Genomic DNA, 121395 nt, shown 5'->3' on the forward strand with positions numbered 1-121395 from the left:
AGCTTCCCTGCCTGTCACCTTCAACCTGGGCAGGAGCCATCCCCAGCTGCACAGCGGGACCAAAACCCCTTAGCACCTGCCTGAGCCCTTCTGGTAGCTTGTCCCAGAGCAAGGGCTTGTCCTGGAGCAAGTGGCAAGAGCTGATGCTGAATCAACCAGTTGCAGCCACGACGGCCTCCTCACCTCGTGGGGTGTCCTCCCAGCCCGGGGCGTCAGCCAGTGGCTTTGTGCCCTTCCCGTCATTTCTCCCACATGGTGGCTGGATGCACAACGCAATCTGAAGCAGAAAACAGCATTATACAGGAGGCTTACAATCAAGACTCTGGAAGCACTGTGTAGAAATATTAGTAATGCAAGTATTCTGTAAATAGAAATAAACGGATTCAATGGAATCGCCTCCTTCACAAAAACTTTCTCCTAAACACTGTTTCTTCTCTCCTTAGCCCACTTTTAAGCCACACCTGCCCGAACCCTCCCTCCGGGCACCCAGTTGCTGCTCCGTGGGCTGGAGGGGGGAAAAGCTGCGGGCTGCCGGTCCGGCCGCGGCGAAGGCCGGTATAGGCTCCATAGAGCCGGTGCCCGCGGGCGGGGCGGGGCGGGGCGGGGCGGGGCGGGGCGTCCGCCGTGCGGGGGCAGGCCGCAGAGGCCCCGCCGGCGCCAGCGGGGCCAAGGCCGGGTCCGGCGGACACCGCTCGGCCGCGGGCCTGGCCCCGCTGCAGGCTCCGCCCGTTTCAGGCAGCCGCCTGCCGGGGCGGGGCCGTGGGCGGGGCTCCCCGCAGCGACGGCGGCTCTGGCCCGCCGGAATGTCCGCGGCGGCCCGGCGGAGGGGGCGGGGCCCGGCGGAGGGGGCGGGGCCCGGCGGGAGCGTCGCAGCCAATGGGGGCGGCGGGAGGCCGAGCGGGGCTTGGGGGGGGCGCTGCCCGCGTCAGAGCCCGTCCGTCTGGCGGGCGGGGGTCGCGAGGCGGAGCCGCGCGGCGGGTTCGCGACCGGGCCATGGCGGTAACGGCAGCGCGCTGGCCCTGGGCCCTGCTCTGCCTGGCGGCGGCTCCGCTGCTCTGCCCCGGCGCGGACGGTGAGTAGCGGGGGTTTGGTTGGCGGGGGGAGGCGGCTCCGCGGGTCTCTCTCCAACAACATGGCGCAGCGGCCAGGCCGTCCGCGGGGTGCCGAGCCTTGGCGGGGTGGCGTCGTCCGCGGGGACGAGGCGCGGCCCGGCGCCGCGGGTCCCTCCTGTCTGGAGCGGGGGGAGAGGGGGGACGGCGCCCCGGCACGCACTGCCGCCCGCACCTGCCCCGCGGGAGCGGGAGGCCGGCGGGCGCGGGGCCGCCGCAGGTGAGGGTCGGGGGCGGCTCTCCGGGCGCTGCCAGGAAGGGGCAGCGTCGCCTTCCTGCTGTCCGTCGTCTTCCCGCTATGTCGGTGTCCGGCTCCCCGCGGAGAGCACCGTAGCGCGAAAGACAGTTACCGGAGAGAGGGGGCTAAAATAGCAGAGGCAGCGAGGAGCGGGATGCAGGGGGGCGGCCGTCTTTCCCGCATCCTGCCTGGCAGCGCCATGGGGGTGGTGGACCCCTTCACTTACCCGATTCGGGGCCGGGATTTGTGCCTTGGGCTGTCAAGCTGGCAACAGGTAAAGCCCCAAGCTCGGGGTCTGAAACGGAGAAGAGCTGGTGTCTTGCCCCACATGGGTAAAACCTGACTTGTGGATTGCCATGTGAAATGTCAGAGCAGCCCTTGTATCCCAAGGCTTGTATTCCTTGTGGTTTTGCAAACATTCTAGAAGGGTGCTAAACAAGGTATTGAATTTTTTTAAAAGTGAAGGAAAGGTGTTTAATAGAGGGAAGGATAGTGGTAAAATAGTTTCCTGCATTAAAGTTGTGATAGCCGATAATTTCTTGACAGGACCGAAAAAGAATAATGGAAAAAAGAAGGCAGCACAAGCACAGGTATTGGCAAATAGCTTTTAATAAACGGATCATGTTGGTAATGCTGTCACAGGAATGGAAAATACAAAATATGTACTACTTTAAAGCAGAAGACTGCAATCACTGAGGCATTTGTGGCATTTCATTGTTCTATAGCTCTGATTTCTAATGAGGCATGGTTTTAGAAAGAAGGCAGTAAAAAGCAAGTGGAATGAAATATGACATACTCTAGTCCAGCTTTCCCTTGATAAACTTACTCCTAATGCAGAGGTAGCAGATCTTATCAAAGAAGGAAGTGTAGATATTTCATAGAATCATTTAAGTTGGAAAAGACCCTTGGGATCATCGAGTCCAACCATCAGCTCCACTCTACAAAGTTCTCCCTTACACCATATCCCTTAACACCACATCTAAACGAGTCTTACACACATTCAGGGACGGTGACTCCACCACCTCCCTGGGCAGCCTATTCCAGTGTCTAACCACTCTTTCTGTGAAGAATTTTTTCCTAATGTCCGGCCTAAACCTACCCTGCTGCAGCTTGAACCCATCCCTTCTTGTTCTATCACTAATTACCTGTGAGAAGAGACCAGCACCAACCTCTCTACAATGGCCTTTCAGGTAGTTGTAGAGAGTGATGAGGTCTCCCCTCAGCCTCCTCTACCTCTTCATAGTTGGTCATGAATAAAATTGGGAAATTTTTTGTACAACTAGAGAAAGTGGGAATGAGAAAGTGAGGGACTGACTGAAAGAGATGTCATAAAACATTTCAGAAGAGCTTAACTGAAAAGAGAACAGAGGAATTGTTAGGAATGGATGTTGTTAATAATTTCCATTTTTGACTTAAGCCCTAAAGATCACTCTGGGCCAATTTGGTTTGCTGCTAATTCAAGATACCATCAATTGATTAGCATTTTGTATAAAAAGAATGAAATGACCATAAAGTTTAGTATATTGTTACTTCATTGTTACACTCTTCGGTATAATTGATAAGACTTGAAACTCAGCAGTGGAAGTGATTGAGAAGGAGAACTATCCTGGATGTGTGTTAGCTCATAATAGGGTTGAGAGCCACTGAAAACTAATGAATAAAAGGCCACAGAGTGTTAAATAATCTATATGAAGGAGCGTTTAATAAAATGTTGCCTAGGATATTCACGAACTCAAATCGTAGTGGTGTACGCAGTTAAACCTATGCATTGTCACCTAAGCCAAGGTAGATTCTCTTTATAGGTTGAGAACTCTGAATTCTTCGACCTCTTAAATGTAGCAGTTACTTCAATAAAAATTTATATAATGAAAAATTTCTGGGACTTAGGGTGAAATGAAACAATAAAAACATGGTTGAGCAGCCAATATTTCTCTTTGTAAGTAAAACCTATGTTTAAGTATGTTTGGTTGGTTGTTTTTTTTTTTTTACTTATGACAGTTAATTTGCTGGGTGTCTTTTCATTGTGAACCTGAATGTTTTCTGCAGCACTGTGTTAATGTGTTTGCAGTCTGATTGCATAGGCACTGAAATTTAGAAATGTTTCTGAAAATAAGTGCAACTCTTGCCTTAAGAAAAACTGTTCTTCAAAGTTAATTTTTTTTTATTGTTGTAATACATTTCTAATACCATGGCTTTATCACAGGATAAAGTGTAAAGCAAGGCTTTTAATTTAAGTGAAATAATAACTGAAGTTTGAACATAGCAGAGTTTGCTAATGATGAAGTTGATTTTTGTCGCAGATCGGCTTACTGAACATAGTGCAGGAAAACTGCAACATCCCACGTGTAGCCCTCAAATCAGAAAGATTTTAAGCCATCTGTATCATATCTCAAACCTTTTCTGCAATGGTAGAAAATTGGCAAGAAAACGTTAAAGTCAATTTTACAATTTCATTCTTTCATCATGTTGTAAGCAGGATTTTGGTGCGGTCCTCATTTGTTACAGGCGTTTTGCTGTGCTGGTTTTAATTATTAACGAAAACCACCATTTAGTCCGACTTTGTTTTTTCTTCTTTCCTCTTCAGGAAAGATAGGTTTCTGCATTAAAATGTAGCTCAATTCCGTAGTATCTGTTTTAAATTCTGACTGTTTCAGAGAGCCTTTTCAGTGATTTCCCCTCCCCCCCAGTTCCTTGACATTTTCAGGCTGAAATTTTCTTTTAGTTTTAAATGTCCTTTCAATATTTGAGAATTTTGGGTTTGGTCATGGTGGATTCTTTTGGTTTTTAAATTGGCTGTCGTAACAGCTATAAGCTTTCAGATGAAAACACTTGTAAGTTGTGAAATTATGAAGGAATTTATGCCCAAGGTCCCTCCTATTGGTTTGTTCAAAATCTATTTAGCAACTAGGTATTGTGATATACAACTTTATATATGTGGTTTCATTGTACAGTATTGCTTTTAATGTTGTATCGGTGTGATATGTAGTTCAGATACAGTTGAGCAGAAATCTGTAATCATTAAATGATCCTCTGTGTGAAGATATGCATGGAAGTAAGAGCTTTGAAGGAAATCCATGTCAGTTTTCTACTACACTGTTCCAAGCACTGGGCAGTTCGGATGAAAATGAATGTCAAGGAGTTGTGCAATTCATTTTATATTGATCAAGCTTAACTCTGAATGAAGGAAATACTTGGATGGTAGGGGGAACAAAGCAGAACAAACTGTAATACTAAAAATGCTGCTTCAAACCTTGGTGTTTCATGACTTAATGCTTCAGTTCTCGTTTGTTTTCCTGTTGATGTGTTCATATCTGTGTTTGCTCTATGACTTTCATCTAGTCAGGCAAAACCACTCTTCCATCACTAGTAAACAATTTACAGTTTTGTTCCGAGTTTTTTAAGAAGACGGAGTTCAATGAGCAGCTGTGTTCCTGCTCTGATTTCCTTTTACACCTACCTGTTCCTAACTGGTTCTCACATTTTCAGATTCTGTGAGATGATTGAATTTACAAAGGCATATAGTCTCTATGGAGTTTTTCTGGTGGGGATTTGTTCACTTTTTGTTATTCTATTCTTTTTATTTTCCCTGGGTTAATAAATTGAATTGCCTCATGAAGAAATTTGGAAGGTGCCAAAGTAGTTCAAGTTAAGCAGCAGAAATGTGGCTAGAAGCAGAAGGAAGGGGAGAGAGATCTCATTTTGGTGGCCGAGAGTGGGTAGGGGTATTTCTGTGAGACTCAGTGAACGGATCTGCGTCAACTTTGGAACAAAAATTTCTCATGTTCTTTTTTGTCCTCTGGGAAGGAAAGTTTCTCAGTCATCTGTGGACAAGACAAATTGTTCTGATCAAGTGGGTGCTTCTGTTCAGAAGTGATAGTCAAGTGCTTCGAGTCTTTTACATGTCTTTTTCCCTCCCCCTGCTCTTCCATAGGCTTGTCTTGTTGTTACCATGCAAAGGACAACTTAATGTGCCGTGATGTCTGTGAACAGGTAAGCTTGTTTTAAATGTGATTTATCGCTCAGAGTTAAAATCATGCCTCTAAACAATGTTGTTGCAAGATTAGGGTTATAAGGAAATTATTTTCTTGTGCGTGTGAATACTATGGGCTGTTCATGAGATGTAATATTATTGTTATTTAAATGAGAACTTAAAGGTTTAAAACTGTAATCCTCCTTCCTATCATAGTGGAAAACAGGCTCTACTGAAGTTGAGGAGAAATAGAGATACAAATCTGAGGTCAGGATTTGGTCAAGAAGTGATAAGCATGTTAGGAAATGTGGGGGGTTAAAGCATTTTACCTAATTTCTGGGTCTTGGGTGTTTCCAAGTTTTGGGGAATTTAAAATGAAGATGATGTTGGTAGCGTTCCTTCTTCCTACCAGTTCTTATTTCTTAGCTAAGCATCCAAGATACTCATTATGATATATGGCTTTGTGAGTCCAGCAAAAATCTGCTTGCTTACTTACTCTGTTCATGAGGTAATAACAAAGAGCTATTTGTGCTTAAATTCAAGCTTGGAAAATACTTTTCCACAGCTTATGTTTAGATTTGTACCTTTGGATAGTATGTTGTACAACTTTGTGTGTATATAAACTTATATACATAAAAATTTTACATCGGTAAAGTATACATACATTTTTATATTAAAATTATGTCCTGAAATCATACCTTCCCCCTTTTCTTGTCTTCGTTACCCGCTTTGGGGCTATTCAAGCACAAAAGCTGGTTATGATTAAGTTTGTATTTATCTGTGATTGTACTAACAAAACTTTTAGTTTAAATTGCACTTCTCCCTCCCTGATATATTTATAGAATGCAACCAAATCCCCTTTCAGCTTTCCTGTTGTTAGGCCAAACAAGGAAAAGTCTTACAGTCGCTTCGCATAAGAGATTCTCTCAATTCCTATAATTATTCTTGCAGCCCTTCCAGCATAAGTTTATCTCTTTGAATACAGGTAAGCAAAACTGTACATGGTATTATAAACAAAAATATAGCACTCAGTCTTAAAAATTATGTTAAAACTTACGTGTAAGTAAGAGAAAGAGATCTATTACTGTACATAAACAAATTTAATTGGCAGGTTTAGTAGCTGCATTGAGAGGGCGTTTGGAATAACCCGTCCAATTCTTTCTTCTGTTCTATTGGCTTGAAGTTCCTAGTTTATCATGGGAATTCCTCTTAGCCCTTCATGAAAGGCCTTGAGCTTTTTACTGTCAAATTTCATCCCATTTCTGTTATACCAGTTCTAATTATTGGGGGGGGGGGTTCTGTGGTTTTTGTAAGATGTTCTGATCTTGACTCATCTGGATTACCTCTCTCTACTCAGGTAATCAGCATATTCAGAGTCTTTGTGGTGAGAGGTCTAGAACATGTCTAAAGCAAGACTGGCACCCCTCAAATTGTTCTATAAAGAACTTTCTTAGTTGCCTCACATCAGGCTGGTAGCATCATTTTGTGAATGACTCTTTGATATAGGGCAGCAAACTGGCTGAAGAGGCTGTCTACTAATTTTTTGCTGATTTTCGTGTTCTGTAACTTAACCATTTTGTGCAGCACAATTCAAATGCTTTCTCTTTGTTGAATACATTTTGGAATGTATTATTTGATACTTATGCCCTTGTCTTAAACATAAAATTTATAGGGTGAAGGGTTACATACATGGAAGGTGACTGGAAGGGAAGAGCTGTCTGAATGATTTGCCTTTTTCTGACTTTCCAAATATGTTTTCCAAAGTAATTGCCATGCACTTTTTGCCTTGTCTGTACCACCACACTGTACCATCCTGACATGATAATTTCTTTAACAATAATACAAAAATGTTTTCCTCCTAGACTTCATAGTTTGTGCCATAAAACATTTAAGTTGTTTGCCAGGGATGGCAGGGAAAGAGAGCAGGCTTGTGCCCCATATTTCTATTTAACCAATGCTTGGCAACACCAGTGACCAAGGTGCACAGACAGGAATTTCGGTGTTAACACAGCTGTTCCTAGTGGAGAGGGCCAGCAGGAGGTGCAGATGCACTGCTTGAGACCTTGTGCACCTGTTATGTCCAGAAGGACAGTCTCTGGCACTGGCTGGGCCAACCACTCATGACATGTTAGAGATCTTGACCCAAAAGGAGCTCTTGAGGAAGAATGTGTCCATCCAAATCTTGGACTGCAGGGAAAGGGTGGTGTCTTTCCTTCAGTCAATGGCACTTAAACTGTGAGAGTCATGCTCTGATCACCTTCCTGAACTGTCAGATAAAGCAGCTGAGGATAGAAGCATTGCCTCAGTGTAATTGGAAGCTAGACAAGCTGTTCATGGAGAACCTTCAAGGACAGTAGCCTGAAATATGCATTGCATGGAAAGAAGGATGGCCAGAGTCTATGATTGGTGGGGACTGAAAGTTTGTGACTCCTGACAGCAGGAAGAAGTTTCTTGGCCTGTCTGTGGATCTGCACTTGCAGAATAGATTTGGGACGTTAGAACAGATAAGGAGGAGCAAGCAACATCAAGGAATCATCTTGACCAATCAACTGGTTGTAAACAGTACCACCAGGAGAGAGACTCCCTTTTGCAGGGGATGGAGGCACTCATCTGCAGATGTGACTTGCTGTCTAAGGTGGTTTGGTTTTTAGGGACTCAGATCTAGGATGTTGCAGAAATTGCAAGTGGTTTTTTTGACCCTGAGACTATTACCTGTTGGCTGCTCATCTACGTGGACACCAGTGATACTATTGAGGGAGGCCTTGCATGGGTAAAAGGTAACTCCAGCCCAACTAGGGTGAAGGGCACAGGAGACCCACCTCCTTGATCCTGCCAGTTAAGGAAGAAGGCTTGATTAAGGAATTCTGCTAACTAGTAATTCAGCTACTTTAAGTGAGCCCTTTGAAAAAGACGACCTGGGTTACAGCTCTGTTTGTCAACTAACATGATTCAAATATCTAATTATTTTGCATTCTTAGTAAGTATTATTCCAAGCTTAGTTTCAGTATCATCTTCTGGTGATTATTTGATTGTCTGTCAGATACTGTAGCAAGGAATTAGTGGGCCTGTATTTCTCTAATTGATATTTTTACCCTAAGTTTATTTCTGGGAATTTTCACAATGATAACGTTCCTGTCAGCATTCACGTCTGTACCACTCCAGGGATCTCTATCCAGACCCTCCTCTAAGCATATGAATAGTCCATCCCCATCCTTAGGAAAACACGTTAATGTTTCAAGAGGGTGGCTTGGCTAAACAGAGAAGACATGAGCAAGCTTCAATGCAGAAAGGCAGTATAGAGAAAGTAGAAGCAGGGAAAGGTTATAAAAGAGGAATTTAGAGGCATGTAAGGTTATAGTGGGAAAGAAAGCTCAAATGGAGTTGAGACTTGCAGAGGATGTCAAGGGCAACAAGACGTGCTATGGCAGTAGTTAAAGGCTGAAGACAGAAAAATGCGCAACTGTTGCTGAATGCAGCACATGATTTAGTATCAGCAAACACAGATAAGTCAAAGGTAATGAATGCCTTCTTTCCTGAGTCTTTGTTAACAAGGTCTCCCAGTCCTCTGTGCACAGAGATGGGGTTCAAGGAAGAGTACTACCAGTAATAGGTGATGGTTGAGTCGGGAATTACTTGAGCAAATTTGACCCATACAGCTCCATGGGACTAGATAGACTGCATCTGAGGGTGCTGAGAGAGTTTTCTGGTGTCACTGCAAGGTTACTGTCTATCACCTTTGAAAGGTTGTGGAACTTGAGGGAGGTCTTCAATGACTGCAGAAGGACAAAGAATTCACCCGTCTTCCAAAAAACATCCCTCAAAGGACAGTCCCCAATACAGCAAACTACAGACTAGTCCCTTGGAAAATCACGGACAGAGTCCTCTCGGAACACATTTCTGAGCATGTGAGGGGTAAATCGTGCCTGACAAACCCAATTGCCTTTGATAATAAGGCTGGATTTCTGGATGAGGGGAAAGGAGTAGACATCATTTGTGTTGACTTTAGCAAGACTTTCAACACTGCCTCCCTCAATGTTTTTGTATCTATTTTAGGATAATGTGGTTTTGATGGATGGACAACTAGATGAGTAAAAAAGTTGGCTGGATAATCAGGCTCAGAAATGGAGGTTAGTGGGTACTACTCTGCCTGCAGGCTAATAAGAAGTGGAATGCCAAAGGCGTCTCTTCTAGGACCTGTCCTGTTTAACATCTTTATTAATGACCTGGAGGAAGCAACAGATTCCACTCCTGTTGAGTTTTCAGGCAATACCAGGCTGGAAGGAAAAAGCTGATAATCTTAACAGCAGGACTGTCATCCAGAAGGACCTGGACAGAAGGAAGGAACTGGCCAACAGGAACTTTATGAAATTCAGCAAGGACAAATGCGAAGTCCTGCACCTTGCAGGAGAAGAAAGAATTGCTTGCAACAATATGAGTTGGAGGTTGATTCGCTGGGGAGCGGATTTGCTGAAAAAGGACCCAGGGATACCGCTATATCAACAGCAAGCTGAACATGAGCCAGCAGTGCGCCCCAACAATAAAGAAGGCATCCTGGGCTATATTAACAGGAGCATAGCCAGTAGGTTTAGAGAAATGATTCTCCCCATTTAGCCAGCACTTGCTGACCACATCTAGAATACTGGGTCCAGTTTTGTTCCCCCCTGTTACAAGAAAGACATCAGTTAACTGGAGCAAGTTAGCAGAATCACCAAGATGATCTGGGGCCTGGAGCACATGCCCTCTCTGGAGAGGCTGAGGGAACTGCCTTTAGCCTGCGGAAGAATGAGCACCTCAGAGCAGCCTTCTGGTACATGTAATAACATTGCTCAGAAGACACATCCAGGCTCTTCACAATGGTACGTAGTGAGAGGACAAGTGAGAGCAGTCATAAATTGAAATTAGAGAGTTCCAGCTGGTTTTAAGTTGGTAGCAAAGCTGCCTTGCAATGACAGTGGCCAGCTTCTCAACATCCTCAGTTGCATCCCGTCCAGTTTCGTGAACTTCTGGATGTTCAGTTTATGGTGGTAGATGGTGCTTAACTTGATCTTGCTCTGCTGTGGGTAGGATTCATTCCCCTGTTAGTTTTGATAATCTAACTTTTGTTCATCTTCATTCCACAAAAATTACTTGTTACAGGGTTTTTGGAAGGGGTGTAGTTGCTTGAGGTCAGGTAGCATAGCAGAAGGTTAATTAAGTAAATAAGAGTTGTATAATATTTTGATACGCACGGCAGAAATCCTCCATGTTTTTCACACTGCCTATTCAATAGAAACTTTTTGATTGAAGTGTTTGAGGAGGAAATTCTCGTTCACTTCTAAATATAAAAATTTCTTCTTCATAAAAAGTGGAAAATATTTGAAAGACTACAGATATATTAAAGAAAATCTTAACTTTATATTGTTTATATATTGACTGTTATCCGAAGTTGTTGAAGGGTAGATAGTAGTGAAACTAAAAACAAAGTAATCAATGGAAAATTTTTTTCCGTATGTAGTTACATTCTATATGGTTTAAGGCGTGTTTTGTTTCTAACAGATTTTGTCTTCTAAGAGTGATTCCCGTTTGAAGCACTTACTGCAGCGAGCACCTGAGTATTGTCCAGAATCAATGGTAAGGCTTGCTAGTTTTTAATTAAAGAAAACAAAACAACTAATGTTATATTAACAAAGTTTTGCTTGCAAAACTAAAGTTTTAAAATTACTTGTATTTTATTTACTCACTGAGTTTTCAGCTGCTGGAACATGTGTGTATGTCTTAAAGCTTTTTCTTCCTTGTTATGAGGACTAGAAAAATTCTTAGAATGAGATTTGATCCTCAAAGTAGGATTGTATTTATTTTTTTTTTTGTAAAGCCATCATACATTCTGCTACTGGCAATAAGATGGGACTTGACAATTTTGCTAGGTGTCCTGGTTGTGTAAGCTACAAAATGCAATGAAAAACTGACCTATGTTGTAAAAAAACTGTGCTGGGTGATTGCCACTTGGATGTTGATGGCAGTGACTTTAATTAAAGCTGTGAGGTCTTGGTTGGGCTAAGGCAAGGAGACCCTCACATAGGTCTGAATGGTTTATGGCCATATCTGACAAACTGAAGTAATTGGATAGTTACTGGATAAGTAAGATTATGGTTTCCTAAAAGTTCTCTAGTGCCTCACTAAAAAAAATGAAGAATGTCATCTACTCCCTGTCTTAGAGATGCTCTAGTAGGGGAAGAGATAAACACTATCATTTGGATTGTAAATTCTGGAGTCTTATCTTCTGGCAACTTAAAATATCTCAACACATGTGCTGTCAGAAGGGTCTGCTTTCTTTTAATTTTTGTTACTTCTGAACAGTATCAATACTGTTTCCATCTAGCTTAAAACATATACTCAGCTCAAGTGAGAAACATATAGGAGTAGTAAATCTGAGAATAACAATTTATAAGCAACTTTGCAAGAGTGTGTTTACTTATACATCCTTTCCTCCTCCTCAGAAGTGTGGTTTTTTCAGTGTTTTGTTTCTGTGGATCATCAGCTCTAAGGTCTTAGAAAGTTATAGATAGCTGATGGTATGAGCAAAACCTGTGGCATGAAAACATATCGAAGTGATGAATAGGATTTATTTTGGTGCTTTTATTGCCTGACAGGTAAAGTAGGATCTACCTGCATAGGAGAGGAGTGCATTTTTAGAAGACAGGATTGCAGAGTACCTGAAAACAGGAAAATGATTGACACAATTTTTAACTCCCAATTACCATCTTTATAAATGGCAATTTTTACTGTATGGTGTGTATCTTAAATTAATATCACTGAACTGGTAATTTTTATAAACTTTTAAAAAGGTATCTAGATATAAAATAGTTAACAGTTCAAGTTAATACTGTATTTGCTGGTTTCAGATACCCCTTGTCTTTGTTGAAGAGGTATTCTAGTGACATTCCAGATGAGCGGATAGGTTATGAATTTAATCAGATGGTCTGTTTTCTGGAACACTGGTTATAGACGTTGTGTTGTCTATATTCCTTCAGGTAACATGATAGAAAGTATCGAGTATTAAGTAATTAATACATGTAATTAATTAATTTAATAAGTAATCAAGTATTAACTGGTATTAAGTAATACAGTAACTGCCAAACACAAAAGGCAACATTATCTTATAATCATAGAATCATTGAGGTTGGAAAAGACCCTTAAGATCATCGAGTCCAACCATTAACCTTCTCATGCAATAAAGGAAGTCAAATGAATCAATGGAGTGGAACTACTAGAAGCAGCAGCTCTTTACCCTTTTCTTTTGATCTGACTTTGACTTTTATCTGAGGAGGAAACTCCCACAGATACGGAAGAGGATGGTTTTAACAGGTTTAGATCACTAAATACAGATCCATTGCAACTTTAGAAAATCAGTAATTCCTTTGATGACAGAATCCCTGCATGACAGTATGCCTTGCCGTTTCAGTGTCACTGAATTGAACTTTTCGTTTTGTCTTAAAGAACATGTTCAACACTCTCATTTAAAGCCCCTTGTGGTGGGTTGACCTTGGCTAGGTGCCAGATGCCCACCAAGCTGCTCTATCACTCCTCCTCAACCGGACAGGGGAGAAAAAATATGATGAAAAGCTTGTGGATCGAGATATGGACAGGGAGATCACTCACCAATTACCGTCATGGGCAAAACAGACTTGACTTGGGGAAATAAATTTAATTTATTGCCAATCAAAAGATCAGAGTAGGATAATGAGAAATAAGAACAAATCTAAAACCACCTTCCCCCCACCCATGCCTTCTTCCCGGGCTCAGCAGTCTGGCTAACCAGGGAGGTCCCAGTTGACTTGAGGTTAACAAGTGTGATGCCTATCCACAAGAAGGACTGGAAGAAGGACCTGGGGAACTACAGGCCTGTCTGTCTGACTTCAGTGCCTGTGAAGGTTGTGGAACAGATCATGTCGAGTGTCATTACGGAGCACAAGCAGGACAGAGCCAGGTGATCAAACCCAGTCAACATGTGTCCATGAAAGGCAGGTCCTGCTTGACAAACCTGATCTCCTTCTGTGACAAAGTGACCCGCTTAGTGAATGAGGGAAAGGCTGTGGATGTTGTCTACCTGAACTTTAGGAAAGCCTTTGACACTGTTTCCCACAGCATTCTCCTGGAGAAACTGACTGCTTGTAGTTTGGACGGGTGTACTCTTTGCTGGGTAAAAAACTGGCGGGGTGGCCAGGCCCGAAGAGTGGTGGTGAATGGAGTTAAATCCAGCTGGCAGCCAGTCACAAGTGGTGTTCCCCAGGGCTCGGTACTGGGGCCAGTTCTGTTTAATATCTTTATCGATGACCTGGATGAGAGGATCGAGTGCAGCCTCAGTAAGTAACAGTACACTGCTATTGATTCCATACTCTGTAGATGGTAGCCTTCTCGTCAGAGCAGGCAGTACTCAATTTATATCACGTAGTGCTTCTTCGAAAGATGTTTTAGACATAAGAATTCTTCCAATAGCATATATAAGCATATATGAGATTGTAGGTTGTTTGGTTGGACTCAATGATCTCAAAGGTCCTTTCCAGCCATGAAGATTCTATGATTCTATAAAACCCAGGGGAAAAAATGCTGAAAATGCTGTTTTGTGTCTGCTAGAAACTCTCTTACTCTGTAGGCTTACTTTTGCTTAATTGCATTTTACTTTTCAGGGAGAAGTATGGGGTTGTATAAATTCTTCTTTGCCAGGTAAGGAGTCCTAGTTTTTGCTATTGAATTGTGTTGCTTTTTCACCATGTGCATGTTTTGATGTTATGTCTACTACCTGCACCTATAGATTTTGTGCTAATTTAACTTTCCTTATGCTTCCATTATAAACTGTATTTGATGTCTAGTTTCCTTTAGTCTAAAGTGGGTTACCTGCACTTTTTTCAACACTTCTTTTTCTAGTTAGAAAATGTTTAATGTGTTCGTATGATTAAACATGTGTGCTTCTGTGACACATCCAAGAAATATCAAAGTTTCTTTCCTTTAAAGATTTTCTGTTATTTTTAGTTTCAGTATACTGTAGCCTGATCTATAAAAACATGGATTATTGCACCTTTGCTCTGGGTGCAGTATAACTTGGAAAAAAACTGAGTAACAGGGGGAAGTAGTAAGAACTAGGAAAAAAAAAATGTAAGAAGTCCAGAGGCTCAGATCAAGAACCAAACTGCTTGGTGCACGTAGATTTAGAAAGTTAAAGCATAAATCACAAGACAGGACCGTTAGGGTTAACAGAAGAGATCAAAAATAGATCAAATTGGACTTAACTAGTACTATCATATCATATGTCGTTTCTAAAAGACTTGGAGTGAAATTAGCATGCTGTGGTCGAAGAAGTGGTAGTGAGGAAAGAGGAGGCTGTAACAGTTTTATGGCATCTGCTCAGACTTCCCCCCACCCCGCTTCAAAGGCAAACTGTTGATTCCAGTGCATGCAAAGAGATTTGCTGTCTTATGTTTTGCTAGTTTTACTTTAATCAGTAATATCTTTTGGAGTTGCAATGCTTCTGTCTTACCTAAAACCTGATAAATTTTCAGTTGGAAACAATACCTAATCTTCACCGAAGCTCAGTAGCTATATACAAATGAGTGGCAATGCTTTTAGTGCAAGTGAGAAATGCATATTTTATTTTGAATGTTAGGTTTCTGTAAGCAAGTGAAAAAGCATTGGAAATCTTTGTTAATAAACCACTGCAAAATTGTCTTCTTGTACTTTCTAAACTGGTGTGAGGCCTATTCTCTGCCTTTATGGTAGGATTCTGTTATCCTCTGATTTATGGAAAAAAAGATGTCACTCCTTCAGTGGTGCCGTAAATCATAGTTTAGTCCTATGATAAAAGTGAAATCTTCCTGTAGTATCCTGTGCCTGTATCCTGAACTTTGTACTTGCACAGTCAGTCACTTTTCATTCTTCTTGCATGTGAAGTTACGTTACTGTTTTCTTCTTTGATGTGAGCCACTTTTAAAATTCTTTTAAGTATTCTCCAGTGATGCACTCACTGTAGGATTTTGTGAATTATTGATGTGGTGTATATAGGACAGCATTATAGGGGCAGCTCTTATTCCCTTTCTGGGAAATCAGTTCAATGAGTGCCTCTGCAAGGTGCCTGTATGCTGGTGCATGCAGCATGGGGAGCAAACAGGAGGAGTTAGAAGTCTGTGTGCAGTTACAGGGCTACGATTTTTATTGGGGTCACACAGACATAGCAGGAAGGCTCCACAGTGGGAGTGCTGTGATGGGCAGGTACAGGAAGGACAGGCCAGGAGGGTGAGGAGGGAGATTTGCCCTTTATGTGAGAGTGTAACTAGCATGCATGGAGCTCTGCCTGGGGATGGATGATGAGCCAGCTGAGAACACCACATGGGGGTATCAGTGACATAGTATGGGCATATCAACATATTAGTGAGCAGCCCTACATGGGTGGTGGTGTGTGTGTCAGCTACGGACTGCCTGATCAGGAAGAAGTGGTAGATGAGACATTTTTCATAAAACTGGAAGAAGTCTCATGTTCACAGGCTGTCATGCTCGTGGGCAACTGTCATTTTCTGGTATCTTTTGAAGAGACAACATAGGTAATGTGCTTGGAAGAATCACATGGGATATATGGCCCTGGAGAGAAGAGGGGTCCCAGAGAGACGGTTGATTTTCAAGGATCACCTTATACAAGGTCCAATTATGCATTACAGGTTAGAAAAGTCAGAGCCTATCTGGAGTTGATCCTGGTGAGGTGTGTGAAGGGCAGTCAGAAAGCTCCTCTGTTTCTTAAACATCAGCAGCAAAAGGAAGACTAGGGAAAATGAGGGCCTGCTGCTGAATGGGGCAGAAAACCTGGTGACAAATGACATTAAAAAGGCCATGGCCTTCTTTGCCTCAGTCTTTACTGTTAAGATGAGCCTTCAGGAACACCAGATCCCTGAGATCAGGGGTAAAGCCCAGAGGAAGGAACACTTGCACTTCATGCAGGAGGATCGGGGTAGGTAATATTTAAGCAAACTGAACACAAGTCTATGGGACCTGATGCATACCCTTAGGAGCGCTGAGAGAGTTGGCTAATGTCATTGCAAGGTCACTCTCCATAATCTTTGAGAGGTTATAGCTATTGAGAGAGGATGCTGAGGACTGGAAGGAAGCAAATGTCACTCCCTCTTCTAGAAAGAGCACGGAGGACCTGGGGAACTACAGGCTGGTCGGTCTCACCTCAAACCCTGGGAAGGTAATGGAGCAGATCTTCCTGCGAACTGTTTCCAAACACATAAAGGACAAGAAAGTGATCGTGATTAACCAACTGGATAACAATCTATGATGAGATAACTGGCTTGTTAGATGACAATAGAGCAGTGGATGTTGTCTGTCTCAACTTCAGTAAGGCTTTCAGCGCTGTTTTTTATAACATCCTTATAGACAAACTGGTGAAGCGTGGGCTGGATAGGTGGACAGTGGAGGTGGATTGAAAACTGGCTGAACTGCCATTTTCAAAGGTTTGTGACTGGTGGCACAGAGTCCAGCTGGAGGCCATTATCCTGGGAATGTACCCTCAGTGTATTTGCAGATGATAGAAAACTGGGAGGTGAGGTTGCTCGACCAGATAGTTTGCTGCCATTCAGAGGGGTGTTGACAAGCTGGAGAAATAGGCAGACAGGAATCTCATGAATTTCCAAAAAAAAGGAAATGTAAAGTCCTGCACCTGGTGAAGGCCCCATGTTCCACTGCACACAGGAGACTGACCATCTGGAAAGCAGCTTTGTAGAAACAAAGCTTTGTGGACAGCAAGTGGAACATGATCCAGCAATGTGCCCTTGTAGCAAAGGCAGCCAACAGCACCCAGACTGCATTAGGGAGAGTGTTCCCTGCAGATCAAGAGAGGTGATCCTTCCCCTCTACTCATCATGGATGAGACCACATCAGGGGTATGGTGTCTAGTTCTGAGTGTCCTGGTACAAGAAAGATATGAACACACTGGAGCAAGTCCGGCAAAGAGCCACTTTAAGATGATTAAGGGACCGGAACGTATATGAGGACAGGCTGAGAGAGTTGAGATTGGTTACCATTGTCAAGAAGAGAAAGCTGAGGAGGATGGATCTTATAAATATCACCTTGAGGGAGGTGATTCTGCCTCTCTACTCCACTTTTGTGATACCCCACCTGGGGTACTGAATCCAGCTCCGGGGCCCCCAACACAAGAAGGACATGGACCTGTTGGAGTGAGTCCAAAAGAGGGCTACGAAGATGATCAGAGGGCTGGAGTACCTCTCCTATGAAGACAGGCTGAGAGAATTGGGGCTGTTCAGCCTGGAGGAGAGAAGGCTCCAGGGAGACCTTATAGACGGGGATAGTGGTTTTGAACTGAAAGAGGGGAGGTTTACAATTAGATATTAGGAAGAAGTTCTTTCCTGTGAGGGTGGTGAGACACTGGAAGAGGTTGCCCAGGGAAGTTGTGGATGCCCCATCCCTGGAGGTGTTCGAGGCCAGGTTGGGTGGTGCTTTGAGCAGCCTGTTCTAGTGGGAGATGTCCCTGCCCAGGGCAGGGGGGTTGGAACTAGCTGATCTTTAAGGTCCCTTCCAATTCTAACCATTCTGTGTTCTATGACCAGTACTTAAAATTTTCTGATGGAAGTGTGTAAAGAAGATGGAGCCATGCGCTTCTCACTGGTATCCAGCGGCAGGACAAGAGGCACTGAGCACAGATTGAACAACAGTAACTTCCATTGAAACATAAGAAAAAAGTTTTTACTGTAAGGATGATTGAACAATGGAAGAGGTTGCTCAGAGAGGTTTTGGAGCATCCATCTGTGGAGGCATTCAAAACCTTATTATTGGGCATGATCCTGGGCAGTCTGCTCTAGCTGACCTTGCTTTGAGCAGGGAGGTTGGACTAAACAATCTCCAGAAGTTCCTGCCAACCTCAGTGGTTCTGTAGTTTTCTTTCTGATTTTTCTCCCCTTTGACTACCCTCAGTACAGAAAGTATTTCATAACAGAGTTTAGAATGGGGCCACAAACTGAGTTTTGGTCGGATCAGCATCTCTGTTTTTTCATAGTACAGCATCCACCAAGTTTTCATGCTTTGCATGAAAGTTTTCACGTGCACAGACAGACTATGATGAAACAGTATACAGCCCTCCTAACATCGGTGTTATGAGGGACAGTTGCAGAATAATGACTGGATAAACAGATGACTTTGATAGTTATTTTCTTTCCAAACAGCTGTATGACATGCCCGGCAGTTTAGTTAATGCAGGTGGAAACCTGTTTTGCATATGGGTTTCAGTGGCATTCTGTCATAACACAACACATATGCTAAATAATTTTGGACTCTGCCTTATAATTTGCTGCTTGATATATCCTTTGTGTGTTTTCATTATAGTTTGTTTTTTCTCCTCTTCCATTCCTTCCCCACAGCAACTTGATATTACTGATGTATGTTAAAATTTTGAAATTGTTTGATTTACCAGTAACTTCCTCACAATAGTTACCCTAAAATGTTAATATTCTCACAGCCACCACCTGAGCTTTTTCACATTTGTTTCCACTTCCTTAAACCCATCTCCTATTAACTTTCTTTTATGGCTCATCCTCACAAAACACCACTGTAAGTCACGTTCTTGCCAAGACAGTGTTGTAAGCCTTAAATACTTAAGACTAGATGTTCAGGAATGTAAGTATTCTCTGAAAGAAAATTATTTTTCCATGTTGCCTGAAGGCAAATATCATTAGTTTGTCAATGTTTGTTTATTAAATACAGTAGGCTTACTGAACGTGCGTTATTTTGGGGGACTTGTCTAGGAAACTAAGGTTTCTTTATGACCATGCACACAATACTGTTCAAGAAATTGCTTAGAAAAGATGATCGAGGGACTGCCAGCTGGGGGGGGGCAGGGAGGAGCAGAGCTAACCCAACAACCTGTGTGATAAATGATTTAATCGCAAACAGGATTCCAATTAGAATTTATAATTTATTAAAGGAACAAAGGCAAGCAAACAGCGGTGGGTGTGCCGGGGGTCTCTGCCCAACCAAGACACACATCTTACAGACCCCGTTTTTGGTTTATATCTCCTGTACTAATACATATTCATAACTGTCTCTAAAATGGTTGGCCCTTGCCAAAAATGGGTGTATCCCCCCCCTTACAGGTCACTATGCAGATAACAACAGGACTGGTTTAAGTTGGTATTCTAGAATGTTCGCCAGGTGGCTCCTGCAAAACACAGAGACGATAGACACACAAAACAATCAAAGGTCACACTTCACCCTGTGGCCCTAACACTGTTCCACACTGACACGAATCAGTTAAGCACATTTCACAACCTGTAATTCTAGACAATAACTATGTTCTGATTTTAAGCTTTATCACTTTCTGTAAGCAGCTTTCTTGCACCCTTCTTGACACATGCAATTCTTGAACATGAGAAGCCTATTTCTTTTTCACTGTCTTCTTTTTCCATGTTCCTTTTTGTTTTCCTCACCAGTTTCCTTGGGGTCATGGTGATCTCATGGTGATCCAGCATTTTTTAGATGTTTTCAGAATGTGGAATGTTTCTTTCATCACAAAATAAATGTATCGGAGATGACATTCTAATTGTTCGTGTTTATGTAGCTTTTCGCTCCTGTTTCTGCCTGCAATACTCTTGTGGAGACTGCAGTAAAATGTTTATAATAAGGAAGAAAAATGTGTGTATGTTGTAAGTCATCTCACTAATGTGATGTGGCTTTTGGAAACTTTTTGGAGGTAATGTGGGACAAGAGCCTGTGTTATGCAAGTACATGATCTTTCATTTTTTTATAGTTCAGGAATATGTATTGTACTTCTATCAGTTGATTTGGTGAATAGTCACAACTGTGGACTCCTGTCACTTAATTTTGCACTGAAGGTGTATTTTCATCTAGAAGTGTGTGCATTTTAATTACCTTGACTACAAAATTAATTTATAAGTTGCTGAATTAAAATCACAGTTCATTGTTTTTTTCGAGATGTGACACCAATTTCTTTTTATTTGCAAGCTTCTCTGCTGCTCGTAAATATTCTGGGGAGAGGTCCACTTGCCAAGAAAATACTAACTATGACTGAAAATTATCAGCCTTCTTAATTTGGCATGTATTCTTAGTTCCTTCATTCTTTTAGCAGTTTAGTTCCAGTAAAATGTGTCTGAAAACCACAGGCTCTGTATTGCACAAAATACGGATGCTTGATTATTCAGTGGTGATTCACTGGTGACTATTCAGTGGTAACGTTGCCCCTAAAGCTGGATAGCTTTATTTATCATGTGTTTCTCCTGGATATAGCTGGTTATTGCAGCAGAGATTTCTGGAAGTCTTGTTTTCATATTGCACGTGGTATTTCTTTTACATTTTTTAGATTGTTTATACCTTGCAATATCAATCCTACTAATAAATATTCTACTGAACATTACTGTTTTGATTGAAAGGAACCTGTGTGTAGCTCCACATATGCAAGTTATGCAGAAACATATTATTTTTAGGCCTAAAGTAGAAAGTTGTGGGTAGTTGATTTGGCAATTAATTGTATATGTTTAACTACACGTGTGCATTACTTCCATGTAGACATGCAGTTGCTTCTGGAATTAGTTAAACACAATGCATCCAATCCCAACTTTTTGAACATTGATTACAAACTACTGATAAGGGCACAACAGCCATTTCTTCAACACTTTCAAAAAGATGCTCAATCTCTGAAAAACTAATTCTGTAACCCCGGTTACGGAAGTGGAAGGTGAGCTGAGGTGCAGTTGTTTGTGGCCTTCACAGCTGCTTTGAACTAGTTTGAATTGGGAAAGTGAGCCAATACTCTGAATAGATGTGAAAAGCATTTGGACAGTCTCCAAAAAGACCAGTAAATCAGTGGCCTACAGTGCGTCCAGAAGGTCTGGACCATTCAGATGCTACACAGCCACTTCAAACTGACAGAATGCAGGCTGCAGCCAAAAGCTGTTCTTCACCTTTGCCTCTCTGCTCCCTCCACCCGCTCTGCAATCCTGCTGCCTTACTTGTTTCAAGCATTAATGTTTTAATTTGCATTTTAATAAATGTAATTAATATTCTAATTTGCTGGGGAAATATGCTAGTTTAGCTACAGGTTTTACTTCTCCTTTATAAATTTTCTATTAGGGTGTTTTCTTAATTTGGCCATCAGAATGTCATGAAAGGCTGATACTGGTAAGACTTTCTATGCCACCTGTGTTGTTAAAGCCAGCAAAGTATCTTAAAGGCAGTTTTGTTCATGATACATACATACTGGTGATTGTTTTCCATTGACTGCATTGATTTTTAATGATTTCTTTTCCAGTATTTTCTTAGCATTTGAGCATTAGCTCACTGGTCTCACTCCTGGCTCTTTCACTTCCCTTTTTTAAAGCTGGACATTCCATGTGACTTTTCTGAATACATATTTCTACTAGGCTTAAGAGCAATTTTTTAAATTAAGTGGTTGATTCTTTTACTTCATACTTTTTATTTCTACATAAAGAATATAATTTGTGCATGTCCTAAAATACCACTTTATTTTTAAAATATTCATAACAAAAATGAGTGGTTCATTGAGCTAAACAATTCCACCCCCCACCCTAAGAAAAAAGTGTAACAAATTTGTCACAGCTCCTGGGAGCTGCATAAGTTAAACCTTCCCTTTAATTATTTCAGTCTTTAAAGCTATGTGAGGAATAGATACAGGAATGCATTCTTCTTTTATTTGATTTCTGATGTCTTGAAAACGTCAGAAAATCTGTATTTGTGAATAAATTAAGAGGATGAAACAACTTATGGCAGGAATTTACTTTTCTGTGTAACTTTATGGTAAGAAATTAGGATAACGGATATAGTGAAATAAATGGAAAAAGAGAGACAGGGAGATGGGAAACTTTTATTGAAGATAATTGTGGGTATGAAACCATGTTATTGCAGGGGGATAAACTACAGGAAGCGTCATGGTTTAACCCTGGTAGGTAGCTAAGCACCAGACATCCGCTTGCTCACTCCCCTGCCAATGGGACAGGAGGAGAATCAGACGGGTAACAGTGAGAAATCTCGTGGGTTGAGATAAAAACATTTGAAAAATTGAAGAAAAAAAAAAACCAAAAAGAAAGGAAAAAAACAACAAACCCAAAACCAAGAAAAACAAATGATGCAGAAGAAAACAATTGCTCACCACCAACCAACCAATGCCCAACCAGTCCCCAAGAAATGTCAGCCCCTGCCAACATCTACCCCCCAGTTTTATTGCTGAGCATGATGTCATATGGTCTGGGATATTCCTTTGGTCAGTTGGGGTCAGCTGTCCCCGCTGTGTCCCCTCTCAACTCCTTGTGCACCCCCAGCCTACTCGCTGGTGGGTCAGTATGAGAAGCAGAAAAGGCCTTGATGCTATGCAAGCACTGCTCAGCAATAACTAAAACATCCCTGTGTTATCCACACTATTGTCATCACAAATCCAAAACACAGCCCCATACCAGCTACTGTGAAGAAATTTAATTCCATTCCAACCAAAACCAGTACAGAAAGCTTGAAGAAAAAGTAAAAAAAAAACATATTCTGGGTTGACAAAGTCGGTAGAAAAATATACTATGGAAACCAATAAGAGGATGTGTCTGTAGGAGATAATGTTGTTAATTTTAATGAGGGTATTTTTTCTGTTGGTTTATATTTCAGATTAGATAAGTCAAATTCTCAAACACTGATACTTCCAGTGATCATATAAAATAGTTTTTATATAAAATATTAAAAAAATCATATAAAAGCATCTTTAAACTCAGTGTATAGAGGGTACTTCATAATTGCCAAGTCCAGCCTTTATTAAGGCACAGACCTGTTGTCTTCTTGCTTAACGTTGGTTTGAAATGTCTTCATAAATTCCAATAAAAATGTAATCTGTAAATTAGCTTCTTGAATGAGAACAGGATTATCAAATTTGAAAACTAACTGACTCATGGGGAGAGAAGGGAAAATGATGGCATAGTTTCTTTTTCTACTGTAATATTTACTGTCACCTTATTTTCAAAGGAGTTTTGAAGAAGTCTGACGGGTGGGTTGGTTTAGGTTGCTGTGAGCTGGCTATTGCTGTGGAATGTCGGCAAGCATGTAAACAGGTACAGCTTTCCAATTGTTTTTCTGTAGTTAATGTCAAATGATGCTGTGTTGAATTCATTTTTGTATTAGTCTTTATGAACTTCAGGCTTAATGCATTTTTTACATCAAAGTTAAATTATCACATAAACACTTTTTAAAATTGCAAAATATTACTAAATACTTTCCAGGACATACCGCTGATGATAAATACCAGCAGCCAAATTCTATAAACCAAAACAAAGAATTTATGTTTTTAAAGTGAATTGTCAGTAAAAAAGTAAAAGTTCAAGTCTACTGAGATGAAAACCTAGTTAAGAAAAGTGGTGGGTTGTTTTTTTTTTTTTGGCGGGGGGGGGGGGGGAGGGTGAGTTTGGATATGTAACTGCAACTGTTCTGTAGGACTAGGCTGTCTGCTATGACTAGATGAGCCCGAAGAAGAAATTTTAAGACCTTAGGATTAGCTGTGCCTTTTTTGTACATTCTGATGCCACATTTTATTGCTCAGTGATGAAGACAGAGTTAAGATGGAAACCTTACTGTGTTTATAATTTTGACACCACAGAAGTTCTAGTGTGAGAGATGGCAGCAAGCGTGTCCACTGCACTTGGCAAATGGAACTAATCCACTTGGTTTTGCTTTGCAAGCAGTAGTAGATTATTGCTGATGTGCTCTGGTTTGTTACTTCACAGTAATTTATTGACTGAATCCATAAAAACTCTGAAACTCTCTTTGATTATGCTAAACTTAATTTCTTGATTTTTTTTTTTTTTTTTAAGTCTTAATTTTGTCACAATCTCTACCTGGAAGTTGCTGTTATAAAATAATGCTGAGTGGAAGGCAACTGTGGCTTTTTCTAGGCTCTCCTTTTTTGCAGTGTCATGTTTAGTGATGCAACATTCTGGTTACAGCCCCAAGTAGATTTTTGTGCCTCTTCAAAGAGTTTTTTGTTCATCAGACATAAGAGAGTTGGTTTTGGTGTTACTATATCACTGTTTTTGTCAAGTGACAATTTTAAGCATAGTACCTAAATTTAGCAATGACCTTTTTATTAAAAATCTGTGAAGCATTTTGTCATTACTTTCTTTTCCAAATATATCCCATAAAAACATCTTCAAAGTCAAAACAGCATATAATTATTTATCATAATCCTTGTAACTCAGTTCTGGAGCACAGATGTACTTAGTATTCACTGTTGTATAGAATCATAGAATCATTTAGATTGGAAAAGACATTTAAGATCATCAAGTCCAACCATTAACCTAGCACTGCCAAGTTACCACTAAACCATGTCCCTAATCACTACGCCTACCCATCTTTTAAATACCTGCAGGGATGGCGATTCCACCACTTCCCTGGGTAGCCTGTTCCAATACTTGTCAACCCTTTTGGTGAAGAAATTTTGCCTTATATGCAATCTAAACATCCCCTGGCACAACTTGAGGCTGTTTCCTCTTGTTCTATCGCCTGTTACTTGGGAGAAGAGACTGACCCCCACGTCTCTACAACCTCCTTTCGAGTAGCTGTAGAGAGCGATAAGGTCTCCCCTCAGTCTCCTTTTCCCCAGGCTAAACTTACCCAGTTCCCTCAGCTGCTCCTTATAAGACTTTTCTCTAGACCCCTCACCAGCTTTGTTGCCCTTCTCTGGACACGCTCCAGCATCTCAATGTCTTTCCTGTAGTGAGGGGCTCAAAACTGAACACAGTATTTGAGTTGTGGCCTCACCAGTGCCGAGTGCAGGGGGATGATCACTTCCCTACTCCTGCTGGCCACGCTATTCCTGATACAGGCCGGGATGCTGTTGGCCTTCTTGGCCGCCTGGGCACACTGGTGGCTCATATTGAGCCGGCTGTCGACCAGCACCCCCAGGTCCATTTCTGCCGGGCAGCTTTCCAGCCACTCTTCCCCCAGCCTGTAACGCTGCATGGGGTTGTTGTGACTCAAGTGCAGGACCTGGCACTCGGCCTTGTTGAACCTCATACCATTGACCTTAGGCCATTGATCCAGCCTGTCCAGATCCCTCTGCAGAGCCTTCTATTTTGTATGTTACCCATTGTGTAATCTTAATGTTGGACCAGCAGTCTACTGCAGATTGTTGTCATGCAAAAAAAAAGATTCTACCTTCACCCAAAGCATAGAATTTAAATTATTTTACGAAAGATGAGCAGTGAGTACACAAACTGAGTAGTGTGAAAAAGAAATGAGGAGTGAGTAAACAAACTGGATACTTCTGATCTTCTGAAAAGAAAATATATGTATCTCTTCCCAAATGCATTTCTTAGCAAAGTTTTCAATTTTATCCTAATGTTTAAGTGTTTTCCAGACCTGATAAAAACAATTCCATTTATTGCATTGTTCTATGAAATGCTGTTAATTTAATCATATTATTATTATTATATCATTTCTTATTATTCTCAGAATCAGATGCTGTATTGTTTGATTGCAGACTGTGCTGTCTCACAATCTTGGCTATATTTTGTACTTTAGCTGGCTGATGGATACATTTCATATGATTTTCATTTAAACTAAAATATAGATACGTGCCAAAAATTAGGGATAATGGGAATTATTTGGATTTTAATTTTGATTCTTGAAATCTGAGGAGGTTTCAGAGGCATTTTGAAGAAGGTATTATGATAGGCCCTAGGTCAGACTTTACCCTTGTATTTTAAATTACTGGAGGGGGAAATAACATTAGTGTAACTGTGAATATCTGTCACATGAAAAAGGAGCAAGAGTTACGCTACAGCAGAAACTGATCTGGAGTTTGAAGGGAGAATTCTGCAACTCTGTTTGACAATAGGAACCATAGGACTGTATGTACAAGAAGGAGGAGAAGGGAAAGATGTACATAAGCGGTACTGAGCATGCAAAATTGGGAGATTTTTATGCTCGTGTTCTTCCATTTCCTAATTGATTCCTGTATTCTGCTCTATGTGGTAAACCTTTCACAAAAACTAAGTTGTGTGCTCACGGTATCAACTAACTTGGTACAGAAATTCGAGGTTTTGGTCTTTAGTATTGACAGTCATGGTTTCTGCTTTTTTTTCTTAAAGCTTTACATGGTTTCTTTGGGTTCTTAAAAAGGAACATTTAAATATATCATAAATCCATGTCTATCACAGTTAATAGAAAGGTAGAATCTTCTTTATTTTGCAAGATGTTTTTATTATTTTCTACTACAAATAGAGAAATGTATCTGTCTTTCAGGCTTCTGCAAAGAATGATGTTTTAAAGGTCTGCAGGAAGGAATACGAGGTATGTGCATATGTGTCTGGATATATGTTATTAAAAGTCAACTGGTTTATAAATTCTGTAAAAAATATCCTGTAGAAGAGGAAAAGTCGCAGTCATCTTATAGTTGTATTTCTGGATATAGTAATTTATATCCAAATGTAAATTACCTCTCTCTACAGATTTTCGTAGAAGTACAATTATTTTCTATAAAAAGGGCTTGTCTTTTTTTAATCTTGCATATATCTTCATTTGAATGAAAAAGATGCAACTTGCAAAATGGAGACATGGATTACAAAAAAAGTTTCTTTCATAGGCGTGAGCATACATTCCATCAGAAACATTTTGGCTTTTATAGTGGGAGAGTCAGTTTAAAAGTGACCTAAAGAAATAAACTCATGAAAGAATAACCTTTTAAGTGTCCTATCCTAATGTAAATCATTTCAAATTAATAATCTTCATAACATCAGTGAAACTATGAATGTTTGCAGTTATTTTTACTGTTCTGCACTTCAAATTAAATTATCAGGATATTTTCAGAAATCTGCCTTTACCTATATTCTTTTAACACAGTTTGTAGAAATGCTATTCTGCTAGGACTTCTTTCCTTTCAGTCTGTTTCTTAATTGAAAGCCAGATTCCTCCTCCCCCCTTTCATCTCATTTCCTCCCGCCCTGAATTAGGTAGTCCTGCATAAATTCTGCTCATAATCAATAGCTCGGGATATTAGACAATTTTTTGTTCTCTCGATTTGGGCAGAAGTGTAGCAGGTCTCCTGTTTTTCCAGGAAACATTAAATTCCTCCCCCCCGCACCTTTGGTCCTTTTATCTAAACAATCTACAGAGTATTTTCCTGGATTCTTCACTGTTGAAGCTACCGTAGCTTGTTCTCTTAAAAATGAATTTTCATTTTAAGTACTTCTGTCGCCTCTCATGCTATGATATGCTATACTGTCAACATCTGTAAGCTTCTCCTCTATTACGCTGGTCTGTTTCCTTCTTTTTTTCTGGATTTCTGCATTGCTGTAGGAGGTTGACCAATATGGGTTGAAGGAGGACGGGAGAGGAAAGGTAAGAAATAAAAGAATGTCTACAAAATGGTGATAGTCATCTTATTACTTTTCCTAGTTTCTTTCCAGTTTTAATCTGGAATTTTGGAAAGTGGGCCCATCAGTCTTCTGGTTGGTGAAGAAGGAAAGAGAAGTTTTTAACGAGCACTAGAAGTAGTAGATACAGTTATTGTGTTAGGGACGGAAGTTAAGTATTTGACGTGGTAGATCTTCAGTTATTACAGAATTCCGTATGACAATGGGTTTTTCTATGTATCTACACTTACAGGTACTCATGAAAAATAGTACTTAGAATGCTCTCAAGAGACCCATTGGTTATATAAAATTCGAGGAAGTTTTGCCTAAGATAGGAGATTGCAAAAAAATACTTCTGGAGGGAACCTGCACTTTTTAACACTCTAGTCATGCTTTCTCCTTTTCTTAAAATAAATAAATAAATAAAAATTCTTGATGCTGTGCTGAGTGTGTCCTGCTCCTTCTGTAGTCTGTAAGTAGCTTCTGTGTCTGTGACCAGTACCATACTTTGTGCTCAGTTGGGTTGGCTGGGGAAGAAGCAGCTGGGGAAGGGAGTGGCTAATTAAAACTGAAAGAGGTGACATAAGATCAGAAATAGCCTGTGAATCACAAATACATTGTCATTCATGTTTGCCTTTGTGTTCAAGAATTTGTACTTCATTCACTAAAAATGAGGATCCAATTAGATTCAATCAGATCTTCATTAGGATCCAGTTGAGAATTAGTTTACAATGTGCTCGTTCATCAGCTCTCAAGTGTGTTATTGGGGTATTGAATATATAAGTACATGGCATGGAAGTAAAAATTAGCTGAATCAAGAATATAAAAGTATAATTCCATTTTTGTAAACACTCTCATAGCTTACTTATGTGAATATAAGGATTTCCCAAGGATTTTCACAAGCTTCTTAAAATAGTTGACTGAACTGTGCATAGTGCTTTTCTGTAATCTTTGGAGATTAGGGAAGCAACTTCATGAGTTAACCCTGAGCTTCCCACTAAGTTAGCGAGCATGAAGCATGAGGTAAGTATTCAAGCCTAGGGCATAGGGTTCAGAGCAGTGAAAAAACCACCAAACTCCAAGCAGGAGGTGTCACAAAGTTTGAAGTTGCTAAGTGGAGTCTTAGGTTGTAAAGTAGCAGAATCACTTTGACATTGATGTGCTAGCTTTTCGTAAGATTAATTGAAGATGCTTTTCCTGCTGATCGTATGTTTCTGGATTACTTTTACTGTTAATATTTATGAAGCTTGTGACTCCTCTGATTTGGAGATTTTACGCATTTTAGAAATGAATTGTGTAATAAACTATTCATTTTTGATCAGTGCATTGAAGATTCTGTGTCCTATTAAGCGTATTTTTATTTTCAAAGTAGCAATGCATACAGAAATTAAAAAATTTATCACAACATGCTGAATATTTTTGAGTGTTACTGAAATGTACTTTATTTGCCTTCTTTTGAAAGATTATATTGAGGTAGCCCTCTTTCCCACCTTCTGCTTCTCAGATACTCATTTTGTCGTCTTCATTTTTTCTCTAGTTCTATGCATGTCAACTCTTCTGTCTTTCACTACTTCTTCCAGCTTTCTGCTGTTCTGTTCATCTTCCTCTAAAAAGAAGGTAGGTAATAGTCAAAGGAAGAAGAAAAACGAAGTGGAGACTGGATTTTATGTAGATTTTCTCATTTTCCTATTTTTAAAAGCTTTGTGTAAAATTGAGGTTCATTTTTTGAAAAGACTGCATGGAATGCATGCTTGGAAGAGTAACTGAAAAGGACTTCTAAAACTTGAAATAAGTTGTGAAGTCTTTAATATTGTGTTTAAGATCACTTTTCTGTCTTCTGTGCATGGAAAGCTTAGTACTAAAATTTCCATTAGGCTGCAGCTTTTGAGTCTCTATGCTGCATACTGTGAGTTCACCCCCCGCCCCCCCGGCCCCGCACATTAAGAACCGCAGTTCTTATTTCATGTGTACTGAATTAGTACACATGAATACACACAAATTACAATTTAAACTTTTCTAGTTAATGGCCATTATGAGAGCTTTACTGCAGCTGATCCCTATTAACATCTGCCATGCAGTCAAAATATAATTGGAAATGTTGCCAGTTATTTAGCTTCTGCTCTTAAACTTTTTTTGACACACAGTAGTAAACACTTTTGATGTTTACCTTGTTTAAAGGTATTTTTGCTCTCACAGAATTGAGCACTCTTTCGCTTAATCCAACTTTGTTTTCTTACAGTTTTTAAATACAGCAACTTAAAACTGCAGGCACTGCATTTGAGTAGGATTCAGAAAAGTATTCACTGTGATACAGTATTGGCTTGTTTTGTCTTCTAGGGTCATATGATCCTGCTTTATGCTGAGGTTTTAGCGAATGCTAACTACTAATTACCCCTTCTGAAAAATGCAGTCAGCAGTTTTTAGCTCTTATCTAATTGTTTGTACTTAGAGACAGTAGGTTATAACTCAAGGAGCTGTTTAGGACATAATTTAGGGAAAGGTTCCAAAAGAGTTTTAATGAACTCCGAAGGCACATGGCTGAGTGTGGCCTCTGGAAGTACTAATTAATGAATTCAGGGTGGACTCGGACCATACTACACGTTGTAGCTAAAGTTATTGTCATCTGATCTTCCGGTGCTTTTTGTTTGTATTCTCTACTGCTCAAAGAAGGTTGAAGGTTGATAGGTTTTGGTCTTGCCAAAATTTAAGTTCTGGTGATTTTGTTCTTCTTTACTATGCAAGTGTTCTCACTTCTTTACTGGTATATATAATTGATTAAAATCTTGGCCTTACTTCTTAATTACTGCAAGCTTTTAAAGTTCTTAACAGATATGTACCATCATTTGAAACTTCAGCTGACTCCACTAAAGCTTAGTATGTTACCTTCTGAATTTATCTTGTGTTGATAAACTGGAAGATTAAATGAAGTCAAGGAGAGATTAACAGGACTTTCATTGCTGTTCTTACAGAGTGAAACATTTTGTTTCCTAGTGTTATTTGTTAGCTGTAGGTAATACTTCTAAATTAAGATGTCCTTAATTGGATAGGATCTATATTCAAATATTTCACATGGTTAGGTTGCCCAAGGCAACAGTACTAAACTTATTTTTCTGCCAGAGTTAGTAGAATACAGATACCATGATAATTTTTAGGGAGGAAAATAATCTTTGATTTTTAGCAAAATACTCTTAATTTCTGGTGTGAAAGGATGACTTTGCTGTCACTTTTCATTCAAGACACAGAGAGGCAACCGTTTAGAAAAAATGTGCTTAGAATATAAAAGCGTGCCTTACAAGGAAGAAGACTTCTTCCTTTAGCAAAATGCTCTGCTTCATTTGTGTTTGCGTGCATGCATTTTGTTTTTTGAGCCGTTACCTGCAGCTGATGAGCTCCAAAAAGAGCGAAACCAGTTAGGTCCTGCAGTACTGGCTAAAATCTTTCTTCAAGGAGCTTCTGGTGAGGAAGACTGAATAACGTTCTCTGCCGAATAAACTTCAGTTGCCTTTTTCAATTTCCATAATACCAAAAGCCCTTTGAGACTGCTTTCTTTAAGGTATACGTAGTTGTGTTGCCTGTGTCTGCCTGCCACTTTCCATTCCTCCTGCTTATAGTCTCACTGGCTTTGATCATTAGTTTCAACAACATTTGGCTTTAAAAAGAGAGAAGTCTGATAGATGAGATTAATGCACAAGTAAAGCAAATCATTATGTTTGTGTTTTATAAACTTCGATATTGCTGTCTTTGTTCGTTCTTTCATATTTCATTCGCAAGTTGAAAATGGAGAATTGGACTCTGTGTGCGTACACAGTATTGCCTTTTTATCCTCATTTTCCCAGATCTTAATGACTTAGTTCTTCCTTTAGAGAGAACATCCTTTTCTGCTGTTTTGTTTTTTGTGGGTTTTGTTTGGTTTTGTTTCTTTTGCTTTGTTTTCTCTGTCTTTCTCTTATGACAGTTCACTAGCAGATTCAGAAGGAAGCTTGAGTGGGCAGAAAAGCTGCTGATTTCTTAAATATGAGTTCTGCTTTACTAGAGATGGGCCTTAACTCTGTGTTCTGTAATGAAGTTGTGGTTAGTAATTCAAATCAGACAGTCTAACACTGTTATCAGCCTTATTTACAAGCAGGTGACACACTAATTTTATATTTTTTTTGTAAGGTTCTTTCATGTCTGTATAAATACACTCCCCACATGGGTACCTGTACTTTCTGAGACACTGAACAATTATCCAGACCTACACAAAGAGCAAAGTCAGCACCCTAACTAACACTGTATTCTGTGGTGGCTACAGGCACTGCAGTTTCATGAAATATGGTGAGTTTCTTTAAGAACTCAGTGCAGCTCAAGTTCTTCCTCTTCCTTCCTGCAACTGCCCTTCTTCCGCACACATTCCCTCCCACTGCTAACCCTACGAATACACTTCTCCTTACCTTACTCTGCCTCTGTCAGGTCCATCTAAAAGATGATATCTAGAAGACTATTCTATTCTAACTTTATAATACACCTGTTGAATTTGCTGGTTTAAACTCTTGGGAGAAGAGAAAAGGAGTTTTCAGCAGGGTTACTGAGAAAAATTGGGTCATGAGGATATGATTAGTGCCACAGCTGGTGTAAAGGCATATGCAAGACTATATAGCTGGGAACAGGGAGAGAAGAGCTGAAAACAAGGTGGAAAAGATAAGACCACCTCCTCTTAACAGAAATACAAGCATTATTACAGTCATTCAGCAGTCTGTGGAACTATAGTTTCAAAGTACAGAAAGAAGATTTATTATCTGGTTAGGGCATCCTGCCTGAATAAAATTGGTGTGTAAAATTGCTATAAGATAATTATGTTTCAATTTGAGCCCTCCTTTAGAGGAGGAATGTTGATAGACACCATAATGTTCTTCGTTTTTCACTGGTTTTTGTGTAGCTATAAACTGCAATCTGAGCTAACAGGGCCAGTGACACTATATCTCTGAACTGCTTTTTAATAACTCTTTTGTAACATTGAACTTGAAAATAACATGACAATTTTTAGCCAAGTTTATAGCAGCATTACATCATGATTCTAGGTATTGTTTCTGCTAACAGTAGAGTCAGAACCATGACGGACAGACTTCAGACTTTTCAGGAGCCTCCACTGTCCCAGTGCGTTAATTAATAAAGTTACAGTGTCGCTTTCTACCTGGCTGGTGTGTATGCCGTGTTCCAGTGTTTGATACGGGGTGGGTGTGGAGAAGTCTAATTTCAGCAGCGTCTGAAGACAGTCATTTTTGTGTCGGAGTGATGTTGTATGTGTCAGTTCCTATCTGACAGTTGTTTCTTTTTTCGTACACGAAAGGTCCCAGAGAAACCAGGTGGACATTGAAACAGTGACTTTTTGATAACCATTGTCTGGCATCCATAGAGAAGGATGTATGGTGCTATAAAAATGGCATGAGCCTTTAGGCAACAGTATAAATGTGTTCTTACAGATGTAGGATGGTGACTCTGTCTGCATGTTCTGTTTCCATGAGTTCTCCTGCCCCTCATCTGTGTTACACAGACAAATGGGTGACAGGATTTGCTTGGTGGGTAGTAAAGAGGGAAAATCTGAAGTGAATCAGGTGAAAACTTGCTGCTGGGATGAGGAATGTTGCTGCAAGTTCATTCTCAGTCTCAGAGAAAATGTGCGGAATCTTTGTTCTTGGGAGAAAAGATCTAAAATTTGGTAGAGGATATTAGAAGAATAAAATCAAATTTTATTTTATTTTCTACCAAATATGTTTAGGCAGACTTTTGAATTTGTGTGTGAGGAGTTCTCAGAAGACCTGTGCTTGCATTCATGATTACTAAAATTATAAGTAGCTGGTGTTCATGGAAAACTTAGATTTTCAAGTTAGATTACTGTTTATTCTCTTAGGGTTGTTATTTCAGTGCCACATCTGCCATGGCTTACCCATGGCTTAAATTGATTTCTGACTGAAAATAGAAGAAAGTGATGCTGCTCCCTACACTACTGGGACGGTCCTCTTTAAAATCTTGTGTTTGACTGTTACCATATTTCACTACCCAAAAAATATATTATGCAAAAGATGATATAACTGTGATACTGTAGAATACAGGATTGTGACACTATGATTTACATGGCATAAAGAGTAATTGGCAAGTTGGAACTTGTGATTTAAATTACAGCATAACATAAAATCATTAATGGCATGATACAAACTGAAACATCAAGGCTTGAGGCTTTTCAAATCTAAGTTAAAATGTGAGTCTTCCATCTTTTGGAACAGTACATAATTCTTTTGGCTCTTCAGATTTTCATCACAACAGTCTAGGCAGGAATGCTAATTAATTTGAATGCCAATTAATGCATAGAGAGCCAATCTGTATTCTGAAGTGCTTCCTCTTAAGTGAACAACAGAAAAGATTAAGATAGCTATGAAAATGACACACAACATTTGAAAAAGAATCATGTTTTTACTTATGTGCTTAAAAAAACTTTCACGAGGAAAATAATTAAAAAAGGGAAAGTCAGATTGTAGAATTGTCTGGTTCTCTGATGGAATACATGTGCTTAATGAGTAGCACTTCAACAAAATAAGAAGCTGGGACTCTAATATTTACTGATTCTGGTGTCAGGATTTAAGATGCCTCTGAAGGTGAGTAGTTAAGGGAAAGGGTGCAGAAAGCGTGGATTATATACTGAAGCTGTTTAGTAGAGATGAGACTGCCTGTTTGTGCCGTTCCTGTGAACACAGCTACGTTTCTGTATTTGCCCTTCCCTGTTCGGTGTAACAGAATGCGAGCAAGCTGCTTGAGAGGAAATCCTCAGCATTCAGAGGTAGATACTGGTATTTATATGGGTTAGCCATTGGGAGATTTGATCACTTTGATATTTACTTTGCTTTTCTCTGTAATCCTACCTAGATTAGGGGAGAAAATAAGGGTGCTGCCAAAACAGATTGACTCAAATGATCTCTGAGAAGAAAGCAAGTAGAGAATATGAACTGAAAAACAAACTCCTGCACTCTAAACGATCTCTAAAACAAAAAGAAAAATAAAAACATCAAGATGATTCCTAATACCCTTGTCTCTTCTTCACTTTTAAAAATGTAACATTTCCATCTGTTTGCAGCAGTAGAAGCTTTCACAAAACTATTCCAAAGATTATTGGGGATACCCACTTCTCTGAAATGCAGTAAATACTAGTAACTAACATAGATGAAGGGGATCTAGTGAACTACTGAGTTTAACTTAGGTCTGCATTTTGAGGTCACTTCCTTTTCTTATGTAAAGATTGTAGCACATCTGATATTTTGGTGTACTGAAGCTAGATTTTAATCCCACAATAATGTTTGTGGATCGATATGATGGTGTTTCTGTTTTCTTCTGTAGATGCTGTGTAAAATACAAATTTATTTAATGATGGGGATAGAAGAAATGAAGGCGATCAGGAAGTTAATGAAGATGGGAATTGTATTTTGTCACTATGTTAATGTATTCGATCACTTTTTATAATCTGGTGTTCGGACGTGTGGAGGGCGTTCAAATTTCTCTTTTTCACAATCATATAATCCTAAAGTCTTTGATGATTGGCAGCTACATTTTGGAATTTCAACCTCATGACTTCATCTTTTTCGATAAGTTCTGGAAAGCTTATATGCAGTATCTATTTTTTTTTAAGAAGAAATGTGCTTTTTCATTGTGGGGAAGACTGCTTGTTTTGGGCAAGAGTTCAATAGTCAACAGTTAATAGTCTTGAGGGAGGGGATTCTGCCCCTCTGCTCCACTCTGGTGAGACTCCACCTGGAACACCACGTCCAGCTTTGGAGCCCTCAGTGCAGGAAAGACATGGACCTGTTGGAGCAGATCCAGAGGAGGGCACCAGAGGCCTAGAGCACGTCTTTTATGAGCACAGGCTGAGAGAGTTGGGGCTGTCCAGCCTGGAGAAGAGAAGGCTCCAGGGAGACCTTATTGTGGCCTTCCAGTACGTAAAGGGGGCCTACAGGAGAGGTAGGGAGGGACTCTTCATCAGGGAATGTAATGATAGGACGAGGGGTAACGGTTTGAAACTGAAAGAAGGTAGATTTAGATTAGATATTAGGAAGAAATTCTTTACTGTGAGAGAGGTGAGACACTGGACCAGGTTGCCCAGAGAGATGTTAAGTGCCCCATCCCTGGAAACATTCAAGGTCAGGTTGGATGGGGCTCTGATCAGCCTGATCTAGTTGAAGATGTCCCTGCTTATTGCAGGGGGTTAGACTAGATGACCTTTTAAGGTCTCTTCCTACCCAGACCATTTTATGATCGCTCTGTAGATTAGAATCCTCTGAAACAAAACAGCAGGGTGTATGTGTTTCCTTCCTTCTGTCATTTAACATGCTGCATATTCCCCAACTGCCCTTGGCTCCAGTTTGAGGGAGCTGATAGCATGCTTTAGCTTTTAAGGAATATTGTTGTTGAGTTAGTTGAGATTTTCTGTTTGCATGCGTGCATCTGAGCACAGTTCTTTTTTTCATGTAGGGTCTTTAAAATTGTCATCATTAAAAGAAAACCATTTGGGGACATCCTATTATAACATGCTGTTTCTAAGTTAGTCCAGGAAAGTCTTCCTATTTACTTGCTTGAATATTTGTGTATTTTATTACAAGTGCACACAGAACTCGGTTGACCCCAATCTTTTAATTTCCTACTTTCAGTGTTCTTGTATAGTGTTTTTGTTTTAATCCAATCTAATCGGAGCAAATAATAACAAAGTTTGATTTAGTAGCTTATTATAAGAAATTACTGGACACTTAAATATTTATTTGAATTTTTCTGGCTTCTAACGCTGTTTTTGTTTTGATTTCAGAATGCTCTCTTTAGTTGTATTAACAGAAATGAAAGTAAGTATGAAATGAACAGTTTGTCTCTTGTTTTTTCTTTTATATCATTCTATCCTTTTTTCTCTAAAATGTAAGAAATTCTGTGGGTGTACATATGCACAAATCATGTGGATTCAGTTCCATAGAATAACAAGCCACCTGCATAAATTTTCTTGCTCAAGTAATAAGGGGATTGTGCTGTCCATATAATTTATATCAGTTTTTAATTTGTGTATTTTGATACACAAAGTTTGATAATTGCTTAGAAGCTCATTTTTTCCTTCTGTTTTGTTCATTTGAGTGTTAAGTAACAAAATTAAATGCATAGATGAGATCTTGCACCATGCGGGTGTTTTGTTGCCTGATATAAAATATATAAAATGAAGAGAAATCAGTGTCTCAGAATTAATTCTAGTAGAAGTATTTCACAAGAACTGTAGATTTAATAACATTAAAAATGGGTGAATCATGACACCATCTGTCTGGTTTTTTGAATGAGTTTTACGATACTATTCTCATATTTATTTGTTTACTATTAATATTTGTCTAATAATTCAATTATAGGACAAGTTTGGTTACATTAAAAAAGAACAAAGCAGCTGAACGTAAAATTCAGCTGGCTTGCTGATGTCTTGAGTTTAAGGCCGCTTTAGGGACTTTTTTTCTCCAGCCAAACAAACAAATGTAATTTGGCTAGTTACAGATATTACCAGCCATTCCTTAGACAGAGATTAGTTTAACAGAACATAGAAGAATTTCTTCAATGTTTTGTTTTCCACAGTAATACCTTGAGCATCATTGTGTGTGGTACAGACATGCTCATTTCTTCATTTCTCTGTGTAGGAGCTCATTGATTTTTGTTTGTTTGTTTCCCCAGTGGGGTCAGTCTGTTGCAGTTATGCAGGTCATCATACAAACTGTCGGGAATATTGTCAAGCAATTTTTCGGACAGACTCTTCTCCTGGTCCTTCACAAATCAAAGCAGTTGAAAATTACTGTGCATCTATTAGCCCTCAGCTTATACACTGTGTGAACAACTATACACAGTCATATCCAATGAGAAATCCTACAGATAGTAAGTACAAAAAATCCTTCTTTACTGAAAGTTATAAAAAATACTGAAAATGTTTGAGGATTGTATGCACGTAAAAGTGCATTATTGTATAAGTTTATTGTATAAATGGTATTAATGTATTTCTGTATTGTAATTATATAAATTTATATAAGGATAACTTTTGTTTGTAGGTGCATTATTGATTTTTATTTATTTTTTTTAATTATACATATTGGTGGGGTTTTTCCAGAGTTGATTCTGTTTGCATTTAAAAGCAGCAATGTTATTTGGGATTATTTGTGGGGCTAAAAAGCCTCCTTATAGCCCTCAGAGAAAACACACTATTATATCATGCATCTTGATTGTTGTATGCTTGATCACTAAGTATTTTTAAATTTTTTAACAGGCTTATATTGCTGTGATAGAGCAGAAGACTATGCGTGTCAGACTGCTTGTAAAAGAATTCTAATGTCAATGAAAACAGAGCTTGAAATTGTTGATGGACTTATAGAAGGCTGTAAGACAATGCCTCTCCCTCAGGACCCGCTTTGGCAATGTTTTCTTGAGAGTTCAAGATCTGTTCACCCAGGAGTCACTGTGCACCCTCCACCTTCAACAGGCCTTGATGGAGCTAAGCTCCATTGCTGTTCTAAAGCAAATTCTTCCACATGTAGGTCAGTATCTCTCTACCCTCATTTCCAATTGTGAAAATGCTTCAGAAGTTGTCTCTTATCAGGCCTTTGCTTGAATCCTGCTATATACATCAAATAAAGAGTTCTGTAAACTCTTAGAAAAAAGGCAGGTTTAGGTCGTCAGATGGGTCACGTTCTGTCCAGTACTTACTTTGTATCTCAAAAAATACTCTTCCATGTGAGGAATCACACTTTTCTCACTTTTAGCACTGGCTTACTATAGCAGACACACTAAGTTAATGAAACCTATACTTTGCTTGTGGTCATAATAGCCAAAATTGCAAAACAAGATGAAGAGGCCTTAACCAGATGCTAAAGAGAGCCAGGGGCACAATGAACTGCACAAACTCTCAAGTGCCTGGTTGCTGCATGTAAAAACCTTAGCAGTATTCCTTACTAGATGCTATTCAGATTTTTGTCAATGAAAAATAACTTAGGTCATTTAACAGTTAAATAATGGAACTAATTATTCCAACATTAAAAAAATATATATATTTTCAGCAGATAGTTGCACACTTGCAAACAACTGTAATTGTAGCATTTTTAGTTTAGGGTGTTTATCTGTCCACTTTAAAAATAGATCATTATTGCATTTTAAATGCATCATTATGTCAAAATAAGTTGCAAACATTGATTTTTGAGTTGTTACTTCCTTTGATATTAAAGTTTCCAGTTACAAAACAACAGATCCTGAATGCAGCTGGATCTTACAATGTGAGTTTAGTAGTAGAACCCCTGAGTTATGTTACTTCTTAGAACGTTGAAGCACAGGGCAGCGGATGTATTATCTTTTAGTTGCTTGCTTTGACAATGAGTTCTAAAAATGGATCCTTCTCTCACATTTTCAGTATGCAGAAAACTTTAATAGTACAGTGAATTTCCGTACCTTCAGTTGGGATGGGAACGGTTGTAATTTGTAGGATATTGCTGTGAACAAAGTGGCGGGGGTATTGCTGACACCAGGAAACATCTCAAAAGCAAGCAATGAACACTACACCTGTTTCAAACATCAGGGCAAAACAAATGTATTCTGCTTGCCAGTCATTTCTGTAGGAGGAGAAGATGTGGTTTGAAGTTGAATGATTGGATTAGAAGTTCTTCATTATCACATCAACCTAGATTTGTTACAAGTAAAATCAGCTGGAATAGTTCTCACCTCAAAATCATTAGTTCAGGTTTCCAGCTATTGTATTTTTATTGGATATTGAAGTTTTATATTCTGAAGTCTTTCAGTCTTACTAGCTTAAAGATTTGCTAGCATTCTTAAACGAAACTGGAAAACTTGGAAAACACTGAAGTGGGGTTATTTGCTTTGAGCACAACATTTAGATACTATTGTAGACTTTGTGGGCACTAACACAATCTTCTGCAGTGAGTGTAGGCTGTTGTGATCAGGAAAGAAATTATAGGCTTTGCTGTATCTTAATGACTGCTGTTCTTTCAATTTTGTTTTCTTAGTCTATTTTTTTTTTTTCCAGAGAGCTCTGCACTAAACTTTATAGCACAAGCTGGGGCAATTCACAGAGCTGGCAAGAATTTGATCGCTTTTGTGAGTATAATGCAGTTGAAGTTTCCATGTTGACCTGTTTAGCAGATGTACGAGAACCTTGTCAACTGGGCTGTAGAAATCTTACTTACTGCACTAATTTTAATAACAGGTAGGAGAGAGACACTGAATATTTTATAAAGGAATTCCCGTGCTTTGATTTTAAAAAATAAAATGTTTTTCAGGCTTATTTTGAGATTGTATGTAGCTGTCTTTCTGCAGATATTTTTTTAGATAACTGAAAAATAAATAGCTTTTCTTTAGAATAAACTTTTGGAAATGTATTTAGCAACAGATGTAACAAAACTTTCAAGAATAAAAGCTAGCCCATGAACTTGTAGAAAGTTGTCATGTATTAGCAGCGTATTCCTCTGTCTTACTGTATAGACAAGTAAGCCATGACTACTGGAATGTTGTGTATTATAAATAAGGTAAAAATTCTTGTTAAAGTTTACATGTTACTTTTTCAAAATTCCTTTTCTTTCGGAGGTAATTCTGTAGGTTTATACTCTATAGGACAAAATGCATGATTTAAAGTGGTGTCTGAACTAGTAGTTGCAAGGTTACAAACTAAATAGTTTGAGTTTCAAAAATGTTTAAAATTTTGTTAGCTATTAGAGGTCTCTGGCTTTTCTTTGAAATAGTGTACAGTGGCATGAATGTTATATTAGTAGAATCACATACGTGGTAGATGCAGGCTGGGCAAATATAAATGATAAATCAGCTTGCATTAGTGATTCACCAGCAAACATTCGCACAGATATTCAGGATATCTAAAATATTTGCTTTTAAGTCAACTGTCTTCACATAAGAAAAATTGAAGTGATATTTGATCTAAGAGGTAGAGGTGAGAAGGGAGTTTCAGCCCTGAGTCTTAAAGAGCTCATTTTCCTTAAAGACAGAATTCAAATTGATTTTGAACTTGCTTAACTGTTGAAGGGATTAATGTCTTTTATGTCATGAAAAGCAAGCCATATGAAGGCTTTGGGATTCATATGGTAAAAGGTAAAATGCGTGGTGTTTTCTTTTTGTTGTATACATGCCATATCTTAACTTCTTCTTTTAAGACCAACAGAACTTTTTAGGAGCTGCAATACTCAGTCAGACCAGGGAGCCATGAATGACATGAAGCTATGGGAAAAAGGGAGTATTAAGATGCCATTTATAAATATTCCCGTGCTTGATATTAAAAAATGCCAACCAGAAATGTGGAAGGCAATTGCCTGCTCACTGCAGATTAAACCTTGCCACAGCAAATCTAGAGGAAGTATTATCTGCAAGTAAGTACTATGGGGGGGAAAAAACAGTTTAGAGTTTCTACTAAGGATTTTAATGAGAACTAAAAAGCTGCTGTAGGACTGTGTTTGACTTAAGATAGGAAAACGTGGCCACGCAAACACAGAAGAAATATGATTTTGCGTAGTTTCCATTGCTTGAATCTCCATCACTGTAAATGGAAGACGCTTGCCTGTTAAAGAGATGGATATATATGTGTCCATTGTAAAGTTGATTTATTGTTGGGGTGGTTTTTTTTTGCTTTCTGTGGTGTCTGTAAAACCTTTCCTGTTTTTTGGTTTTGGGAACTACTGGTGATTGTCAGCTCACAGAAAGGTCTGAAAAAAATTAAGTTTGTTTTTAAAAAAAAAAAAAAATTTTTGAAAGTAGGTGATTGGGTAAAAAAGAGACCAGGTAATAGTACAGGTAGTAAGATAGTGTTCAACCCATATTAGTCATCAGTAAAGCAAGGAAATGCTTGGTCTTGAAAGATGCATGTGTATGATGCCATAGAAAATAAAGATCACCAAGTCTAAAGTAGAGGAAGAGTAAGTAAGCAATAGTTCCTGTCTCTCTCCCCTGTACATAAAATGTAGCATATATAGATATACATATATATAGATAGATAGATACAGAGAGAGAGAGATAAAAACACTTTGTTGTGAGACAGAAGGGGAAAGTTGTGGATTTGAGTAAGGGAAGAATGTGGAAAGAAATCTTTTTCATACAAGACCTTTTTTCCTCAAGTATTGTTCATGTAGTTCTATTTCTTTACTTATCTGAAGATCAGATTGTGTGGAAATACTGAAGAAATGTGGAGATCATAATAAATTCCCTGAAGGCCACTCAGCTGAAAGTATCTGTGAGCTCTTGTCGCCAACAGATGACTTGGAGAACTGTATCCCTTTGGATACGTACCTGAGTAAGTATCAACATATGTATGCAACAAAATTAGAAACCAAGATGCTTTGAATGCTTATTGTTGCTTTTAAGAACTTTCATTATTTCTTTTGAAGAAAATTGTATTGAATTTGAAACATTGTATTAGCCTATTAGGGAAAACTGGATTTTTTCAAATTGCCATAGCTCATTACGTTTATTCGTTCTTGTGTTGGGTGTGTGTGACAAGATTGTTTTGGTAGCAGTGGAGGCTGCAGGGTGTGTATGGGTAGATGTCAGGGACTGCACTGTACCAGACACAGCCAGCTCGGCAATGGGCCCGCTATAGGCCAAAACTGAGCCACTTAACAAAGTTTGTGGTGCCTCTGTGAAAACGTGTTTCAGAAAGGGCAAAAAGTCCCGGACAGGTGGAGGAGAAAGGAACAGGGAGAGGGAGAAACAACAGAGGTAACACCATGATCAGAGGAGCAGGAGGAGAGGAAGTGCTCCATGGCAGAGCAGATATCCACAAGGTAGCCTGTGGAAGACCCCATGCCACAGCAGGTGGGTATATCTGGAAGGAAGCTGCAGCCTGTGGAGAGCCCATGCTGGAGCAGAGGAAAGGTGTGACAAGGAGCGAGCAGCAGAGGAAAACTGCTGTGTACTGATCATAGTCACCATCATCCCCCACTTCCCAGTACCCACTGCATCACTTGGGGCAGGGCCAGAGGCACCTGGAGTGAAGGAGAGCCTGGGAAAAGGCTGAAGAAAGAAGTTGCTTTGATGTTTGTCTTTTGTTCCCATTACCTGAATCTGTAATTAGATATTTATTTTAATCAGCAATAGATTTAGTTAATTTTCCCCAAGTCAAGTCATTTTTGACGGCAATTCTTACACGATCTCCCTGTCTTTATCCTGACCCATGAGTTTTTCTGTTCCTGTTCTACTTATTTTCTACCCCCATCCTGTTTGGAGTGTGGGGACTGGTTGGGAGTTTTGGCTTTTGAGTGGTGCCCAGTGAGAGGACAAGGGGTCACGGGCAGAGACTTGAGCACAGGAAGTTCCACCTAAACATGAGGAGGAAGTTCTTTACTTTGAGGGTGTCAGAGCACTGGAAGAGGCTGCCCAGGGAGGTGGTGGAGCCTCCTTGTCTGGAGACCCTCAAAACCCTCCTGGACGTGTTCCTGTGCAAGCTGCTCTAGTTGAACGTGCTTTGGCGGGGGGTTGGACTAGATGATCTCCAGAGGTCCCTTCCGACCCCTGCAATTCTGTGATTCTCTGAAATGTTACTTAAACAGTCTTGTGATTTAGAGCACAATTTCTTGATGTACAAAATTACACTTTTCCCTGATGCATAAACTCTATGCTTTAACTGTGCAATTAGAATAACCAAAACCCAAATTAATTACTGGGGCAATAGATCGTGAGTTTAGTAGGTATGTGGAAGAATGAAGGTTTTGTGATTCTGTTTTCTTCTAGCATGTCTTATTCCTCAGTGTGGAATACAATTGTATTAGTAAAATTTTGCCTTGGTTCTAGATTTCCTTTAAATGCATCTTTTTACATTATTTTCCAAATAATGGAAAATCTGCTCTACCCTGTTACTACTTCCTATTCCATATTTATGTCTCTAGGATTTAGACCTTTTTAGCTTTATAGGATTTATCTGTTTTAGATCTTCTTCCAAATTAAATTTGGAAAGAAATAATATTTCTTTCTCAGAATCCTAGGAACTTTGAAAATAGTAAAATTTTGGTTAGTAAAGCTGCAACTGAAAGCCTGCCTCAACAAATAAATTGTTCCCAGAGAGACAATGTATTAAAGCTTTGGGTGGTTCTTTCCATTTAGCTGATGCTTTTCCACGTTGCCTTCCCTTTCCTTAATCTTGTGACAAGAGAACGTTACTTGAGAGTTAAAGGGAAAACAGAAACAAAAGTTTATCAGTGATAGCAAGCTTGATTAATTGTCAAGTGTACTTTAAACCTCCAATTTATTAATCATTGACTGTGGGACTTCTCTTGATTGCACTGTCATTGTAAGATTTTTATTTTCATCATATAGAGAAAATTATTAGGGAAAGAAGATAGAGGAAATATATTTTGCTTTTGAAGAATCATCTGGGTCATTATTTCCACGATTGAGGACTAAACTTATTTCAAAAGTTAACTACGTTGTCATGTCAAGCTTCTACAAGTGTAGTTAAAGAAAAACAAAAAATATTTCACGGAATTGTCAAAAATGCGATCTTACTGAATGTAAGAAATGCCATGCTTTACTGAAGAAAAATAAACCATTTGAATCAATGATATCCTGTATATTCTGTTTTCAGGCCCGAGTTCTTTAGGTAACATTGTAGAAGATGTTACACATCCATGTAATCCAAATCCATGTGCAGCTAATCAGTTATGTGAAGTAAATAGAAAAGGATGTCAATCTGGAGAACTCTGTCTTCCGTATTTATGTGTGCCAGGTAAGGGGTTTTGGACTTCTGTTTACCTGAATGTTGCTGATACACATACGTAAGTGAGATTTTGTTCAAAGTTTTAAAGTGAATTTTTGGTATCCCAGAAGAACTATTGTCACAATTATCTTCTGTTTTCAAAAGGTGTAGCCTGCCTTGTAGCTCTTTTCATTTCTTGATGTGTTTCTTTTTTCATTGTCCACTGAAACATAATGTCTTATTAGAAGATATATTATTTATTTTTCAGAAGAAATAGATGTCCATACATGATCTCTAAGCAGCCTGCCAGATATTTAAAATTACAAGCATACAATACTGCAACTACAGTGCAGCTCACTGCTTCTGCAGACACGGTGACGTGTATTGCCGTGTATTTCCATATGTTATTAGCCATATCCGCATTATTTTCCTTACTGGTGAAATAAATGCACATTATGTCTTGCCTTGAAGTTAATGAAAATCAGGCTGTCAGTCTTGGTAGGGCATTTTGAGAGCTCTGAGAATCTTAGCAAATGCAGGGTGCACTGGGACATACATTTGCAGTGGCAACAATTCCAATGTTATATTGAAGTTCAAGATGGTATCTTACATGGAATTGTCCCAAATCCTTCGCAGGCCGGGTCAACTTCTTAAAATCTCTCTAGCAGCTCATGGGTAACTAGTTCTGATCCAAGTAAATTAATATCCAAACTTTTTCTTAAGAGCTTCAGTGTTGCTGCTTCACTGGATTCAGAGCGCCTAGGTTTAGGGCTTGTGAAGGAACTGGCACGGCACATAATTTATTTGCCTCTCCTTTCTTCTCTCTACTACTTGAGTTTACAGCACTGAGGCAGCATCTCTGAACTTCATCTTTAATGACGGACAGCGTGATGTGTTCGTTGACACGAAAAAGGCAGAACTGCAAGGCAGATTAGCTCTATGTTTCCCAAATCTGTATGTAGACTTACAGTTTGGAAGAAAAAGACACTGACAATGCGAAACAACAAAAATATGAATAACGAATCTTGTGCTGCCTTGTCCTTCCATGAGAACGATGGTACCACTTCTCATTAAAGATGATGTCTTTATCATCTCTGCTGAGTATGCAGCTCACTGCATTTCTGCTGCTGCTCCATTGAGTGATACTTTTAATGTAGGTGTATCTCACTAGAAAGGCATTCATGGTCATTTGGGAACTATTTTTTAGAACACAGGTATTTTGTAACTTCTGCACCATGCATAAATGTGAGCTGACTGGGGAGAGAGCCTCATGTAGAATGAATTTCAGCTATCTAACTTTGAAATGGCAGGCCTGGATGGTGTTGATAGCAAGGGTCAAATCTACAAAAGGAGGTAGGAGACTGAGCAGTGTCCAACTTCTACAGCCCCTTCGTTGTTCTGCCCTAGATACCAGTAGTGCTTGCCACAATTTTTCCCCTTCCTTTAAAGCTAAAGGTATCATTCAGTGACGTGAGGGATCACCTATAGTTCTTGAAGCATAGAGGAAAGCTTGCATTTGGTGACCACTTGAATGCACGTGTTAAGAGAGCCTGAGCAATTGGGGGCGACGCTGATTTTTAAACTGAATTGCACGAAGAAGCCCCTTTTCTAGGGGGGTGATGCAAGAACACAGCCATAGTGGTCTCGCATCCATTCCCTGAGCCTCTTTTGTTCCAGCAGTTTTGTGGCTGATCAGCAGTTTGTCCAGCGATTTTTTAATTGCAAAGAGGTAAACTGGGATTTGCTTTGCTTGTACATCTGCTACACTTGTGCTCTTCTAAAAACGAGAACAAACTTCAGCTCATTCTTTTGTGAGGATGGTGTTTTGGTTATGCTTCTATGACCCATACAAAATATTTTAGTTTTTCTGAAAAGCTGAGCATTATTGCTACAGAGGTTGTATTGTCTTTGCTTGCTACAAAAGTCATTCAAAATGATGTGAAACCAAGCTCACCCAGAGCTTTTGAAGAGATAGTTTACTTCCTCTAAAGGTTGGAAGCTGACTGTTATGTTTGAATTCAGTCTTTTTCTTGGTTGAAAGTTTTGGGGGATTTGTTGCAGTTCATCACTTCTAGGGTAATTTTAATCTACTATTTCTGTTATTATGGTTTCTTTGCAATTTTTAAAACCATTTTCCTTCCTTTCCATTCTTCTTTTTTTTTTTTAATCCAGTTTTCCTGCTTTTGCTCTCTTTCTCCTGTCTTCACGTCTACGTTCACATAAGAGGTGTAAGTAGGGGAAGGAAGACAAGATGAAATACATGAGGGGAAATGACCGGGCTTTGCTTCTGAGACCCTTTAATTCCGTTTGTGTATTGGAGAGAGTGAAGCTTATGTGGTATACCGCATACATTTCATACTACTACAGAACTGTGGAAAATGAGATTACTTGAGAACTGTTAGAATTACCAGTCTTTTTTTCTGAAGTGACATTTCTACACGTACTTCAGAACATTGTCTCAAGCAAATATCTTCTATTTCTTCTACTTGCTCCCTCAATGAAATGAGTGAATTTGACTAAAGGGTGAGGGCAAGGCTTATTTAGGAACACCTTAGCTTTTTCACAAGTCAAAGAGTAGTAGTTATTTTTTGTAGTGGCAGTTGCCAAAGTATTTACTAAATATGAGCTAAAATTTCTCCTTGTATATAGGTTGCAAACTGGGAGAAGCCTCAGATTTTATTGTCCGTCAGGGTACACTTATTCAGGTTCCATCCTCAGCTGGTGATGTTGGTTGTTACAAGATTTGTACATGTGGACACAGTGGATTGCTAGAAAACTGCATGGAAATGCGTTGTGTTGATCTCCAAAAATCATGCATTGTTGGAGGACAAAGAAAAAGTAAGTATTAGATCAGTAATTATACCTTTCTACAGCACCTGTTCCTTCAGTAATGAATTTTGAGGTACATAAGAAGACCCAGAGAATCCAAATACAGAGTTTATCAGAAAATACAAAAGTTAATGTTTGCATCCCTATATATAATACTTACGTATGCTGGAGGGTTCTATTATTTAAATCAATACTGAGCTGTGTCTTTCTCAACCTATGAAAGACCTGTGTGAAGAGTGTTCTTAGTACACCATTTTTCAACCAAAAGGTCACTGACTTGCCTCACGTCCCCTGTATTTTATGATACTTGAAAATAGGTAGCTTCCTTTCTGGTAGAAGAACTTGCTGGTGGGAGCTCTGAGGATTGAAGAGGGAAAAAGTTCTGAGGGGAGCCAGTAGGTTGCAGAGATGAGGCAAAAGCAGCAAAACAAATTGATCCGCTTTAAGTATGCTGTAGTTCTGAGGCTTAAGCACAGTGTAACTGACTATAAATGGCTGCCCATTTCCTGGATTCCAGCTTTGTGGATACTCTCAGTCTCCTTTTAACAGCATCGGATATCCAGTGACCAATAGAGGTGTCTAGGGAAGAGTATGAGAAAAGGCAGAGATTTAATCCTATTTTACATGAATATTCTACCAGAATCTGTTCTGTGCTTCAAACCACAGACCCCTTGAGCGGAGGATGGTTTCTTTACTAGCCCTGACTGGTTTTGGGGTCTTTCGTTTTCATTATTTTATTGTTTTTTTTGTCGTCCATGGATTTTAAATATGGGTTAAGAAATAGTCAGAAACTTTTATCTTGAGCTATAACCTCTGGCAAGAAGTTCCACGTGTTAAAATATGCGTGCCTAAAAAACCTCCTTTTTTTTTTCCTTTTCATTTGAGCCTTGATAGTTTGTTTCATCTGGTTCCTCTTAGTTCATGAGATCAATCATAGTTCCTCTATTGAAAAAGCTGATGAATGATTGTTGCCTGTTTGCCTCCTCTTTCAACCTATGTTATATTCCCCTCAGCTTTCTCAGTTTTTCTGCAAGCCAGTTCCTATTGTATTTAGTCATTCCTTATATAAAAACAGTTGTATACTTTTTGATAATATTTATTACCCTATTGCGTCCCTTTTTCTAGTTCTTACGTTTTCTTCTGAAATGGGAACTGGAACTTCATGCACCATTCACAGTCAAGTGCCCAATCAAGTGTATGTAACAGCAAAATTATGTTCCTTTCATAATTATCTTGCACATTATCTTTTTTTGGCTAATAATTCTATTGAGGTCATGCTTCACAGAGCTGTCTATTGTAATGCCATGGTGCAGTTCTTAAGTGGAAGCGGTAAGCTCACAGCTCATTGTGTGAATTGTAGAGAATCACTTTATGTTTAGAACAATGAATTTCCTCTGCTACATCCTTTCCTAGTTTCCTAGTCAGCATGGTGAGATTCCCTTGCAGTTCTTCATTATTTGGTCCTTTGTACCTTAATGTTATTGATAGACTCTGTCATGTAATACTTGCACTTGTTTTTTGGATCACATATAAATATGTTGAAAACATCCACTGCCTGGATCATGGAGACTCCTCCAGTGACGTCTCTTTGTTGTTGATTTGTTCTGTTTCACAGTTATTTATCCATGTGAGCTCCTTTTTTTACTATCTCTACTTCTTTTCTTGAAAGCTTCTGTTAAAGAGCTGTTAGATGTCTGTTGAGTATTGAAGTGTATCAACCTGATTTTCTGTTGTCCATGTGCTTATTGACTCCTTCAGATAATCCCAAAAGATTTGTTTTGTGACTTGCACAAAAATTGTGATTCCTTCCCCCAATGTATCATATTTAGGTATGTGTCCACTGATGCAAACTTTTATACTTTTACCACATTTGTGTTGCGCAAAATTTTTACCTATCTTTGTTATCCACAGAATCCTTTAAAAAAAAAAAAAAAAAAGAAGTATGTATTTTGGCCACTTGCATTGGTATCCAAACCTTGAGGAAGTTTAAAGCAAGAAGTTTTAAATAAGTTCACTTACATTAGCCAGTATTTCACACTTGAGTTAATTTGGAGTCTTTCAGTGAATGTTTCTGGTCTTGCAGAGTTGTTAGCATTTGTCTGTCCTAGAGCTGCTTCTGAGACAGGTTCTCTAACACATTGCCTGTGAAGAAGGTACTCGGCTTAGACTTCTAACTTCCTCTGCAGGGCACAGGGATGCAAGAAAATCTTTTACTTTTTTGTTGTTATTAACTTATCTTCTGAGCAGTTCTTTTGTGTGTTATCAGGTGTTCACTGTATGATCCTTCCTCCTACCACAAACCTAGCTATACGTGTGAAAGTTGCAAAAAACTAGTTTTATCAAAATAGTTGTTAATGTCTGAATTGGTAGTGAACAAAACCAGTAATCGCTGGATGTGTTTCCAATAGACACAGGCACAGAGGCACGTGCACACACAAATTTCTTCCTGTAATGTTCCATGCCTTTACAGCTTGTAATGTTGTGGGCATTTTTTGTCCATCCAAGGTCACCCAAACACACTTAAAACTTACTTTGTATTGACAAATTGGTACTATTTGTTCATGGAAGCAGAACACTGAAAACATCTTAACCTTAATGTTACAGCTATAGAAAGTATCTGGTGAAAGCAGATGCTTTTAAAATACAGACATTAGCAAATATATTATTTAAATGGTGACTGAAAGCTTTTATCAATCATTCTGTCCAAACAAACTTGCACTTTTTCAGGTTATTGGTGAAAATAATCACAAAAATGTCTGAAGTTTTGTTTGTGTTTTATATTTGCACAGTGTACAGCTGTCAGTTGTGCTAACTGTAATGACAATGTGTGTAACTGGTAGGTATTGAGTAAATGATGTCCATTTAAAACAAACAAACCACCACAAAACCAGACAGCTTCTTCTCTTTTGCTATAATTACTCATTAAGTGTGTGTGGTGATTAAGACTCTAGGTATTACATAATAAAAGATAAAAATTACATCATCTAGTGGATTTGGAATTTACTATCAAAAACAAATAATTAAAAATATATGGTCACCATATGAACTTTTTGTAGTTACTATATTTAATTGGTTTATATGTCAGTTGCAAAAAGCTAGGGTTTAGTCATAAAATCTGAACTGTGTTTTTTAAAACCATTCTGTATAAACCAAAGAACCCTGAATGCTTTATCTGATGCTGGCTTTTTCTTGTGTTGTGAATTGATTCCAATTATGAAATTATTAGGAAGCGCGTTATATACAAAGGACATGGACCTGCTGGAGTGGGTCCAGCGGAGGGCCACGAAGATGATCCAAGGGCTGAAGCAGCTTTGCTATGAGGACAGGCTGAGAGAGTTGGGCTTGTTCAGCCTGGAGAAGAGAAGGCTCTGGGGAGACCTTATTAGTGGCCTTGCAGTACCTGAAGGGGGCCTACAAGAAAGCTGAGTAGGGGCTGTTTGCAAGGGCATGTAGCGATAGGACAAGGGGCAATGGTTTTAAACTAGAGCAGGGTAGGTTTAGATTAGACATTAGGATGAAGTTCTTTACAATGAGGGTGGTGAGACCCTGGCCCAGGTTGCCCAGAGAGGTGGCAGAGGCCGCATCCCTGGAGACATTCTAGGCCAGGCTTGATGAGGCTCTGAGCAACCTGATCTCGTTGAAGATGTCCCTTACTGCTTCCTGCAGGGGGGTTGGACTAGATGACCTTTAAAGGTCCCTTCCAACCCAGCACATTCTATGAAATTATTACTGGTGAAGTTTGCTGTGTGTACTCTTTGATAGTGAAAGCCAATAGTCTTGCAGTTTTCAGCTGGATCCTAAGGCAATTACTCTTTACCCTGAAGAAACACCTAAGAGATCCTGTGTTTGGCATAACCTTCAAATCTTGGAAACTCTTCTTCTTTCCTGCTGACAAATTCCTCCTCCTTGGGTAGTACTGTGCTTTAAATAGAGCTTTTTGTACTACAGAGTCTTTCTCTTCCATCCCCTCTTGTTCTGCCATCATTTGCCTAGGAGTACCTCTTCCAAATTGCTGAAATACTTTGTGCCCCTGTAATATTTTTCAAAAATTCTAATCCTTAATCTCAACCCTTTGAAAGATTAGAGAGAATTGCCTAATTTTGTAAGGCACAGTTACTCTTATGTTTTCCTGAAGAGCTGTGTGGTTTTTCATAGTCTTTAACAACTGACTGGGTTATGGATAGATCGTCTGTCATCAACGTGTATTAAATTTACATAAAACATACAACACAGTGAAGAGCAATCATATGGACAGTTCACAAAACCAAACTGGAATTGCTAAATTAAAAGAAAAATTCCCAAAATTTGCAGTTTGACTCTTAGATTCAGCTGTGGAAAAAGTTACTCACTTATGCAAAAATTAAGCAGATTGCTCCATCCTCAAAAAGCAGCTGTGATGGTGTCAGTTGCATTATTAAGGGCTCCTTTCAGAAAGCCAGTGAGTGAACACCGACCTCTGTATTTATGTGTGTCTCATGCTGAATCTAGATCCGGGTTTCTGTTCAGCTTTGCTATAATCTTTCTTATTCCCTGCTTTGGACAAAGCTGCATTGTAACTTGTACTCCTTGTTGAGGCTGAAATTATGACTATAATGGATGTTACAAACCAATGAAGGCTGGAATGAAGCATTGGCACTTTTTACCTCTTGAAAAAAAGTACACACAAAGGAAAGAAAAGAGAACTGCAGAGGAGTTTTGTGTATGAGATTCTGGCTGAAAATTTAGCAGTCTTACGTAAAACTAATTTAGGAGAAGAATGTATCTTTACAAAAGCTTTAAATTTAAAAATAATAGATTGATAGCCAGAATTAATAGAAGTGCTGTGTACTATGCCACCGCTACTTCTGTTTTCTGAGTGTATTTCTTTTTGCAGCTTTTAATTGTTCTTAAAAAAAAAAAAGCCTAACTTTTACAGGTTTTAAAAGGATACAAGTGCTTGCTTCCTTGTTTTTAACTAATTAATCAACAACACATGTGAACAGACTTTTTCTTTAAATGAATAAAGCAGAACTTGAAATCTAAGAAAAGAGAAATTTCAATAGGAAAAGAAACTGAATAAGGGAAATTACAGGAACAATTTATATTTAAGATGTAATACCTATGTAATGCAAATATACCATAAGACTATATATATATCCATATTTATTGATTGTAGGCATTTGCTTTTTTCTTTTTTTTTTTTTTTAAGGCCATGGAACATCCTTTAATATAGATTGTAATGTCTGTTCATGTTTTGCTGGAAACTTGATATGTTCTACACGTCAGTGTCTGACTGAGCATAGTTCAGAAGATGAACGTCGGAAGTTTACAGGTAACTTTCCAAACTATGGAAACGGCAAGCTTGATAATCTTAGAGCGAGGTTTAGCATCAAAATTCTTTCTACAGTATTAATGGAAAACACGTGATAATTCGTTACTATTATGTTCTTTTAACTATTTATTTCCCTCATGTCCAAGCTGCACTTCAGAAAAAGCACATACCTTTAAAAAAAAAAAATCAGTACTGAAAAATAAAACTTCTGGTAATATGTAAAAATAGGTGGAGACGGGTTAATGCCACTGGGGACGAGAGATAAGGAGTTTGGGGGAAAAATGGAGAAAGCTGAGTAGAATTAGCAAGGAGGCAGGGCACAAACTTCCCTTCCGACTACTTAAAAGTGTGTATGTGCTACAGCATTGCTGACTTACAGGAGGGAGGAAGTGGGTGAAGATAGGGCACATGTTTGCATTTGCGGGAAGTCAGAGATATCTTAGTTGACCCCTTGTGTGTCTTCTGTCATAGAAAATAAGTGTGCACCAAATTCCTGTTCTGTGTGTTGCTCTTACAGGTTTACCATGTAACTGTGTAGATCAGTTTGTACCAGTATGTGGTCAAAATGGACGCACGTATCCAAGTGCATGTATAGCTCGTTGTGTTGGGCTCCAGGACAATCAATTCGAATTTGGATCGTGTATTTCCAAGGATCCTTGTAACCCTAACCCTTGTAATAAAAACCAGAGGTAAAAGCAAAATATGTTTTTAAGCTTTTCTTTTGCATCATCTACTCGTGAAGCAGATTTACTTTTTCTTTGAATGTGTTGTAGTAACATTCTACTTTTGGGGTACTCCAATAAAAATAACTGCTTGAAGTAGCTATTTTTATTTAACGTAATTAATAATGGACTGTAATAACTGCCAAGTCTTGGTTCTGTTTATGTAGTGCTGTATCTTTTAAATTAATTATTCAGATCTCAGCATTAGCAATAAAAGAAGACTGCTGTATGCTTTCAAAAATGGGAGAATCCTATTTTGTTGAAATGGCAAAAGTGTCGTTTTACTACTATATTTCACATGTCCTTCTCGTAGTTTAAAAAAAAAAACCCACACCAGAATTCAAGACTTGGATTCGTTCTTGCTTATTCAGACAACAATCTGTGCTTTTTACCTCTAAAGTAGGAAAATATTGGTCAGTCTGGAAGACTCGAGTTTCCCTTAAAAAGGTTGATATCTTGTGAAAACTGTGTCTGTCCAATCTCTGTTTTTTCAATGTCAGAAAAAACAAAATCTTTATAGATGAACACATTAAAACAAAAATATGCTCTGTCCTAGTGTCAGGAGAAAAGAAAACCTGACCTTTTTTACAGAAATCAAAGTCTGTAGCTCATAATATTGGTGTCTGTCTTCAATTTTCTCAGTATTGTGCAATACTACAGTCTCCTTTGAATTTGTACATTTTTCTGTTTTCAAAGCAAGCCACCATAAGAAGTTGTGTAATACTGTGCTTTCATGAAAACTGATGATAGCAATTTTATTTTTTTTTCCTTTTTCTGCACTTTAAATGCATTGATGCAGAATACTGCAGAGAAAACACTGTACTTTTGTAGCTGTAACAGCCATTATGGCATTGAAAACTGCAATTTCAAAGGTGTGTAGCGGATATACACTTTTTACCTTTTAAATTTTTAATTTGGAAAGTAAGAGAGGTTTTTCAGTTTTATACAATAACTTTAAATTGTAGTTTCAGTAAGGGACTGTACACAATACATTTTTCTGTCTCAGTTTGATAATGTAGCATAAACTAAACATGCTCATTTTAAAACATCTCTGAAGTGCTTTGAGTCTATTTAAGACCCTATATTCCACTCGTAAAGTGTTTAAATCTCAGAATTTCTGAGTCTTCCCTAATATAGAAGGAAAATATGTAGGACAGCAGCACTCGGAGGGAATAAGGATGCATTATACGTAATCCAGTGGTAGCACTGTTGTCATTTATAGAAGGATGAGATTGTTGAAAAAGCCATTGGACCTTTCATCAGACTCTACTGGATGGCATTTCTCTAGCAGAGGGATGTCTTGCAGGGCATACGGCAAATGTTCTGTGGACAAGACCATGGAAGGTACATATTTAATAGAGAGAGGAAAGAATTTCTGCCCTTTATTGCTCTTTACTTCTTATCTGTAAAGGCTTGAGAGGGATGACATACCAAATAAGGGAATTGTGTTAATACCAGATTTTTCAGTTTGTTTGCAGTCATCCCCAAGATTGTTTGTGATATAATATACTGAGCGTACAAAGCTAGAATCCAATTAGATACTTGTAATTGAAACCATATAATCTTCTAAGCCTTGTTTTCACTGCCTTTGCTAGACTTCTGCAGTATAAGCTTTTCCTCTTGCAGTTCACTGTTTGTGTGTTCATGTTTTCTCTAGTTTTCCTTAAATACACATTACAAAATACGCATTACAAAATGAAGCTTGGGAGTTGGCAAGAAGTTTATCCAAGCCTTTTTTGAAAATCCATTGAAAAATACTTGGTAAAAGATTTATTTTAGTGGAAACTGTAGCTGTGTCCACAAACATTGACTAAACGTGGTGTGAACCAGTTTCAGGTTTATGATGAGACCCAAAATTGACTATTCAGAATGTTTTATCACATGTATTTCCTGCAGCTCTGCTGAACCATAGTTAGCTCTGGAAAAAAATTTCACTGAAAATGTTTTCCCTGAATATTTTGAGACTTAAAAAAAAATAATAATCCTATGACATGATATGAAATTATTATTACTTTATGCAGGTGCATACCAAGGAAACAAGTTTGCCTGACTAGTTTTGAAAAGTTTGAATGTAGCCAGCATGAATGTGTGCCAAGGCAGTTAAATTGTGACCAGACACGGGATCCTGTTTGTGACACAGACAACGTGGAATACAGTAACTTGTGTACTTTGTACCAAAAAGGAAAAAGTTTAGCATACCGAGGACCATGCCAGGTAGGAAGTGGTTCTAGCAATAAATATCAAACCTTCTCTGTTCTTTAATGTTAAACTTTGTAATATTTTTGTTTTTATAGCTTACAAAATGCTTTCATTGAAACTAATCCTTTAAAAATTTAATTCTCACTAGCATCAAAAATACTCTTACAAAATTATATTCAGAATTTTGTCAAGTGTTTCTCTGCTAACAGTTGTCTCAAAACCAATCAAAAGCTTTACTTATGCTTTCTTGGGAATAATACTCTGATATTTATATTAAGTGATCCTATATTTTTCACTATTTCACCAGTTTGAACTTGTTTTAAATAAAAATTAATGCCCAGTCATAGAAAGTCTCTGGCATTTTGTGTGATTGTGCCCCAGGTTTACAAAGTTCATTGTTCAGGATCTGTAACCTAAGTTTTGTTGGAGACTAGGCAGTCTGTAATATTTTCTTTAGTTAGTCTGGATGGCATTAGTCTTCGTGTTAGTCCCTGAGAAGGATTAAGATCAGGTTTAGTCCTTCCATCCCACCACTCCCTACAGTGTTGGTAGACAAGCTATTTCTGTCGCTTCACAGAGAAGTCAGGAGCTACTCTTTTCAAAGTTGCTGGCTTTATCATTGATAGGCTGTTCATCTCCAGATTTTTCCTCAAATGATGAAAATTGATTTGAGACCTCTATTGGTCTCAACTCATGGAAATTCTTAGAAGTACAGAACATTTTTTCAGGGTTTTTCTGTTTTCTAAATGCGGTTGCTCTTCTAACCCACTCTTAGTTTCTGCCTTTTCTGTCTTCATACCTTCTTTTTCTTGCCCTTTTTCAGTAACCTTGTTAAGTTCAGATAATTCCTCTCATTGCACATCAGATATCTCATGAGATATCAGAGAATGTTTGGCTCTTGAACAGTAAGAATCAAAGGAATATTGCATGGCTGGTTTTTTTTTCTCCAGCAGTTATATGTCTAGTTGTGTCCGTGTTCATGAAGTCTTTGACACTGGTAGCTTTAGGTTTTCACTCTTTCTTTTATAGGGAAGATGTCTGCAAAATATGAAGTTGTTTGGAGTGCTCACTTTTACTTGTCCTCTCTCTGTTTTGTTGTTAGTTTAGGTGTGTAACATAGAAACTGTAACTGTATCGCTACTTCAGAGGATATGCAGTGATCATACAGCTATGGTGACTTACTTGAATTACTAGTTAGTTTAATAAAATATTTAGACCTTAGCAAGAAGTTGTGGAATGAGTTGTGTTATGTCACAAGAGTTTGGACAAAAGTATTAGGCATACCTTGTCTGCAAAGAGTCAGCAATTCCATTTGCTTCTGTCCATGTTCAGAAACTTAGTTTATTGGCATTTGACCTCTTGAGTATGTTGGACTAATATACACGCACAGGCAGGATAGAAAGAAACTATATTACAGTTTTCTTTGATTTTTTTTTTTACATGTGTTTGAATCAAGTGACACACTAGATATGTTTTTCTGAGAGAAAATGGACACAATAAATCTATTTTTATAGGTGTAAAGGTCTCAACAATAAATATTTTTGACAGGTGTCTAGTAATGGATTTTATTCTTCCAAAATAAGTGTATAAATTTAGCTTTTCAAATAACGTGTTAGAAATACATAGGATCATTTAGGTTGGAAAAGACCTGTAAGATCATAGAGTCCAACCATAAACCTGGCACTGCCTAGTCCATCACTAAACCATGTCCCTAAGCACCACATTGACGTGTCTTTTAAATACCTCCAGGGACGGTGACTCAACATGCGTGCATGCACTAAATTTTAAGAACACAAAACCACACTGAGATGAATGAATAAATAAATTGTTAATAAGTCATTAAGATATTAATCAATTAATACTATAATAGTAAATATCTTGTTGAAAAATTAATTTTATTAATAAAATAATACTTTATTACACAATAAAATTATAATAATCTTAATAAGTAGATTAATTTAAATGACACGGTCATTTTATTTAAGCATTAGCACAGAACAAAAAATGTTGTTTCCCAAAACATGTCTTACTGTATATTTCTCAGATTCCAACTTACATTTTTCTGTCACCTTCTTTAAGTGTTTATTCTTTGCATTTATTAGCCATTCATAAACTGGCAGGTTATTTACTCTAGATTTCCTACTTTTTTGAATGTTTAACAATATTACCAGCGAATTCCCATTAACTTTGGGTTTCCTAATGTGAAAAGGACTCTGAAGTTTTGTCTGTAGCACAAATAAATTCATCTTTGAAACATTTCTGTGTGTTTCAGCCGTTTTGCAAATCAGTGGAACCTGTTTGTGGACATAACGGAGAAACCTACAGCAGTGTCTGTGCTGCCTATTCCGACCGTGTGGCTGTTGACTATTACGGACACTGTCAGGCTGTAGGTGTTCTCTCAGACTATGGTTTTCATACAGAATGTGCCTTTGTTAAATGTCCCCAGCTTTCTGCTACTGGCTGCAAACCAGTTATTGCACCAGGTATGTTAATCCGCTGTTGAAATTTACTGTAGACAGGAGAGAGTTTCCAGGCTCCGTGTATAAATCAGTGTATATTTGGAACAAAACTTATGCTTTAAAATATTGTCTTCCATAATGTCTTTGAGACATCTAAGAGAAAGGATGAAGTAGAGATCCTTCATCCTTAGGGCTAGAAGGACTCAGCTGAGTAATTCTGAAGTGGAAAGGCCTTGGCTTTAGGAGTCATGCCCCTTCAATCTTTAGGAACTTGCAGTTGTCCCCATAGGACTGGTTTGGGAGAAACGACTGCGGTCTGTGGTGTCTAGGGTAGAATGTCACTGGGAATTGGACAAGTAATTTTTCGAAAGTGGCAGCACAAATACCACACTGGAATGCCAGAGTATCGTCAGAGTTCCCAGAAGAACAAAAATTATATTTAATTAGAAGACAGAGTAAGATACCATATGTATTTACAGTACTGTGAAAGAGGAAAACAGTACGAATAGTTTTGCAGTTTTGCTGTTTTGAACTGGTTTTTTACTATTTTCACAAATACTTCCTTTATGAAACAGGCAATAACTAATCACAGGTAATACACAGAGCAAGGAATGCTCAGTTTTTAAAAAGAAACAGTTTTATGAATTTTTCTCATTCACTGCTTTGAAAAAGGGTCTTTGTGCTTTGGTATTACATTTAATAATGTCAAAGTCACAAATGTGAATTTATATATACTAAGTTGGGGGTGGGAATTAAATACACAGTCATGGGTTGAAAGTTGAAATAGTAGCCCTTTGGTTTCTGAGATAGTGAGGAAAAACTGTAGGAGAAATATGACATGCTTCTGTATTAAACACAGATCTGTCAGACAAGCCCTTCTTCTCTCCCATTATATAAAGATTCTAAGCTCCAACATGGTATAACTGCATAAATTAACTTTTGCAGTGTACATAATTGTTTTCTGTCATGTCCTATCTCTTTCAGCTCTTTAAATCATGATTTCTGCAGTTGCGTATGCATGCATCCATACAAAACCTTGTCTTGTAGTATACAAAGTGCCTGTGGTTTTTAGCTTACAAAAATGTATCATCTGGAAACAAATGAAAATTCATCTGATTGCTTCATGTCGATAGTAGTAAATGTTTGTTGAAAGGTGACTGCTTTTGCATTATAAATTTTTTTAATGTTAAGAAGTCTTAGAAATCGTGCAATTCTGCTATCAGATTGAAAGATTCACTTTGCTTTGGCAGTTCTCCTATTTTCATTCTCAGTCAATGTTCAACTTCTGACCTCTGCTTACCTAAAAGTAAAAAGACCATTTGCTTTTATTCATGAGGTATTTTTTTTTATTCACATAGGAGCCTGCTGTCCACTATGTGCTGGAATGCTGAGAATATTATATGACAAAGACAAGCTGGATACTTTTGCAAGGGTAAACAGTTTAATCGTGCCTTATGTTAAGTGGTACATGGTAAAGTCAAGTTACTCTATACTCTCTTCTGAAAAGTTAACACATAAAACCAATTATTTTTCAGCAGATAGTGTGGGATTTGATTTTTTTTTTTCTTTATACTGTTTATACTTTCCTTTATTTCTTAATATCAGGCATAGAAATTGAATTACAATGCAAAGCAAAACAGAATTAGAATAGGCACAAACAAGCACATTCGGGTTTGCAGTTTAAATGACTTGTCATAGTAAAGACAAGTGATACAGGAACTGAATCTATTTCATGGTAGTAATAGAGTGGATATTTGTTATTTATGGCCTTCTTGTTAAGATTTTTCTTCTAGCTCGCTATTTCCTAATGCAAGTAACTTAGTTCTGACATTGCCTTATGTTTAAATTGGATTGTTTTACAGTCTTTGGTTTATCTAGACAGTAGTCACTGATTTTGCTGCTCATCAGCTAAAATATTGGGTTTTAATTTAACATCTCTGTAAGTTAGACACTAGCGTCCCTCATTGCTGCTCTTTAAAAACCTTTCAAAGTAAGATGGATCTTCTGATGTTGATTGTCTGTCACTGGACACAACATACTAGGCCCAGACTCCCCATGTGATGTATAAAAGGATGGCTCTTTATTGACCTCTGCTTTTATGCTTCAATATATGGAACAGAGCAGAACGCTTGATTTTTGGCACAACATCACAAGACAGAGCAATATGATGATGATGCCGAGTGAAGCAAAACAATTAATGTTTGCATCTGCACATGATTTTAATTTTTTTAAATATCAAGAAGAAAGATAATTTCCCCAAAACGGTATAAAACTACATTAACCTATTTATATGTTTAGAAGTGGAGAGAGTTAGCTCTTGTTGTAAAAAGCACAGAAAAAATCAGTTTCAACAGGACCCCTAGAGGGGTCTAGTCCAACTCCCTGCTCAAAGCAAGGTTAGATCAGCTTGGACAGCTGAGTTTTTTAAAACCTCTATGAGCGGAGATTCCACAAGCTGAATGCTGCTGGACTCTCTCCAGTTCGGCAGCACGGCCAGAGGGGAACTGGGGAGTATATAAATAAAGGGGGACATTGACTTCTACTGGTTCTGTTCTTGCTGTTGCAGCCCAGTGTGTGGTTGGCTTTCATCTCAAGGGCGTGCTGCCGATTGATGTTCTATGGATTTCCTCTCAGAGATTTGTGTGTGTGTGTGTGTGCGCGCGCGTGCGTATTAACCAATTTTGCTGAGTAACAATGTCTCTTGGGTCATGACAGCATCCTGGAATGTCTTCCACTTGTCACCTCTCTGTATCAGGGGCATGGTGACCACTGCAGCTTCTCGGTTAATATGTTACAACACGTGGCTGTGAAGAAGAATTTTTAGTTTTAAGTTAAAAGGCAGCTTTCCAGTTAAAGAAATTTATTGGACTTATTCAAGTAGTTGGTGATAACTTCACTACTCTCCTCTCACCTACTAAGTATGCTAATACCTGGATTAGGGTACGTAGTAGTTGTTTACTTCTTTTTTCCCCTCTCTTTTTTCTTCCCTTTGTCACCACAGTCTTGCTGACTTTCTCTTCTCCTGCCCACCTAACACCATTATACACAGTCTTCCAAGTTTTCAGAACTCATATATATAAATATGTATATATATCTTCACATTTAAAATATGTGATGTCTCAAACATTCAAGTCAGCGTTCTGTCAGCAAATACTAGAAATTACAGATGTTTGAAGCTCTGTGGTTTGGAAACTTCAATCATGGGTCATCCAATAAGCCCCCAGAGATTGTCACAGCCGCCTGGAGACTGTGCACGGTGTGACGCTGCCCTGAGTATAGAGAGTTAGAAGCTCTGTGCCTTTGTTATTCCAGTGTGGGTCAGAGGATAGCTAGCGTCTCATAATAACACAGTAGAAGAAGCCCAACTGTGTATTTGAATAGATTTGATACCTTTGTCATCTACATTAAATTAATGTTAATGACGTCGATCTCCTCTGATTCCATCAATAAAACGATAGGATTGGTGTGCAGCTCTTGCTTTTGACAGTGTACGTACACGTAGAGTGTACACAGCCATTGTACTGGAGATGCTTAAGGCTCAGATAAATGGAATCATTACCAGAAATGCTAGCATACACCTTAACCAGCCCGAGAGGGCAAGATGTAGTAATGTATGCCTGTTTTAGTTGAGACAGGTGGTTCATATGAGAAAAAAAATTGCTTCAATTACTGAAGAGTTCTATAAATCTGACTCTTTTTTTTTTTTTTTTTTTTTTTCCTCCCCCAGCCCCTCTGGCCTTTTCTGTAAAGATAGCAGGAAACAAAAGTCAGCATCTACTCAGAGCAAAGAAACATTAGGGATCTGCTAAGATTCTGATCTATTAGATTTCTAATCTAAGACATTAAAATCCAAGTTTGACACTATTGGTAATCTTTAAAGTATGCATGTGCTTCTGTTTTAAAACTGTTTAAACAGGGTTTGCTGATCAGTCACCATGTCAGCCTACATTTTAATGGGGCTATGACAAGGAAATCCCTCAAAGATCTGGTAAATAAGTGTTGTGTGACACCTTTCAAACTTTATTCGTGTAGTCTAGTTGCATTTCCCAGATTTCCATTCCTGTACCAGTCGTCTTAAAAGAAATGAAGCTACAGTAGGATAAGAAGGATGGATCTCTTGCAGCTAAAGCTAGAAAACAGAACACAGCAGAATGACCAGAAATCACAAGTAAACTATTTGTGTTGGTATGTGTACTGTTCAACACATCCAGAAGTGACCTGAAAAAATAAGGTGTGGCTGTCTTTAAAGAGACTGAGCATCTATGGTCAAGTTGTTCTTTGTCGGATACAGAGAGCAGAACAGAGAAAAGTATATTTACCTGGTAGTTACATAGTCATCTCGTAATGTCACATGTTCTGATATATACAGACACATACCTGTCTTCACAAAGCCATAGCTCTTCATTTCTGGTGTCTCTTGGAACAGGTTCTGTGCCGGTGAAGGAGTGCCAGCTGGTAGGGCTGCTCCGCCTCTTGTTTCCCAGCATGGGAATACAAGCCACTGTAACAGAGAACCGTTTACGTTATTTTGAGGGACGTGATACATTTACACGCTAACCATGAAGGTGGAGAACAACACCTATCAAAACCGTGGTTAATTTAAGAAGTAGAATGCTTTCTCCCCTTCTTCCTTTCCCTTTTTTAAGTTTTGGGGTAGTTCCGTTTTGGTTGGTAGGTTTTTTTTCTAGAGAGTAAAAATGAGTAGTTTAAGTGGCTGAAACAAATTTTCTGGCATGACGTAATGTTAGTAGAACTGAAGAGGAGAGAGGTAATTTTGCATAATATCACATCATCCACTAAGTTCTTTCTTTTCTTCCAGGTAACAAATAAAAAGCCTATAACAGTACTTGACATACTTGAAAAAATCCGCCTGCATGTCTCAGTGCCACAGTGTGATGTGTTTGGATACTTAAGCATAGAATCCGAAATTGTAATTCTCATCATTCCTGTGGATCAGAACCCCAAACCATTGCAGGTAGACTATGATGTTATTTCATTTACCCAGCATGGATTTCCTTTCTTTTTATATGTGTACACTTCACTGTTTTCAATATAGCGGTTTTAAAATTGTGCATTTTCCTGTGTACTGAGTACAAGGGGATTTCTCTAGTGACTCAAATCTGAATAGCTAGGATTACGGACGGCAAAATGCGTCTTGAGAATCCTGCTTTTCTGATAAGAGGCTTTTGAGTGTGGGTAATAACAGGAGGGAGGTGAGGGAACGCCAAGGGTAGAGTAGTATGATTTTTGTTTTAAAATTAATAAATGCAGAACCCTCAACTTTCTATGGCTAAAATAACAGAAAATACAAACTGAGGAAAACAAATAAATTAATGAATGACTTCTTAATTTAATATGAACTGTATATTAAATGCAAACCTGCGTATGAAATGGTACTCCTTTGTATGGTGTGATGGTTAAAAGCAGATTGAAGTATATGTGATATTAGGTTGAAGCACATCGTACACATTGATAACGTCAATGTGCACAATGTATTAATGTGACAAGCAGTAGCTCATACCAAAGAGGATGTTCTGAGACCATCCTGGCTTTGATATTCCTTTCCACCTTGTGGTAAAAAGTGCTGGGAGATCCCAAAATGCTGTTACGACCTTAAGAAGGAAATAACATTACAATAAGCTTCCCAGCTTGCTGTGTCGTAGCTGCATGTTCCCAGCATGCTAGCAAGCAAGAACCTAACGCTCACAGTACTAAACTCTAAAGGTAAAACAACAAATGCAGCTCAGAGTTCTTACAGTATTTTCTTAGGAGCAGTTCAGAGCAATAGAAGCAATGATTCGGCTATGTATTACGTTATTATTGTCTTGGAGATGTTGCTTCATTTTCACTTTCTGCCTGTTAACCTGTGCAAGACCAGTGAGGAGATCATCTTCCTATTAAAAGGAACATAATTCCTTGCCATTTTGTAGTTGTTTCTAATAGTCTTGCCGGGCCCTGTTGACGGCACTTCATAACGACATCCCTTTGGAGATCAGGTGTTCTGACTGGTTCATTCTGTTACCCGACGTGTTGACGTGTACTAGTGTAACATGAAGTATTTAGTTTTGAAAAGGAAGGGGAGAGAAAACCTGCCCACGATCTCTCTCTTGTCTTTTAAAATACAAACAGAATTCTGGCCAGTTAATTTCCTGTTGTTTATTTTATATTGACAGCTGCTTCCCGTTTCCATTTTATTTCTAGAGTCCATGCTCGGTATTGTTTCTGGGGATGGGCTAAAGTGATGGTATAGTTTGAGGGGAATAGAGTCACTGCCATGAACTTTGGAAGCTGCGATATCTGAGAGGGTAGTTGTTTCTCAGGCAGATGTACTGCGTGTATTTTGCTTGCCCATGCTACCGGAGCAATCCCGTTATGTCCAGCTCGGCTCCAACTTGTGTCTCCTCCTTTAGCAGAAGTAGCCCAGAACGTTACCAGGACTTAGGAAACAAGGTCTTGAGCCTTGCCAATCTGGTCAGCTCTCACTCCATCTGCAGGAGGTGCTGTCAGACTCCTGGGGAGAGGAGGACTCTGAAATCAGAGAGGCCACCTGAAACCAGGGAGGAGCTGCTCATCTCACTGGTGACACCCGTTGCTGAGCTAGAAGTTCCTCAACTTTCAAAGCTTTGGGAACGCCCGTATTAAGTTTGCCAAGTTAAAACTTCAGCAGAGGCAGCTTCCAAAGTTGTTAAAGAGACTTAGTACTAAATTGATTCCTGGGTTGCAGTATAAAGTAAGGTGGAAAAAAATGGATTTTTCTAACATAAATTCATAATTATCATCCTGTCAGTGGGGGAATGGAAACCTGGGTTTTCTCAGGTTTTCCTGTTACTTCCATTCTTCTCTTCCCTTCCCATTAAAAGAAATCAATTTTCCCTGATTTAGAAGAAAAAGCCCAATAAGGAGAAAATTCTGATTTTTTTTTTTTTTTTTTTTTTTTTTTGACTGCTGCAGACTTCAAGGCAGTATCTTGGTCGATCAGGAAGGAAGTCCTCAGTTTTAGAGGCACTTACTTTAGTTATAATTTACTGTGAGCTTTTTGGCATTGCCATTCAAAACACATCACCCACATTAACTCGTATGTAGCTTCCTTCCTTCCCTTTTGCTACTTCTCAGGGCTTCCACAGTAGTTTTCATAGTACTATGGCAAGATCTCCAATGACAAGAGATAAGATCTGTGATAAGAGCTCCAATATGTTTTTCACAGAAATACAAAAGTGGTATAAATCTTACGTGCTGATGGGAATAACTGAGATTTTCTTTCCTGAATTGTGCCATCTAGCAACATTTATGCATTGGCATGGCAAGAAGAGAAGTAATAACTTTTTTTTTTTCTTTCCTTAGATCGAAGCCTGCAATAAAGAAGCAGAAAAGATAGAGTCGCTGATAAATTCAGACAGTCCAACATTAGCTTCACATGTACCGCTGTCAGCCCTGATTGCATCTCAAGTACAAGTTTCATTTAGCATTTCTTCTCCTTCTGTTAAAGTGGTGCCTGTTCTGCACTCCCTGTTCATAAGCCTTTTATTCACCTTGTCGGGATTAATATATTATATATAACTGCTTAGAAAATATGCATAAGTATGGCGGTGGTTTCTATTGTGAAGGACATTCAGAATTGTTGATCACTGAACCAGAAAACAAAAATTGTAGAAGATCTGATGAACTAATATTTTTCAATGAAGAACTAAAAGTATTTGGAACTAGTATTTTTCAATGAAGAACTAAAAGTATTTGGAATGACGTGAAAAGATGATTCTTTTATTCGTTACTAGTCAGATGACTGTTTTCAGCACAATTAGATTGTTTTCCGTTGATCTTGGAAACATAAAAATACTCTGGAAGGTTCTGACATTATGGATCTATGATTTTTTTGCAAGAAGGGATCTTATAGAGTTTTTTTTCAGCAATGAACAAAATAGTGTTTTGAGTTTGTTGAAGAACGTTAATTTTATTTTATTCAGATGCATATCAGTGACAACGAAAAGCATGCACATATTTTTAAACATCATTTTTGGAAGAAAAAAAAATTGCTGCTACTTACTTACCTTACCAAAAATTTAAGAGTTTATTCTCGTGTAAATACGCTTTCATATTTTATTATGAAGAAAACTAACTAGCCCTGGGCCTATTTCAGTAGACGTCTTTGCTTGGACTAGTGAAGATTTGCAGGACATGGGGCTCAGTGCTTGTAAAATGACAATCAAGCTCTATACTAGTACCTGACTTCAATGAAGAAATATGTTCTTTTTATAGTTTTGTACATTTCAGAATCTCATATTGGATGCAAAATTATAAAGAATCTCAGTATCTGTATTTAAGTGCCATTTAAAATATTGCAGTATTTGCATGTTATCTGATGAAATTTATACTTTAAATGTTTATACAAACAGTATGTTTTATTACTTATTGTATTTTATGCACCTGACCTTAGCCTACATGAAGTATTTTATATCAGTATTATGATAGCCAACTTTTGAAGTATATAAAGAAAAACTTATTTTTGCCAAAATGCTGAACTTTGGAAGAAAGCACTGAAAACTTTTTAAACATGTATGTTGTTGTAGCATGTTTGTAGCAATTATTTTCTGCTAAATCTTTTAAATGCAAAAGTATTAAAGCTTTTTATTTTAATAAAACGCTTTGTCACGTGTCCTTGTATACGAATGCATGTAATTTCATAAATTGTGCAATACAGCATAAGCGTCTTTCTCTCTCAAATCAACGTTTAAAATTAACTGCGATGACATATATTGGTGACTCACACAGTTTAAGGTTTCCAAAGAAAGTACATTTCAAGGGGGCTTTTACCAAATCTGTGCCATGTGCACGTAAGTTTATGCTGTGAGTGGCAGACTTGATTTCCAGGGAGGTGGTGGAGTCACCATCCCTGAATGTGTTTAAGACTCATTTAGATGTGGTGTTAAGGGATGTGGTGTAAGGGAGAACTTTGTAGAGTGGAGTTGATGGTTGGACTCGATGATCCCAAGGGTCTTTTCCAACCTAAATGATTCTATGATTAGCTAGAGAAGAATGTCGATGTCCTTATGGGACCCTCTTGGGTGAGGCTACAGTCAGCCTCAGTTTTGCTTTGGAAGAGACTTCTCTCACCTACAGCTAGAAATCTGCACAACTGTTCAGGACAGAACTACTGCCTTATTCGTCCCTAAACTTTAGGGCTCAACCTCCTCCAAAGCGAACTGCGTGACTAGACGTGTGCCCTTGCAAGCTGGCAGAGCAAGTTTCTTCGAAGCCTCCATCAGTTGCTTTTCTAAGCCTGGCATCTCTGTTATTTATTGTCTCTTAATGAGTGAAAAGCACTTATTTTAAGCGCAGTTGTACTCTGCATATATAGTTTCTGAGTACTTTTGGTTGATTGAGTACAAATGCAGACAATCTTCGGAAGTGTTCTTGCCAAATAACGCCAGGAAGACTCACGCGCATAATCATCAAAGTCCGGATACAAAAAACTTGTTGAATGTGTTGAAAATCCACCTGTTTCTGAAATTTCTTCTTTAGAAACTTGGACGCAAGAGCATAATGAATGTATTCAGAAAGCTTTTTGAACTGAAATAGCTTAGATGATCTCACCAGAACTGCAAGCAATTCAGATGGTTTATTGAATTCCTTAATTTTTCCAAATCATTAGCAAGTGTCTCTTCAACATGTAGCCTGCTTAGCATTTAGCTGAAACAATCCAATGACTACTAAAATGAAAGGAATTTTAAATGTCGTAAGAAAATACATATCTATATATATTAAAAAATGTCGTAAGAAAATACATATCTATATATATATTTTAAAAAATGTCGTAAGAAAATACATATCTATATATATATTTTAAAAAATGTCGTAAGAAAATACATATCTATATATATTTTTTAAAAAAGACTTAAGAAAATACATATCTATATATATTAAAAAAAGACAAGAAAATACCTATCTATATATATAAAAGTCTTAAGAAAATACATATCTCTATATATATATATAAAAAAGTCTTAAGAAAATACATATCTATATATATATATATGCGCCACACTGGAAAAATTTGAAGTTTAAAAATATACTTTTGTGGAACAGAATATAGAGTGATATTTGGGGTTTTTTACAGCTGTGAAGACCTTCTTCAACAAAAGATAATAGCAAAAAAAGTTGCCTGAGTTTGTATGATGAATCTAGAAAAAGCAGAATTTAAGCCCAGAGATTTTTGAATTCACATGTGAGTGTCCAGTACTTGGTAGAAAAGAGTGAAGATTTTGAGTGGCTACGTTAAATACGTACAGAACCAATGAGATTTCATATAATCCTAAATTCTTGATCATAAGTCCAGCATCCAAAGAGTTTAGGGCTTAGGTTCTTTTTGCTGGATGAACAAAAGTACTTACGGACTTTCTCGGTTTTCTCAAGATCTCAGACTACCTCAAAGGAATGGAGAAACTACTTACGGGTTTGAATTCAAGCAAACTAGGAGAAAAGATGGAAGAAACCAAGCCCAGTTTTACTTGAAAGTTATGAAATTGGAACCTAATGGGGACAAATTTGATACGGGTTTCAGATGAGTTTTCCATATAAGTGCTAATGATCTGCCACCATCTGTGTGGAAATCTGGGTTAGTTTAAGCAGGAATGGAAAGAGCAGGAGGGCGCTTCAAAGCAGCACAAGTCTGGTTGTTACTTTTATAACAGGACTCAGCTGAAACATTTACAAAACATTGTTTTCTCGCCTGCTGAAAACCAGAGTTCGGGTCAGTACATGGCTGCGGAGGGATGCTTGGGTTCTGCGGCAGTTCGGCCCTTCCCAACCGGGCGGCAGTGAAGGGGAGATGCCAGCACAGCCTGTTTGTACACCCCTAGGAGCGCATCAGCCCCAGGGGCAAATACCGCCACAAATAAGAGCAAGGGGTTTCTGGTTTACGCTTTCTGCTGAGTTTGGAGTCCAGCAGGAGCTGGGAATCTCTGAATGAATTTTCAGAGAAGGTTAGAAGTTCTGTGAGAGGGCGTGAAATCGGCGCTTAGAGCCGCAGTGTCACTTCGTGGCCCCGGTGTTCGCTCATGCTCTTAGTTTTATGCTGCTTTACCCAGTGGCATAACTTGGCGCTTTGAGCATGTGTGTCTTGGTTGAAAGGTCAAGTGTTATTTCTACATCCTTACCGAGTGTTTTGGCACTTGTCCAGGTCTTCCTTTCACACATAGCAAAGCATATTTCGAAACTTTTCAACACAACCACTATTTCTAGGAAGCCCAGGGGGGATTTAGAGGAGTTTCCCACTTTAGACAGCCTTTCTCACAATGTAAACATTAAAGCCTTTAGAATATATTTAAATACTTTACACTAATATAAGTTTTATTTAAATTACAAATGATAAAATAGACTTCCGCAAGCAGAACATAGTAACAGCTTTTATGATCAGTAAGTTCTTCATCTTCTTCTTGGACTCTCCAGTTCCTCCAGAAGGGAGGAAAATAAAATCATACCTTTACGTTAGTCCGTCATTCTCAAACTCCTGGCTACTGTTATTTAGAAATACATCCATGTATTTTAAGTTCATCTAGTTTTAGCGCGTTATTGCTAAACAATCCTGTGCACTGACAGCCCCCGCTTCTGCATTCTTCAACAAGAGCAAAGTTACAGTCAAAAATGTTAATTTGAGACACTTTGAAGGAGACTCACCCAAAAGGCAAAGGTATAAAATGTTTAAAAAGTAAAAGCTATTGTAAAAGGGTGGGGTTTTTCCTTACAATTCCTTGGACGTAAAGGATATTCTCCATATCCTTGGAGAATAAAAAATAAAGGATAGCCTTTCCTGAGGATGCAAGAACTCATGAAATAATGCAGTAACCTTATGATGAGTTACATAAAGAACGTTTAACTGTGAATTGTTGGTTAAATGATTAGAACTGTGCTCTTCAACATATATGTAAGAGCACAGTTCTGATTACTTTATACATACATAGATACAACATATCCACAGCTATAACATATCTATGAAGCTATAAATGACTTTCCAATTTTTTTTTATTAACAGACACCTGTTAATCAGATCTCAGTCCATTCTTAAAATGGAATGAATCGGTTCTTCCCCAAAAGTATTCTCCGGTTTGCTTTCCTCGAAGCTGGTTTCTGCTTCATTCTGCATTTCTGCCAGGTCCAGTGAGGGGAGTAACCTGAGCCAAAGGGTGTTGGTGGTTCTGTAACTCTGACAGTACTTAGCAATCCAAGAGAGTCTCGCTGTAAAGAGCAGGCCTTTTCTTTTGGCAAATTATTTTTGTTGTGTTTGGCAAATTGTCTCGGTTTACTCCTTCGTGCCTGGATCTCAGCATCAGCTGCAATATATCCAGAGGTTTTCAATCTCTTTTTTCAGTTCTGATTCTCCTCCTAAGCTAGTGTTCTTCTAAAGCACTTCTGAATAATCCTAGAGGGTTAAATTATTTAAATAGCAGGTTAGGATATACAGCAGAACCAGAGTTGTTTTTGCAAAGCCTTCTCACCAGTGCTGGTGTGGCAGGTTTCCAATGAAAGCCTACTCTTCAACTCGGTGAGAACACAATTCTACGCTTTTGCTGACAGTGGAATGAGTGGATGGTAACCCATCCACCCAAGTAGTAATAACTTACTACTGTTTTGTGTATAAATTTATTATTTAATCCATTTTTTAATTGCAACAGCAGGAGTAATACTAGTAAGTATGTATAAAGATTACTCACGTGCACATATATATACGCACAAATATATACACACATCTGCGTATAAACATTTATCTCACAGTGGCCTGTATCAGCCTCTTCAGGAAGAGCACATTTGGCCGTTGTGGAGAATTTAGTGATTTATTTTAGGAAAGAATCCACATTCTGTGAGTTAATACTTTTAACTTTGGATTTCAAGTACAAAGAGCAATCAAAGATGCAGGATCAATCTGTTTGATCTGTTCGGTAAGTTATACGCAGCGTTGTCTAGCTATAAGTGTGCAAAAAGGTTTGAAGGATGCCTCTGGATTGTTGTATTCTAAAATGCACCCATCAGCAGCAGTTCATTTTCCTCTGAGTTAGCAACACTCTGGTTCCTCCTGGTCAGGGCCAGAAAAGCAGCTTCCAAGTACCAGTGCGGGCGCTGACGTTAGTCATTGACATTATCGACCGCCAACCATCCGCAGAAGTTCAGTTCCTCTGGCAGGAGAGAGTAACTTTAAATATTTGTAGCCATTAATTGCTTGCAGAAACTGAGTTGTTGCGCGCGAGGCTGTGGTAGTATCGTCATTAGCAATGGCTGTGCACACTGGCAGCTCAGCTGAGCGCTGACTTCATCCAGACCAGGAGTAGGCACCTGACTACACGCTCCTGACTTGGCCAGAATACAAGATCTGGCAACGTGCACTCCAGCCCAGAAAGCCAACCGCATGCTGGGCTGCATCAAAAGCAGCGTGGCCAGCAGGGCGAGGGAGGGGATTCTGCCCCTCTGCTCCGCTCTGGTGAGACCCCACCTGGAGTACTGTGTCCAGCTCTGGAGTCCTCAGCACAAGAAGGACATGGACCTGTTGGAATGGGTCCAGCAGAGGGCCACAAAGATGGTCTAAGGGCTGGAGCACCTCTGCTGTGAGGACAGGCTGAGAGAGTTGGGGTTGTTCAGCCTGGAGAAGAGAAGGCTCCGGGGAGACCTTAGAGCCCCTTCCAGGCCCAAAAGGGGGCCTACAGGAAGGATGGGGAGGGACTCTTGATCAGGGAGTGTAGTGATAGGACGAGGGGTAACGGTTTCAAACTGAAGGAGGGTAGATTTAGATTGGATATTAGGAAGAAATTCTTTACTGTGAGGGTGGTGAGGCACCAGAACAGGCTGCCCTGGGAAGCTGGAACTGGGTGATCTTTAAGGTCCCTTCTAACCTGAACCATTCTATGATTCTATGATCCAGCAAGCAGCCCATCTGGTTTTTATGCTGGAAAACAAATGCCGTCGTAAACACATTCTCTGTGCACGTGCTAAATCTGTCAGGTTGTGCGTTTTGCTTTTTTTAACAGATTTAAAGTGGCAATGACAACTCTGGATGAGCAGCTCATGGCTTTTTGTGGCATTTTCTTAAGTGCTGCTCAGACCTGTAACGCTGGACTTAACCGTGTCCCAGAAGCGCAGCTTTAAGGGCTCATTCAAGACCCAGATGAGTCAAAGATGTGAGAAGTGCGAATACACATGCACATGAAGGCGAAGTAACTTAGGTTTTGACTTTCCCAAGCAATATGTGGAGGATGTGTGTCTTTTTGATTTCTGACTGCTTCTAGTACGCTCTAAGACAACATGGATCCTTAATTCCAGTGCTGCGCTACACAGGTTTTATCAATACTAGCGCGCCCGCAAGTAACTAAAGTGTTGGATAAAATAATGTATTAAAAAAATCATCAGATGTGGCCTTCTCTGTGCAATGGAAACCAGTAGGTTTAGATTCCCTGTTTTCATAAATCTCATTTGATTGAAACTTGATTTTCTTAAAGGCATGGGATACCACCACAAAACCATAAGTTGGCATTTACAAAGCTTTTATGACTGAATTTTCTAGGGTTTTGTGTTGCTATTGTTTTTACTCCCCCCAAAAAAAGGCTATTTGGAATTGCTGATATTATTTCTTCAGCTTATGGTTAAAACAAGGCACTACGTAAATTACATGCCATGTCCCTTCATCGCTCCTCCTTGTTGCCGTGTCCTTCACTGCAGCATAGCGAAGACTATGGGCACTGGAAAAGTTTAGAGAATTGCTTGCAGAGTTAGTCACAGTCATTTTAACAATATGAAAACAGACGCCTATCTCTTCTTCCATATTCTTGGAGTCTTTCCACAATTCCTATCAGCACATAGCTCCCAGCTTTTTTTTTTTTTTCCCATTAGTTGCACTAACTGTGACTTGAACATTTACTTGTCAGTACAAATGAACAGTAGTGCGTGTATAGAAATGTTTTATTACCACAGCAGCTCTTTTCCTGTGTCCCATCAAATCGACTTGAAAATTGCAGAGTATTTAATTAAAAGTAAAATACCTCTCTTGACTCCAACCTGCAGTGGAAGCTTGTGTGTTAGCATCGCTAGTGTATCTATCTGTGGTTCTGCTGATGAATCCCACATTGCAAGTCACGAATTAAGTTTTCCAAGTCTTTTTTATTTTTTTTAGTTGTGTTTTTTTTTTCTCCAAATGAAACAACTGCTGTCGTTTCACAACTTTCCGTTTGAATTCTGATGCCAGACGTGGACTTCCCCTGCTTATGACACACTGTAAAAAAGAAGGAATTCGGTTAGCTATCTTCCAGAGTTTATCTATCTCAACACAGCTAGCAGTTCCTGATGCATTTAAAAGATGGTATCACAGTAACAGATACCTACTTCTGCGTAGTACAAGGTTTGCCCTCATTATTTTGCAACTAATGACCACCACGGTATTAACAGGGTATAGAGAGTTGTGACTCTAAACACTCCAATCACAATTTCACACGTGTTCAGCTCTTCAGTCAAAGCCAGTGAAATTATGGCCTCTAATCATATCCTGAAATGTATTAATTACGAAATACTGTCTTTCTAGCTTTAGAAGGTTACAACAGGAGCAACTACAGGCAGAAAGAGTCAGCGGAATGAAACCAAATACAGAATGTTTATTACAAACAGGAAAGAGAGATGGAAACTATTTCCATCCATATGGGATATAATGGGGATGCACCATCACCAGCAAGCTCAAGTGTTGAGTGATATTAGTTGTTTAGCGTAAATACGTAAGTTTTAATTAGAATAAATTACTTAGGATTATAATATGGTTTGATTTGTGCTGTTTGCCTGGCTTTACTTAGCATGAGTAGCTAGCTTTGCTGAAGCCTATAGGCCATGATAGACTTATTTTTCTTAGTAATTTTCCTAGCAGCTGGTACAGTGCTGCATTTAGTCTTTTACTATGGGGAAAATGTTGATATCACACTGATGTTTTGACAGCATGTTTACCAACTCTGGGACTCTTCAGTTCTCCACATTCTGCCAGTGCCTGCAGGGGCACATGGAGTGTAAACCAGAAGATAAGGAGGCTCCAACCCTCATCTGAAACTGCAAATCAACAGGGTAAGAGCCTGCCTGCCTGGACACAGAAAAAGAATCCAATAAGATGTTAGAAGACCCCCAGACTAAAAGTCACCATTGGACTAAAAGAGGCGTGGACAATGTGTGAAGAGCACGTGGGGGGCGGGTGTATGGATCACAAGGGTATAATTGCCCAGGGATTTCTTTTTTCAGGGTCCCTCTCTTTGGAGGCACCCGGCCCAGGCTCTCCTTCCTGCTGTACCTTCCACTTAAATTAATTATTTTATAAAATCCGATGCCTGAGACTCTGCTGTGGGAAAGCTGGGGTCAAGCGCGTGCGCGCGTGCGTCCGCCCTGCTGAGCCTGAAGCTGGGTTAACCCGCCTACCCTTTAAATATTCAAACCACAGAGGTCTGCAGCTGAACCAGCCACCCGTGGTTCCTATCTTGCCCGCGGAGAGAAATAAGCATTTTCAGGGCGAGTCAGATGGTGGTGTATTTTAAATATGTGTTGTAGGGTAAGAAAGATTGTGCTCTAGGAATGCCTGCCCGGTCAGAGGGGAGCTGCCCTCACTGCCCTAAGGAACAGTGCACGGGGTAACTCCTCAAGAGCGCGTTTCATTATTCTTAGAGTGATTATTTTTTTTTCTTTTTTTTTAGCCAGGTTTAAGCATACTCAAAAGTATGCAAGGGGTTGATTACAATCCGGTACTAGCACATCTGTTGTGTTCACAGAGAGAAGTTTCTCTTGGCAAGCGTTTAAAAACTTCAGAGGCAAACAACATCGGTGTGGGCAAAGGCCAGAGACTCAGAAATTCTCTTTGAGCTTTTCACACCATTGTTATTGCATCAAGGATCTGGGTAGTACAGAAGCGCCACTTGAGGCACAAAATGTCACCATTACTGTGACCCGTCTTGCTCTGATGGTGTAACTCGTGATCCACTGTGGCTCATGTTCATTTTCTGCTATGCAATTAGAAGAAGCACGCTCGTGCTTGCGCTCAACAAGTAAATAAAATAAAATAGCAAATACCCACGTCAATAAGCAGGCCGAGTTAACACCACCGGAACGAACTCCGGAAATGAACTAATTATTCAGTATTTGTTCTCAATGCCATAATAAAATTTCCAAAACGGAACAGTTCACCTGAGTTTCCTTTGTATGGCACTGTTGTTGTACATCAGACACGAGCTGATCCAGGTGAAGACAAAGGCGGCATGCGTGTAGCAACTGTGTTGTCCCGCCATACTCTGATTTTTTTTAACAGCAGAGTAGATGTTTCATACTAGACCATAGCCAGAACATTTATTCTTAGTAAACGCGTGTGCAGCTGCTGCTGATCTTTGATAACTTTTTTACTGCGTACCGCAATAGACTTACATTATTATTGACAGATGCCAGTCTTCCAAGGACACATTCATAATCTGGCAAGGGACGCGAAGGGCGACCAAAAAACATTTTGACAAGTACATAAAAAGGAAAACTAGGGAAAACGTGGCCCCTCTGCGAAACGCAGCAGGGAGGGGCTGGTGACACAGGAGATGGACCAGGCCAAGGTACTCAAGGCCGCCTTCACCTCAGACTTTACTAAGACAAGGCTTCAGAAACTCCACGTGCCTGAGACAAGAGGGGAGGTCTGTAGCAGGGAAGACTTACTCCTCCTTGGTGGAGGAGCACCCAGTTAGGGCACATTTAAACGCAGTGGACATACATCAGTCCATGGGCCCGGACAGGTTGCACCCATGAGCATGGAGGGAGCCAGCAAATGCCAGTGTGATGAAGGGGCTGGGGCATCTCACCCTTGAGGAAAGGCTGGGAGAGTGGGAACTGTTCAGCCTGGAGAAGAGAAGGCTCGAGGAGGAAGCAGGGGGAGGGATCACATCAATGTGTGTGGATGCTTGAAAGGAGGGAACGGAGAAGCGTGAGCCAGGGTCGTCTCAGCAGAGCCTGCTGACAGGACAAGAGGCCACAGGCACAAATGAGAAACCCCAAATTCCATCTGAACACAAGGAAACACTCCTACTGTGAGACTGGTCAAGCCTGGAGAAGGTCAAGGTTGCCTGGAGAAGCTGAATAGATCATCCATCCTTGAAGACATTCAACACATGATTGGGCACAGTCCTGGGCTCTAGGTGGCCCTGCTTTGAGCAGGGGTTGGATTAGATGATCTGAAGAGGTCTCTTGCCGCCTCAACCATTGTGTGATTCCATAATAAAGCTTGGAGAAGCTGAAAAGTAGCACTATACATGTTAACCATTTTGCTGGTCTCCTCACTTATTTTGCATTTTAAAAATGTGGCTAATTTCCAGTATTTGACACTCTGATTCATGCCATATTTTCTCTTTGCAAGTTAATTCCAGATCAACCACCCCATTGCAGCAACACATATCACGTAACAAATATCAGATACCTTTGCAGTGTTTCACCTTGCGCATCCAACCCACCTGTAGCCATCCCACGGAGCGCTGTGCTGCATCCACCAGGGAGGTATTTGACACTGGCACCGACTCGGCAAGGAGGTTGAATTTGTCCAGTCCCTACCTGTCAGAATTAAAGTAGCTAAACATCCAGCAGCCCCCCTCTTGACAAGAACAAAAGCTCTGTGTATTACTATTACGATAGCTCTGTGGTTGAAAAGAGTCAAGTGAGTTGAAAATGTACTACACACATATTTCTCAAAGGTATGTATTTTTCCTTGTATGTTATGGCCCTTCCTGCAGTGTCAAATGAAAGGTCTTGCCTCAAATTCACAGCTTGGTGACTCACAGCCGTAACCCAGCTATCTCTACTGTGAACATTTAGCACCCAGATCACTCCTCTAGGGTTCAGGATGTTCACTTTGGACTACTTGTGTTAAAACTTTGGATTTATTTTTTGTTTAAGGTTTGTTTTTATTTATGGCTTCAAAATGATAACCCTTTAATACAGAAATCTTCTACTCCCCCAAATTTGTATCATTTTCAGAGGATACTGCTGTTATGTCTTCAGCAACTCAAAAGATTTTTCGTAGATTGTATTACTGTGGTGATTTTTTTACAAGACGGATCTCGTATGCGCTAAGGGCCTTTTTAGAAATGCTTCTGCGGACTGTAACAGGAACTGAAAGCGGTTCCTAAGTCGTACGAGGTGTTTGGCTCAGATTTGTATTTGCTGAAGGCAGCATGCCAAAGTTTCTGAGAGGGAATATAACCTTCCTTGAATTCAATACAGAAAGAGCTAGGGACCAAGTGGGAAACATTTGTTTTGATTGACTCAAGGGGACATCATGCTCTTGTGGTTCTAAAACAAAACTTCAACCCAAAGATTAAAAATACAAACACTGGCCAGGGTTGTATTCCCCACAGAAATCCCGTAGGTGGCATCACAGCAAAACTTTAACTACATTTCAGCTGCTTTTAATTTAGAAGGAATGCGACTGGTTTGGGATTTTTTTTTTTAATTTTTTTTTTTAAAAGCTAGCACTTTTCTACAGCTCCAGCTCTATCTTCTATGCCACTTCATTCTCAAAATCAAATCTGCACAGGCCCGATAAGTCTCTCTCGCTTTGCATAAATTCACTTTCTCCTGCCGATGGCCACCGGGAAGTATTCAGGACTGCTCCGAGAATGTAATTCTCTAGTACATAAACGGGAACGTTGCTTTTGAACAGCTTTTGAGAAGCACAGCTGACATCAAGGACAGGTACGGATGTATTAAATTTTTGGCATGGAAATGAGACAAATCCATAACAATAATTTTTGTCACTAGCAATCTCCAAAGCTCATTTAACTGGGTATTTCAAGAGGCTCATCAGACATGGATAGGGAGATATATACACACTCTCTCAAGGTTTCAACCCTTGTGAGCAAAGAAGTGAATATTTTTAAGATTCTTGGAAAACCCTGGTTGTTCAGGGAACTCACGCGCACAGACATGAAAATACCATGAATTACAGTAAATTCAGCATTATTGCCCTAATTCAAAGAAGGAAAACCAGCAAATGAGGAACTCGGGTGATGCCACCAGAGAAAACCAGAAAGGACAAGAGAAGCTAAACCTTCCACGGTGTGTTTGGCAATGTCACAGGCCCTGGACTGTTCGTCCAGCATTGTTTGTTTGCATGCAGAAGGAACGTCATGGATTACTAGTACATTAACATCTGAATCATAACCAGTAGACATCAGCACCATTTTGTCTCTGATATCAGGGGCTTCCACAGGGGGAGGACTGAGAAGATAGGTGAGGAGCCAAGGTACACACAATCCAGGCCCCAGTTCAGAGAGCTGAACATCCTGCCCTGCTGCTGATGACCATCAGGGCGCAGCGACCCTCGCTCCAACTACAGCGATGTTGAACTGTTTGATGTGCAACCACCTGGGCACAACGTATACAACCTGCTGTTGAAAGAAAAGAAAAAAAGGATGCAAGTGGAGGCAGGGATGTCCTTAGGCTGAGCCTCAATTACGTGCCCGACCCAACCCTCTGCTTCTCCCTTGCAGCCCTCCCATGTGGTTTCTGGGGCTCCCTGCACTGGTTGCAGCGTGAGCGGATCATTCTCTGTCACGTTGTCTTTGAAACCCCCCCAGCTACACACACAGTGAGTCTCGAACTAAAAAAGCACCCAGTATTGCTCCCAGGATTTCTTCAGGCATGTTCTCCAGCAGAGGTCTCTCCTCTCAGAGACCTCCCACCCAGCTTCTGGAGGTCTCAAGCTACATAACCCCAGCGTTACAGACTGCAGCTCAGACCCCTCATGGACATGGGATAGGTGAGCAGAAGCTGACTTGTCATATGAGCACAAATGGTATATTTTTATTTAGCAGTACGGAGGGAAAGGAAGGAAAAGAAAAAAACAAACAAACAAACAGAAAAAAAACCCCTACCCTTACAGGGCTTATCACTCTTAGGGTGATAAGGTGACAGGGTTTGTCACGAACATAGTATTTCCAGCACAGCTCATCCCTCCTATCTCACCTGAGTCTGCTTATAGGGTTTGTGAATTCATCTGTCTAAAACTGCCTGTTTAAATCTTTGCCCTTCTGATTCCTTTAAAAATCCACCTTCTTCCACCCGCAGAGACGGAACAGGGCTGGCCCCACCAGCTAAACATCTTCTAATAATGATGTGTCTGTTAATTAAAAGTTTTATGGCTGTGGATTTCCCCAAGAGAAATCTGCATTTCTCAGCATGATATAAATACTCCATCTACAGCATGAAAATCTGACCAGCAAAACCAAGCAGATCTAACAACATTCAGTCACAAAGCAAAAGTTACGCATATAACAGAGATTGCGGGGACAGTTACCACTTCTCTTCCACCTACTTCAAAACCAATGGATAGAAAGTGTGAAAACCACACCAATACTTTCAGGTACTTCTCTGCGCAGTGGATCTCATTGCCCCAGAGGTACACGTAGCTCAGGCAACAGAAACAGCAGGAAGCACACAGAAGCATCTACTCTGAGAAAATGTCTTATTTTTTTACAATACATGTCTTTGCCGAGTTCTGTTCCCCCAGGAGCCTTGAACCTTGAGGAGGTTTTTATTGCTGTTGGTGTTGGTCCGGGTCATCCCCTTCTCCCCCAAAACTAAGGCATTCAGAATTGTACATGCAATTTTTTAAATAATTTTTGTTAGAATATTTTAAATTTTTATATAAGTATTCCACATTTTATTTCTTAGAATAATAAAATTTTGGAATAATTTTTATTAGAAAGCCTCTGGTCCAAGCTAACACACCTGATAAAGAACAGAAAGGGTATCAGAAAAATCTGGTGGCAGATGTCTTTGCCCGCAAGAAGGACCTCTGCTCTGCCAGAGCAGAGGTGGACCTCCGGCAGCCCTGGGTCCCTTCGGCACAGTGGCACCAGCCAAGCTCAGCCTCACACCCCAGAGAGGGTCCCCCCATCGCACTGCCCACCCCCACAGCCCCCCGACATCCAGGGACCCCAGCTCCTCTTCGCAGTCAAAACCGCATTCAGCAAAATCCAGGCCCTTCCAAACACGTGCCAGAGAGATAAAGCGAGTGCGAGCCCACCGCCCCCACAGACGTTTTGGAAACCCACCTGCAGAAGCCATCCCTCACGCGGCTTTTAGTGGGGAGCTCACGATCCCCTTCAAGACATCACTCCAGCCAAGGTGAAACGCACCTGCACGTCCTAACCACAGTAAGCACCCTGCCCTCGTTAGCTGGGCTTCCAGCCCATCACCAGGCTACGTCTTTTTGCAGCAGCTGGCAGATGGTTGTTCCAGGGGAGGCTGCCCCACGCAGTGCTACGCTTGCCACCAGCTCATTTCTGTCGTTACTTTCTGTCAGCTGGGCTCAGACATCCTCTGGAGATTCCCAGAGGCGCACACCAGCAGCCGAAATGCACGGAGTGAGGCCTCTGGAGGTCTGGCGGCAGCTGGCACAGCCGCTCAGCCTGGCGGACGCTCTCCAGAGACGGCGGAGGAAGCAGCTCAGTCGGCAGGAGAGGCCCTCACGCCCACCCCCAGTGCCGCTGCCAGGAACCTTCGCCCACCAAAAGGCAAGAAGCCAGGTCCTGAGCCTGGGCAGCCACCTCTGTTCTACCAGGTGCAGCCACCTTACACACCTCCCCTCAGCTAAAGTGCCCGTGCTTATCTCAAAGCCAGCTTTCCGCCCAAACCGCACTTGTTTCTGAACCTCATGGCCCTGACCCTAGCGCAGGTTCGGTAGGATGCCGGGCCGAGTGCACACGTGGTCGCACTTTAACCTCAGCTTGTGCCAAGGTTACCCCTGGCCTTTAGCAGCGGCAGCCACACAGGTGAATCTGTGCTGGCCGAGCTCTCTGCACGCCTGTTTATAAATCGTGATGTTGTCATATGAAATCCCAGCCCTCAAGTTCTTCAGATACAATACCGGCTCTTCTCTACGCCAATGCTGCCTGACAGCTTTTCGTCCAGTAACAAGTTTGGTTAATAGATTTGCACTTCTTGTATCATTAATACCATTAATAAGATCCATCCCAACTACTACCTTAAAATGAGCTGTTATTCCAAAATAAGCACACCAAGACAAGAGTAGATTCAGCTGCGCTGCTCACGCTCTGCTAAGGCATGGTGCTTCATACAAGACAGTTGTTGATCAGCCCACCTTACACTTTTACCTCCGTTAAGGATCACATGCAATCGCTATAGCATTAATCAGACAGAACTTAATCCCGTGCAGGATGACACATACAGCAGACCACCAACGCTTTCAAGGGTAACTACCTGTTTTAGGGTAAGCAATGCCCTCGCAGCCCTAAATCTTTACCCAGATCAAGAGAGGAGACTGTTCTTAGCGCTCCGAAAAGCTTGTAATTGAGTCCTTGGTCTCTAGCATAGTGTGTGATGCCAGTCCCAGGACAGACAATATTGCGTGTCTGTGCTATGCACGACGACTTCATAACTGAAGTGGTTAAGGGCGCTTGTCCTTCATGACCTAGAAATGATTTCACAACGCATGTTCCAGAACTAGGTCCTTACGTGCCAAAAACTGTATTCTCACAGAGGCTCCAACGGCATCCTTTCTGCACCTCCTTCTCTAAAAGGTGTCACTGCTGGCATACCATGTGCTGACAGTAACAAGCCCAGTCCACAAGAGAAAGTCTTCCACATCTCATACATGTTTTGGGATCCGGTACCTACGTAAAAAGAGAAACAGTCACAGCTGCGGCTTGCCTGTCAAGACAGACAACTGAAATGAGAAATGAAATAAGTAGGCACTAAAGCAAGGTGTTAGGTCAGACTTTACATGCAGCACCACAAACTTCTGCTTCATTCCTGAATACCCTCAATTTGTCCTTTTCACATATATTTTGCAGAGGAAGGAGTGAAAATTCTTCTGACCTTTAAAACAAGCCATGCACATTTTCTGAAGGGATTTTTTGTTTTTTTTTCCCTTGCATTAGACTGCAGCTTTTTTCTTTGTGTATCTGTACTTTGCTACTTAGCATCAAGTTATCTTTCCTAGAAAAATGTGCTCACGGTTAAGTTTGACAAACGTGTATTTGAAACTGGCACAGCCAGCTACAGTAGAATTACAGTTTTATAGAGATGGTTGTTTGGAATTGCACACCCAACATTATATTTAACAGCTACTTAAGTAAGCCCCTAAGCTTTCCTGAACAACTTAAAACAATGAAGAGGGAAAAAAAACCAGTCTGATGCAGTGGTGAACTATAGTATTCAACACAAGAATACAGTACTGAAAACCAATTACAAGGGTGTTTTGTCTTTTGTCCCCTACCAAAACATCCGTTTACCAACCAGTAACAACTTAACTCCCAGCACATGTATACAGAAGAAACACGACCAAGTCACATTATAATAATACGCCTTCCTGTTACACATTCAAACAGCATTATCAAACTATTTCACAAGCACAATTTTTCTGCTCAAAAATTCAAGACACCACAACAAAATAGTTCTCAAACACAGAGACTTCTCCAGACCAATATATTTCAGATGCAGAATACACGCAGGTGCGGGGTTTTTTTTATATTCCCATAAAGAACAAGTACTTTCTACAACCATCCTGCAGACCAACCAGTATTTTTCACAACCAGACATCTTTTACAGTGGACCAGAGCGTCATCCACATGCTTTAAGGACGTGCATTCGGAAAGCCTGCTGCAGAGGGCAGGTCCTTTGGTAGATTTGTTTTCCCCGAGAGCATATACCAGGAGCGTTAGGCTCTGCCCATAGAAAAGTGCCAGAAAGGCATTTACCACGCTGCCCATGCTTAGCCCTGGACAGGATCTTTCCAGACTAACGCTTTCTAACCGAATGACTTCACATGTGAGAAGCCTACAGCAAATGCCACTGATTCAACTTTGCTGTTTTCAGGCCCTTTGGCTTTTCTGAAAACCACGACCATACTGTGTCTCAGTCACTACTTTCACATTTCAAAATTCATCTGGTTTTTGTTCATTTCTACAGTTCTCATTTAATGAAAGGAGGAGCATTTAGTGAGAGCAAATTAGTACCGAGATTTAAGAACATCAGTCTCTGGGAAAATATGCAGCTGTCAGAATCTGAGATAATAGAAGACACTACTATAATGCACTAAAGTCCACCTAAACCATCTGGATCTAAGTTCTTTGTCTTACTTTCTTTTTGTGTCTTTTAACAGCTATTTTGCACCAAAAGAAACTGTCACATCGAGTTCCCTCGATGGGGGGGGGGATAGGTAATCATTTGCACACACACCTAAAAGAAAGTTAGAAGGCTGGTTTATTTGAAACTGTGAAATCAAAGACCAATAAATAGAACACTTAACATCCCCATTGTACACTAGGTAGGAAAACTCTGGTAAGACTGGATTGCTCCCTTGGTGTCCCAAGCATGGATGAACCCTGAAATGACTTCCCAGTTCCCCACTCCATGCCACGCTGTTATCTCAAGAACAACCTTTCATGGCAAGCTCTCTGCACGCTGCCAAATTCCTCCCTGCCGGACTTTCATCTGCACCAGCAGAACTACCCCAAAAATTACAGGGCTCACAGTATCAAGGTCTAAAGAGTGAAAATGAGTGCCTAGATTTCAGAACTTCTATAGAGCATCCCTCTTCCTCCCTCAGAGCCCTCCAAACTGGTTCATGAACTGTGCTATGCCCAAATATCTTCTGTTTTGTTGTTGTTTTTAATGAGCTATTTTTAGGCTATAAGAACACACCACTTCTTACTCACTGTCACTCTTTCGGGTGAGGCATGCGGCCAATCCCTTAAATGGTGCTTAGTAAAGGCTATTAGATGACTAGGTTTTTCCAAGTAGCAGATTCTCTCAGTTTAATTTAACTGTATGTTACATATACATTAAAATTCTTTGAAGTTATCACTATATCAAGACTGTATCCAAAATAGAATTTCAAACAGCTTATAGAACCGTAGGTGGACAGTCACCAAACTCTGCTAAAAATGTCATGCCCTTTTAGAAATGGTACAAAAACCAATTCTGTATCTGCTTTAAAAACTATTGCTTACCACTTAAAAAAATGGAAATAAGCTTGGGTATATCATATCACCCTTCCCTTGTAACACTGGCACAAGTGAAATCAAAGAAGAGTCTGCTCTTTTTTTTCATTCTGGGAAAGAAGGGTGGCGAGACAGGGATGAAGATAATGAAGAAAAAATAATGCGTATTGTAACTGGCTGTTAATAAATACTGGAGGCAATGTCTGACAAGCCAGATGAAACCAAACATATGCAGAAAGAAAGGAACATACTAAACAAGGCCTCAATGCGGCCACCAGTACTATAGTTTGTTCTTCAACTCAAGTGAACCTTCCCAACTGCTTTTCCGCAATCTGTAACGGGGAGGTAGCTCATATTGAACAAGACAGTCTATTGGGTTTTATACTATTTTTACGCTCTCTATAGGACAATAAAAAAGAAACACTACATGAGTATCAACAGTTCAGGTACTCTTGATTTCCCCAATTTATCCAGTTTCAGCTTGTACAATTTCTGACTCAAAGCACTTCAAGTCATATATCTATTTTTCTGGGGAGGAGGTACTGCTCAGTTACTACTTCATGCCTCAGCAATTTAAAATAAATGCCAGATTTTTCTTTGGTGATATTTGGATAGGGCTTCTACAGACAAGTGATGTGCACAGAAGTCACATACTCCACGCATCAAAGCAATGTGACACTCTCCAAAGCAGTTTTGCTTTTTGGAAAACAAAAGAAACCAAGCGCTGCTACCAAGCTTTGAACAATAAGTATTTAAACAACCAGGCTTCAACACCAACAAAAAGAGTAAACACTTCTGGTTAGCAAGATCTATTCAACAGATAATAACACAACCATTTCACGTCAGTTAATTATAACACTTCAATAGGCACCCCCAAGCTCCTCAGTCCCCACCATGTTAATACCAGTTAGATACTTCAGGTCACCAGACTTAACCAGCAGAAGTATTTTAACTGAGAAAAGAAAAAAAGATTGCCATGTATTTTATTGCTACCAGTGCACCGGGAATTTGAATGGGCAATGTATGTAAAGGCTACAATCACCTCTTCAGTAGATAAAACAAAAAATAGGCTAAAAAAATTAGGACTTAAAACCACAAATAATGAAATAAATGTTGTTCACATAGTTTACCTCAGAATTTTAGCCAACATTATACATTTTATTGTTTAGAAAAGATGACGACATTGCAGAAAAATAAAATAAAATTTGTTTTTAACAGGACAAGTGTTTTACATGGTGGTATAAAAAGTGTAATGGGAGTCTGGAGGGGAAGAAAGGGAAACAGAACAAAAAAACCCAAACCCAAATAAAAAAAAAAAACCAAACCCCACTAGTCCAGAAAAAATAAAAAGCTAAAACAAATTCCAGATGGGCAAGTCTGAAGGTTTTAGCTTTTTCAAATACACAACTACGTGTGCCTTTCACAATAACAGTCACAACTGAACGAGACTTTTTGTACTACTGCACCCTTCAACAGGCCAGTCTACAAGTTAAAACAAATAATACAATAAACTGCTAAATTGATAAGTATGCAATTACAGATTGCTTTTAGCTGTTACAAAAAGCTTGTTTACATATCTAATGGTTCATCTTTTATATTCAAACTGTGCTTAATATTTTTTAGTTCAGACATACTGAAACCTAGCAGCACAGATGCTTTTTGATTATTTATCGCTTTTAGGCATATATTCCTCCTTTTTCCAAAGAATGATGCAACATCAATTTTCCACGCGTATAGCAGTGAGGAAAGTAATTCCATCTCTTTTTTAGAAGGATATGGCCTCTCGTGAAAGTAGTCTGTCAGAAACTGGTTTTGAGCCTCATAGGAGTTGTAATCATACTGTTTAGGATCTACGGCTAGAATGCGAAGATCCTCACTAGAAGGAAGCTTCTTCATCTCAGTCCTACTATTAATCTTTTGTCGTTTGAAAGGCACTACCCCTGAATTCACTTCTTTTTCTGGAGATAGAGCTATGCCAGTACTTAAGCTCAGAGGCTGCTGTTCCTTATTCCTTTGGTGTTCTGCAACAAAGCAGGAATCCGATTGCTTTCTTTTCAGGATCACAGAATCATGCTTTTCACCATTCACAAACAGTAGCTCTTTCCTCTCAGTACACTCAAGCTGCATCTTCACGCTTGAGTTGCTGTCTTTGGGAGCACTTCTACAACGGAGCAAGTGTACAGCAATAGCTGTCAGAGTCATATTTCCAGTGTACACACCACAACAGTGGATGCACTTGAAAGCAGGAGACTTCAAAATTGTATGAACAGTTGGCATTATATGATGCCGCTCTTTCAAATGCATTTCATAGGTTTCTTTACTAACAAACGTACCAAAGCAAAAGGGACAGGTTAACACTTTTTTGTTGCATCTACTGTTCACTTCTGCTGTCTGAGGTTTCACTTTGATGTAAACGGGGACAAGCGTCCTTGAATTTAGTCCAGCAAGTACTGCCAAATGTACTTCTCTTTCACCAATGTCTTCTTTTGGTAACACTGTACTGAAATCAAAGTGTGGAAATACAAGGTCACCCTGAGCATCATTACCTAGTTGAAATCCTCTGTTGCTATAATCTGCATGTAACTGCTTTTTCCCATTGTGTGTAGTTTTGTTGTGCTCCACGAGGCTTTTTAAGTCATGGAAAGTAACTGTGCAAAACAAGCAAGCTAAGCCATGCATCAAGAGATGTTTCATGAGCTCTTCCTCACAGAGAAAACATTTACAAGAGAAACAGCGGACTGTCTTTTCTGTCATCCACCTTAGGAAGGGTGCACAAGCTGCAAGTTTGTCAGGTTCCAGGGTTTCCTCCATTTTTACTTCACCATGTTTGTGGGCCACCTCCATGTGCACCTGGTAGACATTTGATGGGAAAAGCTCATTGCAAACAGGGCAAGTCTTCCACTGCTTAGCCTGTCTGATAGCCTGACTTGTTTCAGGGCCAGGTGGGGAGGCTTGTAACGATATATTCTGAGATGTTAAAATCACCGGAGGAGAGGGTGCACCAGCTGGTGGCTGGGACAACTGAGTTACTGTCCCAGACTGCATTAGCTGGATGGGCACTTGTGGTGGCGTAACAGTTGCTACTCCACCACCAGGAGGTACTGGCAAAGTAACTGAAACTGGGGCAAGCGTGTATGTAGGTATCCCATTAACCTGCTTGCCAGTTGGAATCAACTGCCTAAGTATAGAACCTGCAGTCAAAAAAGTTGTGTTTTGAGAAACGGCAGGTTGAACGGGCTGATTTACTGGGATAACTGCTGGGGCAACAGGTTGATTAAGCTGAAGAAACCCAGGCCTGACAGGCTGTCTGACAGGAACAACCCCAGAAGCAACAGGCTGGTTAAGCTGGAGAACCCCTGACGCAACTGTCTGCGCCACAGGAAGGACCCTAGGACCAATGGGTGTATTCACATTCCCAAGAGACTGGTTGACAGAGAGAACTCCTGGTGCAACCGGTCCATTCACAGGGAGGACTGCTGGTGCAACCGGTCCATTCACGGGGCTGACAGGTTGAGTAACAGGTAGCATTCCAGCTGCAACTGGACCATTTATAGTACCAATGGGTTGATTAACAGGAAAGAGCCCAGGCCTGACAGGCTGATTAAGAGGAAGAACTGCAGAGGCCAAAGTTCTATTTACAGTCCCAACAGAATGATTAAGAGGAATAGCTGCAGCTCTCACAGGCTGATTAAGGGGGAGCCTATGGGAAACAATGATAGGCTGGGAAGGTGATGGCTGAATATTAACGCTATTCTGACCTACAGAAAGATTACTAGATACAAGAGTAACATGCGATGGGGTAGCAACCGGAGCAGAAGTTGTATGTGGCAGGCTACCAGAGGCACTTGGAACAGGCAGTGATCTGATTGTGTTTTGAACTGCTTTTGGCTGCACCACACTCTGGTTCTGATTATTCTGTGGAAATGCAAGCTGGATGCAAGCTGGAGCTGTGACAGAACCTGCTGGGGCAGCAGCGGGTCCTGCAGATGGAGTAGCCACTGCCACGCCTTGGGGAGGCTTTGGAGCAATATGCATTTGTTTCACGAGTCCTGGTTTCTTAATATGTTCTGAAATCACTGACCGAAGTTTGTTCTCCAGGTCTCGGTGTGTTTCAGCTGTCAAGACATGATACATTAAAGAATCTTGGCTGTTTGCAGAAGCATTACATTTTTTACAGTAGTGCTCAATGGAATTCTCTTTACTTTCATCAGGTTTCTGGCCAAAATATGTACTTATTAAGTTTTGAAAATGGTTCATCAGCACATGTTTCTTCATATTGTAATACAATGTGTCTGTAAAGTGACATTTTAGACATGTAAAGTTTATGATGTCACTCCTGAATTGTTTCATGCCATCCAAAATGCTGACTGTATAGTTCTGTATTCTTTTATTAGATGAATGAAACATCCGGATATGTTTTCCCACTATTTTGGGATCAGAAGCAAATGCACATTTTGGGCAAGGAACCACCAGCTCTTGGTCCATTTCATCCTCATGGTAACGGTGCAAGTGATTCTTGAACGAAGTAAGCAATTTTGACGAGAACTTGCATAAGCTACAGCAGTACGGCTTTGTTCTGTATCTCTGCAAACAAAACAAAAACATCCACTTAGAAACTGCCAGTTCCTAAATCCCTGTTATCTGTTTGAAAGTAAGTCTGCACTATCACCTGTCAAAAATGCCTTCACTGGATGTATAGCATGTATCTTCTCAGTTTCGTGGAGATCTGTTTTTGAAATGCAGACTTAAAGATGAAATACTTAAAGGGAGAAACATTTGTGCCCTTTTTGCTTCTCTATAATTTATTAAGCCCTAAGTGAGTTCAGTTCTACTCCAGGTCACACAAAGCAATCCTGTTCATAAAGATGCGAATCACAGAACAAGCTAAGAAAAATTTGTATGCCACTGTACGTAGGAGGTGAAGCCGCAGCAACTAGCAATAGCAGCCCTTTTAATATGACAATTTAAAAGTTTTAATTAGTTCAGGGCCACCTCCTATCTACTGAAGAAAAAGACAGAAGAGAGAAGGGGTGGGGTTTGGGGTTTTTTTTGTATGTATTTCAATACTCCACCCTTCACTGAAAGTTCTCCAAAAGTACCTCTCCCAGCAAAGCCATGAAAGACTAATGTAAGAACATTCTTTTGGAGCCAGATTGATAATAGAAAGGAATAAAAACCCCTTTTATGATAAAGCAGCAATGACCTCTTTCTATTATCTCAACATACCGGACATCCATCACAGTGATTTTGTTAAGAAATGTCCTCTTGCACACTCATTATAAACTACATAGATTCTTCTCTGAAAAATATTTTAACTGTATAAAAATAAACCTAAATTCTACTAAACAGTGGTTTAGCTTCCTGAATTACATGACACTTGCAGCATTACTTTTTGTATCCATACAAACATTATTTGTTCTTTCCGAAAAACTGGTAGCCCTATCAACCATTTTTTCTTACCAACTTCCTAGAAAGTTAACCCTGGCTACTGCCACACCCTACAGAATTAGTCACAACATCATCCAGGTGACAAATCTGCACTCTCAAACATCTAGTGGAACTTGTCTGTTCCCTCAGATGTGTTTTTCACCTTACTGACTTCTGCCCCTTACAAAACACCATCCAAAGGGAACAAGCTGTTCCACCGCTATGTAGGCATCCAGCCTAGCTAGATCACCCACATACATGTCACAGACACATTATAAAGATCCGTAGCAAAAATTTGCACAGTTATTTTTTGTCATTTCATATCGCCATTAAGATGCCATCTGTCAGAAATACCAGAAGAATCTCCTGACGATAACCAAAATCTAACCTCTAAATTCAAAAGACTGGGTCAGATAAAGCCACTGGCTAGCTAAGGCAGCTGATGAGTACACTGTGAAGGTATCAGTGAATTATCCCCTACTTATACTCTCCAGGTGCCTGGTCTCAGCTACTAGTAAACAGCACCAGAGCACATCAGAAGACCCTTCAATCCTACTTTCAAAGGTATACTGAGTAGAGAAGGGCCAGTGACACTACTGAACTAATGAAGCATACACAGCATTAATAAAAGCTGCACCTCACTAGCCTTACTTCTGAAGAAGTCAGGTGACAAAGACAGGCAACTGCTCATTTTAATTGGTTGTCTGAGGCTTAGAAAAGCTTATATGCTTTTAAATACAGGGCCCATACACTCTTCACTTCCCCCCATTTCTGGTTTGGGTCTTTCTGTCCCCATAAACTTATAATATAATAGACTGGCAGTATTTCCTTGCTGCCAAGTCTGAACAATTGTTGTTAGGTGCAGTGAGAACACTCCACTTTGGAATAGTGAATTAATTCAGCACTGGGACCACATCTATAGTAATGATGTTTTTGCCTGTTACACGAACAAGCATTGCAGTACACCGCTAAGAAAATGACCCAGTACCTGCATACTGGTAAGTCTAGGAGAAATAATGTTCTATACCTTCTTAGATCATTTATCTTTTGATAGAGGTAAAAATTATGAGACTTCAGCAATAGAAAATACAAGTTCTGTCCTTTAAGATCTAACAAATGAGGACGAATCCTAAGTCCCACTAGGCTCAAAAAACCCCCAAAATAATTTAAAAAAATCCCTAAAAAATCTGTTCAGCAGAATAGAAGTATATGGAAGTCTGCTACTTTGATGTTTTCTGTATGAAATAGAGCACTTACACATGGACACCTCCAAAAATTATTTTGTTACTATGTTCTCCTTGCATATGCATCTAAGCTGCTATCTATGCTTGCACGTGCTACTGCAGTCTACTAATGGCATCTCAGTTTTATAGAAGATTTGACAAAATTAGAATTCTAAGCCATTTCGGAAAAATGAACTGTCTTGGAAACTGACCAACACAACCCTAAAAAGTACAAATGGAATCCAAAAAGGCTGATTAGAGACATTTAGGAAAAATTGATTAGTCCCACTCCAAAGAACATACCCTAGGACACAGTAACACTTTCCATTTAGTCTCATGTAGAGGTGAGCAGAAAGACACACAAAAAACATAGCCTCCCAAACCCAAAGTTCTTCCAGAATTATTAATGTCTCCCTAAAAATAGTACTGATGGTAGAAACCACCAACTCATCTAAATAGACATCTCCTCCAGCCTACTGAGTTTCCAATTTAGCCCAAACAACTTGTTTTCCCCTTATGGCAACAACTTTGGAATAAAACATCCTGAAGGACCAACTACTTTTCTCCCAGACCTAGGCAGCATAACACCAAGATACACGAACGATATTTATAGCAAGGAACCATGGCTGTTTCAAGAAAATTTAGTAGCCAAAAGACAGAGCTTGGCAAATCTGTGCCACAGCAACACACGACAAACTCTACACTTAAGTTCATCAGATCAGATTCCAATCTTATTTTTAGACAGATATAGACCACATACTACTGGTCATGCTGAGTAGCTGAGTCAAGATCTGTATTTCTCCCTTCTGGTAAGGGATCAAGTCTCTCTGCCTGGTCTCTCTGTAGACAATAGGGATGAAAGAAGATTCCCTTTCTATGGTATTTTTTTTGTTCTTTTCCATTTTTACTGAAATGGATAATCATTTTTCCTAAAGGACCATGGAAGGAAGACCAAAAAAAAAAAAAACTGAAACACTGTCATCTTAAGTTTTAGACAGGAGGTTTCGCTTGCTCTGTCTCCATCCTCCTCTTTCACGTCTGGGGAGGATGTGTTAACCTCCCCTGCTCATCTAGCACAGAAGATCTCTCAACACTGAATTTCTTTTAGTCAGAAGGTGGAAGAAAAGTCAAAAAAGACAAAATCAGCAAGGCTGGAGCTCAGATAACATGCTGATTGGAGCCAGGAGAACTGGTAAAAGGGGAAGTTTTCCATGTGCATATAGAAGAAACAAAAAGGAGGGGGGGGGGGGAAAAACCCAGATACCATCATAACAATTAACAGGATTTATTCCCTTCACCTAAACTAAAGGCAGTCTTGACCAAAGGCAACTGTAAGCCTTATCTGAAGTGGTGCTAAGAGGCTAGATGCAATCTGTCTCTATAGGCATAAGTGAAACAAGTCACATTTGACTCATCCACAAATTCATTTGAACAGATGAACCTCCAGTCTTATGTGTGAACCTAAATTCAGGAAAAGACTACCTGATAGCCTCAGTTTAAAGATGGTAAAGGCAGTTAAAAAAACCTCCTGGCAAACCACTACCACACTATTCTAAACCATTACACACTGCTGACATGCCTTCTCCACAGAAGCCATCAGGAACCCTAAGTCTCTTCAGCAAGATTGAGAAAAGGCTACTTTTTCTTCTGGATATACTCCTATGCTCTACACAGTATCTTAGAAAGTTGCTAGAATAGAAAGTTACAGAAGTCCTTTGGTTTGTTCATCTCAACCCTGCCTTTCTTGTAGATTCTAGCTTCAGACAAGATTACAGCTATATAGAACTAAAAGCTGTTTCACTACACTAACTGAAATATGTCTTCCACTGCAACCCTATCCCAAGCTGCTAATGATAATTTCAGTTTAACCCACTCGTGTCTGCACAATCACATTTTCACCCTTCCAATGAAACAAAAAGCACATTAAGACTACATATCAGATTAGTGTGACATCTTAAATACTTATGTTCAAGGTTGTATCGTTAGAGACAGCAAATGTCCTTATAACCTGATAGTCAGGTACATTGCAGGGAAGAACACAGAGGAAGTGAAAGATTATTCCCTGACTAACAGTACTTAGAAAATAAATGTTAAAGTTTTTTTTCTTTTAACCATAAAAAGGTGTATTTTAACTTTTCCAGGACTTCTGAAAGTGATAAAATTCAGTGACTCCACATGCACGTCTACCCAGAATTTCTAACACAAATATACATACCTTCCTTTTGCCCACAGACTCCCAAGGAGAGACATCACTCCATGAGGTGTTACAAAAGTGTTTTTCACCTGGGTCAAAACTTTTAAGATTCTAAAAGAAAAAAGAAAACAAGAAATAATCTGCTTTTGCAGTCTGTTCTGAATACAAAAACAGTCTCAATACAGAGAAAGAAAAAAGCAAAAACCACACAGACAGGGGACGAATGGGAAAATCCACACGGTATTCAGATAGAGGTCTCAAAACTCAGTTCAAAGAAATTACTTCTTTGACCCTCCTTTGACTGATTTTATCTCAAACACTTGTTCATGTGACTGCCTTGTAATATAGTTAAGAATTATTAACACTTAAAAGTTACTGAAAATAAGAGTGAAAATATTTACACTTTAACTTCATTGCTTCTAGACAAGTTCACAGTGAACACTGGAAGATACTTTCTCCTTTTACCTTCCTCCTCCTAAATCTGTAATATTTCACTATTTACTTCCATTTATTAAGTTACCACTACAGTTTACTTTGCAACAGTATTAAATCTTCATAGCATTGCTACACTTTTAACTTGGAAAAACTAAGATATTCTCAGAAGTTTATTTCAAAGAGCAGCGGTATTTTCCCACAAGCTGTAAAAGCAACAATATTATCATGTCTGGAACAGCCGTGTCAGGATAAAAAACTTTCCTTATAGCATTTTTCTAATCAATCACATCACAGCAGCTTATGTTCCTCAAGCCAAAGCCAGCTACTAATCTAAAAATCGTAAGTTCCTCTCCAATTTTCTGAGGCCTACACATATCTAAACACAAACTTAATGAAAAAAATAATTAGATTCCTCTTTGCTAGGCATTTCTGAAGACCCTAGGCTAGCTTCAGAGTGTCTTAGATGAAACACAGTCTACAAATCCAGGCCTAACCCACAGAAAACTAGCATCACTTCTCCCCTCGCATTCTCCTTCCCTTTCACAAACCCCTCTTCACTCAAAATTCTGCAAGATGCTTAGAGAGGGCGAGATGTTTTCACCTCTCCATCAAACCCCATTGGCACACCAGAAGCAAGTAATAAAGCCAATTTAATATTAGATCATCAAGAGAAGTGAAATTCACAAATCTAAAGTTTGTGGTCAAAAAACCAATGCAATATTTATGTGAAATTTACAAGCAACACAGGATATACTCAGCAACAGAAAGAAACAAAGCCTCTAGTAGTCAAACAAATACACAAGCCTACTTAATGCGTGCTCTGTCTGCATTAGGCTCTTGTCCACACCGTGAAAATGTGAGCATCCCTATGTGTGTAACAGATTGCATTGAACCAGAAGGTCACGCCAGTGATAATTTGAATTAAGTTATTCAAGAATTTAGAAAAACGTAGCTAAGTTTGCAATAAGCTTTCTAGCTTTTTCAACCTTCAAATTTCTCCAAGGAGAATCCCAAAGAGCTCAGAGCCAAAACAAACCAACCCCTTCCATTCTAAACAACATCTAGGCACTGAATGATTCGTCTATGTGCCCTTCAGTCAAACCTTCTTAAAAAAAACACCTTAGAAAGAACCCTTGCATGGAAAAAAGAGAAATCCCACAGCCTTAGAGAACACAATGCTTTTCTTAAAAAAAAAAAAAAGAATATTTTTTGCTAGAGAAAACAAAGAGATTCAAGATTTACTAACAATTCTTTGGCCAAACACACTAGAGGAAATGACACAGCGTTAAAAGAGTTTTCTTGACAGTTATGGCCTACCTCAAACATGTTCTGCTTTCGGTTTGAGTACTCTCCACTAAGAGAGGCTCCTAGACTTGAACACCAAATTCCCACATGCCAAATGTGTGTGATAGTAAGTCTAGATTAATTTGCTGAAACAGCTGTTTCCTACAGAGAAATATTCACCTATCAATCCTGATGCATGGTGGGTATTTCTAAGTAAAACATTTTAAAACTAAGAATTGTTCTCCCCTCTGTTTCACCATCACTGTTTTCCAGAACAAAAAGATAAAACGCACAGAGTTTAAATGAAGACTTAAAGATCACAGTACGTTAAAGAAGCCAAAATAGTTTACTAAAGGAAAGCCTGACATTACAGCATACTTAAAAGTACTACTTTGAGAATCAAACCAGTAGTCTTGCACAAAAGGCTCATGTTTTCTACCTAGCAGAGATCAATTAAGAACTTTTAGCCTAAAAACTAATCCATTTGTTCTCCAAGCTACAGAGAGATACTAGTTGTATGTGAAATTGCTTCGCTTTCCTCACAAACTACTCTCCATTATGATGCCTTATTAGAACAATTCAAGGCCAATTTTAAGACCAGACAGCAGGTCAAGTTTGTATCATATCATTTCATACCTTTTCCTAAATTGTCCAGCCTCCTCACAAGAACAATGTACAGAAATCAATCTTAGTATTTGAGGGGAAAAAAACCCAAACTTAAGCTACTTCTCACCTATTAGGACACCACACACCCTATTCTACCAAAAAGAAATACCATCATCATATGAGCCAAGTACAAATTAAGTTCTAAAAACCATTCTTCTTGCTGCTAAGGCAAGAAGAAACCAGTCCCAGATTACCTGGAAAAAACAAACTGAAACTATGAACTTGGTTGAGGGAGAATTATTTGCAAAAATAATAAAATGGTATCTTTTTGGCCCATACCTCACAGAGCTTTTTCCAGAATGGAAGTGTTCACTGGGTTCACCACCACCACCATTTATTAAAAATGGAACAAAATCAATCAAACAGACACTGACCCCCACCCCGCAATAAAACAACCAAACACACAAAACACCTTATTCCTCATTCACCATTAAACCCCAAACTGCAATCAAAAAGTTAGACTGCAATCAACTTCATAGCAAAAAACCTAGCATCATCAAAACATTTCTACTTCAAAGGGTGAAGATAGAACAGCTTCTGACTTAAAAGGTTTAATTGCAAAACAATATATAACACAATAAAAGCAGTATGAAAATGGAAATTACTAGACAAACACACTTTTCCCTAAGCTCTTACAACATTTATTTAGATATATCAAACATTGTTCAACTGCAATAACCAAGAATGGTCCATAATTAGTTATGCATGTACATCTTAAGCATTTTTTTCCAAACTGTTTACTTAAGACTTTCAGAAAAGACATCACAAAAGACACAATAGCACCCCTACTGAGAGTTAACTTACTTTAGTACCATCATACAGAATTAATCCAAACTCTTAACTACGGTCAATTTGAAGTCATGAACATACTAAACAGCAAAAAAGCCTGCGCAGCAGTTGCTTGAAATACACTACTGTTTAGTCACCGAGTTGTATTACTGTGTTTGCACTTTTTCTGGTATTAGGCTTGCCAATCTGGTGGTGTGAATTCCTCCTGCTTGTTGCACAATACTTTCTCCTGAAAGTGGCAACAATGGTACTAGGTTCATCTTGATCACCCCAGTACACTTGCACATACTTTTTAAGATGCAGAACTGAATTACAACTCAGTAAGCCAAGTTTGATATTTTTCCCAGTTTTGGTATATTTCCTGGTTCAAAGGTCTGCAACAAGGCTACTAGGTCTAAACTGCTTGTCTGTTTTCAGGAATACTGACAATTTGTATATCCTTCAGAGGCTTGCCCTTGATATGTTGGGATGCCTTTGAGCAGACTCAAGCCTTCATCTGCTTGTGATTTTAAAAGAATCACAAAAAAGTTGCAGTGTGGTACACAAATAGCATTTCATTAGTCTGTGCTGTTTTTCCTACAGCTGTACTGTTTCCTTTCGTTGAAACATTACTAGCAGAGAATATGCAGCACCACCTAGAACACATCTTGTCGAGAAACAGTTTCTTTCAATGTTATATACTAAAATGCTAAATTCCACTCTTGGCATATGAGTAATCCTTCAAGTAAAGACTCCACCATAAAGATGTGTAGCAGAGGAGTATCATATATATACTAAAAAGTGAAATATTTTTCAAGGGTTTAGATTTCAGACTGATTAACATTATTTCAAATGCTTTACCTTCAACAATTCCCTGCAGCTGTCAAGCCCAAGATCCACAAGAATGCCCTTCACCTTTTTTCGAGCCTTCCTGATACTATCAAGATTTTGAACAGGAATTTGAAACATTTTGCACTTTTCCTGAAAAAAAAAATACAAAAAAGTGATGAATATTTGAACACAGGCACTTGCATTTAACGATATTAGAACAGAAACTAAAGTCTGAAAAAATGTATTCTTAAATATGAAAGCCCAAAAACCTTAAACCAAAGAACTAGTCTCATTAGTATTTCCCAATGGATCACTTGGAAACAGAATCTGATTTGAGGGGGGCAAGGGCTGGGAGGGAAACCTTTACATTTCTTCTCTCCTATCTAAACAAAATTCCAAGATTTTCTTTCAGATATCTTTGTGTTTATATAGCAGCTACACTGTGTTTAGTGGGGTTTTTTGTAAGAGAACATGAACACCAGAACTTTACTAAGTTATATTCAGAAAATTACTATCATCTCATTTAGGAAGGAGGAACTCAACACCTTTCACTTTGAATGTTCACATCAAGATGAAATGCCTCTTTGATAATCTGGTTTGTTGTCATGTATGTACATACTTAAAAAATGATCGCTAGTTAAATCTAAATTTCCTGAAGAAGTTTCTGCTGCTGTAAGCTGATATGGACCTTGGCATAAAACAAGCTACTACAATATTAATGCAGTAGAAAGAAAATGTGATTGACGTATGGCAGTGATAGACAAGTATGCCAAAGTGGGACAAATTTTTTTTAATACCCATATGCTTTTAGGTCTCCTCCTCTGACGAAGTATATGTAGCTCTAATCACCTTCTCCTACTCCAGAATTTGGATTTATACCCTACCCTGCTCCCTCCAGCAAGCTGTGATAGCTAGAGTCCAACATACCAAGGAGGACGATGACTACAGCAAGATTATAGAAAGACAGCTTATCTGCTGTGGGTCATCTGTTTGAAGGGTTGTTGTACAGCATGGCTGCCCATCTGTCTAGAACATATCACCAGGAAGGAACTATCACTTCCCCAACAGCTAGGCTTTTATCACTCCTCATGCAGCTGGGCTATGGATGCATCGGTTGCTTATCTTCAGCTCCCAGTACATCATAAGGTATCCCCATTGGCTTAGCTTTTGAAGTATGGGCCTTTATTACCTCCTCTCTACATTACAGCAAAAAGCAATTTAGACTGAGATTAAGAAATTTAAATGGGCACAGAATGCAACAGAAATACCCTGCACTGAAAAAAGTCACTGGGAGCTTCACAGGTATCCCTTTGTTCTTAAATAGCTGGCAGATGACCCAATAGAGTTTAAAATATCTCAGTCCTTATTGCTAAACAACTCTTCCCTCCACAACAAGTTCTAATGAGAAGAAAAAAAACCAAAACACCCAAACAGTACTTCAGCCTTGATGGTCCAGAATGTCTCTAAAAGATATACTTCTCAAAAAAAAAAAAAGCCAGATCACTGTAAACGTGAAATCTTTGCCTTAAAAGGCAAGACTTTCCTATAAACAGTTGCAAAAATCCCTCCCACATAAGACAGAAGCTACAAGCTAAGACGAACCAAAAGAAGAAATAAAAAAAAAAAGAAAAAACCTTTTTCTACTCTGTGTGTCATCACTCAAGAAGAAAAAAAAAAAGACACCTTAATTTATGTACAAAAACATACAACCGAGGCTTTTCAAAATTAAAATTCAAACAACTCACATGCTACGCTCCTCTTCTTCTCCCCCCAAAGGAAAGGTGTGTAGATAGAAATGGAGAAGGAGCCCCATTTGACAGATACTAGTCTTGTTTTCTAGTATTTTTTATCAGTAAGAAGTCTGGAAGACATTCTGATACCATTGGAGTGGGTGTGGAACAGGAACCTATAGAGAATGGAATAAATCAGAGTAACTAGTCCGGCATTCTATCAAAATTAAAGGACTAAAACTGAGACTTTACATCTTAATCTACTTTTTACACTGAAGTGAAACAGGAATTTGCATAGTCTCTGGTTAAAGTCTTATGATCAGTCCCTCTATGACAGCAGGTTATATGCACCAACCTCATGGTCCACTTCAGGTCACAACAGAGTTGACAGGATGTCACCAGCTCAGATGAGCCAGAAAAGAGATATGGTTCACAGAATAGTTCCAGTTGGAAGTGACCTTAGAGATCATCTAGTCCCAACTTCCCAGCCATGCGCACGGACACCTGCCACTGGGCCAGGTTACTCAAATCCCCATCAAACCTGGCCTTGAACGCTTCCAGTGATGGGGCATCCATAACTTCCCTGGGCAACCTCTTTGAGGGTCTCACCACGCTCACAGTAAAGAATTTCTTCCTAATATTTAATCTAAATCTACCCTCTTTCAGTTTAAAACCATTACCCCTTGTCCTATCACTACACTCCCTCATAAAAAGTCCCTCCCCATCTTTCCTGTACTGGAAGGCTGCTATAAGGTCTCCCCAGAGCCTTCTCTTCTCCAGGCCTAACAAGACCAACTCTCTCAGCCTGTCTTCACAGCAAAGCCGCTCCAGCCCTTCATGGCCCTCCTCTGGACTCACTCCAGCAGGTCCATGTCCTCTTATGTTGGGGGCTCCAGAGCTGGACGCAGTACTCAGGTGGGTTAGATCATCACCGAAGTGGATCAGAGGGTCAGAATCACCTCCCTCAATCTGCTGACCACACTTCTTTTGATGCAGCCCAGGATGCAGTTGGCTTTCTGGGCTGTGAGCTTGCATTGCTGGCTCATGGTGAGCTTCTCATCCACCAAGACCCCCAAGTCCTTCTCCTCACAGTTGCTCTCAATCCATTCCTGCCCAGCCTGTATTTGTGCTTGGGATTGCCCCAACACACAGGTGGGATCTTGCACTTCCATCGTTAGGCTTCAGAGGAAACTGTCCCTCCATCTCAGTCCTTTAACTGATACACTGATGCTACTCAAGAAGGTGAAGCAGACAATTCTTGAAGCATGTCTATCTCACAAAAAAAAGAAACATTTGTCTACAAAGATGGTATAGTATGTAACATCCATCTATCTCAAGAGTTTTCTTAAGCAGTAATCCTTCTGAAATGGAAGTCACTAATCCAGGAGAAAGAAAGGAAAAAAAAAAACACCACACAAAACAAACACACAAAAAACCACATACAGAAAAAGAAACTTGAATACAAATTACTTATTTTCCAGTTTTCAGGTAGTTGGTCTTCAATCCAAAAAGATGTATATTTCTGCATCATATGCAAGGTTATTCAGCCGGTCTTTAAAAAAAAGCTGCTCGGGAGTAAGCCTCCAAGTTACTCATCTAACATTCTCTGTACCCATTAGACCAGTAATGCCCCATCATAAAGGTCACAAAATTTCAGCCTTCTAAGTTTATTAACTCAAGCTCTCAGTTTAATTCCCTGATTACTATACAATTTATTATCCATGCTCTTTTACTACTAATTTATTTGTCTTGTATTTTGGATGTTCTTCAAGCCTCAGCTTGCACTTTCCGTGCACAATTGCAGTCAATCTTCTGTTGGTACACATCCCATTCTAAACCAGCAAATTCAACATGAAAACACTACAGCCAAGAGTCTTGATCCTTTTACCATACTGGCTACCTAAAAGACAAGTTTATCTTAAACTACTTTTAATTGTAGTTTCCAAAAAGCTGATAATCCATTGAGTTTCCACAGACAGTACCTTTTCATAAACAGAACCAAGGCAAGTTATTAGCAAAACAAAACCATCACTGTAGAAGCTGATGTCCCAAACTCAGTTCTAAAAAGGTCTTTCAACCCTTGCTCAGTCATTTTTTCCACCAATCTATTCCTGCGTTTACTGTTCATTTAGATAACACCTCCATAAAAATATAGCAAACTGGAGTTTATCCAACACTAAAGGTTCTGTCTATTTCTACATTATAACATCCAACTACGTTCAGCTTTTCAACAAAGATCACAAACACAACTCTTCACTTCCAGTACTATTTTAACACTAGTCTAAACAACAAGGTAAGAGTCTGGACAGCATCCTACTAGTCAAATATCACTAGCTTGCCGAGTAACTGTGCTTGACTAATCTCTCTGCATTAAAAAAGTGAAAATACTAACATTTCACCTTTTCAAAGTAAAAAGTCATCACAAGTTGTAAAGTTCCCATTTGCCTTCCTTTTAGTCTACTTCTTAGAACAACAGTGATTAATCTTGGAAGAGACCTCAACAGGACATCCAGTCCAGACTCCCATTCAAAGTAGGCTCAACAATGAGCTGCAACCAGGGCACTCTGCATCTTGGCCAGCCAGGTCTCAAAAACCTCCATAGGCAGAGGTTTGACAGCCTGTCTGGGCAACCTCTTCCAGTAATTGACTGTGCTCACGGTGAAAAGTTTCGTTTGTGTTCCTAAGGAAACCAGGCATACGCAGTCAGATTAAATATGAAGCTGGTATGCAGCTGGAGCAAAGACGACACACAAATGCGCCTTCCACATGCATGCAAATACATCCAGAAAAATCTGACAGTAAACTGTCTAGACATTTCATGAAAACAGGCAGCTAGAGAGAAACCCTATTAGAAGGCCCACAGGGAAAAGGCTGCAATGTAATAATTTTTAGACACTAGATAATCCACATGGAAACCACATCTCTAGACATGTTTCTAGCAGGACGGCCTTCACTAGCCTCTCGCTCATAGAACCACTTATAGTAGGGAAATAGGAGTGTCTTATGGAATTTTCTCCTTTCATATTATCTGCTTTGGAAATCCAATCATTATTAGTTTTTATACGTTTTTATCTAGTAAATGGTCATTAGTAACTCTAGAAGAGATTTTTATAAAGACTTTCAGGTTTGGGATATTTGGGTGGGAGTATTTTTAAAGGTTTGTTTACCAACTGACATTTCAGCAGTTATCAGAGTTGACAAGGACCAACACAGAATTCTTTACTTCCATTTTAGCAAACTCATTAGTGGCTGAGAAACCAATAAGAACTGCTTCACTCCTGAAAATTACATGAGAGCATGTGACCTACTGATTCTCAGAACCTTAAGAACAAGAACACTGGATGGCAGACAGCAGCTAGGAGGACAGGCATGCTGAGAAACTGCCTATAAGAATGTGAGTTCAGCTTGGCCGTACTAAATTTTACTCTCAGCAATTTGTTTTGTTTCTGATAAGCTTACAAGCCCTCCAAGAAGTCATACCTGGGTATCTGCTCAACCGCATATTACACAGATGGTTCCATTCCCTGGACTCTTATCTGTGCCTTCTGAGAGAGACCTAACTGGATTTAACAGTACATTGGCACCATCAAAGCTTATCCAGCCTTTAGAGGGAGAGAGAAGAAATGCGTATAAGCTTCCTATCAACATCTCTAGGTGTTTTAACAGCTTTGAAAGATTTGACTCCTGGAAAGAAAAACAGTAAATTGATTAGAATGGATAATATTCTTGTTTATTATTTCATTTGTGGTAAATTAAAATTAAACTGACTACAGAAAAAAACAGATTAATAAAACTTACTAAGAGTACTTCCGGTCAACAAAATAATGCTACTTTATCCTCTTAAACTCCCATTTCTATGTAAGTGCAACCTGACAGAAATATCAGGTAAAAAAAAATAAATTAAACTTTTTTTCTGCAACTAAAACAGAAACCTTTAGGGGGTCTCAAATTATACATCTCATAGTCACGATAATTTTATTATTTTCTTGGCTATATACCACATACCTGTTAAAAGAGCCATCTAATCTAACAAAAGATGGCCATCATTCAATAGTTGCCAAGACAGTAAAAAGCATTAAGGCATGTGATTACATAGATAAAGATACAGCACATCAGCCTGCATCTTCCCTAAGAAGTCAGATCAAAATTCATTTAGGTCACTAACTTTAGCTACTGTGGTTTAAATGTCATGCTTCATTAATACACAATCAAGCCTGTTACACAAGGCTAGTTAGAAGAGAAAGGACTATACCATTCAAACTCATGGAGCCTTCATAGAGCACTGCAACTCACACAAAGCTTGACTCCCTCGGGGATCAGCATTAGCCAGAAACTGAACTCAGCAGGACCCAAGCTCATTCTAGATGCCTTGAGCATCTATGTGATGCCTACTCAAATCCCACAGGACTCATCAGCCCCATGCATATGTGATCAAAAGTCACACACCAAGTTCAGCTACTCGAGGAAGAGGTACAACTGCATTTGTACTGCACTAGTCAGCCTGCTATGACTGAAAAACGTTTCATGCAGATGCACAGAACAGTCCACAGCACAGATAACCCACAACGTGAATAACTGAGCAAGGGGACAGAACTGAAAACAATAAGGCTGTGCTACAAGTTTCAGGAGAAGGACTGAAGTGTTTAAACACAAGGCAGCTCTACCAGTGGTCAACAAACATAAGGTATTATAAAAACGTGTTTGTGTAAAAATGCGTTTGCCAAAACCACGACATGTGCTCTTCATTGTGTCTGAAGATTTGCTATATTTTGGGGTGTTTTGTTGTTTTGGGTTTTTTTTACAAAACTTTCATTAAATTAACTACATAGCATATTTATTACATACAGTTTGTCAAAATATTGCTGTAAAGAAACACCCTTTTTTTGTTCCAAATTAAACTGAAAGTTTATTAACAGGTGCACCAAGAAGCCTAGAATATAAATTGGACTGGGGATCCCAAGAGTGAGTCTTTATTTCATTATAAGTCTTTAAAACTTCTAGGGGTTCAAACACGTATTTTTGATGATAGAAAATTGTTAAGGAAAACAACTGATCCCCCCAATAGCTACCTGTGAGATCTTAAGTGTTTATCAGTTGAGAGATGTTCATAATTTTGACAGTACAGAACTATGAACTGTTGCAACAAGACTCAAATAACTATCTTTCATTCCATTTACAAATCAGGACAAGAAGTTTGCGCTTCTTGCTCTCAAGCACAAGGTAAGCATAATCAAATGTTTTTAATGATTTGCATTGTATGGGTTATGTTTGCTAACATTATTCATAAACTTTTTCATTTTTTCAAAAAATCTATGCATTGCTGAAGTACTGCAGGAATATGTAATGTAATTCTGCATTCGATTAACATTTTCGTTCTAATTTTGCATGCATACTACTCCCGTGCACATTACAGTTCTCCATAAACCGTTTCAAATACCCAATTGTCTAGAACTTAAGACTTTTCATTCACAGACTTAGAAACAACCTGTTAAGTTGGTTCCTTAGGTACTCTCTATCGCTTAAGTATTGACAGAAATTAGGGGGAAAAAAAAAAAAGTGGTCCTAAACAGCTGTTTAGCAAACAGTAGTCATAAAGCAGCGAGTCTTCCTTGTGTTAAAACGTCTCACTAGGCTAATTTCTACTTCCGACCACGGGCAAACCCGGAAGTCCCTCCTCCGCTCGAGAGGGCTGCGGGCAGGTTGAAAGGGGCACCGCTCCCCGCCAGCCGACGGGTACAGCCTTCAAGGGAGCGAAGCGGGCAGCGCTGCGGTTTAGCCAACTCAGCTACGGCGGGAGCACCCCGCAAGGCACCAGCGCTCGCCACCCCGCCAGCAGGCAGGGACCCCGCAGCCCTGCCCCATCCGCGCCCCCTTAGCCGCCTAGGTCTCCAGAGCGCTCCAAGGGGCACCCCCACTGCCCGGCAGCCCCGACGGCCCGGACGGTGAGCGCGAGGGGGCTGACAGCCCCGAGGCGGACACCCTGGGGTCCAAGAGGAGCCGCCCGCAGCGGTCCAGCTACCGCGGGGACTTCAGCATAAACCCTTCCGCGCCTCCAGGCGCTTCCCGGGCAGGGAGACTCAGAAACCCCACTGCTGAGGAAGGGCAAAACCCCCTGCCAGCGACCCGGCCCCACGCCGCCCGCCCCCCAGCGAAGCCCACAAGCCCTCAGCGATACAAGGGTTTCGGCTCCCATCTCCCCGCCAAAGCGAGCCGAGAGAAGAGCACAGCCGGCGAGGCGCTCTGAAGCCGGCGCTTACTGACAGCCACCGGCGCGCCGGCTCGCCCCCGCGGCTACAGCGCCGCCGCCCGCAGAGCCCGCCCTGCCCGCGCCCCTCAAGGCGGGCCGCCTGCGGGCGCCGCCGCCTCACCCCGCTGCACCTACCCGGCCAGGCTGCAGGGGGAGCCCGCCGCCGCTCTGCCGCCTCGCCGCCGCCTGCCGGGTCGCGGGCCCGCGCCGCAGCCTCCGCCTCCCGCTCCTCACAGCGCTGACCCCGCCGCTGCCGCCTCGGCCGCCGCGCCCCTCCCGCGCCGCGCCGTGCCCGCCTCCCCGCCCCGCGGCTCCTCCTCCTCCGCTGCCGCCCGCTGCTGCCGCCGCGCTCAGTCCGCGCACTTCGAGGGCGGCGGCGGCATCGCTGGGGCCCGCGACCGACCTCGTCTCAGACCCCGCGCGCAGCGCCCGCCGCCCAGCGCCCGCCCTCCGGCCTCCGCCCGCTCCTCATCCAGAGCCAGAAAGAGAAAATGGCGCTCGATTTATCCCAGGAAGTGACGTTGCAGCTCATTTGCATGCTAGGCAGACGGCCAATGGGAAGAGACTTGGGGCAATGCTCCTATTGGCTCCCCAGATGAGCTGGGCGGGGCTGAGGGCGGGGCCTCATGTGGGGGGCGTCCCCCGGCCTCGGGGGCTCACCTGCCCCTCCTGCCCGCGCCCGCCAAGGGGCACCACTGGGGGCTCTCGCGAGAGCTGGAGGTGTGACATCATCCTGGAGTGGGAGGAGCCTGATGACATCGTGCCCGTCACGTGAGCTCACCACGTGACCCCCCAGCAGCTCTCTCTCCTCATTTGCATGGAATGTTGGGTGAAGCCTCATTTGCGTCTGCTGGGGGCTGGAGGCCCCGCCCACCTCCCCCAGCCAATGGGGCGCGACGAGGCCTGGCAGCCAGGCTTCCCATTGGAGGAGGCCCCGGTGCGTGCCTCCACGCGTGGCTCACACCTCCCCATGCCGGGGTCCTCCGCCAGGCCTGGCCCCCACGGTGGGGCTGAGGCACCAGGAGGCTGGGGCGCCCCAGCCCTCGAGGCTCCACGGGAGCTGCGGTGCAGGCCCTGGGCAGGGGAGTCCCACTGCACACCCCTGCGGGAGACACTGACCGGGAGCGTGGTGGCATCATGCCCATGGCGCTGGGTCTGAGGAGAGGTGCACCTCTGTAGGCCAGGCCCTTGAGATGTGTCCACCAGATGTCTCCATGTTGAGTAGCAAACACAGCTCGTGCTGCTGCCATGATGGCAGATCGTTTCTAAGGAACACAAGATGGTAACAGAATTGATCCCCTGTGCTGGCGGGTAACAGCCATACCACAAGGACCAAGACAACCGGCCACATCAGCAGCATGGGTGGCTCTCCACTGCTGAGACGCCTGGTATGGCTCCATGGCCGGAGCCAGTGGGAGGCAGGTCATGGCAGGAGGTGCACTGTGGTGGAGGCGTGTGGGGCCATGCTGGATCCCATCCTTGGCCCACTGGGACCTACTCCCTGCCGTCCCTGCCATCTTCCTGGGACAGCTTTTAGTCTTCCCCACGAGGTTGTCCTGGGTTTGCTCAGGCCATCTCCAAAGGGTTCGCAAAGTCCCTACTTCAACGAGAGTGTCTTTAAGTGTTCACCACGTGAATGGACTGCTTATCTCATGGAAGCCAAGTGGAATCTCGCCATTGGCCTTGGTAGCCATAGAATTTCGCTGTTTGTCTACGTTATACCGTATAAATGCAGGTAGATGTGTTGACCAACTCCCATCAAAGCCTGTGAAGGCCACAGCAATAGACTGACTGATATCTTGTCAAAAAATAATACTAATAAAATATTCATGTTGGCAGAAAATTATTATTTTTTTTACAGTAGTGGCCAAAAAAGTTATTTATCTTTGTAGTCAACACCCTAATAAGTACATTGAAACATAATTAGTTCTAAGGTTTTTTGGGTGGTAACTTTCTATTATTAAAAATTTATGTGACATAAGTTCATTAACCAGTTACTTCTTGCACCATTGTATGTGCAGTAAGGGTGTAGGTAAGTCAAGGCTCAAAAACATTAATGGAAAAAAGGGCAGCCATCTATGAAAGATAAAGTATTCACAGTACATATATGACCACAATATAAAAAATTGTTATTACACAGTGCCAGGAGGGATAGGTCCCATTTAGTTAAAATGTAGCATTTAAAGTTATTAGCTGCCATCTCATAATTCATAAAGTAAAATAATTAAATATGGCTCCACCAAAATGGAGAGGCCCAATGTAATGGGGAAAGAAGACGACTTCCCTTGGGTTGAGGAGGATTGAGTGAGGGATCAATTAGATCAATTCGGTATCCATAAGACCATGGGCCCCGATGGGATGCACCTGAGAGTGCTGAGGGAGCTGGTGGAAGTCATTGCTGGGCTGCTCTCCATCATCTTTGAAAGGTCCTGGAGAACAGGCGAGGTGCCTGAGGACTGGAGGAAAGCCAATGTCACTCCAGTCTTCAAAAAGGGCAAGAAGGAGGAGCCGGGGAACTACAGGCCGGTCAGCCTCACCTCCATCCCTGGAAAAATGGTAGAACAGCTCGTTCTGGGCATCATTTCAAGGCATGTGGAGGAAAAGAAAGCTATCAGAAGTACTCAACATGGATTCACCAAGGGGAAATCATGTCTGACTAATCTGATAGCCTTCTATGATGGCATGACTGGATGGATAGACGAGGGGAGGGCGGTAGATGTGGTCTACCTTGACTTGAGCAAGGCGTTCGACACGGTCTCCCACAGCATCCTCATAGGGAAGCTTAGGAAGAGAGGGCTAGATGAATGGACAGTATGGTGGATAGATAACTGGTTGAAAGACAGAGCTCAGAGGGTTGTGATTAGGGGCACAGAGTCTAGTTGGAAGTCAGGAACAAGTGGTGTTCCCCAGGGGTCAGTACTGGGTCCACTCCTCTTCAATATATTCATCAATGACCTGGATGAGGGATAGAGTGCACCCTCAGCAAGTTCGCTGATGACACAAAGCTGGGGGGGTCTAATACAGCAGAAGGCTGTGCCGCCATACAGAGAGACCTGGACAGGTTGGAGATCTGGGCAAAGAGGAACCTTCTGAAATTCAAGAAGGGCAAGCGTAGGGTGCTGCCCCTGGGGAGGAATAAGCCCACATATGAGTAGAGGTTAGGGGCCGAGCTGGTGGAGAGCAGCTGTGTGGAAAGAGACGTGGGAGTCCTGGTGGACAACAGGATGAGCATGAGGCAGCAATGTGCCCTTGTGTCCAAGAAGGCAGATGGCATGCTGGGGTGCCTCCAGAAGAGCGTGGCAAGCAGGTGGAGGGAGGTCATGCTCCCCCTCTACTCTGCCCTGGTGAGGCCGCCTCTGGAGTGGTGTGTCCAGTTCTGGGCTCGCCGGTTGCAGAAGGACAGGGAACCGCTGGAGAGGGTACAGCTAAGGGCTACAAAGTTGATGAGGAGACTGGACCATGTCTCTTAGGAAGAAAGGCTGAGGGATTTGGGTCTTTTTAGTCTGGAAAAAAGACGACTGAGGGGGCATCTTTTCAATGCTTCTAAATACTTGAAGGGTGTGGGTGGTCAGGAGGATGGGGCCTGGCTCTTTTGAGTGGTGGCCAGCGACAGGACAAGAGGTAATGGGCACAAACTTGAGCATAGGAAGTTCCACCTAAACATGAGGAGGAAGTTCTTTACTTTGAGGGTGTCAGAGCACTGGAAGAGGCTGCCCAGGGAGGTGGTGGCATCTCCTTGTCTGGGGACACTCAAAACCCGCCTGGACATGTTTCTGTGCAACCTGCTCTAGGTGACCCTGCTCTGGCAGGGGGGTTGGACTAGATGATCTCCAGAGGTCCCTTCCAATCCTATGATTCTATAATGGCTCCCACATAATCATCAACATTAAACTTCTGTTGCAACAAAGCATCACCAAATAATTGCAGAGTGTTTCAAACAATGGATATGTTAAAAAGATTAAGCATAAGATTAAGATTAAAGGAATACAGTTGTGAAAGGGTCTTTCATGGTTGAACATTGCAGCAAAACTGTGGAATGTCTCCAGATTTTCAGGTTGAGATGGGAAGGGGCCTCTGGAGGCCATCTGGTCCAACCCCACCTGCTCAAGCAGGGCCACCTAGAGCCAGTTGCCCAGGATCACGTCCGGATGGCTTTTGAAATCAGCCAGTGTTTTCTATCACAGTAGGAAAAACAGCAGCTACTTTATAAAGTACATAGATTAAATGTACCTACATAATAACTTTAGTTGTAAACCTCTTTATAAGCTGTCTGTCTTTATAAATCTGTATATAAGCTGTCAACCCACGCAGTGTGCTCAGCAAACTCAGGTCCTGTTTAAATGCGGGGGAGTTAGCACTCATTCCCCTGGGAAAGGACGTTCCAAGGTTACATTTTCACATTGTAGGACCAACATTATATTGTACACATTAGAAGTATGTCCATTAGCCTCCAGCACACGTTCAAGACTAACCTGTGACTAGACTTCAAATTCACCCCCTTGTAAAAAACAAATAAGATAACAGCATGCAAAATTAATTTAAGAGAAGGACTTGGAAGAAGAAAAATGGGTAAGGTTAAAAGGGAGGAGTAATTTCCCATGAAGTCAACAATTTCAAAATATAAAAGTAAGTGGGATGAGGACAACAGAGTGAAGAGGATTCAGAAGCACACAATGTAAAGAAGAGTAAAAAGATCAGTTAGTTTTTCTTACATAAAAGTAACAGCTTCGATCAACTAAATCCAATGGGATTCCTCCTTTGCATTGGAAATGTGTTTCAAGACAAGTACTTCTCCAACTAGGAGGCATCAAGAAATTTGGTGATTGTGTTTTAATTACTTGTGTCTTTGCTGTCATATTTTTTGTTTAGTTAGTTACGCCCTTAAAGTAACATTTTAAGTAACATTTAACGGTAACAGATTAAGTAATATTTCTGGGTATACTGTTGGACAGTTCAGGTCTGGAGGAAGTGACAACAGCAGCAAGAGAGATCTTTGGCAGCTCACAGTGACCTGTGAGCGCCTTAGCCCTGTCTTCTCCTTCCTATGGGCGAGATTCACAACTTAGCTCTTTCCCATTAGCTGTCTCCAAGCAGAACAGCAGGAGCAAAGAGCACCTACCTGCAGGTGTACAGCCAACAGCTGGATTGGCAGAAGGGCCTCCTCAGAGGTTATAGAAAAGTTAGGAGAATTAACTTCTGTAGCTGTCTTCCAGGTCCTAGAGTAAGATTCCAAACCAGTACTGACCTAGGTGGCTCTTCTGGGGGAGTGCAAGAGGATGGAGGGGACCTCTGTCTTTTTACAGGGAATTTCAGACAATACATTTCCTCTTCAACTCTTCAGTACGTTTTCTACATCAACTTATATTGATGTAACGGTAACAAAATTCTCTTTGCTTTTGAAGCGTATGCTGCAGCACATACGAATCTCAGTGATCACTTTCAAAACTGCCTGTTGAATATTTTCATTGGCCGATTCTAAAAGTTTAAAGATTAATGTAAGCACTTTACAAAATCTCTTCCCAACAAACAGAAATTACAAGTTCTCCCTTTGCAGAGTTCATATGTTTAATTTGTCAGAAGAAGGTGTTTCACTGATTGTTGTAGTGTTGCCATGATTCTGGAGAAACAGAAGGCCTGGGAAGAGTTTCCAAGGGAGCCATGCGCCTGTCTCCCACTGCCACCCCATTCTTCTGCTCCCTGCAAGAGACCTTCTCTAATCCATCCTTCTTGAATAACAATACCCTACAGTTACGACTGCTGAATTCTTTAGTTCAAACAAAATTATGTATTAAAAGCTGAAGTACTTTTCACTCAAGTCCAATTTTACCTACAAAAATAGATTTAAAATCAGGATTAAACTGTGTGACTTATTTGAGTAAAAGAAAGATGTATCTTAAATATACAGGTCATGTTGTAGGAAAGAATTAATAATTCAGATAAAATAAAAAGTAAAGGTAACCAGAAAAGAAGGAGGAATCTTTCCAAGTCCATCCACTAATTAGTATCTCAGGCACTCATTCACATGCAAAATTAATCAAATTAATTTTAGAAATAATCTGATATTTCTGAATTTCAAATATCATCAGCAGATTCTCAGTTTCATCTACATTAGAAGCACTTTAGCCAAATTTGAAAAAAAGTATGTCTAGAAACATTAAATATATCTGGTCAAAAAAATTTTAATCGAAATGTATGTGGTAATGCAGGAAATCCATTCCTCAGTAGGTGCAAATATTTCTGTTTTGAGAATTTAATTGGGAAACACAATTCAGCCTTTTTTTCATAATTTCTGAAGTCTGGAAATGCAAACAAGAAAATGTTAGAAAAAAACAATCACCACTTATTTTGCCAACATTTTGCACACATAATTCTGATATTTTATTTTTCAGATGTTCCCTATTTTTAGAAAAGGAATTAAAAAACACCTATAACAATGTATTAGGTGTTGCAAATCATTGCCTTTTTAATGTCGGTCATCTCTTCAAGTTTGGTCTGATTTTCCCTGGGTTGTTCTGGAAGTACATGGGTGTATGTGCAAGGTCCTGCACCTGGGTCAGGACAATCCCAAGCACAAATGCAGGCTGAGCAGAGAATGGATTGAGAGCAGCCCTGAGGAGAAGGACTTGGTGCTGTTGGTGGATGAGAAGCTCACCATGAGCGGGCAATGTGTGCTCGCAGCACAGAAAGCCAACCGCATCCTGGGCTGCATGAAAAGGAGTGTGGCCAGCAGGGTGAGGGAGGGGATTCTGCCCCTGTACTCCACTCTCATGACACCCCACCTGGAGTACTGCATCCAGCTCTGGGGCCCCCAGCGTAAGAAGAACCTGTTGGAGTGAGTCCAGAGGAGGGCCATGAAGATGATCAGAGGGCTGGAGCACCTCTGCTATGAAGACAGGCTGAGAGAGTTGGGGCTGTTCATCCTGGAGAATAGAAGTCTCTGTGGAGAACTTATAGTGGCCTTCCAGTACAGGAAAGGGTGACTACAAGAAAGATGGGGAGGGATTCTTTATTAGGGAGTGTAGAGGATGAGGGGTACCAGTTTTAAACTGAAAGAGGGTATATTTAGATTAAATATTAGGAAGAAATTCTTTCCTGTGAGGGTGGTGAGACACTGTAAGAGGTTGCCCAGGGAAGTTGTGGATGCCCCATCCCTGGAGGTGTTCAAGGCCAAGCTGGATGGGGCTTTGAGCAACTTGGTCTAGCGGAAGATACCCCTGCTCATGGCAGGGGGGTTGGAACTAGATAATCTTTAAGGCCCCTTCCAACCATAACTGTTCTATGATTCTATGATTTATGTCTACCAAGATCAAAGGGAACTGAATAAATCTATAGGAGTACATATTCAGTTCACACAGTAGGGCTAATAAGGCTAATGAAATCTACTAGAACTTTAACATTCCTACATTATTTTGAACTTTATTAAACTGGAGAATATATTCAAAGAATGAGCTATCTTTTCCTCACCTGTATTTTCTCCTTGTTTAAGTTTTATCAGCAAATAAGTTTCCTATAGTGCTTGATGTCACATGTAATTTGTGTGATAAGTAAGTATTTATACATGCAGATTCTTATTAACCTACTTAGCCTTTCTGATATGTTCCACTGAAGATAGTGTTTCCATTGAGCATATTTAGATGATATTCTAAGACCATCTTACCAAGATTAGGGTCTTAATGTTACCTTATCCTCATAGTTTGTCACATACTATCTTTTGGCTAGAGAGGTCCAAATGAAGGCTGCTGGAATCTCAGGAATATTGGTAAAGGTCACAGACAGTAGTAGATTCAAGACCAACAAAAAAAAAAAACTGTTCAAGAAAGGTGGAAAAATGTGAGATTGTTGTGAAATTGGGCTTAATACAGCTGAAGAGATTCGATTGGATTCAATGGCAGCAAAGGAAGAGTGGCATGGTGATGACTAGGAAGCATGTATTTCTTCAAAGCACAGCACATAGGGGTGATCGTGAGGAGCCTAGTTCTGATCATGTTTTTAATACCAGGAATATGTTTGGAGCTGCTAATATGAAAGCCCTCCAGACATATCATTTGTTCAGCCTACTCACAGATCTGTAGAGTTCTAATCCTACTTGGCTGCTTAGGAACTTCTCCTTGAATCTAGTTCACATCTAGCTAGCAGACTCTGTATCTATTTCTAAGCTTAATCCAACTATCAAAGTCCTGTTTGCAAGCAGGTACCAAAGCTGCCAGTCCCAAAGTGTCTGGTACACTTACTTGAACAACCATCAGTGAGACAATTAGTGTCAAGGAAGTTCATGTTGAGGAGGTATCAATATCCTAGATGAGAAAAAGCCTAAGATAAGCAATGAGACATATTTAAAACAGGAGGGTTTGAGTTCTGCCGTGAATTAAGACAACTGTCCCAAAAGTGCTTGCCTCACTCCGTCAGACAAGTGGGTGCTTAATTTCTTCTGTGTAAAACGTGGAGATAGGTAGCATTTCTTCACCAAATAGGTTCCAAAAGGTTCGAAGACAGAATCACATAGTGGACTAGATAGCTGCTGAGTTCAGACCTGCAGTCCCAGGGGCCTTGGTGAAGGCTGTAACTGTTCTGCTTTTTTGTGACCCTACGTGGAAGTATGGTTATTGAAGCAAAGCCAGTATCGTATATGAGGCACTTGGATATCTGGAGTGAAATCCATGATGATGACATGGGCATCATTGTGGTGAATAGAGACACTTTGAACTTGACTCGATATGGATGTTACTCCAGGCTTAATGTAATGCCAGGCTAGATGCAGAAGAGAAGAGTTCGAGATCATCGCAGCCAAGCTGGACATCCCTTGACACCCATATAAATGTGAAGAAAGAAGTGGAAAGAATAATGCAAGTAAAGAGGATCGAATATTTTTGGGACTAGATGGACTAATTAAGTATGCTTTCTTATGGACAATATTTTATCATTGTGCTTCAGTGTCTAATAAGGTAAAAACATCCCTCACAGTTTCTTCACAGCTGGGTCTTGCAGAACACCTTGTTCTTATTTGGATTTTCTTGTGCCTAGTAAGCTCCAAGTTCATGCTGCCATATTTTCTGTAGTGGGAGTCCTACCAGCCCTCTTGCCTCTAATGGGCTTCCTAAAGACTTACTGTTAAATAAAAAAGATGTTGCATACAGCGAAAAGGGATTGGAAAACAAAAAAATATATCTTTGTGTCAGGGTCCTGAATGCCCCAACAGACTCTGAACCTCTTCCCCCACCTTCCCCTGAGGGTTTTGTCTGCCTGCGCTGAAGGCCAACTCTCACGCAGCACAGGTGCGTACCCAGGGTTTGACTGCTGGGAGAGCTTGGAGAAGCCACCAAGATAAGGTCCTCATCTCTGCAAGGAATCATACCTTGCTGACTTGCTCTTCCGGCTTGACCTCAGACTTGCCTCACCCCTATGAACCTGTCTGGCAACCACTGGAGCACAGCTGCCTGTGATTACCACCATGAGCCCTGCTCTGGTCATGTTGCTCGAGTGCTGTGAGACCATGTCCTGTTGGGGAGCCTGCCTGCCTGCCTCACTGTCCCCCTCAGCTCCGGGCTCCTCTTGCTCTGTGGGGCTGACCTGCTCTGGCTGTGCTCTGACCCTCAGCTTGGACAGCTTGATTGTGACAGGCTTGTCCTTGTCAGGGTCTGTGATGGGAGAAACAGGTGAACCAAGCTCAAGCGAAAAATGTAGGACCTGGGGGCATGAGTCTTGTTTTCCACTGCTGCCATCCTTTGTAGCAGAGCTTCTGAACACGGAAAGACATCTACCAGAGGTTAGGCACTTTCTCTAACTTTTAGTGCCTCCAACAATAGAGGAAAACATTCCAGAGATACTTGTTTGGCCTATCATAAAATCCCTGGAGAGTCTCATGTTCAGAGAGTGCTTTTCTGTCACTCAACATGACAGATAGCTTTCCTAACTCATTTTGGTCACTTTTAGATTTCTTTTTATCATTCAGACCTCTGCATTATCTGCTCCCAGAGTGGCTCATCTAGCTCAGATAGGGACCCAGAAATCAGTCATTCAGGTATGGTGCTCTGCACCATGGCCCAGATTCCCAGTGAAAAGGCTTGCCATCTCCTGGAAGGAGAGGGCACTCAAGGTACCATCTTCAAATTACTCCAGCCAGTTAAAACAAACAGAGGATTTATTTGCAAGATGTAAGAAAAGCAACACAGACACAAGTCTTAGAAGTGCCATAACTAAAGAAAAACATGCTTTATCTGCCTCCACTTAGAAGAAATCTGAAAGGTCTCTCTTTTTCTCCTTCTAGACAGCTAGCAACACCACGTACCAGCCTCTTACCTAATCCATGTGGTCTGTGACTCTTGCGTTTCCCCTCCTCCATTGGCCAAACAGGCTATTTTTAGACTCATAGGGTCCAGACACATCTCTTCCTCCTCCCAGAGATTACTGAGATATAATAATGCTGGGGAGGTAATTTTAATGCTTTTAATACTTTTCCCTTACAAAAATGATAGCCTTCACCTCTTTGGAAATGCTCACGTCCCTTTGGCATGGTTGAAAGTGGTTAATAGCTATTTGGACAGTACATGTAGTCAGTCAGCAATTTCCCTAGTGCTTAGTTAAGCTACAAGCAAATTACTAACCCGTTGAGAAGATAATGTCCTTTTGCTCTGCATGGGACCCGGTGAAGTTCACTGAGGAAAGCGTGTTTATCCCCAGAACCACATGCATAACATAAAACATATAATTTAATAAACACACTTTCCGTAACCACAAGAAAGGGAGGGCAAACCTGTAGCCCTTTTCCCTCAGTGAGACTCTGGCAAGGCAATACAGGTAGAGAAGAGTATGGTCTGGACCAGTGCCTATAAGTCTTTCCCACTCACCTCATTTTTCTTGCTTCCTATTTCTTGTGTTGGACCAGTGCTGCTACTCTGTTATACGCATGCAAGCACTTGTGCTTTTAACACCCTCCGACCTGACAGTGTCCCCTGCATCCCATTCCCCTGTACTTGACTCTAGCAGCAGCCACTTCCTACTGTGGGCTCTGTCTTGTTCCTCACTTCAGGTGCTGACCTGCCTGCATGTTGGGTAAGAAGGATCCAAAGAGCCTACATTCACTCACCACATGGTGTTTCAGTTCACAATTTCTGTCCATGTCCTCCTGAAAATGAGACACTTCTCTCCAGGGTGGAATTTTAAACCTTGGGCTGACTAGGCTCCTACAAAAAAACACAGAAAGAACTGGACTCCTTAAAAGGGGATCCAGATGTGATCAGTGTCCATGAGCAGGGACTCTGTAGAGCTATCCAGTAAACTTTGTTTTGATTTACAGAAGGCTGTTCTGTTGGTTGACAGAACCACAGTGCATAGCGTGGTCTCTCTTACGCACTTTGAAATGTCACAATATTTCTCAGCCATCCACACTCCCATCCCCGCTTTTGTGTCTGGTCTTCAAGCCAGAAATGTGCTGTGTGCATTAGTTCTAGATGTGGTTGTAAAAGACGTGGTTGCATATAATACAGGGTTCATATAAAATAGTTTTGACCAGGAGTTGAATAATGCTCAAGAAATTCTATTCCACAGTGGGCTAACAAACTGCTTAGGGGAGAGACAGGCATTATCTGGTCAGTTATTAGCAAACTCAGTTTCGTGGTATGTGCTTCCACAGTGGGACCAGACAGTCCCTCATTATTTAGGACAAAGCTCAAAAATTTAATGGAAGGATTAAAAAATTCTCCAAAGAACTGCAGAAGATATGAATCTAAATAACTGTAACCATTTCTAGAGGACAAAAAGAAGTAGCGATCCCTAATTCCAGATCGTCTCCCATCAAGGGTAACCTAAGGATGCAGAATTGCTGACTGGCTTATCAGTCAAAAGGCTGTGAGCAGCAACCAGCCCGTCACCTTCACAAAATGGGAGGAAGCTTAGATGCTGAAGGAAGAAACAGAAATAGCAAAGCTGTCTTTTCATTTGTTTTTAATTGTTTCTGTAGATTCTGCACCTCCTGTGTTTGTACGTACATTTTGTAAGGAAATTGCTTTCTTCACGTATACCTTCACCTTAAAACAGAAGGGTGATTTCAGGGAATGGATGGGAGTTACACCCATTCTTAGTTCTTCCATGATGCCAATCATTGCAACTGTGATACATGGCCACTGATGTGCTTCCTCCAGGCATTCAGCCAGTGAAAGGAAACCCTTCTAACTTAGCTGCATGGGGAGCTGGAAAGGAAGGGTGCTCTGTGGAGGAATTATCATCTAGGGGTACCAAGTGTTTCCTGGCTGCAGCTGACCATTGGGGAAAATAAGTAAATTTTGAGGGGCCGCTTGTTATTTGTGACAGAGTTGCATCATTGGACTAAGTATCAAAAGTTCTTCAAAATGAAGGATGTGAAATCTGTAAATAGAAAACAATGTTTTCATGTGACTTGGGCTTCTACCACAATTAGTTCAATATGCACAATGCCATTGTGGATCTAAAATCTTTCTTACATTGTCAGCTGGGTCATGAAGCCAGCAGGCTGTCTATAGCTATAAACTGTGTTGCTTTTTCATATTGGCCTCTGCTAGCATAAGCCAGTTCAGAGATTAGTCCAGTGCAAACATGTGTCCAGTCAGGCACACATTTGGATGGTCTGACCAGCTTTAAGCCTGCACAGAAACAAACATCTCTGCTAGCACCTTTCAGCAGCAATACAGCAATGCTATTCTCACCGGCCAGGCAGTTAGACTGGTTTTTCGTCCGTATTAACCTTTAGACTCAGCTAAGTGTTTATCCTGACTTCACTGAGGTCTGCTTTTGCCCATAAAAAATAAAAGCACACAAGTACTGTGTATCATGATTGAGAAACCAATTTTTAAATGTTTTAACTACTTAGAAGCTGTACTTAAAAAGGCCCAGACCTTTGAAAGAGAAATAGCGCATAGCTTTGTAAGCACTCTTGCAGCTTGCCCGTCCCCTTTCCAACATTGTTTCCTAAACAAAGATCCCAGTGGACCCTGACAAATACTGATTGCCCACTCTTTTCCATGCTGGAATAACTCTTATGTGGAAGTGTAGCTGTTGATACTCACTTACAAGTATCGCTAATCATCTGCTGAGCCAAGAACAGCTTTTACGTTTGCTCTGCTAGTCAGATATCTTGTAACTTAGCGTAAATAAATGGGTCGACATTTTTGATCATGTCTTGAATTAGGTCTTTAGAGTGCTACTAATAATCAGTTGCAAAGTGCATGCACTCAACACATACGTAAATATATACATATATATATACATGCCTGTGAATAGCAGGGCACTTTGTGCAGACCTACAGTGTGACGCTGGAGACCTGCTGGCTGAGAGTCTTTGCCTCAAGATGAGAATGAAAAGTAACAGTGTGGTGGAGTTTGTTACAGCTCGGGTGACTAAGAGGATGAAGTGGATGAGCTATAGAGAACTATGAAAAGCCTCTCAATTGCAAGCCCTGGCCCTCATGTGGAATTTCAGTCATTCAGATATCTTCTGCGACAGTAAAACAGGACTGTGCAAGCAGTCCATGAGTTTCCTAAGCTCCACTCATGACTCTAATTTTTGAATTCAAATGCTAGATAAGCTGACCGGATAACATGCTACTTGACCCGCTTCTCACAAACAGGGAGGAGTTGGTGGCAAATGTGGCTGTAAACAGCAGTTTGGGTTACTGTGACCACCAGGTGATCAAATTGAGGATCTGGAGAAAGGCTAGGGAGGTAAGCAGCAGAGCTGTGGCTTGGACTCCGGAGGAGTGGACATTGCTTATTCAGGATAGTGAAGAAGCAGGGTAGGTAGGGCTCCCTGCCTTGCCATTGAACTGAAAGGCAAAAAGAGAGCTCACAAGATGGGAAACAATGGCAGGCACAAAAGGAAAAGTGTAAGTGCAAGGGTATTCTGAATGAAATCAGGAAGGCCAAAGCCAAGCTGGAACTAAAACTTTTTAGGGATAAATAGTTCAACAAGAAAAACTTCTACAAATATATTAGCAGCAGGGACGTCAAGAGAAAATGTGGGTCCATTGGTGAATGGTGCATACAACTTATTGGTAGACAACATGGAAAAGGCTGAAGCACTCAATGTCTTTTAACCTCGCTCTTCTCAAGCGAAGTCTCCTCTCAGACCTATGTGCGTACCAACACAGTTCGGAAAGGTGAGGGACAGCAAAATAGCAACTACTTAGAAAAGCTAGATGTCAAATCTGTGGTGCTGCATAGGGTACGCCCAAGATGCAAGAAGGCTAGGTTGGCTCAGTCTGCTGAAGAGGAGCCTGATGGACAATCTAATAGTGGTTTGGAACTACTTCAAGGTTAGTTACAAAGATGACAGGACCAAACACTTAATAGTGGCAGATGGTAAAATGAAGCATAATGGCCACAAGTTGCATGTCAGGATGTTCAGATTGATTACTAAGGAACATTTTCTTAATATGAAGGTATCCTAACCCTGGAACTGGCCCAAGAAGGTTGTGGCACCCCCATCCTTAGAGGTTGCCAAGGCTTGAACACGCAGACCCATGGCTGGCCTAATTGTCATCAGTCCTTGTTTATAATCTGATTGCAATTAAAAATGAACACATGATACAGAACAACAGGTCCCTTGGAGGGATGCGTCTGAACTTTGTGCTCACTTTGAACAGCTCAAGAAATTCACTTGAGGAAGACAGAATTAACAACTGAAGTGCTGTTGGTAGCAGGCATTTTCAAGGATTTGTCTTCCAATCTCTACAACTTTTTGCAAGATTTGATCATAAAGTGATTTTATAATCACTTGACGGCTACGCTTACTTGCGGCCCAGTCTAATTGTTGATACTGTATAGCACTGAGTATTTATATACAAGGCCAACAGAGTTCAAAAGACTTTGCCGTGCATTTTTCTCAATGCATGGCAAAGTCTTTCTTAGGTTCATAACTCTACATGTTTCAAATCTCCATTGTGATGGGGGCAGGGGGATGTTTTTCTTTTAGGAGAGCATTACTTAGGTTCATTTCTATCAGCCTTGGGAGGGCGGAAAACAATTGCCTACTTGGTAATTGGTAATTCCTCTTACTGTAAAAGAAAAAAGACAGCAGATGCTACCCAGGAGTAGTATAACACAATTGTCACAATTTGAATGTTACTGAACATAGATGAAGTTTTCCAAATAGAAAGTGGGAAAAGAATTAGAGCTTGCTGTGTACCTAAAGTTAATCTTTCTACACCTGTAGGAAGTTTGGACATTACCACTAACAACAAATGGAAAACAAGAGTTTAATTGACAATTTAGTCTCCCAAATCAGTTCAAAACTATCCGCATTGCGGGGGTGGGGGGAGGGGGGAGGAAGTGGTGGGGAGGAACCTTCTTTGGTTTTTTTTCCCTTTCTCTGGTGGTTTATAAGCACAAGAGGACACAAGTACCCAATACACCACAATGAGCTACAGAGCAGACATTGAGGCTTTTGTGGCCTCCTTGTGTTGCTGTAGCCTGCACCCAGTGAAATACTTTCCAGGAAGACAGGCTACTGTCACTGCTTCCCACAGTCTTGCACCACTGACTCCGGTTGGAAGAGCTCCTGTCCCTTCTGTGAGGCAGCTCACACTTACAGCAAGTGTTACTCTGTTTATTTTACAGAAATTTGCATGGTTAAAATGACATTCATAATCAGTATTTTGCAATTTAGCTTCTAAAACACAATCTTGCAATTGACTTCCTTTTTTTAAAGATACGTATATGTACACTGATATATGCAGAGCAACATACAAATAACAACGTCTCATGATGGCATTCATTATTTTAGTCATATACACACTCATCGTAAGACCTGTTAGGTTTAATATTTTAAACAGTCTATTTAATATGGGCCAAACTAACCTTATAGCAGGACAGCGCTAGGATTGCATTGTCAGGTTTCCCCCTCTGCCCACTCCCCATTGAGCAAAACCAGTGTTATCTTGGGTCTCGTTCTGCCTCACGTAGACAAGATTGTCCATTCCTTTCATTATGGAACTCCTGTTGCTCACCTTCTGTCCCATAATCACCTGTGATTTCACTCTTTTTATTTTATTCCCCTTCAAACAGCAAGGACTCTGGTTTCTTTTGGTTTTGTTGTTAATTTTGTGATCAGTTCATAGTTCAACCACTTCAAGTATAGTTAGGCTGAAAGGGGTAGAATGCAAGTAGCAGGAGAATAGGAGAAAGAAAAGCAAGGGATGGATGAGTTTTCTAATCCTGTTGCTATGAAATTCCAGTCTGCTCTTCTGCCAACAGAGCTTTCTAGATACACCTACCTAGCACAACACTGCAGGATTTTCTCGTAGTCAGCAACCACTCATAGGTGTACTAAAAAGCTGCAAAGCACTTTTCTAAGGTTTTTGTGTTGTCAGCCACCAACCTAGAGAGTCTCAATCCAAGCAATGGCAGACCTCAGGGATATGCTAAGGGTAAGGGGGGAAAATTCATGTAGTTAGTGTATTCATTTTCTATGGAGACCTATCCCTCTTTCCACCCCATGTCTTGCATAAATGAGTTAATCACAAACCAGGGCAAGGCTCTATGGCATTTAAAGTTATTTGTGTTTTTATCTGTGTATGAGAGATTTGAGAATGGCTGCAGGGATGGCCGTTTGAGAACAGAAATCATTTGAGCAAAGCTGTGTAGAGCCTTTCTAAACACAACTGATACAAACCTAGTTGTCATTA

General features: G+C 40.4%; 2 protein-coding genes and 1 long non-coding RNA gene across 9 annotated transcripts; 1 reads left to right on the forward strand and 2 right to left on the reverse strand.

Annotated features, from left to right (window-relative positions):
* Nucleotides 1-912: 912 nt before the first annotated feature.
* On the forward strand, nt 913-66527 carry RECK (reversion inducing cysteine rich protein with kazal motifs). The gene is given in 24 exon segments (XM_063325720.1): nt 913-1072; nt 5279-5337; nt 10853-10927; nt 13984-14020; nt 23327-23412; nt 26600-26647; nt 27653-27694; nt 29246-29260; nt 29263-29325; nt 36530-36563; nt 37420-37617; nt 38003-38270; nt 39767-39946; nt 40902-41114; nt 41895-42031; nt 44318-44458; nt 47078-47266; nt 52446-52568; nt 53086-53257; nt 55312-55504; nt 57762-57972; nt 59307-59380; nt 62768-62923; nt 65290-66527. Coding segments are annotated over 24 exon segments (3009 nt in total). The 5' UTR covers nt 913-993; the 3' UTR covers nt 65506-66527.
* A 5669-nt stretch (nt 66528-72196) lies between these two features.
* On the reverse strand, nt 72197-81605 carry LOC134511564 (uncharacterized). Its single transcript, XR_010069906.1, has 3 exons — nt 81451-81605; nt 76428-78359; nt 72197-76210 (listed from the first exon to the last, which is right to left on the reverse strand). It is a non-coding gene; the product is annotated as an uncharacterized LOC134511564 (long non-coding RNA).
* Nucleotides 81606-84905: 3300 nt separating this feature from the next.
* Nucleotides 84906-105035, reverse strand: ADNP2 (ADNP homeobox 2). Of its 7 annotated transcripts, none has more exons than XM_063325727.1 (6): nt 104880-105033; nt 98853-99766; nt 98513-98673; nt 96798-96917; nt 92805-92894; nt 84906-88523 (listed from the first exon to the last, which is right to left on the reverse strand). In XM_063325727.1, exons 4-6 carry the CDS (start codon nt 96903-96905, stop codon nt 85509-85511), a joined length of 3213 nt encoding a protein of 1070 aa, XP_063181797.1. In that variant the 5' UTR covers nt 96906-96917; nt 98513-98673; nt 98853-99766; nt 104880-105033; the 3' UTR covers nt 84906-85508. The 7 variants fall into 7 exon arrangements, with proteins under 7 accessions (XP_063181797.1, XP_063181796.1, XP_063181793.1 ...); XM_063325726.1 differs by lacking the exon at nt 98853-99766 and adding an exon at nt 99968-100062 and having other exon boundaries at nt 104880-104965; XM_063325723.1 differs by lacking the exon at nt 98853-99766 and having other exon boundaries at nt 104880-105035.
* Nucleotides 105036-121395: the final 16360 nt, after the last annotated feature.

The sequence above is a fragment of the Chroicocephalus ridibundus genome, chromosome 2 (assembly GCF_963924245.1).
Source record: "Chroicocephalus ridibundus chromosome 2, bChrRid1.1, whole genome shotgun sequence".
NCBI classification, from domain to species: Eukaryota; Metazoa; Chordata; class Aves; order Charadriiformes; family Laridae; genus Chroicocephalus; species Chroicocephalus ridibundus.

Excerpts from the sequence above, each read along its gene's own strand:
- ADNP2 (XM_063325723.1), bottom strand. The coding sequence starts at position 96,905 with ATGTTTCAAATTCCTGTTCAAAATCTTGATAGTATCAGGAAGGCTCGA. Across the intron at positions 92,895-96,797 it reads GCTGCAGGGAATTGTTGAAG|AATCTTAAAAGTTTTGACCC; the intron begins GTAAAGCATTTG and ends TTTTTCTTTTAG. Across the intron at positions 88,524-92,804 it reads AGTCTGTGGGCAAAAGGAAG|AGATACAGAACAAAGCCGTA; the intron begins GTATGTATATTT and ends TTTTGTTTGCAG.